Source organism: Nicotiana tomentosiformis, chromosome 1 (genome assembly GCF_000390325.3).
Source record: "Nicotiana tomentosiformis chromosome 1, ASM39032v3, whole genome shotgun sequence".
Lineage (NCBI taxonomy): Eukaryota > Viridiplantae > Streptophyta > Magnoliopsida > Solanales > Solanaceae > Nicotiana > Nicotiana tomentosiformis.
The window spans coordinates 42,232,344-42,344,458 of record NC_090812.1 but is presented as its reverse complement, the minus strand read 5'-3'; the positions used below and the strand labels follow the sequence as shown (position 1 = coordinate 42,344,458).

Below are 112,115 nucleotides of genomic sequence, written 5' to 3'. Positions count from 1 at the left end.
AAGAAACCATCTTAACAAAGTTATTATCAGTCGATGTTCAGCTTCGAAACGTCAAGCAAAAGGTATCGGTTCAGGCTAAGAAAATCGATGAGCTTGAGATACGACTTGCTGAGGCTAAGGCGGAGGTTGAGTCGTCGAAAGTTTTGGCGGATAAGTCTATTACTGTATATCGAGCTGATGCTGAGGCCGCTCAGGTGGAGGCCCGGGAAGCGGCGAAGATTGCCGATGCTCGAGCTCATTGGGTTGCCGAACTTGTTAAGTGTAGATCTCGGAGGGAGACCCTCGAGGAGATACATGCTCGAGGTTTCGACCTTACCGAAGAGGTAAGAAAGGCAAAAGAGCTTGAAGCGGAAGCTGAAGCCTTGGCTTCTGATGATGATGATGATGATAACGATGATGGTAGCAAAAGCGGGTCCGAGGGTGGGGAAGACCCCGGCCTAGAAGCTTAGAGTCTAATTCTCCATATCTGTAAATTAATTAAGTAGGCAATTTTGTATATATATAACAAGGTCAATTTTGATCGATCAGATTTGGAGTGACGTTTTGCTTGTTGAGTTGATGATAATGTGGTGGTTAACATAAACTCTGAGTAAACGTAGCTTTTTCAATGTTTCAAACTCGATTGGGTCTTTGTTCGAACTCGGCAACCCGTAGGCTTTAACATTTGAGTGTTTATTTCGAACTCGATATAGAAGTAGCCCGTGGGCTTAATATTCGAGTGTTTATTTTGAACTCGAGATAATGTGGTAGCCCGTAGGCTTAATATTCGAGTGATTATTTCGAACTCGATGTTGAAGTAGCCCGTAGGCTCAACGGTCGACTGAGTATTTCAAACTTGATATAGAAGTAGCTCGTAGGCTTAATATTCGAGTGTTTATTTTGAACTCGAGATAATGTGGTAGCCCGTAGGCTTAATATTCGAGTGATTGTTAATTCTGGTTGCATAATAAATCTCAAGTCATTGTACATATATTTTGGGGCAATCTATATTAGCATGGTTCATTTTGACCATTTTGGCTCTTATAATTTTTCCTCAATTGTTGTGAGAAGACTTTGTTGCATCTGAACTCGATGTATTTGAGGGCCTGGTGCCCCCCCCGGTATTCGAGGCCGTTCGGGCTAAGGGTCGAAAGCCTCGGATACTGTTTTAAAAGCGCAGCACGATCGATGGTTGCCTCATTAAAAACGTTGCCGCAAAAACCCATTTGGAAAAAAACCGGTCTAAGGAAAAAAGAGTGCAACACGTGCTTTTGAGTAAAAGAATACTTCTGTTCTTTGTTCGAACTTCTGTACGGGACAGTTGAATTAATTATTTTGGAAAGGTTGGACCTTAGCAGTAGTACCGTTTTAGATGTGATACATTCCAACTACTTGATAGCTGTTTGCCATTTATGATGCCGAGCCTGTACGATCCTTTCCCAAAGTTCTCGAGCACCTGGTACGGTCTTTCCCAATTTGGTCCTAGTTTTCCTTCATTTGGATTCCGAGTATTGATGGTGACTTTCCTTAACACCAAGTCCCCTGGCTTGAAGTGGCGAAGTTTAGTTCTTCGATTGTAATACCTTTTGATTCGTTATTTTTGTGCGGCCAACCGGATGAGGACAGCTTCTCGTCCTTCGTCCGATAATTCAAGGCTGGTGTTCATAGCCTCGTTATTTGATTCTTCCATCATGAATCGAAATCTGGGACTAGGCTCTCTGACTTCGATTGGTATCAATGCCTCGGAGCCATATACTAAGGAGAATAGGGTCGCCCCTGTACTGGACTTCGATGTTGTTCGGTATGCCCAAAGGACTTCGGGAAGGATTTCTCTCCATTTTCCCTTAGCGTCATTCAATCTCTTCTTCAGATTTTGAAGAATAGTTTTGTTTGTTGATTCGGCTTGTCCGTTTCCGCTGGGGTGGTACGGGGTTGCTAGTATCCTTCTTATTTTGTGGTCTTCGAAGAATTTTGTGATTTTGTTGCTAATGAATTGCTTCCCATTATCACATACTATTTCGGATGGTATCCCGAATCGGCATATGATATGATCCCACAAAAAGTCGATAACCTCTTTTTCTCTCACTTTCTCTAACGCCTGCGCTTCAACCCATTTAGAAAAATAGTCAGTCATAAACAAAATAAATCTGGCTTTACCTGGGGTCGATGGTAGGGGCCGACGATGTCCATTCCCCATTTCATGAATGGCCATGGGGATAGGATCGAGTGAACTTGTTCTCTGGGCTGATGGATCATTGGAGCAAACCTTTGACATTTATCGCATTTACGAACAAATTCTTTTGCGTCTTTGCCCATATCGATCCAATAATACCCTGCTCTGATCACTTTTCGAACTAACATGTCGGCACCGGAGTGATTGCCACAAGTGCCCTCGTGTACTTCCTGGAGGATGTAATTGGTATCTCCTGGCCCTATGCATACCGCCATCGGTCCATCGAATGTTCTTCGATATAACGTTCCGTCCGCAGTCAAAGTAAATCGAGCAGCTTTAGTTCGAAGGGTCCTGGACTCTTTGTGGTCTGAAGGGAGCTTTCCGTTTTTAAGTATTCAATATACTTGTTTCTCCAATCCCAGGTTAAGCTAGTAGAATTTATTTCAGCGTGCCCTTCTTCGTTTATAGATCTTGAAAGTTGAACGACAGTTTCCGAGTTCAAATCATTCACCTCGACCAATGATCCCAAATTAGCAAGCGCATCGGCCTCGTTATTCTGTTCTCGTGGAACATCTCGTAGACTCCATTGTTTGAAATGGTTCAAAGTGATAAGCAGTTTGTCCAAATATCTTTGCATTCTGCCTTCTCGGACTTCGAAGGTTTTGTTTACTTGACTCACCACCAGCAAAGAGTCGCAATTGGCCTCAACGACCTCCGCTCCCAAATTTTTAGCTAGCTCGAGACCTTCCTCTTCTCGAACCAGGACACTGCTTATGGCGACTTCTGATACTGCCAAGTACAAGTAAAGTTTTTCGTCGATTTTTGGAGTGTGCAACAGTGGTGGGTTCGATAGATATCGTTTCATTTCTTGTAACGCTAGTTGGTATTTCGGTGTCCAAGCGAAGTCGTTCTTCTTTTTGAGTAGAGAGAAAAATTTGTGGCTTCGATCTGATGATCTCAAAATGAATCGGCCTAAGGCTGCTATTCTTCCTATTAACCTTTGTACAGCTTTCACGCTGTTCACGATGGTGATGTCTTCAATGGCCTTGATTTTGTCTGGGTTAATCTCGATTCCCCGATTTGACACCATGAAGCCGAGGAACTTACCCGAGCCGACTCCGAAAGCACATTTTTTGGGGTTAAGCCTCATGTTGTATTTTCTCAGAATATCGAATGTTTCCTGCAAATGGGTCAAATGGTCCTCTGCGTGCAGGGACTTGACTAGCATGTCATCAATATAGACTTCCATTGATTTACCTATTTGTTCTTCGAACATTCTATTTACTAGGCGTTGATAAGTAGCTCCTGCATTTTTTAGCCCGAAGGGCATTACGTTATAACAATATGTTCCATATCTGGTCACAAACGAAGTATTTTCCTAGTCTTCCCGGTTCATCTGGATTTGATTATACCCGGAATAGGCATCGAGAAAAGTAAGGATCTTGTGGCCGGCCGTGGCATCGATCAAGTGATCGATGTTGGGCAGTGGATAAGAATCTTTGGGGCATGCTTTGTTCAAGTCCTTGTAGTCTATACACATTCTAAGTTTGTTTCCCTTTTTAGGCACTACGACCACATTGGACAACCATTCGGGGTATTTTACCTCTCTAATGGATCCTATTTTGAGCAGTTTAGTTACCTCATCTTTTATGAATGCGTGCTTCACCTCCGATTGGGGTCTTCTTTTTTGCTTCACCGGTCTAAATCTAGGGGACACACTTAGTCGATGTGTCGTTATGTCCGGCGGGATTCCTGTTATATCTAAATGGGACCAAGCAAAGCAATCGATGTTATCGATAAGAAATTGAATGATTTTCTTCCTGAGTTAGGGGCTCAAACCCCTTCCCAGGTATACCTTTCGTTCGGGCCAGTGTTTGATCAAAATGATTTGCTCCAATTCCTCAATAGTTGATTTGGTGGCATCGGAGTCATCGGGGGTCACGAAGGATCGAGGGATCCACTGATCATTATCTTCTTCGATGCTCTGCTTATCTGGCTGGGTCGAGGCTGATGTCTTTGGTTGCTATTTGGCGTTCCGGTCTTCGACTGTGCCTCCTTTTGAACCCGATCCATTCATCGGCGAAGACGAAGATGTTGGTTTTGCTTCCTCGACGGAGAACATTTCCTTTGTGGCTGGTTGTTCTCCGTACACTATTTTGACACATGTCGGTGTTGGGAATTTGAGGACCTGGTGTAGGGTCGAAGGTACAGCTCTCATGTTGTGGATCCACAGCCTTCCGAAAAGGGCGTTATATCTCGTATCGCCTTCGATCACATGAAACTTTGTTTCCTGAATTGTTCCGACGACGTTTATCGGTAGGGTTATCTCGCCTTTGGTGGTTTCGCATGCCATATTGAATCCGTTTAAAACCAAAGTTGCAGATACGACCCGGTTTTGTAGGCCGAGCTATTTTACGACTTTCGATCTGATGATATTGGCCGAGCTACCTGGATCAATTAACACACGCTTAATTTTAATTTTATTCATGAGTATGGATATTACCAGTGCATCGTTATGGGGTTGGATGATTCCCTCTGCATCATCATCATTGAACGATAAAGTCCCCGAGGGAGTGTAATCTTGAATTCGAGATCGCTTTTCCCTCACAATCGACGTTTTAGTGCGTTTGAGCATAGGTCCCTGAGGGGTATCGACGCCGCCGATGATCATGTGAATGATGTGCTGTGGTTCTTCTTCTTCGTTTTGCTTACCGAAGTCCTTGTTTTTAAAATGGTTCTTCGCCCTATCACTCAAAAATTCCCTAAGGTGCCCTTTGTTGAACAAGCGGGCTACTTCCTCTCTTAATTGTCTGCATTCTTCCGTTTTGTGACCATGGGTGCCATGATACTCGCATATTTGATTGGGATTTCTTTGGGCTGGATCGGTCTGCATGGGTCGAGGCCATCTGGTATCTTTGATGCGTCCGATAGCCGATACGATGACGGATGCATCGATGTTGAAGTTATATTCCGATAATCGAGGAACTTTTATAGGATCATCATATTTATCAAAGCCTCTCTTGCTCATAAGTCCCCGGGAATTTTGCCCCCGATCATACCTGCGGTTATTCCTAACTGTCTCATGTGCCGAACCGTGGTTCACCCGATCTGTGACGTACGGCTGGTATCGGTCTCTGTTTGATCTCTGTTGGTTTCCTTCAGAATTTTAGTGGTTGCGCGGTTATGACGCGTGGGTTCATACGGAAATCCCAATTGATCATCTTCGACCCTGATTTTTGATTGATACCGATTGTGTATATCCACTCAAGTTATTGCAGGGTATTCGATCAAGCTTTGTTTCAGCCGATGTGATGCTGTCGAACTCAGTCCGTTCAACCCTTAGGTGAAAGCTTGTACGGCCCAGTCGTCTGTGACTGGTGGCAAATCCATGCGTTCCATTTGAAACCGGGATACGAATTCCCTAAGTATTTCGTCACCCCTTTGTTTTACTTTGAATAGATCCGATTTTCTCGTTGCGACCTTTATGGCACCAGCATGTGCTTTTACGAACGAATCTGCTAACATGGCAAAAGAATCGATAGAATTTGGTGGCAAGTTGTGATACCAGATCATTGCACCTTTTGCGAGGGTCTCTCCGAACTTTTTCAATAATACGAACTCGATCTCATCGTCTTCCAAATCGTTGCCTTTGATGGCATATGTATAGGAGGTGAGATGTTCGTTAGGATCGGTCGTACCGTTATATTTGGGAATTACGTACATACGGAACTTTTTTGGGATCGGTTTCGGGGTCGCGCTCGATGGAAAAGGCTTTTGTATGAATTTCTTCGAATCCAGCCCTTTCATCATGGGCGGAGCCCCCGGGATGATCGATCCTAGCATCATATGTTTCGAATTTTTTGTCGTTGTCTTTGACTCGTTTTGTGAGTTCCTCAAGCAATTTAGCAATTTCAGGAGCGGTTCCTGATTCTCGCTCGTTCGATTTCACTGTGTCGGGCTCCGTTCTGGGGGTTACTTCTCGAAGAAGTGGATTGGAGTTTGGATTACTTTGCATATGAGTTTGGCTCTGCAACTGAGCTATCGCTACTTGTTAGGCTTGTAGCATTTCGAAAATCATACGCAAGCTGATCCCGATTTTCCCCGTGCTATGGGTGTCTCGAACTATGGGTCGAGCGCCACTCGAACGCTTCTTTCCTGCTCGGAACGCTGATTCGCTTCTAGAGCTATTCGTGAATTGATATCTACTGGTACTTCGGCTCGAATTTCGGGTTCCTCGATTCGAGCCTCGTTGTCGTTGTTGGGTAGCCTTTCGGCCATGGGCACCAAGTTGTTGGTTTCATCTTGAAGGCCGGCTTCGAGGTCGATTGGCAGAGCCATTGTTGGTATGAAGTTGTAAGCTGGAGTGTACTGTATATTTGTATCAAATAATCCCTTGTTATCCTTAGCCCCACGGTGGACGCCAAACTGTTTACCCGAAAAATCGGATAACGTTGAATTTATGTATGGTTCTAAGGGTAAGTAGATTCTTTTGATCTGAAGATAACAATACACGTATTTATGGTGCAAAATAGAAAATGATGAACAAAGATACTTAGTGAGCTTTAAAAAGATAAACACAATGAATTCTTAATCCCAGGGAAGATGTCTTCTATTATAATCTATCTTGCCTTTTATAGCCAAGGATCACTACTTTATCTATAGCAACATAATGGAATAATATTACTAGTGGAGGACCCATGATGGTGTGTCTCCTCCTTAATTCCTGCCAAGATTCTCTCCTTTGGTGCGGTTGTAACAGCTTTTTGTCTGTGAGCTCGATACCGACTCGAGCTCGGTGTCGGATCGGAACCTCGGCCTTGGTTTCGAGCTTGGTGATCACTTTCGGGCATCGATCTTCGGGACCTGTATCGGTCGATGTTACCTCGGTCGATTCGGACGCCCCGAGCTCGACGCCCCCATCTCGGAATTCGTTCGGGTTCTCCATGAAGATACCCCTTGACTGAAATGCCATCCTCGATCGATCTTCATGATCGAGGATCGGTTTTAACCGTATACAGCAATAGAAACAACAAAAAAGAAACGAATTAAATTTTCTTTAGCTCATTTTAAGTATTAAGTATTAACCTACAACCTAGACGTATTACCATAGAGACATTAGACTACAGGTCGAGAGTCCACTGGTTGGGAACCTGTCAAATCTGGTTGGTGGATTTACGACTCTGAAACCCCTGACTCAAAGGAAAAAATCCCGCAATTTTTAAAAGAAAGGCTAGGTTTGACTCTGTTAGATCATTTTTCTAGTTTATAGATTCGTACTCAGGCAAATCACAAGCCAATTGACCAGAGTTTTGATTGAGAAATGAATGATATAAGGAGTCCGGAACAAAAATATTACTCCATAAATTTTTATTCAAAAGACAAAAATAGGTGAAAAAAGTGTTGAACACCATATTATGTATAATACATCTAAAACATGTGCGGTACATTAACAATCAGTTATCCCGTTAAGGTATAACGCATGTAATATATATGCTATACTCAGTATTTACAGCTATAATAATTGACTACATAGCACATCAATTATATGCGCTATGTATAAATATACCCTCAACCCCTATCTTCAAAATCTTTTTCTTCATCTTCCCAAGAAATTTCAAGTATCTTTCTTTTCTTTTAAATACCCACAAACCACATTGCTTTTTCTTTACACTTCCATTCTTGATTCTTCTCTTCTTTCTTGCATGTTCTTCTGCATTCTTTTATTATTATTATTATTATTATTATTATTATTATTATTATTATTATTATTATTATTATTATTATTATCATCCTTTGTCAAGTGAAGAAAAAAGAAAAGAATGGATTTTTGTGCATCTTCTTCACCAGTTTCGTATGAGGAACCCCATGTTTTAACTGTGGATGACAATCTTGTTGATCGTAAATTTGTCGAGAGATTACTAAAGTGCGGGCTTAATTTTTTTTTTTTTTAATGAGTCAAGCACGTGAAAATTCTTTTTGATATTGAATGGTGGTGGTACTGAACTCAGTACCTCACTCTACTCTGATAGTATATTGAAGTGTGTGACTTAAGATGTTAGAAAGAAGCACACTTTTATTTACTTAATTATATTTTCAACATCATAATGAGTTGATATTTCGTATTTTTCAATTTGATTATCTTATTCTCTATCTATATAAAAATTCTTGAGTGTTTCTCAAGCTGCATTATTAAAATTAAATTCCTCCATCCAAATACACCCGTCTAAATTCAGTGTATTGAAATGAGTGCAAAAGTACTACTGTTAGCAGTTTTTTTAACTTTACATATGTTAAGTTAGCATTATTATCACATAATAGTAGTAGGTGCAATGTAATTCAAGAACCACTGATTTAAGTTCTGGATCTTCTCAGGACATTATTCTCCCCCTCTAATTCCGATGGAACGGCAGTTAAAGAAAAATAACAAGAAAAGTTTATTTTGGGGTTGGGGGTTTTGGGGGAAGATAAACGTGTATGAAAAGTAAAATGACACCATCTTATTAGACTTTTAGGTCAACCTTTTAAATATGCCAACCTTTTATGAATACGCGATCACACATATTTTTCTGAATCCTTTGATGTGGACTTTTAGACTCAAACTTATGTCATTCTCATTACAGTACAAGGAAATAAAAGCTCTTTGTACATAGCGCATATAATTGATGCGTTATGCAGTGAATTATTATGGCTGCAAATACTGTGTATAGTATATATATTACATGTGCTATACCTTAACGGGGTAACTGACTGTTAAGGCATAGCGCATGTTTTAGATGCGTTATACATAATATGGTCAACAATATTTTTTTCCACCTATTTTTGTCTCTTTGAGTCAATTTATAATATTTTAGTTCCGGACTCTGATATCGCTCCAGTGAAATTTATGTGTTGATTCAAAAGGGCACAGAAGAAAGGTGCTCTTATTTAAACAGTATCAGATTTCTCCAGGGTAAGAGGTTTAGTGCGTGAAAGGTAAACTTATGAGACGGTATCGAAGAACAGACAACAGTACCTGCCGTTTAATTAACACTACAGCAATATACAAGCTCAAAGCATGAGGGAAATACAAAATCTGCCATATAAGGAACACAATATTACGCCAATCCTCACAATTTAGCAATTTGACAACGTTTACAGACAATATAAAAAGAGGGGGAAAAAGAATTGGAAAAAATGAATCCCTATTGCTATTTTGGCAATTTACAAAAACCTTGACTGATATATAAGCGACAGAATTCTCTATATATACACACATCAGTTGAAGAGGTAAAAAAAACAGCCTACATAATTAACAAGACTGAAAGACTGAGCACTCTATCCTGCGATGCTATCTAGTTGAACTTACCTTTGGTAGTAAGTCGGGTGCTCGCGCTATAGGCCCCTGCAAAATAGTCTTTTCCTGCATACTAATACTCGCATGAGAACAGCAGCACGGAAAGTTTAGACCACAATAAGCTGGTACTTCACCGATAAGAATTCCTGGGTACAAGTCAAGTACCAACTTTTTTCTTTTGTATAACCTTTTTCCCAAAATGTAACCCCTCCCCCCACACCCCAACCCCAGAGAACTCCCTATCCAGGATCCCAATAATGGCCCTTTTTCGCTTTATTCCCTTGGAGACTCACACTGCCAACTTATGGTTGGAGGTGCAGGGTCTTTATCACTAGGCTATCCTTTCATCATCAAGTCAAGTTACCAACTTTAGAGCTTATATAAGTGGATCTCAAAGCAAAATCAAAGGAGAAACCACTGCAGACAACAATTCATGCAACAAATAGTTCTTTGCTCTGCCATTAACCCATGACTTGTTCACGGCCTTAAGAGATCATTGAGCATCACAAGTTTTACGGCACCATCTCCACCACATGTAAGAAAACCATGAGAAACAATTTGAATATCTGTAACAGCTGCCTGAAAACGCAGGAAAAAAAAATCCCTTTAGTTTTGCAAGCTCAGGATCTCAGTGATTTTTCTTCCAACTATTCACACATCTGATAAAAAACGTTACCTGTACCACACCACCAAAACCACGGGAGCTTGGCTGCAAGAAGGTGTGTCTTTCATGCAATTTTGGCCAATGAAATACTAGTTTCGCATTTTTGGCATCCCAAAGTTTTACATCTCCATCTTTACTTCCCGTCAAGAAAAAGCTGGTATGTGGTATGGTAGATATTTTGGAAACACTCCCTGCACGAGATAAAGTAGAATTAGAGAAAGATCTCATTATGTATTGCCAATCAACTATGTACAGCGTTTTCAGCCATGTTCCAGTACCTGTGTGAGCCTTCGGAATATACCAGAGCATCCCATTACGATTCTGATCACCGGTTTTCTTCTGCATGTCAACCATGGAGTTGACACCATGATCACCAATTTCTGTATGCTTCTGCCTTTTTGTCTTTCCAGTAGCTATGTACCGGAAATCATGAAGTCCAACATCACCACCTTTCCCACCCGTCACAATGAGAGGGGAAACAGAACCACTTCCTATATCATTATCAAACACTGCAAGAGAGCGCGCACCTCCTGAAAACAAGCACAGGTCAATAATCTTAGCAAGTTAAAAGCTTATAACGGCTGATGAACTAAACAGAGACCATTATCCAAGTTTTGCTAAGGTTCTGAAGAAAAGCACTACATGTAGACTTTAAGTGGCTTGTACATATTTTCTTGCCAAAAAAGACGGTCATTGAGAATCCGCCCTTTAGCTCTTGACAAATGAAATATCCATGTCTCTCAATCCTTCGAATCCACCAATAATCCATATACATGTAGAATTTTCTTCTCATGAAGGTCACACATTTTCCTAGACACGAGCTTTATCTTTTTGCTATCGAGTAGAATTCTTCTACGTGAGGGTTCTCTTATAGATTAGGTTCATTTTATTGCCAATATCTAGGGCGTTTAATCTTAAATTAAATGTTCTACCTTATGCTTTAGATCTGGGTCTTCGCTAAACTCTCTTTACTTGCTTTTCTAGTTTATTTGTTATTCCTATCCTTGTTCCTATCATTTTGATACTGACATTTAAGAATAATTGAAATATCTTAGTTCTGCATTTCGTCTTTTTGCTAGAATTAATATTAGGAACTGCCATTCCTTCACAAGAAGGAAAAAATGTCATCAGAAAGAACCTTCGTGACACATTATGGAGGCCCGAGATGTTGCTGGTGGAGCAAGTGTGTCCCATATGACAACGTTAACACCACTGGAGCTATACCCTGCGGCAGCTATGATTGAACCACTTGACGTAACATATGTGACATCCCTGCAGCCATTACAAGGCACAGCAGGCTTTATAAGAAAGCAAAAGATGGAAACTATAACAAAAACTTAACCACTGTATAGCAAGGAACAGGAGAAACAGAAAAAAGGAAGATAAGTGTAACTGCTTCATCTTTCAAATCACTCCGACAGTGTTACTAGTTGGAAGTTGGAACTGATATTCATGGTGCCCTTGCTGTTACAAATGACACAATGAAAGAGCAAGGGCAATTAAAGAAAAAATGGAAACAATTTCAAACACTTCCAGCCCCCCGTCACCCTCCAAAGACAGCATAGGGCCTTCTGGGGGTTACAGGGTGGTGTTAGGTACTGGAAAGGCACCAAAAAAATAAGAAAGCTTTTCCTTTAATAATATATCAGTTCAGCTTCGAGACAATTTTGAGGAGATACTAATACTCAGTTTCGGTGTATTATAATACCTAAACAGGAAGTTCAAACAATTTTCGCTGCTTATGGTGTATGGTAATTAAGAAAAAGAGAAGGCTAAGGCCGCCGAATGTTATTAAGTAGCAATGAGGCACTAAAGTTCAAAGAGAGGATATCCAAAAATCTAACTTTTCAGCATGGATACAATTTTGTGGAGATACTAACGCTCAGTTCCACCTAACATAAAGTTAACACGATTTGAGTGCTTACGATGTATAATTATTAAAGCAAAGAGAGGATTCTGTTGGCCGAACGTTACTCCTGCCTCCAACTTCAAGCTGCCACGTACACACAGTACCATCTGAAGCAGCAGACACAAATCTGTGACCACAATGATCAAACTTCACGGCAGATACAGAAGCAAGAGCATATGGTGGAGGGACATTTGCAGCAGGAAGTACTCCATATGTCGCGGTAGCTCTATCTTTGCCAAACTGCAGATATCATAATTTATTCTAAATACCATATCTTAAGAAACCACAATAACACAAGTATGTGACGAATAAACAAGTTTTCAATCTCATGTAAGAACTACGAAGTTTTTAGCTCATACTTACTAATTTGCAAGTACAGAAAATATGCAACATTCCTTTTAGGTGTCAAACTTGTTCAAGATGCAAATTAGCCCTTACTGTTGCAACTGCAAAAAGATCTAACTAATCTATTGATCGTAATATTTTACCTCCCATAAATATATGTGTGTATTGCTCGAGCCAACCAAGAAAAAAGGCCTTGAAGGGTGAGTTGAGAATGCCCTTGTCCTAACATTTTCTACTGTGGCAGGAGGGTCAAGAAATTCATCAAAATCCTCTTGAACTCCCCAGCCGAGACTGGATCCAGCCGTATTGGCATAACCTGGAAGCCCAAATGTAGGTCCTGCCAGAAACCCTGCGCCAACAGTTGCTCCACCTAACCCGAGGTGTGTGCCCTTTTTACTCCCCAGACCCACTCCAGGAGAGACGCAAGTAGGAATTGGTGTAGATTCGAATCCCGCCCATCCATTATGTGGCCAATCAGCTTCTGCCCAGACATTATCAGATCTGTTCGCACAAGGAAGTCCATCTTCCCAATTGAAGAATAATAAGCCCTGAATCAGATAGAAGTAGATTGAGTGATCAGGAAAGATGTCATTGACTTTACAAATATAGAAGACTACTGGGAAATTAAATGTGAAACAAATAAAATACAGACCATATTTACTTTATGGCCAACTGTAATGCGCAGAGTCTAAAGACCAGAATAGGAATTTACTGTGAATGTCTAACAGGCAAAATACTTCCCGAGTAATAAGACACTATCAGAAGGCAGCCAACTGACATTTATTCATCAATAAATCTCTCAATACTTTCCACTTACTAGCCCTATTTAACAACTATGCGCATTGAAATGATGAAGTTGCAAAAGATCAGAGTTCATGGAAAGCGTGAAGCATCAGATACAAATTTCTCCTATTGAAGTGACAGTTGAGATATATTTGAGACACCCTAGAATTTGTACCGCTGATATTCCCACAGCATATAACAAGTTGGATACAGCAAACATGAAAGATACCACGTCACTCATCTTTAGATTCACTTATGCTTATCTCATATCATAAGTAGACCTCTCAAAGTTCATAACAACCATGAAGTACCATGCTCTCAAAGTTTCACAAACATGCCAGCCAAATCAGTTTAACATCTCGATTTACCTCACCCCAAACATTTCAACTTATCCCAGTTTACTCATGCATTCAAGCCATTCTTTTAAGTATGAAACTTAGAGCTGGATGTTAATAATTGTAAAGTGACATTATCCCTAAAGCCACAAGTTTATTTCATGTTACGACCAAAATGATGTATCAGATGCATCCGAAACACTGGGAAAACGTCAAATTCAGATGCATACAATATAGACCGTTAAATAAGCCCCAAAGCACAGTCTCACCTTCCGATTGCTAGCAAGAGCAGCTTCATGTTGATCAATGGAGTTGATGCACAAAGCCTGCTCAAATACAGGAGAATTGCATTCATTAGCTTCAAGAAAGAACTATTTGCCATTAAATGTACCTGTTATCCCTAAGAAATATAAAGTGCAATTCAATACAAAAGGTTTAGGAGAAGAATTACCTCCAAAAGTTCTCCACTTCTCTTATATATCTCTATCGGACTACGAAAAGGCAAAACCTTCTTTGTATGGTTCGTATCTTTTCCCCCAGAACTTTGGAAAGGATGATTATTTGGTGACAAACAAGCAAGAGGAGATCCAGCTGCACTTCTTGGACTACCAAACCTATCTTCTCTGTCATAAGTTTCCTCAACTTCACACTCTCTTACAATGCTGGGGTACATTTCATTCCATCCTTTGAAGGACTTTAGCAAAGTATGCTGTAAAAATTTCTGGTCTTGAAGCACAAATCCCTGATTAGCTTTCTTAAGCTCAGAACAAATATCCCATAATGCCTCAAATGCTGATAATTCATCTTCACCAGTCAACTTATCCAGATCGTTATTTCTATGACAAAGTTTAGCATCTGGCGCTTTATGTTGGGACGGATAATCTTCAGACCAGAAAAGAGCAGTTGCACCTGGATCCCTCTCCAGCAGGACGGATGCAAACTGATTCACACAGTAAGAAGAGATGTGAGTACATATGATCTTTATTAACTTCGCCAGAAGTTCTGGAACCATCCCGTTGTGGGTTGAGACATCGCTGCCATTTACACAATTTAATGAAGTGGATACACTGGAATGTCTGCCTGGAGGTAGAAACAAACCGCTTTCCTCATGTTTCCGAGATAGCACATTTAGCTTGTGTTTTAAAAAACTAGATACATATCCCCAAAAAGAAGCAACCATGACATGCCATCTCTCTTCCGGAACAGACAACATAACATCCCCAAATTGTGCCTGTGACATTTGATTCTTGTTCCGAACAGAAGATCCAGCATCATGAATAGGTAAATCATGAGCCACCATTTCTCGAGTCTCACAAAGCAGTTTTTGTATATCCTTTATGCCTGTCTCGTCTGAAGTTCTTGCCATCAAGAGAGGCTTCACAATCCGGAGAAGAACACTGTAATTTCTTTGTACCAAAGCAGATGCAAACAGTAACAAATACTCTGATAAATCAAGGACAGTGAAATGTGTCCCCACAAAATTTTCTGCAGAAGAAACTGAAGAAAACTGCATCGTGGCTCTAAGACACCATAATGACCAAGACAACCTCCTTTTATACAGCTCTAAAACAGCGTGATAAATATTTTCATCAGCTCCATTACTCCTAAGGGCGAATGACTTCAAACAGAAACAGTCCATGCTACACATAATGATGTATCTTGCAGAAATATAAAATAATTCTCCAGATAGTTCAAGAAATAGCTTGGGAAGGAAAGCATACAATGAGCAACCCTCAAGTTCATGGCCTTGCTCCATCGACAGATATTTATTTATGTAGTCTTGCAACAAGTAGCATCCTGTATACGCCAAACCACAGTTGCAAAATGACAAAAAAATCTGAAAGAGGAAAAAAGAAAAACCTGACAATCAGTCCCTGGAAAACAAAAGCCATAAACCTAATATTTATTCCATAAATAAGTAGAGATACCAAGTACATAAGATGTAGAGGAATTAAGGAGAACTTCAGTTGAAAGGATGCAATTGTCGTCATCAATTCATCTTGAAAAGCTCCAACTGAAAGCTTGTATTCTTCATTCTCTGATAAAGTATCCATGTGTCCCTGAAGACAAGTCATATCATGGTTTACCCAGCTTGGATGTCTCCTTAACATCTTTGACAAGTATTGCATAGACAAGTCTGATCTCATGTGTGATTCTATCCGTAAAGCCACATCCAATGATAGCCAGTTTGATGAAGTTTCATTAAGCATTGCACTCAGCATTTCATGCTGGTATCCAGAGTCCACATTATCAGGCACACTTCCTCCAGTTGAACCACCAATGATGCTCACAGAAGATGCAAGGCATTCCAAAGCATCAAGCTTACATAGAAAATGCGATAAAAGATAGGAAAACTCTTAGTCATTCGACGAAAAAAATCTAATTAAGAACATACAATAGTACATCCATACACACGAACAGGCTGGCTGAGAGGGTCCCCTGGCATTCGATGACATTAAGGTATACCTCCTAAACTGACTTATAGAAGAAAGGGTATGATATAACTCGACGTGTCTTACTTTGATGCTAAACAGTCACATGACTCGCATCAGTTGCAAGATAGCAGCACTTATAATGCAAACACTAATCAGCAAAAAAAGCTCAGCCATGGTGGTAGGCCATCCTACCATCAGCTCTGATGTGGTTTTTGGGAACTTAATCTGCTTTAGTAGGATTTAGGTTGATCATTTACCAAAATTTAGTTTGACATAAAAGTCATTTTCCTTTGAGATCAGCCTTGATTTCAAAACAGAAAAGGGTCAAAACTGTCCTTAAAGTATCGGATTTGGTACAAAAATGTCCTCCATCCATCTATTTGAATAAAAATACCCCTGTCGTTATTTTTCAGGCTCAACCTTACCCCTATTTCTGACGGCTCTTTCTTTTAAATAAAAAAAAGTTTATTTATTATCCACATGTTAGCACTTTAATGGCCTAACTTAAACCCCATCCCAGATACACAAACCCACCTGCCCCATTAATGACCCGCCCCAATTTTTTTTTAACAAACTCGTCTTCTGCGTAAATTTCAGCCGCCACCTTCGGCTCCGGCGATATTACCGGCAGAACCTCCTATTTTGTATTTTTCTTTCAATTTTGCTTGTCTTCGCTCTCCCGTTATGTCACCGACACACACAATTACATGCATTATCTTCCCAAATTAATTCTTATTGGAATCAGAAGAATCAGAGAAAAGTAGAATCGGCAAAGAAGAACAATGGATTCTCCTCTTCAAGGGTTAAAAAATCTCCATTATTAATAGTTCCAGTCATACAGATAGCCCATACCGGCAAAACAATCATCACATATAAGACATTATTAAGACTCACTGCATTGAATTTTTGACTCTCATTGAAGCTTTCTTACATAGAAAAATCTTCTTCAATTAACAACCACAATAGAGGCTAGGGGCATAACACATCACTTCTTGTTTGAAGAATTTGTTGCATAAGTCCGCAAAATTGAAGTAAAAGAGTTATTTTGGATTAAAATTGAAGTAAAATTTGTTGCATCACTTCATGTTCATCTTCTTCAGAGAAAGGGAGACAAGAATAGCGCAAGACAAGTTTAACTGTTTAGCCCTTTCTTAGGCGGGTGGGTCAAAATCAAGTTATGGGTGGGTTTTTTAAAAAGAAAATGGGAAGGGCTTAATTTTGGGCCAATCATTTTACGCCACATAATAAATAAATATTCAATTATTTTATTTTCAGGGACCGTTAGTTTTAAGGTCAAACTTGAGCCAAAAAGAAAACGTTAGGGACATTTTTATTCATATAGGTGGACGGAGGGCATTTTTGTACCAAATCCGATACTTCAAGGGTAGTTTGGGCCCTTTTCCGATTTCAAAAGCCTAATCTAAATTGAGTTTATCCAAGTAGTACTTGACATGCAAAAGACGTTCTAGACTGGGGTTGCGCTAGAGAATCACTTTATACATATCTAATATGTTCTTTTTAGTTCTATAAATATCTAATATGTTAACACATGAATGCTGCAAGCTATGTATTGACTTGAAAAAGAGAACTAATCTAGATCAATGATTTTCCAAAACTTAAATTACATTAAAAAGGACCTCAGCCGAATTTTGTTGTACGAATCTGCTTTACAATAAAATAATTTCCAAGTGTTTGAGAGGACATGAAGTTGGTGGAATGTGACAGTTAAAGTATGAGGTTAGGCCATTGGGTGGTGTTTTCTGATAATTCTGTATCGCGAAGAGAAAAATAATGCTTACATATTGGTAAAAACAAGTTATATGGAGTAGTAGTGGAAAGAGTTATAATGGAAAATAAATTTCAACCTCCAATGATGTAAGTCATTTAATTCATTTGGTGTAAATTAATAGGTTCAGGTGACCAAATAGCAATGATTTCATCAAGAAAAATATTTCACCTAGACCTAAACAAGTAAGTTGTGTTCTAATCAAAGTTAGATCAGTTCTGGTCCTTCTGGATTTCAGATCTCAAAGAGGATCATATCAACTTTACAATCTCGGAGTCCTCAAAAGACCCCACCCCCACCCCACCCCCCCCCAAAAAAAAAAAAAAAAAGCTTGTGAATCCCCAAAATTTAGGGAAACCAAAAGAGTTAGATGAACTTACAGGTAGACCGCATCTGCTTAAGGCAGTGGCCCTCATCAAGATCGCCCATCTACTCAAGGCAGCAGCATTTTGCTCCCCAATAGCATTCTTCATGGTAGTTTTGGCTGCTAACATTAAGCAAAAGTCACCAACGCTTGGATCTAAGAAGGCAGGTTGACGGGATGAGAATATTGACTTATCGTTCAAGGAACCCGTTGGGAAAGCAAGCATTCTAAGAAAAGCATGTGAGGGTTTTCCTAATATCCACTGCAAATGAAGAACTTTAAATGAGTATATAAACAAGGGAACAAGATGCAACCAACACAATCCCTTAAGGGAAAAAAAACATCACTCTCTCTAAACTCTAAACTTCTAGCTGAATACCTCCAGTACGCTTACAAGCCAGTAGTCACCTTTGGCAAGAGCAGATGGAAGAAGCATTTTCGAAATAAGGTAATGCTCTAGCGTTCCACCATAACCTTCAACAAGTCGGCAAATTACAAGCGCGAGCTGCTCATCCCCAAGATTCTTCACACAAACAGTGACAGCAGATGTGGTATCTCCTCCAAGCAAAAAGAAAGCAATTGCAAGCTCCAACTGATGTTTTCCCAGTAACACGTATGCATTCTTTAAAGCAGCTCCCTTATTTTTATCTTCCTAAACAAAGGAAATGGGTGAAACTTCTAAGCAACTAAACGTTGAGTAACGATGCTCAATAATAAAATACAGAAGACTAAAACTTGGATTACAAACAAATTAACAAAGAAGAGTAACAGTTTCACATCGAGAACTCAACATTTTAAAACAGAGGTAATATGCAAATGAATTAATAAAAAAAAAATGTGCTTCTCTTCATCAATTAAGACATTTAAGAGTACTCATGAAACCACCAATTTGAATCTTGTAAAAAACGTACAAGAAGAATATGTGAGAAGGCAAGTTAATAGTAATGAAATACAACAACCCAGTATAATCCCACTAGTGGGGTCTGGGGAAGGTAGAGTGTACGCAGACCTTACCCTAAGGGTGGCAAGTGGGCCGGTCCCGGGCCTAAGTGGGCTTCATGGGCCGGTCTTCACGGTTCCGGGCCCGGGCCGGTCCCAATTTAAACGGGCTTCGCAATCCCAGTCTTCGTGGTCTTTTTGTAGGAACCGGCCCGGGACCGCGCCCACGAACTAATGGTCCCGGGCTAAACGATCCCGGCCCGCGGGCTAAGTGGCCCAAGTGGGCCCGAGGGATACTTTTTTTTAAAATTTTATAGAAATTAGAGAAAAAAAGATGTTAATAAAAATATCTAAGGCAATTCATTGTAAATTTTATTATAGAATTGTGACAAAAATTGTTTAATTCAAATTTAAAGACAAAAATATTGTAAAGAGATATTCAAAGCAATGCGTTATAATTTTATTATAGCATTAAAAAAACATGGCAATATCTTTCTTAGTCTTCCTCCCCCTATGGAATGAGCACAACAAGGTGCTAATACCACCATTGAGAAGAAAAAGAAACTAATCAAGATGTGCCAAAATACAAGTTTCATAATACATGTGCATTAAACGTTGAGTTTATAGGGTTTCTATATTCATATGCAACAACCAAACTTTCATACATGTAATTCCATCTAGTTGGACAAGGTTTAGGAACCTTTCTTTCTCTTAGGCCAAATTCATCGCATCTTTTAAAATATTCTCTAAGTCTACTTCAGGAGCAGGACTAGTGGGTGTATCATCATCCGGTTGAGTTTCATCAAAATCTATTTCTTCATCATCATTTTCATCAATAGTTGGATTACCATAAAGAGCATTCATATATTCATGGTCTAATTGTTCACCGGGTGCAATATTATAGCAAAATTGACTCTCGGTAAATTATAATAAACTATTATCACTATCAAGAATAGCAGGTGTAGGACGGATATGGGGTTTGTTTCGGGGAATTGGGGGAAATAGAGGAGGAACAGAGTGACTACTAGATTCGCCACTCTTGGATTTTCTCTTATTTTTACTAAACAGTTTTTTAAGGAATAGGCCATCTTAATTAATCAAGCATTACAAAGTAAATAAAACAAACAAAACTATAATATTAAAACTTAAGAGTTGGAACGAGTTTACCGAATTGACGAATAACTTGTTGAAAATTGATTATCGTTGAAGACTTGAAGACTTCAATTCAACAACTTCACAATTTTTTCACAAATTGTAACAATAAAGTAAGCAATAGTAGCAATTATAGAAGAATTTTAGAGAGAGATTGTGATAGATTGATGATTTTGTAAGAAAAATGAAAGATTGAGGGGGTATTTATAGTTGAAAAAAGGAAAAAAGTGTAATTATAAAAAGTTTAGGGTTAAAACAAAGTTGGGGGGGTTAAATGGCTATTTTATAAATAGCCAACGGCTATTTTTTAAAGGCCAACGGCCAGATTTTTAAATAGCCAACGGTCCAATTTTTTTTTTTTAAATTATGGTCGTTGGGACCGTTTAGGCCCGCCAAGGACCGGTCAGGTCCCGGTCTCGCGGGCTTTTTTTTCAGGAACCGGTCCAGAAGACCGGCCCACCCCCATGGTCTCGGTTCTAACCGGTTACGGACCGTTTAGGCCCAGAAGACCGGATGGTCCGCGATCCCGGGCCTGGACCGGCCCACTTGCCACCCTTACCTTACCCCTACCTTCAAGAAGGCAGAGAGGCTGTTTCCGGTAGACCCTCGGCTCGGAAAAGATAAGTTAATAGTAATGAAATCTTTTGCTTATTTAACCAGAAAAAAGAAAAGAAAAGAGATGTAAATTTAAGTGAAGGTACGAGAAATATAAAAGTAAAGTTTATGCACTTAATTTAACACGCTGTCAGATTTGCTTTAACATTTTCATAAGAATTATCCCAAATGTAGGGCATGGAAAGACAGTACACAAAATCATTTTATAACAACAATACGCTTTACAACATGTTCCTACTTTCCCAATTTAGATACTGGAAAAGAAAATTTAAGAAACAATTCAAGATAAATGGGTCAAAACTCACTCATAAATAATTGGCCAAAACTCTGTAACATTTCTTTGAAAATATTTGTATCAGGCATACAAATAAAGTAGCAGACGTTTAAAAATTACCTGAAAATTGCGTGAAAGAAATGCCACCAGAGGTTTGTCTTTCTCGTCTTTGCTAATCTTGAAAAGGCCCGCTAAAACATGAAGCCTATTCAATGCAATATACAGAAGTGCACATGCCTTGGGATCTCTATTCTTCAAATATTGCTGTCTTGCCAGCTTTTCCATCTGCAGAAAACCCACCTGAGTCAGAGTTGCGATGCCAAATACAGAGGGAAAATGAAAGCTAAGGATATAAGACATTAGTTGTTCCTGTTTCTTTCACCCCCTTCAGAGGAAAGAGCAAGAGTAGCTGCAGATTCAGTTGGAGATTTTGAGATAACACTCTATTATAGGACCTAATCAATTTAAATCGCTACATTCAATCACAGTTTTGGGGGGGGGGGGGGGGGGTGCGGGGGAAGCTGAAACTGAATAAAGATGGCCCCTTTTCTATTTTTTGATAACTGAGAAATCTGTTGTTTCCTGCATTAAAACTTCGTGGATAATGGGTGCGCCACTCTATCCTTTTCCACTTAAATATTTGAGTTAGTTCGCCAACCAGGATTCAAACTCGTGACATATGCCAACCATACATCCTGTGTTATACTACCTTTTCCGTTGAACCAAAGCCCGGGGACTAAAGATTGGCCTCTTTACTACTGGTCCCGCAGTTCCAATCCACGTGAAAGTAGTAAAAGAAGATTAGCACCCGACTCATTTTACAGCGGAGAGAAAGAGGTTTACTCATAAGCCATGATATACTCAAAATGAGGAACTTCTTACAATAGGCTAAACTTCAAAAAAGAATTAGAGATTTGAATTTGACTTGGCTACTATATTAATAGGGGAAGAAAACACCATAGTGATTATTGAAAAGCTAGTCATATGGAGAGAACATTGTATCGAAGTCTGGTTTTAATAGTAAAATGAATTAAATTCTTGCAATTTGCAAAAACTGCTTTAGGATAATATCATTAATAGGAGAAAATATTCACATCAAAATATGAGAAGAGTGCCACTTAAATTGGATGGAGGAGGTAATAAGGTAGTTAAAATTCGTTACCTCACCGCACTATCACTTAATCAAGAAGTAAAGCTTCTTCTATCATTGAAGACACCTTACAAACAAGAAAAACCCTGAGACATGAGATTATATCATTTTTTTGTAAGGCATGAGATTATATTATCTTCTGCAGCACACCAAAAAATCCATCAATATTTAAGGATAAGAGTTCCTTAATACATAATACAAGTTAACAAGGAAAGGAGTCTTCTCCTCCATTTCGGTTAAATAGAAAAAAGAGTAGAACAGAACCTGAACTCTCCAACCCCCTCACAAATTAGACCCAGCAAACATGAGTAACCTTAATCACAAAGAAGGGAGAGGATGGATCACCAACATAAACACACAACTTAGAACCAAAAAGTATTCCTAATTATATTTATGCACCAGAAAATCTGGGGAAAAATTGCAAGAATTTTCCAGAACAAAGAGCCACATTCCCTTATCACAACCAAAAATGGCAAACTTATGACGAAGAGCATTCATACTTGCGGAGAACTATCACCCAAAATTTATACAGTTGAAAGAAAAATTCAAGTGATGTGACCTCACATTATCTGTTTTGGGACAAATGGAGCATTTCCACCGAACTGAATGTAAGAATGAAATTAAATAGAAGTTGGACGATATAGGCAGAATCACAACTATACAAAGTCAAGACACATCTTCAAGAGTATCCGGAAGAAGTTTTCGACCTCTTCTTGCATTGTTGGGTCACTACTCACTAGGCAGCTGTGGAACATGTTTCTAGTAATTCTGGGCATGAGTTGGACCATGCCAAAATCCATTGTTGAACTCTTGCAACGTTGGAGCAGAGAGGGGCCTAGTAAGAAATCTCTAAGAACTTGGAATACATACCTCAGGCCATTTGGTGGACTGTCTGGCTTGAAAGAAACAACAGAAATTTTTTGAAGGCACAACAAGAAACATTCACAGCCTTAAACAGAGATATTTTTTTTTTTTGGTAGCTTTTTGGTGCAATTTGGTAATTGAACATGATGTAGATGGAATGCTAGACACAATAGAGGGTTTGCACAACCTGTAATTATGCCTGATGCACTGGCTTAGTGCATAAATTTATGAAATCTTTAATTACTTATCAAGAAAATAAAAGACATATCATCATTGTTTTTGTTACATTAATAATTGATAATGAAGGTAAAGAATTGTACGCTTGATAAAATAGGAAGAGCATGGACAGGCAAATGATAAACACAAAAAAGAAAATTTAATCTTCAAAGTCTCATTCTTGAACAGCGAAAGAGGAAGGATTCAAAATTGGGTAGACTAGTTTGAGAAGGGCGGGAACATTAAGAAATGTAGACTTGTAGGGCAATATACTTGGACCACTTTAGTCCCTAAAACTGCATATTGGTAGTCTACATCAGGATGTTGGCTTGGAGATGTTGAATTGTTTACAGAATATACAACTACACAGTACCTCCCAAAAAATAACCAAATTATACAGCTGATTTGTTTTATATCGTAAATCCTAACCCCAAATCCCCCTCCAGGAGTCAACAGTTTCACTTTCCCACTTGCTCCAGTGGTGGATAACTCACTTTCCCAAAACCTCATTTGTCATGCTACAACCAAATTCAAAATCTTAATGGAAAAAAAAGTACCTTCACTCGCAGTTGTGCCATACTTGTATACCATAATCCAACACCCATATCGCGCATTTCTTGCCAAGATGGTTCCTTAGATAACAGAGAATCAAACAAATTCTCTTGGCAATCAGAATGGAAAGCCCATCCAATCAGCCCCGAGTATACAACCAGCTCACCTTCTGATGGCAGTCTGCGAAATCGTTGAACAAAATATAGCTGCTGAAACCTCACTGAAACCCAAAACCTAGGAAGAAAAGACAAGTAGCATCAATGAATGATAATTTAATTAGAAGCAACTATAGCTGAATAATACCCACAAAAATTTTGAGCCTTGTGTGTGTGTGTGTGGGAGGGGGGGGGGGGGGGTATCCATTTATATCACCATTTACAGATTTTGCCAACTCTACTCTAATCCCAAGCATAGGGAAGAGTGATGCAATACTCTCATTGAAACTTTTAGTGTCTATTTCTTTATGACAGTGGTGTCCGGACCAGCTTGTGTACACCTCGACTATTCTACCTGCTACCTCCCACTAGCACATGTACCAGGTAACTCTCCCACCAAGGCTTAGGCTGATGGGAAGAAATCACCTAGTGTATTTTGTCTCCACTGAGATTCGGACGTAAGACCTTACGGTTCTTCACCCACTTCAAAACTTAGTGTCTATATCTAAAGCAAAATTGGAATATGTTTTTCTTGTCTGCCAAAAACTACACTTCTCTAGTTGATTATCACAATACACAAAAATTGACAGAACACAGAAGCTCAAGAACTTAACATAAAGGTTGATCATAAAAAGAATGTTTGAGCCTTTACAAACTTGGCAATTGCCATGAAGATACGTTCACACGCATGGAAAATAAATTATTCTAGACTTCTAACATAGAATTTACCTTCGACCAGGTCCATCAAGGCTATTATAGGCAGAAGTTGACTGCATATTGCTAACTTCATCTAGAAGATGAATAGCAGCACGAATTTGCATCATTTCAGTGGAAGATATAGTTGCAAAATTATGAAGTTTATCAAAGGCTTCTAGAAAGTCAGTAATTTCAGATCTTGCAGGAGAGATAGAGAGCGCATTATCAGATGCAGCATATCCCCAGCTTGAGGAAGCTTGGAGGAAACCTTTTTGAACCTCTGAAGGTCCACCCCACTGAAATGACTTCTCCCCAGTGCTTAACAAGACATGTCCTTCAAGATAGTTTGACAACGAAATGGGAAATATTAAACCACTGAAGGCTCGAAGGCAGCATATTTCCGCCGATAATTTTGAGGAAGCTACGTGTTTACTGAGACACTGCAGAGCTACATATGCACGTTTCCAATTACCTATACACATTTGGAACGCACAACCCTAAGGTCAAACTCAAATTAGCAAGTATTATAAGTCTAAGTAAAATGACTGGAATTTCATGAGTGGCAACATAAGCAGATGAGAAACAAATTGGCAACAATCTTCTGATGACACACAAACCTGGCAGTATTTTCAGACAAGTAAAACATAAAGCTGAAAAAGAAGGTACAACAAAATATTCAATACACAACCGACAGGGTAAGGATTTAGAGGATAGTTACATCCAAGAATAACAAATAGAGAAACAAAACCCAGTACAGGCAAATGATGTGGGTAGAAGATAAAAAGTTTCCCGTACTTTGCAATCATACAAATGTTTCCTGAAAGCAAGTCTGAGCCAACATCTCCCGGAGCAAATGAACACGATTGCTTTCTGATTTTAAGGAAACTTTATGGGATTATTTACCTTGTACAAAAAAACTTTCGTGGGTCATTAGGTTCATGGCGTAAGTTACAGGGATAAAAATACGAAGATTGTTATGCAGTGAAAAATAATGCAAGGTTTTTTAGGTAGGAATTGCATTACCAAGGTCAAATACTAGTTGTATAATTAGTATGATTGTACAGGCTTTGCTTTAATTTTTTATATATATTAAAGATTTATTAAGAATATCTGAAATTATCATGAATATTAGTTTTGTAAAATAAAAAGTTTTATCTTATTTACTATAATAAATCACCTTACTTTAAGGGGAGTTTTGTTAATTTAGGTGCTCCTATCCAAATATTACTAATACTCATTTCCGCATTTGTTAAAGAAGTACCATTAAATGTTGCATTAGTGAAACCAAAAGAGCATTAAGTGTCACCTGCTTCTCCATGAAGAGCATCCAATCAACTAGGGTTTCCTGAAATCTCAAAAGTGCTCCAAAAATGTACAAATATTAGAACGTTCCACTTATTCGGAAGAGCACTTTTATAAGTCAAACAGCCCAATATAAATCTAAATCAATTTTGGCAGCAGTAAGCATTAGATGCTCCTATTTAGGCATGTTCCTGACTTTCACAACCTCATAATTATGGCTGGGCATCAATTCATTCATGCTGAAGAACCAAATTGCACACAGCTGAAACAATTTCACAAAGTTTAATGTATTTTAACCAGCTTTGGTTTAAATTCTCAACACTGAATATCACCATCGTGAGTTCACTAGGAGAGCCTAAGAATTAAAAATGAAGACAAGTAATAAACTTAAAAAACAAGCTCAATTCCTTATCAAGTTTTCTTTACTTCATAAGACCAGGTTTTGGCAGCAGGAAAGATGGAATACCAGTTGCCATAACTAAAGAATAGCATTGCTGCTGAACTCTGTCACGTCTTACAATAGGACAAAAAGCTAAGAATGAGGTATAAATCACAAAGAAATTCTGATCTTCCCACATCAGGAGGGCCAGATACTACGTATTAAAACCAAACAACAATAAATTAAATTTCTCCTCCTAGTTTATTTATCCCTAACGAGCTCATCAAGTGACTTCTTGTCCTCCTAAGGACGATACTCGAGGCATTTAACTAGTATTTAACCAAAACGGCAAAACCAACTTAAAAATGCATCTTTACTATTATCTATTAATAGATTTACCCTTCTCTCAAAAAATGCACCTTTACCGCCTTTTTTTAAACTTTTTTTCCCCAGAGCAAATCAATTCTTCAGAAAACAGTCGAGAAACAAGATTTTAACTTTAAAATAAAAGTCCATGTGTCATTACTTTCAGAAACTTAACTTTTACACAAAACTAAGATATTTGGTTTTCAAAGAGAGCACATAGGATACCATCATAGAAAAATATTAATTGGACAATAAACCTGTTCATTTGTAAGGCAAGCAGGACACGGACATATGTTACCTAGTTCAAAGGAAAGCATAATAAGATAAACAATAAGATCCATTGGTCAAAACGGGATGATTATTACAAGACAATTTCTGCTGATGAGAGACAAAATTCGGAGCCTATAAGTATCACGAAAAGTAGATTAACGTTGGAGAAATTTGTTCAAATTGTATGCTTATACAAGAAATATTTGACTTTACTAGCTGAAGAGAAAAGAGTGCACTTCAGTTTTTAGTTTGTCAAGAATCTGCTAATTATTTGGTTTAGAAGTTCAGATATAATAGAATTTACTTCCTAGATGCACATGTAAGTTCCTTAAAGCAGCCAACCACAAATTAATTCGTAAGAACACAACAAATGTTTTGCCTAAATCGTATTAAAATGTCTTCCATTAAAGAAGAAGAGGACTTGGGTATTTGAGTTAGGGAGTGGGGGAAGCGGAAAGAGCATCAACCAATTCATAAATACCTGAAAGTAAGTTTACAAGAATTGCCTCCGGGTGAACAAGAGGAAGAGATCCCCCTACAAGTTCTGCTATCTCTAAAATGCTCCAGATCCCATTTTTAACAGAAGTAAAGCCTTCTTTAGATTTTGTCAAGCTACTAAACAGTGAAGTCTCATTGACCACTTCCATTTTCAAGGGGAAATTAGCCTGATACTGTGCATAATCATAATTTTCATGACCATAAAATATTGGCACTTTATTAGAACCATAGTGACAGACAGAACTTTCCTTGCAAACTTTTCCACCAAGTTGGGGCAGAAGTTTCTTGTTCATAAAGTATGAGAACTTGCTAAATAGAGAAATATATTCATCATGAACAACCACTATCATGGCTTTGGGTCCCCAAAAGAAGTCTTGAATGGTAGGGTTAGTATCACTTGCTGCAAGACATACCCAGATGTTGCCTTCAAATGATTTTTCCGGTTCCAAATTGCATTGACCTCCACACCGCTTTTGAGTATAAACCTGCACCTTACCTCTTGAGCAAACTCCAAGTAAAAACTGACCATTCCCTATCGTCAACCAATTTGAAGCAACAACCTCTGCATCAAAATATAAAGTGTCTTCTAGTATAAAGCTGCCAGCGTCCTCAATTCGCGCACATTCCCATATATGAATAGCAGAAGTACTTAAGTGACCTTTTGAGATAGTTGCAATTTTTCTGCCACAGACACTTGCAGATATAGCCAAAATAGGACCCTGCTGCAAAGCAATCCTACCAACAAGAAACCATTGAGAATTCGAGCTCCCAGCAGGCACACTTCTCCATAATAGCAAGCTACCATCAAGACAACCAGTGACCATATGATAAGCAAAGTAGTTGCTATATAAATTATTAGCAAAAATTTCTTCAGTTAAACCAGAGTTTGTGGGACAGATCACAGCATAACTTGAAATCTTATTATTGTCATGAGGTTCTGGCAAAACTGATGAACAAGGTTCAACAGAGACAAGGTATGTATAACCAGAATAACTACTCTCAAATTTCCATATATTGTTCTGCAAGGTGTTTGCACTGTCAAAACTGCAACCACAGCGTGTTTCAGACAAATCATAGTGATGAAGGTCAATTTTCCACGATAATGCCTGAAAGCCTTTTTCCCACACAGCAAACAGCAAAAAGCTATTTATAATAGTTTTGTTACAAGTGGAAGGCAACGGAATTGAAAAGACGCTATCCGGCCCCTGTCCATGACTTCCAGCGGTAAGTGGTATAGTACATATTTTGTCACAAACTATTTCCAATTCTTCAGTTTTCACAGCCTTAACTACTGATAAATCTATTCCATCTGCATGTCCAATGATAAGAATACGTTCTTCACTTAACAGAGTGGGTGCCCATCTTAAGCTTGTATACTTGGGTTGTTGAGGGAGTGCAATCGCGCCTTTTCCAAACAGCTCCCAAGATGGGCTCAAAGTTGGGAGGCCCACAATAGTATTTGAAGCAGAAGAAAACAACCAAAAGAGGAGCTTTCCATCAGTGTCCAGGGAGGCAGCAAATTCCAACTCAGATAAACAAGGATGAATTGCAACTTGCAGAATTTTACTGCAGTGACTGTCTGCATTTGAAAGTCCCCTTGCACATAATGATAGTAAACATTCAGTCTGACATTTATTTGGAGGCGACTCGTCTGTGCTACTCAGTTCTGAAGATACCTCTTCACCTTTGGGGAATTTTGAAGAGTATAACTGCGTCCAGGCTAGAGAGTTACTTGGTAATAGACTAATAAAAGAACACACTGTTGGTGGACCAAAGACCTGATTTCTCATAATAAGGACTTTATTTAAGAGCAATCCCCTTGGCACCTCGTTAGGACTGTTCGACTCTTTTCTTTTCCACAATGTCACCCTTGGGGCTCTCAATGGAGAAAAATCATCAAGACAATGAATAGCCCAAAAGGTCAGTGTCGTTTGAGGACCTACGGCAATCAACCATTCACACCTACCAGCATTGCTTTGTTGGTGTTCATCTGATGAGGAATATGTCACAGCTTCCCCATTGACAGTTATTATACCATTAATATCTGTTGCCCATCTTACAGACACATCCAAGCCCAGCATTCCATTTAATGCTTGGTTTACCTCAACTACAGCGACAACACGAAAAGAGAATTTACTCAGTTTGTGATCATTACTATCCTTGCCAACTTTTCTAACCCTCCCATCATCAATCTCATTCCAGAGCCTTACAGCTCCATCTAAACAGCATGTTAATAACACCAACCTCCTAGAATAGCTGCCATCTCTAGTTGACTGTGTAACTAAAGATGGTCTCCACTGAATCATAGAAACTGGTAACGGATGGTGTAGCATAGCTTCTAAATGTCCGGAGTCTGCATCTCTTTGACATACCAAAACACATTTGTGTCCTGCATGTATTCGAGAACCCGAACCTTCAAAGTGCAAACTATGTGAAGGTGCAGCAGCCAAAGGTCCTTCAATTGACCAAGTAGCAGAAATCAGAGTCTGAGGCAGTTCTGGTTTAAATCTCCAAGCCATTTCCCATGACCTCTCCTTCTTTCTCCACAATATCAATTCAATGCCACCTGAAACTATCCCATCTCCTGATCCCGTCCATGTGATTGACTCCACCTTTGTAGATTGTACTAGTGTTGAGGTCTGGCTCCAACAAAAAGAACCTGAATATGAGTAAATAAATTTATACATCTAAGAGGGATGGAAGGGAGGGGAGAGAGAGAGAGAGAGAGATTTAATATCCAATTAACCAATAGTAGTAATTTATGTTAGCAAAACAATTGCTTAAAGTTCCCATATTCATATCCAGTCAGAACCAGATCACCTCCTAATGAGCTTTTGAGTTTAGCGCATAGGATCCAACTAATGCAAGAGTATTCTTTTTATTTCCAAGTACATTTAGATGATACACGGCTCTAACTATGTAACCTACTAAAGAAAAAAGCACCCTTTCACCAAGTTGGACATCCCACTGAGCCATTCTTATTAGGCATTGATTTTCATCTAGCTTTAACCTCTAATTTGCAAGAACCCCTAATTGGCCTTAAATAATTCAGTGTTGGACTGTTGAAATGAAATAGGCTAAAATAAAGCAAAATGAACACAAGGATTTCAGTAAGCCCACCCTAACTAACTTGTGATTGAGACGTGGTTGATTAAATTTATTGACTTTTACTCTCTAGTTCTCTAGTCAGTTTTGCGTTGTGATCAGAGAATTGTCTTCTACAACTCCAACCCAAGGACCATAATACAGGTAACTTAAATTGATGCCAGAGGACAACAAGCCAAAACATTTGCTCCTAAAGTAAAAATAGTATGGCCATTCTCCAATGCATTACACTGCAACTCGTGCATTGACTGTACCACTCATATTGCTTGATCCGGAGATCCAGAATGACAGCAGTTTTGTATCAAATTACAGGGGATATATCTTAAATATTCATCAAAACAAAAGCAACGAACTTGTACCAGACTAGTATACACAATTTTAGATAAGTAAGTAACGCTGTTATTCAAAAAGGCAACAAGACAGTGCTGGATAGGTAAAGAAAGGAAAAAGATCGTTCCTTTATTAGATTAATAAAGTGTAACAAAGCAATCAACGACATAGCATATTAGTATATACATTCGAGAGCGAGATCAGAAAACTGAAACTTACTATGAGAAGCGTCAGAATTGTAAGAGAACAATCCAATGCAGTTATCAAGTGCGGCGGCAAGGTCTCCAGAAGAAGGCGTCACTGGAGACCAAGCGACGGCGGAGACAGTGCCAGAGCCGTCGATTGACAGCTCGAGAACCTGCTGAAAAACTGTGCCTGTTACAGTCTCAGTTTGTGAGAGAGGGTTAGGGAATTGACGTATGACGAGGAGAGACGAGGCACCGTAGGCGATCCATGAGTAGCCAACGAAGTTCGGCTGCCAGTCAATTGCTGGCTCGAATTCGGATGGAGATTTTGATCGGTTCGGTGCCGGAGGTATGATCTCCGATTTGATCAGCTGAAGTGGTAACTGCGAAACGACGTCGTCTACTGAGTCACAGTTACTGATACTGTGACTCTCCATCGAGGAGAGTTTGAGAGAACGGAGGAGTTCCCGTCGGAAGTCTGGCCAGATTTAGCTTCGAGTGAATTGTAGACGAGCTTGTAAATCTTTGTTCCCAAAATCCAAATTATGTTGGGTTTCAAATAAGTCAATTGGGACCTTTAACTCTTTAGGACTTCCAATTTATGTGTGAATCCACCATACAAGGATCCCATGGTTCATGAACAAGTTATCCAGATAAATAGTTTTCCCTCTCTCTCAAACTCTCAAGATGTGATATACCTTTTTTTTTTTTTTTTTGTCTGACCCAAAAAAATTGATAAATTTATATAAAAATAATTTAATTTTAAACTTCTTAATTTTCAAGGTAACTTATAGTCATAGAATAATTATTTATAACTTATTTTGGACCATAAATTTTAATTTTTTTTCTTTTTAAACTATGGAGTATGTACCCATTAGAGTGCATCACATTGATAGGATGGAAAGTACAATACAGAAGATACACAATCACCCTTAAAACTTGTCTCCATTTGTTAGCTATAAACTTAAAATTTACGACCTTATTACTATTATCCTATAATATGACATAGTAACTTATTAATAAATTTTATCATTTTACATAAAGAAAATTTAATTTGAAACTTAAAATGACATATATTATCATATTCTATAGAAAAATAATTATATAAATTTTGAATCCTTATTTTAAACGTGAAAGGTTTTTGTTATAACTTATAAATACTTTCTTTTTATTGAGAGTATTGCATGACAGTGACTTGTAGCTGTATTTATGTATATAGCTATATGCATAGTTGAGGGTACTTTTGTAATTAGCTAACATAGTTGGTGAAGTATTCTTTCCATATGTGTATATGTATAACACAATATAGAAATACATATCAGATTTCTCTTTACCAAATTTATTCTCTCTCCGGAAGCTTCCACTGGTCTCTTTTCTTCTCTTTCGTATGTTCCTTGTAAGCTCAATCGCTACATCAATGGCAGCTTCTGCTTGCATCTTAATTCTTAATTTTGACATGGTATCAGAGCTAAGGCTCAGTGTTAACTCAATTCTCGTTCAGGCTCATCTCTTTCATCACTAGTCTCTGTTTGTTTTGAAGTTGCAAGTCAAAATTAGGAAACCCTAATTTTCACCCAAAGTTTTTCAGATTTGTCGATTAACTCATCTTATATCATGGCGGTAGATGGCGATACTTCGGATTCAACTAATTCACCAAATGTAAACAAAGATACATTGGATTCGACCAATCCTTTGTACATGCATCCTTCAGAGAGTGTCGGATCGACACTAGTGCCAGTGGTATTTGACGGAACTGGTTATAGATCCTGGAGAAGAGGCGTCCTCAGAGCCCTTTCAGTGAAGAATAAGGTCGGTTTCATCACCGAAAAATGTAAGAAGCCAGATTCCGCCCATCCGATATTTGAGTAGTGGGAAAAATGCGACGACATGGTGATATTGTGGATTCTCAACTCACTTTCAAAGGATTTGGCAGATAGCTTACAGTATGTGGTCGATGCAAAAGAATTGTGGCAGGAACTGGAGGATAGGTACGATCAGACGAATGGAGCGAAATTGTACCAGCTTGAAAGAAAAATTAACGACCTAAGTCAGGGAACCCTAGACATTACAGGATATTATACAAAAATGAAGAAGCTTTGGGAAGAGTTAAACACATTAAATGCACATGCACAATGTAAGTGCCAGTGTACTTGTGATGCCAAGGCAAATATGCACAAGGCTGAACAAGACATAAGGCTAATTAGGCTTCTAATGGGTTTAAACGAGGTCTACACAGTTGTGAGAGGAAGCATTTTGATGATGAATCTGTTGCCCAGTGTTGCACAAGCCTTTTCTATCCTAATCTAGGAAGAAAAACAAAGGGAAGTTAGGCCAAGCAACCATCTGATGATGGAGACTGCTTCAATGAATGTCAGTGGTCTTGCAAGTCCAGCTTTTAGGACAAATTATGCTCAACAGAGGAACACTATAGGAAACAACTCATACAGAGGCAGTTATCCATCCAATAGGTCACGCCTGTTTTGCGACAACTGCAAGAAGCAAGGACACACTAAAGATAAATGCTATAAACTACACGAATTTTCCCAGGACTTCAAATTCACTAAAGGAAAAAGTGTGGCATCTGCTGCAAGTGTGCATGGAGGACCTAGAGGGATAGTTCCTGGAGGATGCAGTGAAGTTGGTGCTGGAAATCAAAGCATGGGGATTCAAAACCTGACAAAGGAGCAATATAATCAGTTACTGCATCTGTTGGAGAACTTCCATGGTGGAAATGCAGTTGAAGTCTCAAATAACATCACTAGTGGGGCAGCAAACTTTGCAGGTATATTGGCTTGCTCTACTCGTAAAGAAATTATTGGTAATCTTTCATGTAAATGCTTCAAATCATCTGCTGAATATTGGATTTTAGATTCTGGAGCTTCTAATCATATGTCCTATAACAAAGCCCTATTAACCAACATTAGAATTCTACCTTATCCTTTCCTAGTAACCTTACCAAATGGATATAAAGTTAGAGTGACAGAAATTGGTGATGCAGTTCTTAGCCCTAAGCTAACTTCACACAAAGTGTTGTTTGTTCCTAGTTTTAAGTTCAATTTGATCTCAGTTCATTGTTTAGCATTATACCTTCAGTCAGTTGTCCAATTTTCTGATATTTCATGCATTTTACAGGCCCCTTTAATGAAGAGGCCTCTGGAGATTGGTAGAGCAAGGAATGGTCTGTACTTCCTCTGCTCAAAATGCCAGTTCCTTGGTTCAGCTACTGTCCCCACTTATCTCATTTCAAATTCATGTTCTGCTTCTACTAGCAATTCAAAAAACAATGCACAACCACATAAATCACTCACTATAAATAATGACAACTTAGAAACTTGTCCTGTTAATTGTCTTTCATCATCATCTGTAAATGTTCCACTTTCAAGCAATAAGAAAGGTTCTTGTACATCTTCTTGTTCTACTAATATGTGTGCATCCTTTTCTAATTCTTCATCTTATGGAAATTGTGTTGACTATTTGTGGCACAACAGATTGGGTCATGTACCTTTTGTGAAAATGAGGGGAATATCATCCATACCTGTAAATTTTGCACCCAAACAACCATTCTTATGTTCAATCTGCCCTATGGCCAGACAAACAAGACTACCATTTTCACAGAAAAATACATCATCTACCAATGTTTTTGAACTATTACACATAGACCTCTGGGGGGCCATACCACACAATCACACATGACAATTATAAATATTTTCTTACCATAGTTGATGACTTTAGTAGGTCAACCTGGACATATCTTATAAGTTGTAAAAGTAATACACTTAAGTTCTAAGAACCTTTGTGTGTATGATAGAAAACCAGTTTAATTCTTCCATTAAGTCCATGAGGTCTGACAATGGACTGGAGTTTGTCAACAATGAAACTTCATCATTTTTTCATTCCAAAGGAATTATACACCAGAAAACCTGTCCATACACACCTCAACAAAATGATGTGGTGGAAAGAAAACACAGATATTTGTTGGAAAATGCAAGAGCCTTACTGTATCAGTCCAAGTTACCTATCAAATATTGGGGAGAATGCATCGGCACAACCACATACTTGATTAACAGACTACCCTCTACAATCCTGAATAACAAATCACCTTTTGAAATGTTTTACAAGAAGAAACCCAATTATTCACACCTTAAAAGTTTTGGATGCCTATGTTATCCTACCACTCTTAAAACTCATAAAGACAAATTTGAACCCAGAACTGAGCCTCATGTTTTTGTAGGTTACCCCTTTGGCACAAAAGGTTACAAGGTACTAAACTTAGCCACTAAAAGAATACACATTTCTAGAGATGTATAATTTCACGAACATGTTTTCCCTTTTCTAGTGTCTTTTGATCACACTTCTCTTCCTTGTGTTTTGCCATCTTTTCATTCTGATCTTGCGTGCGAAGGTCATAGAAATGATGCCTTGAGTAATAGTCAGTCACCAACTGGGACTTCACCAAATTTTGTCACCAACACTTCTTTACCAGGTGATCAAGATATTTCCTCACTAGTTGATCAAAGCAACCATTCACCTATTGATGTAGGTGTTTATGAAAATTCACCTATCCTTTCAAATACTTCAGACCAACATACCACTGACACTTCCTCATTCCCAAGTCCTACACGACCATCCAGAACAGTCAAAACACCAAGCTACCTAAGTGAATATGTGTATTCCCTTCCAAATCCAAAGAACAATACATCACACACTGTCTTGCTCAATTTTCCCCTTTCAGACCATCAACATATTTGTTTTACTGCTCTAAACAAGGATAGTCAGCATATGATGAGAAACATTACTCATGAATCTAAGCCATGTTCTTATGAGGAAGCAGCCTTAAACCCTGCATGGCAAGCAGCCATGACACAAGAATTTGAGGCTTTGTATGCTAACCACAAATAGGATTTAGTGACATTGCCTGAAAGTAAGAAAGCCATAGGATGCATATGGTTGTATAAAATCAAACACAAAGTAAATGGGATTGTTGAGAGATTCAAGGCAAGACTTGTGGTAAAAGGATACACACAACAAGCAGGAATAGACTATACTGAAATATTCTCTCCAGTTATCAAGATGACAACTGTTAGGACCCTGATTAGCATAGCAGTTAAAAGGGGCTGGAACCTATTCCAACTAGATGTGGACAACGCATTCTTACATGGAGATCTACATGAAGAGGTGTATATGGAGGTACCACAGGGACTGCAGATTGAGGTTCCTGGTCTAGTTTGCAAGTTAAACAAGTCCTTGTATGGACTGAAACAAGCAAGTAGATAGTGGTATGCTAAGCTGACTGAAGCATTATGCACCAGGGGTTTTAGACATTCAGAAAATGATTACTCATTGTTCTGTAAAAAGGATAGCTTTTCAATTGTATTTGTGGCTATCTATGTTGATGATGTGATTCTTACAGGTACAGATGTAGAAGAAATTAAGGCACGAAAGGTTTTCCTCCATGATCAGTTCAAAATCAAGGATTTAAGGAAGTTGCACTATTTCCTGGGACTGTAAGTGTTCTACAAAGATAATGGGGTCCTCATTTCACAGAGGAAGCTCACTGCAGATCTGTTGAGAGAGTATGACAATCAGTATACTATAGTCTCTTCTCCTCTTGACTGTACTGTCAAGTTGAAGGAATAAGAGGGAACCCTGCTGGCGGATCCTACTCACTATAGAAAGTTAGTTGGGAAACTTAACTTCCTCACCAATACAATGTTAGACATTGCCTATAGTATTCAACACTTAAGTCAATTCATGCAAACACCTAGAGAACCTCATCTTAAAGCTGCCCTCCATATCTTAAGGTGTCTTAAGAATGATCCAACCTTGGGCATTTTCTTTTCCAATAACCCAGATTGCACTTTGAAGGCTTTCTGTGACTCAGACTGGGCTGCATGCCCTAATTCTCGATGATCAGTGAGTGGACACATTTTCTTATTAGGTGATAGTCCTATTAGTTGGAAATCCAAGAAGCAGGAAACAGTTTCCCTCCCCTCTGCAGAGGCAGAATACATATCAGATTTCTCTTTACCAAATTTATTCTCTCTCCAGAAGCTTCCACTGGTCTCTCTTCTTCTTCTCTCTCGTCTGTTCCTTGTAAGCTCAATCGCTACATCAATGGCAGCTTCTGCTTGCATCTAAACTCTTAATTTTGACACTTTTGATTTGAAGATCAATATTGCAGATATTATTATTAATAAATAATTAGTAATAAGTCTGAGATAATTAACTAAACCTGTACGAAATTGTGTTTTTTGAAAGATGAAAGACGACAAGTGAAAGAAAAATAAAGAAAAAATAATCAAATTTATCTATGAACTTTCTGAAATAATCTAAATATGTCCTCCATTAATAAATAGTTACGTGGTAACACGTGGCAGCCTTAGGTACTAATCAAATATTTTATATGTTACTTAGATCCGACTATTGCTCTACGTGCTTGTCACGCCCCAAGCTGGGGTGTGACGTGATTGGCACTCAACCCTTACCACTCGTTGAGTGAACCTTGTACTATTTGTATCAAACTTCAAGTTCAATAGCAAAGAAATTAACGTGCTTAAATATTAATTCTAATCAAATTGCAGTTCTTAAGCTGACTGATAAAATATAATAAATAAATGATAAATTTCAAAATATTTTAATACTGACCCACTAACAAGTCATGAGTCTCTAGAATTAAAAAAAATTAAAATACATAGCCTACGAGGCACCCCCCGGAAACAAAATAAACATAATTATTTTTATAAATAATAGTCTTAAAAAGGTCCGCTACCACTGGGATGAATCAACGGAGTTTGTAAACTGAATCTAGAATATCTCCTCTAGCCACGTCCCTCGTTACCTGCGTCCTCAATACCTGACACACGACGTAGCAGGCTCAAACGGGCTAAGTACTACCAAAGAATACCCAGTAAGTCTCGTAGGCTACCTCCTAAAAAGGCAGAGCGAGACCTTCTGGGAAAAATAAGAAAGAAAACGCATATATGAAAAAATCATATAAATTTTACAACCTAAGTCATAAGCTGGAAACTGAAACTATACGCTAAACTGTAAGCTGAAACTGAAACTTAACGTAGAAATTGAGTCCATAACCGATATATGAAATAGAAACTGAGTTTTATATATATATATATATATATATATATATATAAGACATAACTTTGCTAAAAATTGTTACGCATAATGGCCCTGCGTACGTGAGCATCTCGGAACACGTACGGGGGAGTGTCGGCCTATCTCCCCAATAAATAGTTGGTACCTGCGAGCATGGGGTAGGTAACCCTGACATCATGGCACTCACGCTGGGGGAGGTTGGCCACTTCTCCCTACTGAATGTGATCACATTGATGTATGAATTAGTGTTGAAACTGAATACTTAACTGAATGTGAATATCACAAATAAAGGTATATAACAATTGGTAATACACATAAGCATGTATTCATGTCACATATAATATCGTATTGAATAAGAATAAGTGAACTGAGTATTGGATCACGAGAATACATGACTTAGCTTTAATTTACATATGAAGCACAAGGGTTCTAATGGAATTCCCTACTAGGAAAGTAAACCTCAACTCACCTCAAGTCTTAGCTCTAATTCATCCTTTCAAACTTCTCGGGAGTTCAACAACTCACGATCTATAAATATTTGAGCTAGAATCATCAAGACATACTCAACAAGTTAAAATCACCACCAATTGAACTAATTTCTAAGTCATGAATTACTCAATATAATCAGTGCATAATGTGAAAAAAAAAATATTTGTATTTTTCTGTCAAGCTTACTGCTACAATATCCTTGACCACTTGGTATATGGAGAGGAAGAAACATATGTTAATATCAAAAATATTACATGTCCATACTTAAATAATATCCAAAACCTATGACCATAATAATAATCCAAATACTCTAGTAACGTTCAAATCTGATTCTCACTATACCCTTAAAGCTTTGTCCATTACTAGATGAAAATAATTTCTTCATTATTTAATATTTCTAATCGTGTTCTCAATCTCAAAAACTTGGCAGCAACTCAAATGGGTTTAGAATTTATCAAATTACTTTCAATTTACTTCTTGTCATCATTCTAAAGAATTTGATATCCACATCAATCCTAATGTAATCCAAGGCACGCTATAAGGATAAGATTATATATTTACATACCTGATTGTTTGTTGAATTGCACATGGAAAATTTCTAAGTTTTCTGGTTCTCTGCTCACGCCAATTATGTATCCTCAAACTCCTCAAACTCCTCAAATAATAATGACCCAAGTAACATATCAAACAATTGTTCTTCTTTGTTAATCCTTACCGTTTAATTTGATTCCAAAGCTAATAAGGTTTAATTTTTTTTCCTTAAGCTATTTTAAGGCTCTTCAAAGTAAGGAATACTAAGAAGTGAGGCTGACCCACTTATTTTCTCATTTAATCTAAAGTTTGTTTTTTCCCCGTTAAGCCATTCTATGGCTCTGTAAAGTAAGGAACACTAAGAAGTGTGGTTGACCCACTTATTTCCTTCTTTAATCAAAAGTTTGATCCAATATATATTCTTAATCAAGTAAATGATATTTACAAGGCTATTGATGGCCTCATATACTGTTAGCTACGTTTTTTGGCCTCCAAGTCAAATAAAAGTTTGGTTATTCCCGTCCATAAACTCTATTTTTAGGTTAAATTAGTCTAAAAAAAGAATAACGGGGTGTTACAGTGCTAGTACTTTTGTAACTTAAAGGCACACTTGACTCAACTATTAATGGAGGTATATTTTAGAAAATTTCCCATTTGTTCATAGGCAAATTTCCTTCTCCCTAGTTAAGGTAAAGTAGAGTTATATCTCCTATTTTCATCTTGACTTTTGATAATTGTAGTAATTTTATTTTAAGCGTCACGCCGTCATTGTCCACGAGAAAACGTCCTCTATCAGGCAGGCGGCAGCAACAACAGCGACACGTATTCTCTCTTGTACTCTTCTTCCTTTGGTACTCAATTGAAACTCTAAAGTCCGTCAATTTGTTTCGCCAAGCATTATAGCAGCTACAGATACAAAAAAGAGCCTACACAAATGTCGCAGAATCAATCCTTGGAAGAGAATTCTGGGTTCATGTCCATCGACAAGTTGGATCGAATGGCTAATTGGGTCGGGACAAGCGTGGCGTCGGCGTTCTTCGCCTCCCTTGAACGCTGCTCCTGCATCCACCTTAGCACCGCTCACGACGACGGCGATGAATATGATGATGAGGATGAGGCCAAGGATCGCCCTCTTATGTTCAACAAACCCATCTCTCACGATCACTCTTCTTCCATCACCATTAAGCTTCCTTCTTCTTGATTTACTTAATTTTTTTGCTACTTATGCAAAGATGAAAAAAGAATACTCCTTTTTTTCTGTGCTTTTTTTGCTTGTAAATAATTGTGCGGCCGTGTGGTAATGTCTGGCATGGTTTTGTAAATTATGACAAATTTGAATACGTAAAGTTTGTTTTTAAGGTTACGAGCTTGTTGTTTCTTTAACTCTTTGTGTTCTCTAGTTGGACCTCTTAGTAGGGTTCAAACTCAGATGAAGATCTCACCATCTGTCAAAGAAAACAGAATTAAAGTATCTTCATGCTCTAATTCATGTTATGGCAATAGAATCACCAATTAACTTGAGTTTAATTGTGGTGTAACCAAAAAGAGCTGAATTGTGGAAATAGTAGCTGATTCATCGTGGTTTGTTATGTTACTATTACCAGATAATACATGTATTTTGGCCAAATGACAATCAATTTGATTTCACACTTCTACAAGTCCTCTGTCATAGTGTTCTTCTTGTGGTTTTTCGGACTGTTTATACCTAGATATATTGCAGTCTGTAACATTAAAATGATATTGACTATGGGGCTTCAGTGATGTTGGAAAAGTATCATACCTGCAAGGTTTATAAATTAAATGCAGTGTAGCATGTATGCTGGGGTTGGCCAAAGGGTCAACCTGATAAAAAGAATGGCATAAAATGAAGTAACTCATTTGTAAGAGATTGCATTTTTTTAAAATAGATTTGGTTAACCAGATTTTTCATGTTTACTCGGTAAGTGGTGCTGTAATTTTGGAGGATCAATGATGAGCTACTACTGTTTGTAGTTGTGGTTTTGACTTTGTAGATTACTCTTCTGTTCAAGGTGGCCTTTGATTTCTTGCTGCTTTTGAGATATTGTTGCAGAATGTATTTGGTTGAATTCTAAGCATGGTTCTCCCTTCCTCAATCCCTGTGACTTCAGTATCCTTATCCTCATAATAATTCTTTACCTCTATTGCCAACATAGGTAATGCGACTTCTCAATTATTGGTTGTAGCCAAGGTTAAGACGATACTGTATATCAGTAACTTCTTTTGAAAGTCCTGTAGCCGCGCACAAAATGAAGCTTAGACTTATTGATATTCATACATTCTGGATTTAGTGTCTTGCTGATTGATTTGTTCCTCTGTCAAGAGACAATTCATGTTGCTTCAATTATGAAGGTTATCTCTTATCTCCTTGTAGTCCTCCATATCTTCTTTGCTCCCAAACTATTTTAACTGGTTTCTTTGTTCAGGAATATTTTAACTGGTTTCACCCCTGGATTGGATAAATTAATGAACATTCTTGAGTTCAATAAGCTGATTTAAGCAGCTACTCTTCCTGCTTAATCAAATTTTCTGTATTGGACCCCAGATAAGCATGCATACTATCCAACAGAATGTGTAATGCTTATGCTTTATGGGGATAAGTGTGACTGCAACTTTGTTATCTTTTGTCATTCATCAATCTGATGATGTTTAAGGATTGACCTCCTCAATGTGCCAACTCCCGTTTGTATCCACCAACCTTTCAATTTCTAGCATGTTCGATGAGGACTGCAATAGCCAAGTTGCTCTAGCAATTAGGAACCACTTATTTGGATGATGTTGAGTTGTCCCACATCGCGGGATTTGAGGTCCTTGGTCTCCTTATATGGTCTTGGGTAATCCTCACCTCATAAGCTAGCTTTTGGGGTTGAGTTAGGCCCGAAGTCCATTTTGTCATGGTATCAGAGCCAGGTCCATCCCAATTATTGTTACCGATGTTGGGCCCCCATTTATGTTGTCCACGCTACAGTTTGCAGGCATGGGCGTGAGAGGGGATGTTGAGTTGTCCCATATCGGTGGGATTTGAGGTCCTTGGTCTCCTTATATGGTCTTGGGTAATCCTCACCTCATAAGCTAGTTTTTGGGGTTGAGTTAGGCCCAAAGTCCATTTATCAGATGATATATAAGCTTGTATGATGAATTGGTAGCATTATAGATTCTCTAAAATCAATGGATAAGAATGGTTGGTTGATTAGTAAACACTAATTTTTACTTGCGTTTTTGGGGGGTTCATGGTTGAGTGTCAGGGGGTGTTCTCACTTCTATGCGCTTATGCAGTTGCTATCGTGTGGATTTTCATTTAGTTTTACTTTTCACAATAGTATGGAAGGCTTCCAAGACCAGGATTAATGTGCCCTGTCAGGCATAAAAATTTAGAACGAACGAGAAGCTAACCATAAAGTTTAGATAACATGTCTTCCTGGCACTAGGATGGATAGGATCATAGGAGATTCGCTACTAACAGTGTTACTAGTTGAAAGAAAAGCAAATTGTGTCTAGTATGTCAAGTAACTGGACTTTCGTTGATTGAATTACAGAGACACAGTTTTGTGAAATCCTTCAAATGTTATGGCTCTATTCTATGATTCTTTTTGGAGACACTAGCAGAGGAAATATTTACAGCTTGCAGATTGGTAAAATCAGTTTCTATCTCATATGATTCTTAGATAAATGGTTCTTGGCATTGTCTTCGATCCTATACTTGAGATTATTAGCTCGAGTGCATAAGATATGTTTGCTTGGCTTTTTCCTGAAACTTTTCTGCCCTAATCTTAATTCTCCCTTGTTTCCTCTTTGAATTCATTCATTTTGTGATCATGCCTACTAAGTACTACCAGAGATTATATTATTATATGCTTTACTAAAACCGGAGTGCTATTTGTTAGAGTAACTGTAGTAAAGGCTTGAGATAAGAATGATCCTGTTCCAGTATCATGGATCACAATGCAGGTTAGCATTGTCCACATCAAGAACTAGCAACTACAAAAGGAGCAACTAGACAGGTATGCAAAAGTCTGACTGATTTATTAATTGAATGCTCACATTAAAAAAAACACTTGGATTTCCCATTTCCAGTAATGCTGCCATCAATCCACAGTTGATGGTAGATCCTATTACTGTCAAATGCTGTACTTTTCACACTCTACCGACAAAAGAATCCGTTCCTTTCTCACATACGTGCATTGTATTGAAGAGATTATTACAGTATACTGTATATTGTATATACCAATCTTGATAAGGGCTCTGACATGTGACAAGTTTCAAGCATAACTCACATAAGATGATACTATCGTTTGTTATATTTCCTTTTTGATTCGTAAGACACCACTTCTAGTTATACAGAGATCAATGTCTTACACGTTCAAGGCATCTGATGATCAATTCATGAAGTTGGAAATCTGAACCAATGTCAATCTTTGATCACTTTCATATATAACTTGAATTGGAACTTTGAAGTCTAGCTCCATCTTTCAAATAACTTGCCTTTTATCTTAATGCAGTCTTACCAGCAGGGATTAAAACATGTAGCTAATTAAGAAGTGTATAAATACAGCAAGTTGCTGAAACATGGTTGCTTTTCTGATGGAGTTTTCAGTACAGGTTAAAACCAGAAACTGGGGTTGTTGCCACTGAATGGAACAACTTTATGAAAATGTACTATCATGATAATGATAGCACATACGATATACGAGGAATCGTTACAATGTTTATTCAGGCGAAATTGGATTAATAGCTGAACTTACGAGTTCAAATTCATAATAGAAAGCATGATATATAAGGATACGTCTGAATAGCAGCAAATTGTAGTGCATTTACACAGAGAGCAGCACTATATATGCCCAATTGACTATATTATATGACAAAGTACAAAATACCTGCGCAAACGAAGATCCTTTAGATCTTCAATTTGCATTCGTCCAAGTAAACAGGCTAAATTCATAATTATAATACAAAAATTAAAAAATGGTTGCTATATTAAATTAACTATATATAGTTTATCACTAGAGTTGTTACCTCACATCAATCCTTGAGGTATGAGGTTCGATCTTCACTAAGACTTTTCCTTTCCTCACCACAACCCAAACACCAACCAACCCCACCAACCACCACCAAAATTACTAATAAAATAAAAATTACTAATGTTATATACGATATTCCGATGCAAAGCCTTTTTTAACTAGCAAATTTTTCATACAAGGATTGGTTGAAATTTTGATTACCATCCAATTTTACCAAACACAGTTAAACTCCAAGTTGGATTGAGTTAAATTTAGATCCATTTCCGATAGTAGATTATGGAGCAACTGAAGATAAGCTACCTCAATTTTTGCACTGACCCGTTAAGTCCAACACAAGTAAAAAAAAAAAAAGGTACACTGTTAGCATATATAAAGATTAAACTGTTAGTTCTTCCTTCCAAGTGGAGAACATGTATAGTTTTCAAAATCATGTAACAGTGGCTCCAAATAAACTTTGACTAAAGGCTCGTCTTGGCAAGTTGGCTTTTCTACATTTGGTCCTACAAACTGAAGAAAGGGTTAAAGAGAATCATTATGCCTTAGACAAAATGCGTGGAATACTCTATTAGAAACCGTTCCACACAGAGATTTTTTGAGAGCGACAAAGATTGAGAATTTTGGCCGTTCATTAAATGCAATGGACGTGGGTGGCCAAACCAAAGTGTCCCCATCACATATGACATATGGAGTAATTATATTACTATGGGGACATCTACTTCCACTAATTTCAAAGTATTAAGGCCCCGTTATAATTCTGTTGTCGGCTCCTCTCTCATACATCTCTTCTTCTTTTTTTTTTTTAATAAAGAATATGTCAACTGAATCTTGATATTAAATCATCAATTTAATTAGATCTGTTTTCTTATGTCTCCTTTTTATGAAAAATGTAATTTTTGGGCATGATTCAGGCATGTTGTTCAATTGTAATTGGAAATTTTCTTTATGAATCCTGATGGGAGAGGATATATGATTGTTTACTCGAAAAACGGATAAAGTTGAATTTATACGTAGTTCTAAGGATACGTGGTATAACTCGACACAAATTAAAAAAATAAGTAGGGATATATTGAATATTGACTGTAAAAAGGAATGAATATAAACCCTAATTGAATAAGACAGTGATTGATAAATGAACAAGATGAATCAATATCAAAAGCTCAAAAAGGATAATATTTGCTAGATGTTATGTAAATCTCAATAATCTCTAAATGTGAGAATGTGTGAATGTATATCAATCTCCCCTTTACAAATGTTAGCCACTCCTAATATAGTGGAGGAATCCTACTTTGGATATAATTAAAAATACATAGTGGGGATCCCATGATAGATTAATTAATTGGCTTTTCCTTGATTCGAGCCGTGATTTCAATTGAGATTCTCTCTCCAAATGCGGCTATAACGGCTTTGTTGTTCCTTGGCCCGGTCTCGATCTTGGTCGGTCTCTGGGTCTCGAGCTCGACCTTGACTTGATCTCGGTATTTGATCGGTCTCTGGATCTCGAGCTCGACCTTGACTCGATCTCGGTATTTGATCGGTCTCTGGGTCTCGAGCTTGACCTTGACTCGATCTCGGTACTGATCTGTCTCTGGGTCTCGAGCTCGACCTTCCAACTTCACATCACAACTCGATATTATAATGACGAACCTTGGTCCATCATGCTCCAATCTTGATTAGTCGCACGAAGGACAAACTCGATTTTGACCGTATACAAATAGTCTCATCGTTTCTCGGAAAGAAGGTGGTGAGAAACAATATGATTTTTCAACCTCTGACTAAATACATACTGACATCTGCGACAAGCTCGATTGTGACGTATGTGACAAATATCCCGTCGATCCAGTTACCAAGGCATTAAATACTCGTCAGTCGATGGTCGGCCACTGCCAATTTTGAACCGTCACTGTGAAATCTATAAATAGCCCCCTTCTTCATTATTTCAAACTTTTACCTTCAAATCTCTTTTCATTCCAATCTTCACAGTTCTTCGCCTTCCCCAAAGCACTCTATTTCCAGGTTTTGGAATTTCTTCGCTTGTTCTTCTCAAAATACCAAATACTTCACTCTCCCTTCTTCTTTGTTCATAAAAATTTAGATAGCAAAAATATCTAAAATTGTTCCATAGAAAAAGACTGCTTCCTCATCTCGACCGGCCGGCGAGAAAATAGTGGTGGAGCCACGCCTTGAAGAGCTTGTTCCCGGGGGGTGCGTTATTGATTCCCATTTTAAGGTCAAGAAACCCTCCTCGGTTGCTGGTCGATGCGAGCCGGTATCGAGATATATATGCTCGATACCAAAAAGCCTTCTTGACTTGGTTAAAAAAAACTGCCATTGGGAAAATAAAGAGGTTGTGATACCGGCACCGGAGGAGGCAATCACTACCCATGTGGAAGCATACCTGAGTGTTTACACTTATCCTTTCACGCTGGGTCCCCTCGATTCAGTCATCGTCGATTTTTGCAAGAAATACCAGGTGACCCTCAGTCAAATTCACCCTTCTTTCTGGAGGATTGTGATACTGCTTCGTTTCTTTGTGAGCAAAATCGACGGGCTTCCCTTCACCCTCGACCACCTCGTAAGATTATATAGCCCTCGACTTTACCGAGGTGGGTTGATAAAGCTTCAACGCTGGGCCACCAAGGCGTTCTCCTCGAGCATAGATGAAGACAAAGATCGAGGTTGGATGGACCGGTTCGTTCGAGTAAAAACCTCGGACCTAATCCCGGATGAGAGTATGCCATTTCCCAAGAAATGGAATATGAACCGTTAGTGTGATCCCGTTTTTAGTTTTTGTTGTGTTTACTTCTTCATCCTTTCTTATTAGTGTTTTTCTTGACATAACCGTTGCTTGGATACCGGGTGCGGTTCCCCATCTCGAGAACTGGGTCAGGAGCCTGGTTTCGACGTCAACATACGTTGAGCGCCCATGGCGCGATTTGTTAAAGGGCCGGTGGGAGGCTCGTACTCATGGTAAACCTTCTTCTTGGCTCACCGATTTACTTACCGTTCAAGCATTTTTTCAGGCATAAGTTTTACTTATTTTTCTTTCTTTGTAGGTCTAGGAAAAGATGCCGTTATGAGACCCCCATCAGGTGATGAAGAAGCTTTACCGCCTATCTCAAAACCGGAGAAGGTGATTAAGATAAAAAGGGCCTCGGACTCCGAGGGTCAAAAACCCAAGAAGAGACCGGCTCGTAAACCCAAGGTGAACATAATCCTTTTGACTATGGAGTCGGTCCCGAGTCCAAGGGATGAAGAAGAAGAAGAAGAAAGTGATTCTAGGCTGGTGGCCCGTGCACGGGTTGGCCCCGATACTCAAAATACTTCGGTATTGGTGGGAGTTAATACTGCTCCATCCAGGCTTGATGAGGTCGAGGAGGAGACTTTGACCTAATTTACCGAGCCGAGGGGGACCGAGGATGTTTTACCTTGGGGCAAAGAGACCGTCGAATAAGCTGTGGATGCCGGTGTGCAAACCAAGCTTGAGGCTCCCTAAGATGAAGGCGGCGCCTAAAAAGACCTACTCGGGGCAATAGAGATCGAGGATTCCCTCTCTCTTTCCCTTCAGTTTCCCAGTCGATGATACGTGACGCTCAAGCTGTGGAGACTTGTCACGGGGAGGGAGCCCATGGAGAGGAGGACCATTTTCGTGGTTATTTTATCGGGGTAGAAGATGTCACCGGTCCGAGTGACTTGGAGGCTCCGAAGAAGAGCTCGAGCGAGGTGGGAGCGCCTTGCCTTTTCAACGAAGCCCAATAGGCCCTGAATCGGGTAAGTTCATACTTTCTTTGCCAATTTTCATACTTGTGTTTTTCTTTCCTTGTATAATCCCTTATTTTTATTTTTGTAGGCTTTTCTGCTTCATCACGATGCGTTTGTCCAATCCCGAGGGGAGCTGATCCGGTACAAAGCCGAAGTTCGAAGGTTTACTGAGGAGAAAGATGCCTTCAAGCTTCTCAGTGAGTAGAGAGAAGGAGAAGTAAAAGGACTTCGGGATGAGCTAGAAGCATGTCACGACCCAGAATTCTCACCGTCGGGACCGTGATGGCGCCTAACAATCCACTTGCTAGGCAAGCCGACGTTAGAGAATTATTAAGCCAATCCTTATTCAATTCAGTAAATAACAACAAATAAGCTAAAATGAAATGCAGCGAGTGCGGAATAATATAAAAACTTCATTAATCACTACCACCCGGATCTGGATTCACAATTCACGAATTTCTAATATTTACTACAAGTAAAAGTCTGAAAGAAATACAACTGTTTGAACGAAAGAAACAGTAAAAAACTAAAAAGATAGACGGGAACTTCAAGGTCTGCGAACGCCAATAGATCTACCTTGAGTCTCCGATGAACCAGTCCGAGCTGCTACGCCTCTCGATCAGCTGGGACCAATACCATAATCTGCACAAGAAGTGCAGAGTGTAGTATCAGTACAACCGACTCCATGTACTAGTAAGTGTCGAGACTAACCTCGACGAAGTAGTGACGAGGCTATGACAAGATACCTACATAACAAACCTGTGTAATTTAATAGTATATGTACAAATAACAGCTAAACATGTACTATTGGGAGGGGGAACATGCTGAGGGGAATACGAGATAGAGAACTACAACAGAATGGTAGAACAACCAATATACTATGAACCAATAAGAACAAGTAAACACAATAAAAGAAAAATGCACGGCATCACCCTTCGTGGTTTTACGCTCAACCTCACCATAAAATCAATAGAAAAGACACGGCATCGCCCTTCGTGCATTAACTCTCATATCATGGCACGACATCACCCTTCGTGCATTAACACTCACAATATGGCACGGCATCACCCTTCGTGCATTAACACTCACAATATGGCACGGCATCACCCTTCGAGCATTAATACTCACAATATGGCACGGCATCACCCTTCGTGCATTAACACTCACAATATGGCACGACATCACCCTTCGTGCATTAACACTCTCCCTTACCATAATGCAATGAACAAATAATAACAGGGAGATAGAATAACAAGTACAAGCCTTACTTCAATATTTGGTTCCACAATATCAACCTCAACTTCGGAATCAATACTCAATTATCATCAGAAGATCCGTAAACATGATAAGAACGATCAATTTAACAATACTAGTCTAAACATGGATAACATGAACAAAGGAAGCTATAATTGCAAGAAACCAAGCCCCGCCCGCATGCTTTAACCCGACTACAACGCATAAGTACTCGCCACCTCACATATACATTGTTCCCCAACATTTAAATATGTAGCAAATAGACAAACAAGTCATATTCCCTCAAGTCAAGGTTAACCACGACACTTACCTCGCTCTGAAGACCAAACTCAAAGCTCAACCACGACTTTTTCTTTCAAACAAGCCTCCGAACCAATATAATCTAGCAATTTACCAACCAAACGATTCAAATTAAGCCTTATGAACTACCCACGATTGTAAAGAATTCAATTTAGGCTATTATTAAAAAAGTCAACAAAAGTTAACACCCGAGCCCGCTTGGTACAAACCCAACATTCGGACCAAAACTCGATTACCCATTCACCCCCGAGCCCGGTTATGTGATTTGTTTTGGAATCCGACCTCAATTTGAGGTTTAAATTCCCAATTTACCAAATCCCTAATTTCTACCCAAACCCCCCAATTCCACCATGAAAACTCTAGATTTTAGGTTGAAAACTTGTGAAATGTAGTGAAAGATTGAAAGGAAATAGGTTAGAATCACTTACCAACGATTTGGGGAAGAAGGAGTCTTAGAAAAATCGCCTCTAAGGTTCTAGGTTTTGAAAATTTGAAGAATGGACCAAAAATCTAGTCTAAGTCATATTTTGTTCAGCTGCAGATGTCGCATTTGCGACCTGGGCTTCGCAAATGCGAAGCCCGCAAATGCAAGAAATCCATCTCATTTGCAAAGACTCTCACACCTCTGCAATCATTGCATTTGCGATGAAAAGTTTGCAAATGCGAACACTGACTTGACCGCAAAGGCGACCCAATGATAGCAAATGCGAAGAATCTCCCTCCCCAGCTCCCATCGCAAATGTGAAGCTTTTCTTGCAAATGCGGATACTGGTCTTCTGCAAATGCGACCACATGATCTCAAATGCGTACCTAGGCTAACCCAGGCACTCTTTGCAAATGCTAAGGAATGGCTCGCAAATGCGAGCCTGACAGAAATTGGGAATGTTTGCAAATACGAACTTTGATCTTGCATTTGCGAGATCAGAGGCCGGTTCCTAGAAATTGCAGACACCAGCATATGTTCTAAGTCCAATTCACTTCGTAGCCTATCCGAAACTCATCCAAGCCCTCGGGTCTCTAAACTAATTATGCACACAAGTCTAAAAATATCATACGAACTTGCTCGCGTGATCAAATCGCCAATATAACACCTAGAACTACGAATTGAGCATCAAATCAAAGGAAATCTTCAAGAAAACTCATGAACTTATAATTTCACAACTGGACGTCCGAATCACGTCAAACCAACTCCGTTTCTCACCAAATTTGACAGATAAGTCATAAATATAGTATTGGACCTATACCGGGTTCCAGAACCAAAATACGAACCCGATATCCAAAAGGTCAAATATTGGTCAAACATTTCAAAGTCATTAAGTCTTCAACTTTCAAATTTTAACAAAGTGCGTTAACTCGAGTGAGGGACTTCCGAATTCGATTCCGGGCATACGCCCAAGTCCCAAATCACGATACCGATCCACCGAGACTATCAAAACATGAATTCGAGTCCATTTGCTCAAAACATTGACCAAAGTCAACTCAAATAGATTTTAAGGCAAAAATTTCATATTTTCTCAATTCAAATTTTTTTTTGAACATAAAAGCTTTCCGAAAAAACACCCGGACTACGCATGCAAATCGAGGAAGGCTAAAACATAATTTTTAAGACTTTGGATTACAGAATTAGGTTTCAAAACATGAGATGACCTATCGGGTCATCACATTCTCCACTTCTAAAACAACCGTTCGTCCTCGAACGGACGTAGAAAAGTACCTGGACTAGTGAAAAGGTGGGAATATCTACTCCGCATATCCGACTCGGACTCCCAGGTAGCTGCCTCAACGAGCTGACCTCTCCACTGCACCCGAACTGAAGAATAACTCTTTGATCTCAACTGACGGACCTGCCGGGCTAGAATAGCCACTGACTCCTCCTCATAAGTCAAATCCTTGTCCAACTGGACAGAGTTGAAATCTAACACGTGGGATGGATCGCTATGATACTTTCGGAGCATAGACACATGGAATACCTGATGAACTGCTGATAAAGCCGGTGGCAATGCAATTCTGTAAGCCACCTCTCCCACTTTCTCAAGAATCTCAAAAGGCCCGATATACCTAGGGCTCAACTTTCCCTTCTTTTCGAATTTTATCACACCATTCAGGGGTGATACACGAAGCAATACTCTCTCTCCGACCATGAATGGAACATCACTAACTCTACGGTCGGCATAACTCTTCTGCCTGGACTGAGCTGTGCGAAGTCGATCCTGAATAATCTTGACCTTATCCAAGATATCCTGTACTAAATCTGTACCCAATAACCGAGCCTCCCTGGCTTGAACCATCCAACTTATGATCGGCACCGCCTACCGTATAATGCCTCATAGGGAGCCATCTGAATGCTCGACTGGTAGCTGTTGTTGTAGGCAAACTCCGCGAGCTGCAAGAACTGATCCCAAGAACCTCCGAAGTTTATAACACAAGCGCGAAACATATCCTCCAATATCTGAATAATGCACTCGGACTGTCCGTCCGTCTGAGGATGAAATGCTGTGCTCAGCTCCACCTGCGTGCCCAACTCACACTGTACTGCCATACAAAAGTGTGAGGTGAACTACTTACCTCGATCAGAAATGATAGACACGGGAACACCGTGAAGACGGACGATCTCGCGGATGTAAATCTCTGCCAACCGCTCTGAAGAATAGGTAACTTCCACAGGGATGAAGTGCGCTGACTTGGTAAGCCTGTCCACAATGACCCAAACTGCATCAAACTTCCTCTGAGTCCGTGGGAGTCCAATAATGAAATCCATAGTGATACGCTCCTACTTCCACTTAGGAATCTCTAACTTCTGAAGCAAACCACAAGGTCTCTGATTCTCACACTTTACCTGCTGACAGTTTAGATACCGAGCTACATATGCAACTATATCCTTCTTCATCCTCCTCTACCAATAATACTGCTGCAAGTCGTGATACATCTTGGCGGTGCCCAGATGAATAGAATACCGGGAACTATGGGCCTCCTCAAGAATCAACTCATGAAGTCCTTCCATATTAGGCACACAAACACGACCCTACGTCCTCAAAACTCTATCATCTCCAACAGTAACCTGCTTGGTACCACCGTGCCGTACTATGTCCTTAAGGACAAGCAAATGAGGGTCGTCATACTGTTGCTCCCTGATGCGCTCAAATAAGGAAGACCGAGCGACTGTATAAGTTAGAACACGACTGGGCTCAGAAACATCCAATCTCACTAACTGATTGGCCAAGGCCTGAACATATAATGCAAGAGGTATCTCACTGACTGGAATGTACGGAAGGCTACCCATACTCACTGACTTTCTACTCAAGGCATCGGCTACCACATTGGCCTTCCCGGGATGGTACAAGATGGTGATATCATAGTCTTTTAATAGCTCCAACCACCTTCTCTGCCTCAAATTGAGCTCCTTTTGCTTGAACAAATACTGTATGCTCCGATGATCAGTGAAAACCTCACACTCCACGTCGTAAAGATAGTGCCTCCAAATCTTCAGCGCATGAACAATGGCTGCCAACTCTAAGTCATGGACAATGTAATTCTTCTCATAAACCTTCAACTGCCGCGACGCATATGCAATCACCCTACCATCCTGCATCAATACTGTACTGAGCCCAACACGGGATGCATCACAATATACCGTATAAAATCCTAAACCTGTGGGCAACACCAACACCGGTGCTGTAGTCAAAGCAGTTTTGAGCTTCTGAAAGCTCGCCTCACACTCGTCTGACCATCTAAACGGGGCACCCTTTTGGGTCAACCTGGTCAACGGGGCTGCTATAGATGAGAACCCCTCCACAAACCGACGGTAATAACCTGTCAATCCCAAAAAACTCCGGATCTCCATGGCTGAAGTGGGTCTAGGCCAGTTCTGAACTGCCTCAATCTTCTTAGGGTCTACCTGAATGCCCTCTGCTGATACAACGTTCCCCAATAAAGCTACCGAATCCAATCAAAACTCGCACTTTGAAAACTTAGCATATAACTGGCTGTCTCTTAGAGTCTGAAGTACAATCCAAAAATGCTGCTCGTGCTCCCCTCGAGTGCAGGAGTAGATCAAGATATCATCAATAAACACAATCACAAAGGAGTCCAAGTAAGGCTTGAACACTTGGTTCATCAAATCCATAAATATTGCTGGGGCATTTGTCAACCCAAAGAACATCACTAGAAACTCATAATGCCCGTACCGAGTCCGAAAAGCTGTCTTAGGGACATCGGATGCCCTAATCCTCAACTGATGGTAGCCCGACCTCAAAATCAATCTTCGAAAATACCTTGGCACCCTGAAGCTGATCAAATCGGTCATCAATCCTCAGCAATGGTGACTTTGTTCAACTGCCGGTAATCTATGCACATCCTCATCGATCCATCTTTCTTCTTTACAAATAACACGGGCGTACTCCAGGGCGAGACACTAGGTCTAATGAAGCCCTTATCAAGCAAATCTTGCAACTGCTCCTTCAATTCTTTCAACTCTGGCGGAGCCATATGATATGGCGGAATAGAAATGGTCTGAGTGCCCGGAACTAAGTCAATACAGGACTCGATATCCCTAACGGGTGGCATCCCCGTCAGGTCTGCAGGAAATGCCTCTGGAAACTTACGGACAACTGGTATTGAATCCATGGTAGAAACCTTACTAGAATCATAGACATAAGCTAAATAAGCTAGACACCCCTTCTCGACCATACCCCGAGCCTTCATATAAGAGATAACCCTGCTGGTATAATGGACAAGAGTCCCTCTCCACTCTAATCGAGGAAACTCCGGCAAGGCTAAGGTCACTGTCTTAGCGTGACAATCCAATATAGCGTGATAAGGTGACAACCAATCCATACCCAAGATAACATCGAAATCTACCATATCGAGAAGTAGAAGATCTACACTAGTCTCAAGATTCCCAATGGTGACCACACACGAATGATAAATGCGGTCTATAATGATAGCATCTCCCACATGTATGGACACATACACAAGAGCACTCAAAGAATCACGAGGCACAACCAAATATGAAGCAAAATAGGATGACACATAGGACTAAGTAGAACCCGGATCAAATAGAACTGAAGCATCTCTAGTGCAACTGAAACAATACCTGTGATAACAACGTCAGATGACTCAGCCTCGGGTCTGGCTGGAAAAGCATAGCATCGGGGTTGGGCCCCACCACTCTGGACTACATCTCTAAGACGACCCCTAACCGGCTGGCCTCCACCTCTAGCGGCCTGACCTCCATCTCTAATGGCCTGACCACCACCTCTAGCTTCCTGACCCCTACCTCTAGCTGGCTGAGCGGGCGGTGAAGCACCCGGTGCCGGGACCATGGCACGAGAACCCTGATGTTGTGAATTGCTCGATGCACGAGGGCAAAATCTAGCAATGTGCCTCGGATCACCATAAGTATAACAGGACCTCGGCTGCTGTAACTGCTGACCCTGAAACTGACCCTGTCGACCTGAGTAGCCACCCTGAAAACTCTGGAGCGGAGGTGCACTAATAGGAGCTGGTGGTGCACTGTAGGCTAGCTGGTCGAAATAAGGCATATGAGGGCAACGTCCACCTGAAGCACCGTGGGATGCCTGGAGTGATGAATGAAATGACCTAGAAGGATGGACTCTACCAAAAGTACCCCTACGTCTAGACGAGGCACCGCTAAACCCACCGGATTAACGAGGCCTCTTGTCAGACCCCTGACCTCTCCCCATGTGCAAGAACCATCTCGATCCTCCTCGCAACATTAGCAGCTGCCTGAAAGGTAATCTCACTTCTGGTCTCCCTGGCCATCTGTAGCCTGATAGGGTGAGTGAGTCCCTCAATAAACCTCTTCACCCTCTATCTCTCTGTAGGAAGCAGAAGAATAGCATGACGGGCCATATCTACAAAATGGGTCTCGTACTGAGTGACGGACATACTGCCCTGCTGGAGACACTCGAACTGCCTGCAAAAATCCTCTCTCAGTGTGACAGGAAGGAACTTCTCAAGAAATATCTAAGAGAACTGGTCCCAAGTAAGAGCAGGTAACCCCGCTGGTCTGGTCAATTCAAAATCCTTCCACCATCTCTTGGCGGAACCCTTCATCTGAAACACAGCAAAATTGACCCCATTGGTCTCAACTATACCCATGTTCCTCAATACCTCATGGCAACGGTCAAGATAATCCTGTGAGTCCTCAGAAGGTGCACCACTGAAGTGAACTGGAAAGAGCTTGGTGAACTTGTCCAACCTCAATAAGCCCTCAGAAGACATAGCTGGTCTATCATCGACCTTTGCCGCAATAACCGGCTGAACTTTTCCAACTGGCGGGGCTGCTGGAGCCTGATACTGGAGAGCCATCTGCTCCAGAGCGGGAGTAGTGGGAGTTTGTGCTCCTCCCCCAGCCTGAGAGACGGTTGGTGCTATGGGAAATGTGCCAGTCTGGGCTACACTCTCCATAAGGCCCACCAAATGGACCAAAGCATCCTGAAGCACTGGGGTGGCGATGAACCTCTCCGGGACCTGAGCTGGTCCTGCTGGAATAGTATGGGCTGGAGCTTCCTCATCAAACACCACCTGAGGCTCTTCTGTTGGTGCTGCTACTTGAGCTCTGGGTTGAGCCCTGCCCCTGCCTCATCCCCTGGCACGGCCTTGGCCTCGACCTCTACCCCTCTAGGAGCTGCCACTGGGGGCTCTGGCTACTGCTCAGTTGAGGATGCGGTATGTGTTCTCGCCATCTGCGAGAGAACAAGAGTAGAAGAGTTTGATTAGCAATGAGAGAACAAAATCACATGACAGAGAAGAATAGAAGCGAAATTGTTCCTAAACTCCGTAGCCTCTGGAAGATAAGTACAGACGTCTCCGTACCGATCCTCCAGACTCTACTAAGCCTGCTCGTGAATCATGAGACCTAGGCAACCTAATGCTCTGATACCAACTTGTCACGACCCGAAATTCCCACCGTCGGGACCGTGATAGCGCCTAGCATTCCACTTGCTAGGCAAGCCGACGTTAGAGAATTATTAAGCCAATCCATATTCAATTTAGTAAATAATAACAAATAAGCTAAAATAAAATATAGCGAGCGCGGAATAATATAAGAACTTCATTGATTACTACCACCCGGATCTAGAGTCACAATTCACAAACTTTTAGGATTTACTACAAGTAAATGTCTAAAAGAAGTACAACTGTTTGAACGAATGAAACGGTAAAAACAACTGAAAAGACAGACACACCTCTGCAATCATCGCATTTGCGATGAAAAGTTCGCAAATGCGAACACTGACTTGACCGCAAAGGCGACCCAATAATCGCATATGCGAAGAATCTCCCTCCCCAAGTCAACTCAAATAGATTTTAAGGCAAAAATTTCATATTTTCTCAATTCAAGTTTTTAACATAAAAGCTTTTCGGAAAAAAGCCTGGACTGCGCACGTAAATCGAGGAAGACTAAAATATGATTTTTAAGGCTTCGGATCACATTATTAGGTTTCAAAACATGAGATGACCTATCAGGTCATCACAAAGCATCTCGGAAAGAACAAGCTGAGCTGGCCGAACAGGTAAAAAGAATCTTTGAATTTAATGATATTGACTCGGGAGTGATGGCTAACAGTTCGGTCCTGCATGTCGAGCAAAAGTTCGATGTGATCAGGCATCTTCGTGTTTAAGTGGACGTAGATTGAAATCGGAGGTCGAGGAATGGAAGAAGAACATGGATCGCCTCGCCTCAGAAAAGGAGACTGCCCGAAGTCAATTGGATTCGGCTGAGGCCCAACTCCGTAGCTTCAAAGAGAAAGCCTTGGTGCAAGCCAAGAAAATCGAGGAGTTCCAGTCTCGATTGAGCTCAACAAATTCTGATCGAGAGATATTGGCCACAGAACTTGCAGCGGCCAAATCGGAGGTCGAGAAAACCATGGCCAATGCTGATGCAATAGTGGCCATTTATCGATTTGATGCCGAAGCTGCTCAGGTTAGAGCATAGGAGGTTGCTGAGGCTGCTCAAGCTCAAGCAAACTGGGTTGCCGAGCATGCTAAATGTAGTCTCGAAAGGAGACTCTCGAAGAGATCCATGCTCGTGGCTTTGATCTTACAGCCGATATTGAGAAAGCTAAGGAGCTTGAAACCAAAACCAGAGTGTTGGCCTTTCCCGATGATGATGATACCGGGAGTACGAGAGGATCTAAAAGTGAAGGGGGCCTCGAGGGCAAAGATGCTGCTCCCGGAGAGGACTAAGTCCTTTAGTATTTTTTATGTTTCTTATAAGACCGTTTTTGTCTTTCTAGAGAAATTTGATCGGGCCATGCTGCCCTCGTAAATGATTTTTGACATGTATAAAAAACTTTCTTCCTTTCTGCCTTATAGAATTGTGAAGTTGTATTCTAAGGTCGGGGTTCAGATAATTTGATCAAAACCAAACTAGTGTAGCCCTTAGGTTTTTTGATCGAGTGAGTTGTTGCTCAAACTCGAAGTAAAGTAACCCTTGGTTTTTAGTTAAGCGAGGACAGTCTCTCAAACTCAAAGCAAAAAACAACCCTTAGGTTTTATGGTCGAGTGAGTGTTTGTTCGAACTCGAAGTAAAAAACAGCCCTTAGGCTTTTTAGTCGAGTGAGTGTTTGCTCGAACCCGAAGTAAAAAACAGCCCTTAGGCCTTATGGTCGAGTGAGTGTTTTCCCGAAATCGAAGTAAAAAAATAGCCCTTAGGCTTTATGGTCGAGTGAGTGTTTGCTCGAACTCGAAGTAAAAAGCAGCCCTTAGGCCTTATGGTCGAGTGAGTGTTTGCTCGAACTCGAAGTAAAAAACAGCCCTTAGGCCTTATGGTCGAGTAAGTGTTTGCTCAAACTCGAAGTAAAGTAAACCTTAGGTTTTTGTAAAAAGGATTGTTTATGGCCTTGTCCCCTTTCCGGCTTGAAAGAGTTTCTTATCATTCGTATTTGCGAAACTTGTAATGCTTAGCATGAAATAGGGACTTGTTCGAGAGTTCGAACAATTTTGTACTCATTAGAGTTTTTGAGGCTTGATATTATCGAAGCCTTTTATGATTTTGCCGGGGGGTAGCCTTTCTGACCCTGTTTTGTTACTGAATTTGGATGTCTTCGATCGTGTTAATTCGGTCGTAGCCTCTTTAGTCCGGGATTTGCGTCTTGGGCTTATTTTCCCATTTTACTTCGAGCTTGCCCGAAGTATCAGTCCCTGAGTGGGGGTGGCCGTGGCCTATAAAAATCCTTCTTTAGTTCGGGATTTCCTTCTTGGGCTTATGATCTTCGGAGTTTATATAATTTGATCTCATTGATTTTTCGGACGGTAGTCCCCGATTTGTGGGGGTAATCATTTGAACTCCGGTCATGATCGGTCCTTAAGCCTGTTTGCATAACGCAAGTAGAAGAAACTTTCTGAGGTATAAGATATCGGTAAAGAAGGAATTTCTCTTTATAAGTCATTATACATACGTACATGTTTTGAGCCAGGGCTCGATCAAACTATGCGGGCATGGTTCATTTTGACCATTTGGCCCTTACAAATGTTTCCTATCGAGAACCTATTGCCATGAAGTAATTTCCTTGCATCGAACGTGATATATTCTAGGGCAATGCCCCACAGTATTCTAGGTTGATTGTAAAGAGGCCTCGGATACTGTTGAATTGTTCTAAGTTAGCACGATCAATGGTTGCCTCATTAAAAACCTCGCCGGAAAACCCATTAGGGACAAAACCGGTCCAAGGGAAAAAGAGTGCAATGCGTGCTTTCAAATCTAAAGGCTTCATGTTAAAGAATCCATCTTTGTTTCTGATCGAACACCTGCAAGGGTTAGTTTCGAAATACAAATGAACATGGGAGGGTCGTACCTTAGCAGTAGTATCATTTTAGGTGCGATACGTTCTAATTACTCGGTAGTCATTTGCCGTTTATCTTACCGAGCTTGTAGGATCCCTTTCCGACGACTCAGAGAACCTGATACGGTCCTTTCCAGTTTCCATTCATTCGGATTTCAGATGTTGAGGGTGACTTTTCTTAGCACCAAGTCCCCGATTTTAATATGCCAAAGATTGGTTCTTCGATTGTAGTACCTCTCGATTCGATGTTTTTGGGCAGCCAATCGGACGAGAGCGGCTTCTCGTCTTTAGTCCAACAATTCTAGGCTCGTATTCATGGTCTCGTTATTCGACTCCTCTATTGCATATCGAAACCTGATGCTAGGTTCTCTGACCTCGGCCGTGATCAGGGCTTCGACGCCATAAACCAACGAGAATGGTGTTGCTCCGGTACTGGATTTCAATGTTGTGCGGTATGCCTATAGGACCTCGAGTAGTATTTCTCTCCATTTTCCTTTGGCATCGGTCAACCTCTTCTTAAGATTTTGGATTATGGTTTGTTGGTCGATTCGGCTTGTCCGTTCCCGCTGGGATGATACGGTATTGATAGGATCCTTTTGATCTTGTGATCCTTGAGAAATTTAGTTATTTTGCTGCCGATGAATTTTTTTCCATTATCACATACAATCTCAGATGGCATCCCGAATCGACATATGATATGGTCCCAAATAAAGTCTATCACTTCTTTTTATCTCACTTTCTCAAAAGTATGTGCTTTAACCCATTTAGAGAAATAATATGTCATAAACAAAATAAACTGAGCCTTACCTGGGGCCGATGGGAGGGGGCCAACGATGTTTATTCCCTATTTCATGAAAGGCCATGAAGATAGGACTGAGTGGAGTAGTTCCTCGGGTTGATGAATCATGGGAGCATGTCTTTGGCATTTTGTCCTATTTTCGAATGAACTCCCCTGCATCCTTGCCCATATCGGTCCAATAATGCCCTGTTCTGATTACTTTGTGGACTAGCGAATCGACATCAAAATGGTTTCCACAAGTACCCTCATGAATTTCCCATAGAATGTAATCGGTATCTCCTGGTCCCAAACATATTGCCAATGGTCCATCGAACGTCCTTCTAAACAACGTTCCATCTTCGGACAAGGTGAACCGTGCTGCCTTCATGTGTAGGGCTCTCGATTCCTTTGGATCTGATGGAAGCTTCCTGTTCTTGAAGTACTCTATATATTTGTTTCTCCAATCCCAGGTTAAACTTGTGGAGTTTATCTTGGTGTGACCTTCTTCGATTACCGATCTCATGATTTGTACGACAATCCCCGAGTTGAGTTCGTCATCTTCGACTGATGAACCTAAGTTTGTAAGAGCGTCAGCCTCGCTATTTTGTTCTCGGGGTACATGTTGCAAAGTCCATTCCTTAAATCGATGTAGAGTCACCTGGAGTTTATCCAAGTACCTCTGCATTCGATCTTCTCGGACTTCGAAAGTCCCATTAACTTGGTTTACCACGAGGAGGGAATCACACTTAACCTCTACGACTTCCGCTCCCAAGCTCCTAGCTAGTTCGAGACCTGTAATCATGGCCTCACACTCGGCCTCATTGTTAGTCAATTTTGTAATTCTGCTAGACTATCTAACTACATTACCTGTGGGTGATTTTAGTACGATGCCTAGTCCGGACCCCTTCGCGTTCGAGGCACCGTCCGTAAAGAGGGTCTAGAATCCCGAAGAGGTACCCGATTTTATCAGTAGTTCTTTTTCAATCTCGGGTACGAAGGCCGGTATAAAGTCAGCCACGAAGTCCGCCAAGATTTGAGATTTGATAGCGGTTCGGGGTCGATACTCAATATCATACCCGCCGATTTCTATGGCCCATTTGGTCAATCGACCCGAAAGATCGAGTTTGTGCAAAATATTTTGAAGAGGATAAATTGTTACAACATGTATCGGATGAAACTGGAAATATGGTTTTAGTTTCCTAGAGGCGCTTATTAAAGCAAGCGCTAATTTTTCTACGTGTGGATATCTAGTTTCGGCCTCGCCTAAGGTCCGACTGACATAATAAATAGGGAATTGCGTACCTTGTTCTTCTTAAACCAGAACTCCACTTACCACTATCTCCGAGATAGCTAAGTACAAGTAAAGTTGTTCGTTCACTTTCGGGGCATGAAGCAGCGGCGGGCTCGATAAATACCGCTTTAGTTCTTCTAAAGCCTGCTGGCATTCCGGAATCCATGCAAAGTTGCCTTTCTTCTTAAGTAGTGAGAAAAATCGGTGGCTCCTATCTGAGGATCTCGAAATAAATCGTCCTAGGGCGGCTATCCGTCCCGTTAGTCTCTGCACGGACTTTACATTTTCTACTACTGTGATATCCTCGATAGCTTTGATTTTATCGGGATTGATCTTGATTCCTCGATTGGACACCATGAAACCAAGAAACTTGCCCGAGCCAACCCCAAATGCACAGTTTTCGGGGTTGAGCTTCATATTGTACTCCCTCAGTATGTCGAATTTTTTTTGCAAATGTTTTAAATGGTCCTCTGCTCGCAGGGATTTAACTAACATGTCATCAATATAAACTTATGTTGATTTTCCTATTTCTTTTTCGAACATTCGATTTACTAGGCGTTTATAAGTTGCACCCGCATTTTTTAGACCGAATGGCATTACGTTATAACAGTAGGTACCGTACTTAGTGATAAACGAGGTCTTTTCCTGATCCTCCAAGTTCATCTGTATCTGGTTGTACCCAGAGTAGGCATCGAAAAAACTGAGAGTCTCGTGGCCGGCCGTGGCATCGATCATACGATCGATATTTGGCAAAGGAAAATAATCCTTAGGGCATGCTTTGTTCAGGTCTTTATAATCTATACATATTCTAAGTTTGTTTCCCTTCTTAGGGACTACCACCACATTTGCTAGCCATTCGGGGTATTTTACTTCTCGAATGGATCCTATTTTAAGAAGTTTGGTTACCTCGTCCTTTATGAAGGCATGTTTGACCTCGGACTAGGGCCTTCTTTTTTGCTTTACCGGATGGAATTTCGGATCCAAGCTCAGTCTATGAGTGATTATTTCTAGTGGGATCCTTGTCATGTCAAGATGGGACTAAGCGAAACAGTTCATGTTAGCTATAAGAAATTGAATAAGATTTTTCCTGAGCTCGGGATCTAACCCCATGCCCAGGGATACCTTTCGCTCGGGCAGATGTTCAATTAGCGTGATTTGCTCTAGTTCTTCGACCGTTGATTTGGTAGCGTCAGAATCTTCTGGGACTACGAAGGATCGAGGGATCCCATAGTCATCATCTTCGTCAGTCTTCTGATTCTCTAGTTGGGTCAAGGCTGACATTTTTGATTGCTATTTGGTATCCCGTTCCTCCTTCAAATCTGATCCCTTTGTCGATAATAGTGAAGATATCGGAATCACTTCATCAACAGCAAACATTTTCTTTGCGGCCGGTTTCTCCCCGTATACCATTTTGATTCCCTCCGATGTTGGGAATTTCAGAACCTGGTGAAGGGTCGAGGGCACTGCTCTCATGTTGTGGATCCATGGCCTCCCAAACAGGGCATTATATCTTATATCCCCCTCGATCACGTGGAACTTCGTTTCTTGGATGGTCCTAGACACGTTTACTGGCAAAATTATCTCGCCCTTAGTAGTTTTACACGCCATATTGAATCCGTTTAGTACCAGGGTTGTGGGCACGACCTGGTCCTATAGACCGAGTTGCTCTACGACTCTTGATCGAATGATGTTGGTCGAACTACCTGGATCAATTAACACACGCTTAACTTAAATTTTATTCATAAGTACAGATATTACTAGTGCATCGTTATGGGGTTGCATTATTCCTTCCGCGTCTTCGTCACTAAAGGACAAGATTTCTTTTGGTGTGTAATCCTGAGTCCGAGATCACTTCTCTCTTACAATCGACATCTTAGTGAGTTTAAGCACCGGCCCCTAAGACACATCGATCCCTCCGATAATCATGTGGATGATGTGTTGTGGCTCTTCTTGTTCGTTTTGTCTATTGAAATCTCTGTTTTTGAAATGGTTTTTGGCCCGGTCACTTAAAAATTTTCGAAGGTGCCCTTCATTGAATAACCAGGCCACCTCCTCTCTCAGCTGCCTGCAGTCTTCAGTTCTATGGCCATGGATGCCATGATACTTGCACGTTTGATTGGGATTTCTCTGGGCTGGATTGGACTGCAGAGGTCGAGGCCACTTAGTATCTTTGATGCCTCCGATAGCCGACACGATGGCGGATGCATCGATGTTGAAGTTATATTCTGATAATCGTGGTGCTTCCTTAGGTTCGGTATGCCTGTCAAACCCATTCTTGTTCATCAGCCCCAAGACCCTTGGCCTCGATCACTTCTCCTTTTGCCTCGTACGGAGTTGCGTACAGGTTCGCTACCTCTACGATCCCCGTTATACGGCCGATATCGGTCCTTGCTCGACCTTGGTTCTCGGTCGATGTCCCTTTTAATAACGGACCCAGAACCCAACTGGTCGTCTTCGACTCTAATCTTTGATTGATATCGATTGTGTACACCGGCCCAGGTAACAGCCGGGTACTCGATCAAGTTCTGCTTCAACTGTCGTGAAGCCATCGAGCTTCGTTCGTTCAGTCCTTGAGTAAAAGCTTGAACAGCCCAATCGTCTGTGACCGGTGGTAGATCCATTCGTTCCATTTGGAAACGAGATACGAACTCTCTTAGCATCTCGTTATCTTTTTGCCTTACCCTGAAAAGGTTTGACTTCCTGGTCTCGACCTTTATGGCTCCAGCATGTGCTTTTACGAAAGAATCTGCAAGCATAGCAAAAGAATCGATAGAGTTAGGCGGTAAATTATGATACCATATCATTGCCCCCTTTGACAGGGTTTCCCCGAACTTCTTCAATAATACAGATTCGATCTCGTCGTCTTCTAGATCGTTCTCTTTAATGGCATATGTGTAAGAGGTGACATGTTCATTGGGGTCAGTCGTCCCATTATATTTAGGAATTTCGGTAATCCGAAACTTCTTGGGGATCAGTTTGGGAGCCGCGCTCGGGGGGAAAGGCTTTTGTACGAATTTTTTAGAATCTAAGCCTTTCAATACCAGTGGTGCCCCCGGTATATGATCAACCCTGGAGTTATAAGTTTCTACTTTTTTATCGTTTGCTTTAATCCCCTTTTCTCCTGACTCAATTCGTTTTGTCAGTTCTTCGAGCATTCTAATAATTTCGGGATTAGTCCCCGATTCTTGTTCATTTGATCTTACTATAACTGGCCCCGTTTTGTGGGTTACTTCTCGGGGTGGTCCACGCTCGGCCCTGCTCGGTGCCTCGGTTTGGCTCTGCAACTGAGTTATTGCTACCTGTTGAGCTTGCAACATTTCGAAAATCATACGTAGGCTGATCCCGTCTTCTCCAACATTTTGGGTATTTCGAACTGCAGATCGAGTTCCACCATGAATGCTGTTTTCGGGGGCAAAATATTGGTTCCCCTCGATGGCCACATGTGAATTAACGTCAATTGGATCTACCGCCCGAGCTCCAACGGGATCGACAAGTGGCCTTTCGTCCCTGGTCATCAGGTTGTTGTTCTCATATTGAAGGCCAACTTCGTTGTCGATAGGTAGGGCCATTAATTGAGAGTTCGTCGTTTTTAACCTGAAATCAAAGACACTTCCAAGAGCAAGTGTAAAATGGTGTATTTTGCAGAGATTCGTACCAAATAACCACTGTTATCCTTAGCCCCACGGTGGGCGCCAAACTGTTTACCCGAAAAACGCATAGTGTTGAATTTATACGTATTTCTAAGGATACGTGGAATAACTCGGCACAAATTAAAAAAATAAGTAGGGATATATTGAATATTAATTGTAAAAGGGAATGAATACAAACCCTAATTGAGTAGAGAATGATTGATAAATGAACAAGATGAATCAATATCAAAATCCCCAAAAGGATAATATTTGCTAGATGTTATGTAATTCTCAATAATCTCTAAACGTGAGAATATGTGAATGTATATCAATCTCCACTTTACAAATGTTAGCCACTCCTAACATAGTGGAGGAATTCTACTTTGGATATAATTAAAAATATATAGTGGGGATCCCATGATAGATTAATTAATTGGCTTTTCCTTGATTGAGAACGTATATATTCATATCTACAACTATCTATTTCTATTTATATATCTATATTATTATAAATCTATCTATCTATAATTACATCTATATCTATCTATCTATCTAACTATCTATATCTATATCTATATTATTATAAAAGTACGAATGTTGGATCGGTAAATATTGAACGACAAAAATATCTCTGAAATATTGATCGACTTTTATACCCTTAAAAATTGAATTATTTCTTCAAAAGAAATAATAGAATTTGGGATAAAATTGTAGCATTTAGTACCTAAAATATAGGAGCTTGAAACCTACTAATACTAGAAAATTTTAAAATCATAAAATAACGTGAATCAAGTTATAGTGCCTAAAATAAAGGAATTAGTTACCAACTAATAATAGAAATTCTTAATGCCACTTGTCATTGGAAAACACGAAGGAGAATTTCTTAAGCCACAATATAACGTAATATTCCAATGTCACTCTAACTCCTTGTTTAAATACATGAAAGAATACCTAAAAGAAATAAAAAGTTAGAGTAAGCTTAAACGTGTAAAACATATATTTAGCAGCCTATCTTGTTTTAGCTTCAAAATTAGAGGTAATTTTTAAATAGGATTTGATTTTTTATTATACCAAAATAATCTATAAATTTATGTAGGAGTAAATAAATACGGGTAAATTGTTATGATTAGGAAATTATTTCCTTTTTACCCAAAGATGGGTCCTTCTAATTCAAATATTGACCAATTTTGTAAACCCTTCAAAATTTCATCAAAAAAAAAATATAATTTGGGATATAACATTTGATTTGGTAGGTATGATGATCTTTTAATGTATACAATAATTTACAACTCAGAACGCTAAATCTCAATTGATGACTACTCATAATAAATCAATTACTTTCAAAGATGTTTTAATATATACACTAATTTGCAACTCAGAAACGCTAAATCTCAATTGATGATTACACATAATAAATTAATTACTTTCAAACATATATATACTAAATTACATCGCTGTCATGACCCAAAATCCATAATGGTCGTGATGGCGCCGTACATCACTGTCAGGCAAGCCAACAATAATTACTTAATTGTGTTCTCATTTTATTATTTTTGAAATCATATTTTCCTTCAATTTAAATAGTTGTAACGACCTGGCCGGTCGTTTTGAGAGTTAGAGCCCTGAACCCCTATTAACTGCTTTCTCCATATCTATTTATGTTATTGTGACCTGCCGGGATGATTGATTTTGAGTTTCGGAGTGTTTTGGGACACTTAGTCCCTAAATGAGAACTTAAGTCTTAGAATTTGGACCGTAGTCGAAACAGTGTGAAGAAGGTCCCGGAATGGAATTTTTATCGATTCCGTTAGCTCCGTTAAGTGATTTTGGACTTAGGGGCGTGTCCGGATTATGTTTTGGAGGTCCGTAGCTTATTTAGGCTTGAATTGGCGAAAGTCGAATTTTTGGAGTTTTGGACCGGTAGTGAAAAATTTGATATCGGGGTCGGAATCCGATTCCGAAAGTTGGAGTAGGTCTGTAATATTTAATATGACTTGTGTGCAAAATTTGGGGTCAATCGGACGTGGTTTGGTTAGTTTCGACATCGGTTGTCGAATTTAGAAGTTTCAAGTTCTTTAAGTTTGAATCGGAGGATGAATTGTGATTTTTAGCTTTGTTTAATGTGGTTTGAGGGCTCGACTAAGTTAGTATGGTGTCTTAGGATTGGTTGGTATGCTTAGTTGAGGTCCCGAGGGCCTCGGGTATGTTTCGAATAGTGAAAAGGTGAGTTCAACTGTTAGAAAGATCTGCTAGTGTTCAGGTATTGGTCTCTGAAGTTTGGAACGCGGACCGCGGCAAAAATTCCGCGGACAGCAGTGGAATTCCGTGGGGGCAAAATTTTTCCGCGGTCAGTGAAATGCCCTTCGCGGTCGCGGTGGGAATTACACGGACCGCGGAATGAGGTTCGCGGCCGCGGTGGATTTTTGTGGACCGCGGTGAGGTTCGCGGGGGCGGTGAGAATTTCGCGGTCAATGAAATATGTATCCGAGGGTGCACTATAATTACGAGATTTGGGGTTTTATTTTCATATTTTGACCTAGAGAACTCAGGTTTTGACAATGTTTTGAGGGATTTTCAAGAAAACCAACGGGGTAAGTGATTCTAATTCAGTTTTGGTTAAAATACATGATTATATCACTTATTTCATCATTTGATTAGTACTTTGGGGTGAAAATTGGAGAAAATAGTAGAAATTTCATAAAATGGGTTTTGAGAGTTGAATATCGATTCGAAGTCGGATTTTGATAATTTTGGTATGGTTGGACTCGTGAATGAATGAGTGTTCGTAATTTGTGATTTTTACACGATTCCGATACGTGAGCTCGGTTCGACTTTTTAGGACGAATTTCGGAATTTTTGTTTAAAATGTTGATTTCATTAATTAGATGAGTCTATTATGGTTGTATTTATGATATGTCATTACTTTTGGCTAGATTTGGGCCATTCAGAGCCGGATATTCGTGGGAAAGGTATTGTGACCGATTAATTGAGCTTCACTCGAGGTAAGTGGCTTACCTAACATTGTGTGGGGGAAATTTCCTTAATATTTGAAACTATTGTGATATATGAACGCCGTGTACGTGATGTGACGAGTACGTACACGGGCTAGTTGTGGTAAAATCCAATTTTCTTAATGAGCAGCAACATGTTTTCCTGTTATTTTGATTTATACCATTTTTATGAGTACAAATCTATTTTCATTCGTAATTGAGTTATTCCAATATGTGTAGCTATCATGTTTAGTCTAATACAACATGTCTACGTATCTTAATTGTTTATGTGAATTCTGTGCGGCATGCTTAGTGAATTTCCTGCTCCTTCCCTGACTTGTACCTAGCCTAAATTGTAAGAATTTCGTGATGTAGTTGTATTTCAATCATTCGCGCTGCATATTTACTTTGGGACTACGGAACGGTATTTCGGAAGATCCCCCTGTCTTGCATATTTAAATTGGGACTACGGATGTATTCCGGGATATCTCCCTGTCTTGTATATTTAAATTGGGACTACGGACGTATTTCGGGAGATCCCCCTGTACTGCATATTTAAATTGGGACTACGGACGTATTCCGGGAGATCCCCCTGTACTGCATATTTACTTTGGGACTACAGACGTATTTCGGGAGATCCCCTGTACTGCATATTCATTCGGGACTACGGGACGGTATCCCGGGAGATTTCACATTGTGTATACCTTGTTCTGAGCCGAGGGTTCCCTTGACTGTTAAATTTTTAAAAATTTTCTTTAACTGTTTACCGTAAAACTTACTTATATCTTTTACTGTTTAATTTATTATATTTATTTCGGTAGGGTCTTGACCTGACCTCGTCACTACTCGACCGAGATTAGGCTTGGCACTTACTGGGTACCATTGTGGTGTACTCATGCTACTCTCTGCACATGTCTTTGGTGTGCAGATCTAGGTGTATCTTATCAGCCGCACTATCAGTGAGCCGGGACAGCTTTGGAGATTTCAAGGTATATCTGCCGCGTCCGCAGACCTCGGAGTCCCCTTCTACTCTTCCTCATGTCCATTATTTTCTGTATCTTCCTTGTTAGATTCTGATGTATAGAGACACTAGACTTTTCCTTCTGTAGTTTGTGATTCACGATATTCCGGGTTTTGGGGATTGTTGTTTATTTTTGAATAGTTGGTTAAATTTATATTTTTATTTCATTAATCCTCAAAGTGTTAGGCTTACCTAGTTGTAGAGACTAGGTGTAGTCACGACGTCACACGAAGGGGAAATTGGGTCGTGACAATAGTAAAGAATGGGGATCTACAGAGTAAATAATAATACTTTTAATAAATTCAATACAGAACAATCCATAATCATCCCAAAACCCGCTGTCACAAGTGCATGAGCATTAACCAGGAATATAAAATAAAATACAACAGCTGTCCAGAAAATAAATTGGACAGGAAGAATGTAAATACTCTAAAGGAGAGTCTGCTAGCTGCGGGTCGACTAATGGAATGCAGCTCACCTAGGACCCCGCATGTATACACGCATCTGCTCTCACATGGCCTATAGACATATATGTACCTGAACAAAAATGTGTAGCAAGTGTGGTATGAGTATATAAGCAACGTGTACCCAGTAAGTATCTAGCTTAACCCCAGAGAAGTAGTAATGAGGGGTCGACATCGACGTTTACTAGTGGTCCTATAAGGAAAATACAGTAAGAAGTAAAACAGATATGGGGCAGAATAAATACACAAATTAAACAAATATAAATATGTGGTACAATCTTCCTCTCAACAATAAACTCAACTCTCGATTAACAGTCACCTCCTCCCCCGGAGTACACACACACACACACACACACACACACACACACACACACATATATATATATATATATATATATATATATATATATATATATAAAATGGACCTCACCAGATGGGTCGCCATAATTCAAATCAGGAGAACTCCCTGGCCCTTTATATAATTAATACGCACGATTCCCTAGAAGGATTTTTATAAAAATGCCGAGGCGTACGGCCCGATCTCATCATAATCTGGTATATAACCATAGATACATCTATTACATATATTTCTGAGGCGAACGGCCCGCTCCCATGAGAGTGTGGTACATAATCCTGCTGAGGCGAACGGCCCGATCCCATAAAGTGTGCGCACTACCGAGGGTCGAACGGCACGAACCATAGATGTATCTATCCTGCCGAGGCGAACGATATGCTCCCATTAGAATAAGAAAGCTTTGACGGGTCCTTGACCCCACTCATGAAAGGACAAGTGAGTTGTAGGAAAGCTTTGGGGAAAGCCCTTCGATGAGAACGCGTAACGCGAGGGAAATTCGTAAGAGGAGTACAATTATTCCGGGAAAATTCATAAAGTTCACCCGATCTCTACAATAACAAGTCTACTGCTCTACACAAGTCTAGTCTCAAATTTTAACATGTTATAAGGAACCTAATAGGCAAGAGATAACTCAAATAGTACATTTATGGCATGGCATAAACCTGAGTCTACCCGGACAATAACATGAATATAGCTACGTACGAACTCTCATCACCTCGTGCATACGTAGCCCCCGCAACAAGTAGCAAATATTAATTACAACACCTAGTGGTAGTTTTTCCCTCACAGAATTAGACATGAGAGTTACCTCGCTTTAAAATTCCATAACCGGCTCCAAAGCCTCTCTAACACCTCAAACTGGTGTCCGTCACTCCAAACTAGTCAATTAAGATGCAACCCAATCAAAATATACTCCAATACTCATAATTAATCAATTTATAATAATTTTCAACTCCGCTCGAAAAATCAATAAAGTAACCCTCCGGCCCACGTGCCCGAATTTCGAAAATTTTTGAAGATAACCTCACGAACTCAACTATATAATTTATTTCCAATTCCATGTCCAAATTCGTGGTCAAAATCCAAAAATACTAATTTCTAGGTTTTCTATCAAAATTTCACAATTTCTACCAAATTTCATGTTAGAATCTACCCATAATCTATGTATTAAACTCACATTAAGTAGAAATTACTTACGTCACAAAGCTAGGTCGAAACTCCTTCCTTGAAAGCTCTCAAATCGCCCAAGAGTGAATGAAAATGTGATAAAAATAGCCTAAGTTTCATATTAAATGAACCCTCATTGCCCAACGACTTTCGCACCTGCGGTGCTTTAGGCCACATCTGCGGTCCCGCACCTGTGGCAAATGCCTCGTAGGTGCGCCTTTCCCTCACCTGGCCGAGCTCCGCATTTGCGGACAAGGAGGGCCACTTCTGCGAGCCTAGCCGCACCTGCGACCATGTCTCCTCGCACCTGTGTGCTGCACCTACGACCATGTCTCCTCGCACCTGCGCTCACGCAGGTGCGCCCAATCTTTCGCATCTGCGGATTCTGGGCTGCCCTCCATTTCTCGCTTCTGCGGCTGGCCAAGCGCATGTGCGATTATGACAGATCTGGGAGCTTCAGCTGTTACTCCAAGCTTCCGACTTGGTCCGAGCCTCGTCCTATTGACACTCGGGGCCCCTGGGCCCCCGTCCGAAAATACCAACAAGTTTAGAATTATATAGCGGACTCGCTCGAACTCTCGGAACGCCCGAAACAATATTTAGCCTAAGAATCGCACCCCAAAACCAATTGAATCACACTTATGAACTTCAAGTTCTTCTATTTACTCAAAATTCGCCGAAACGTACTTAGACTACTCGGATTGACACCAAATTTTGCGTGCAAGTATTAAATGACATTACAGAACTATTTCCAGTCTCGGAATTCCGTTTGGACCTCGATAACACCAAAAACCGCTCCAAACCAAATTTAAAGAACTTCAAAAAATTTCAAGAACCAACTTCTACAATAGGAGCTGAAACGCTCCCGGGTCATCCAAAACCCGATCCGGACATACGCCTAAGTCCAAAATCATCATACGAACCTGTTGGAACCTTCAAATCTCGATTCCGAGGTTATTTACTTAAAAATCACCCTATAGTCAATTTTTCCAACTTAAAGATTCCGAAATTAGAATTTTTCTTTCCAAATCAACTCCGAACTTCCCGAAATTAAATTCCGACCACGCGTACAAGTCATAATACCTGAAGTAAAGCTACTCAGTATCTCAAACCGCTGAATGACGGGTTAGAGCTCAAAACGACCGGTCAAGTCGTTACAATCGCAATGTTCTCTGTGATAATTGATTTGGACATACTAAACAATTTTGATATGAGCAAGTATATTATTCTATAGACACATGATGACCCACGTGCTTTCTAAGAGATGGATTAATAAGAATTTGAATTGAATAATTTTCTGGCGATAAGTTTTGTATAATATGATTTCTTCTGTATAATCACACAAATGTGTTTTCAATGTGTGGCTAAGAAATTAAAATGTTTAGACATAAAAATGTGTAATACTTGAAATAAAATAACGTCCGACTAAAAAAAGTTCGATAAAAGACATTATTGACTAAATGGCTTTTAATCTTTATTTTCTCCATTATCAATATATCTTTATCTTAAGATATATATTAGACTTCATATACCTTAAGGCTTAACTAAAATTAATCATAACATCAGATAACATAATAAATAATAGTGTATTCTTTAAGTTATTTTACAACTTTAGTCACATAACTATGTGATTCCGGAATATTTAGCTTCAAATTGTCCTCCTATATTATGTCAAAACATTATTCATAACTTGATTTGTATGATATATTGCATTTTTTTATATTTATTTTAAGAAACTAATTTCGTATTGTGTACAGGTTCAATAGTATATGCAATTGAAAGTTTATTACTGTCAGTATGCATTTCTTGTGCAACACGTGAACAAAGAGACTAGTATTATTATAAAAGCATGAATACAATATTGGTTTACAAAAATAATCTTATAATATTAAGCATAATAATTCACAATAAAACGATATAACCGAGATTCTAGACATTAGCCTTGTAATCCTATTAGTTTTAGGACATAATAGTATACGTTAGGAATCATACATGACAAGGTTCCAATGCAACATCTACGAATACAATGTTAGTAGACCAAAATATCCTTAAGATATCTTCCGATAAATAACTCTACGTTGGATAAAATTGCCAAAAGCTAAAATTTTAGAATTTGAAATTAAGTGAGATTTCAAGTCTAAAATAAAGTGTGGTTGAGGAATCATCGTTTGCACAGGAAATCGTTCGCTAATGTCTCAACTTGAATAGGGGTTCATACCATTGTTTTTTATTCTTTTTCTATATTTTATAAAATACTATCCCCACAAACTCTTCAAGATAGCCAAATGCTGAAAGGATATAATTACCTTCGGGCGCAGACATATAATATATGTTAGCGTATAAATATAATACCTTTAGGAATACGTTACATTTTCTATTAATATAATTACTTTCGGGATAGAGACATATGTTTAGCCGTGTAATCCTATTACTTTTTGGATATACTACTTCCTATTACTAATTTAATTTGAAATTATTGTATTGTCCTATTACTAATTTAATTTGAGAATGTATAAGCACGGATACAATATTGATAGACCAAAATAGCTTTAAAACGTTAAACAAAAGAACTCATAGAAAAAGGACTAATTGTAATAACCTATATTTTGGACTAAATACCTTTTGATGTTAGTTTTTTTTAATATTTAAGATTTTAAAATTAATAAAATTTTATCTATAAAATTCTTATTAAAAATATGTAGGAAGGTTTAATAAAAATTAATTTTATAAGAATCCTCTGTATTAGCAATACATTACCACTCCATAATATCCAAACTAAGAAAAAATAAAAGTAATGTTAAATGGACTACATAAACAGTTGAAATTGAGAGAAAAATATATCCCCACAATAATATATTTTTAAATTATATTTGAACTGCTTTCCTATTCAAATAATATTTTTAACCAATTTTTTATGTAATATTACAAGTATACACAATTATTAAAGAATAAGTAAGAAAATACTTAAGAATATAGATGTGTGAGAAAGATAAAGAAAAAGGTTGGTAAGAGTTAATACCACTTATGATTCTACAAGCATAAAGATCTAAAAGTGGAATATCATATTGATCTTTTTACTCTTTAAAAATAAAAAATTTGGTGGATAAAATTATATTACGATTAAATATTCAAAATAAGAGATGAACTAATATTAAGAGTCTGAATCAACATAAAATAAATTATTTTTTGTTAAGACTAAATAATTAAATCTTTCAATTAATTATTTAGCAAGAGAATTCAATTCAATTATTTTTTAAATTCATCATATCAGTAAAATTATTTTTCAAGTTAAAACAAAATCTTAGGGTACATAAAGTTATTTCATAAAAAGAGTGTTAGAGATTAAAAATATTAGAACACAAAGTAGAAAGGGTTAGAATAATATTAAGAATCAAAATGCCATACAAGTGTCTGATGAAGCACAATCAAAGCTAAATTATGAACAAGAATAAGCTTTCAAGACTATATTATAAAGAGACGATTCTGGTATTGTCACGACCCAAAAATTCCACCACAAGCGTCGGGATGACACTTAGTCTCTAAGACTAAGTAAGCCGATTATAATCATAATTCAAGCCATTTTGTTTTATAAAGATATAATTTAATACACGTGTCGAAACCAAAAGTGAAAATAATTTTAAAAACCTCCCAAGACTGGTAGTACTGAGTCACGAACTCTAATTGAATACATGAAATGATCGCAAGTATCGAATACTCAATACTGTTTGAATAATAAATAATGGTACAATAAAATGGAAAGACTCCAAGGAACTGAGACGACCAAACAGCTCTACCTTGAATCCTTGCGATCCCACTCTAACTCTGTCCGAGTCCGATATCTCCAATACCTGGCTCTGTAAAAAAATGTGCAGAAGTGTAGTATGAGTACACCACGGTCGGTACCCAGTAAGTATCAAGACTAACCTCAGTGGAGTAGAGACGAGGTACCGTCAAGACACTCACTAATCTAATAACCTGTGCAATATGATATACAAAATAATAAAAAAATAAATAGCAGTGATAACAACACAAATCAACTAGTGATTTAAAAAGCAAGGCAATAGGAATACCGTAAAATATTACTCAAACGAATAATAAACACAGGTACAACCGATTAATCAAGTCCTTTCAATATACATATTTTATCTATAAGTTTTTCAATAAAAGTCTCTAGAATATAATCCTTTACAATAAATATATTTCGAATATACTTCCTTCAAATAAATATCCTTCCATTATAATTCTTTCAAATAAATATCTTTCAAATATAATTCTTTCAAGTAAATATCTTTTAAATATAATTCTTTCAAGTAAATATCTTTCAAATATACTTCTTTCAAGTAATTATCTTTCTAATATAATTCTTTCAAATAAATATCCTTCTAATATAATTCTTTCAAGTAAATATCCTTCAAATATAATTCTTTCAAGTAAATATCCTTCAAATATAATTCTTTCAAATAAAAGTCACCTTGTGACACCTCATTTAACTTTCCTGGCGTGAGAAATATATTCAACGTATCACATCAAATGGCACGGCAATACTTTCGTGCACTTGTCTCATTCTCACCCAATACATATATATAGATCAAATCAATTAGCACGGTAACATCCTTCGTGTATTTATATCTTTCTCACCGTGCATACATATAACCGTACAAACTAGGTGGGAGAAATGCCAATAACAATAAAAGAAATAAAGTGGAGGCACACAGGAAGCAACAACAACTACAAGTCATATAGAAAATAAAGGTGCACAATAACATCTCAAGATAAAGGCATGAATGTATACACAACAAAACAATATCACAATATAATGTATGTCTCTCGTCCTCGCCTGCACGGAAACACCCTTCGTGCCATGAATATATAATAATATAAAAATAAGTGCACGGCATCACCCTTCGTGCTTTTACTCTCATCCTCACCTGATAATATAAAAGAAATAGCACGGCATCACCCTTCGTGCTTTATACTCTCAAATGGCACGGCATCACCCTTCGTGCTTTACACTCTCAAATGGCACGGCATCACCCTTCGTGCTTTACACTCTCAAATGGCATGGCATCACCCTTCGTGCTTTATACTCTCCCTCGCATGATAATATAGTTCAAATGGCACGGCATCACCCTTCGTGCATTACACTCTTCCTTACCAAGCACATGTATATCATTAACAAGCAAGGTAGAAAGCATAAATAGCATCAAGGAGAGTGTTTAAACCACAACACAATACAACAATTCATATCACAATTTGCCACTGACCAAAACCAAATTTCAAATATGTAGCAGAATCAATAAATTCTTCAACAAATAGCCCAAGGCTCCACAAAACGTATATAAAACCTCAAAACAATCAACAAAGGTGAAAAATACTCAGTATAGGGCAACACCTTCATCAATCCAAATTCTTGATAATTATATTAACTCCTCAATTTAAACTTATTTAATAAATATTTGCAGATAAGGATTCTATTATGAATTTAATTCCAAAAAAAAAATCAAATCAATAAACACACGTAATTCACATAAAATCCAAATGACAATAACACCAAGTTATTATATAAAATACAAACTTGACAAATAAGGAATGAGGCGTAATAATTCAAGGATTTACTAATGCCAATAATTATCTAATTTAATACACAAGAATGCCTAAAACTTTAAACCAATAAAATTTGCACATATAAGCCTTAGTACGTGCTCGTCACCTTGCGTACACGGCTATCAAATCACACAATTTTCATATAAGACTCAATACCTAAGGGGTAATTCTCCCACTCGAGGTTAGGCAAGATACTTACCTTATTGAAGTTATGCCGATATTTTAAAACCGCCTTCTTGCTTGAATTGACCTCCGGACAGCTCAAATCTATCCAAATTAATTGTACCACTTCATTAAAATTCATTGGAAATAATTTCGGATAATAAAATACCAACTTAAAATTTTATTCTAAAAAGTCAGCGCGGGGCCCGTCCCTTGGAACCGGACAAAATTTTTACGAAATCCAAACACCTATTCCGATATGAGTTCAACCATACCAAAATTATCAAATTCCGATGACGGATCGCCCTTCAAATCTTAAATTAAAGTCTAGAGGATTTCTACCATTTTCAACCTAATTCTAACAACACTAGATTCATGTAATTTAACCAAGATCAAGTTAGGAATTCTTACCCTAATATTTTCCTTGAAAAACTCTCGAAAAATCGCCTCACCCGAGTTTCCTTGGTCCAAAAATAGAAGAATGAGACAAATTTGGACTTTATTCTGCTGCCTAGGGATTTGTTCTTCGCGTTCGCGACCCTTCTCTTGCGTTCGCGATAAACAAATTCTCCAACAATCATTTTCAAACTCTTCTCAGATAGCCTCTAGTATAATGGTTTAACTTTATAGAAACTAGACTCAAAGGACTATAACTTTTATTTATTGCTAATTCCTCATTTCTTATAGATTGCGAGATATAAGCTTCCAAAGTCAACCCTGTGCAACAGAGATTTCCAAACTCTTTCTAGATAGCCTGTAGTATATCTACCATAACTTTTGGTACACAACTCCAAATTACAAATGGTTTACCTTTCTGAAAACTATACACAAAGAGCTACAACTTTCATATTTGGATTATCTCCAAATTCCTTACAGATTGCGAGATATGAGCCTCCAAAGTCAGACTATTGCAACAGAGATTTCCTTCTTCGCGAACGCGAGAGTCTCTTCGCGAACGCGAAGAACAAAATCTCGGAAGTAAAATCCTTCTTCGCGAACGTGAAGAACAACACCAGATATCAGCATCCAAAGTAGCCCAAAATGATTCTAAACACACCCAAAACACACCCGAGGTCCTCGGGACCTCAACCAAACATGCTAAAGCGTCCCATAACATCATACGAACTTAGTCGAACCTTCAAATCATCTTCAACAACGCCAAAAATACGAATTACACACGGATTCAAGCCTAATGAACTTAGAACTTTTCGAATTCCATAAATGACGTCGAAACCTCCCAAACCACGTCCGAATGACCTCAAATTTTGCACACAAGTCAGAAATGGCACAACAAAGCTATTCCAATTTCCAGAATCAGATTCTGACCCCGATATCAAAAAGTCAACCCCTCGGTCAAACTTTTCAAAAATTCATCTTTCGGCATTTCAAGCCTAATTCTACTACAGACCTCTAAATAATTTTTCGGACATGCTCCTAAGTCCATAATCGCCATACAGATCTATTGACATCATCAAAATTCCATTCCGGAGCAGTTTGCTCAAAAGACAACTCCCCGGTCTACTCTTTACATTTAAGCTTCTAAATAAGGATTGTTCTTTTAATTTAATTTCGAATCTTCAGTAATTCAACTCGACCACACCCTCTAGTCATAATATATATTGCAAAACTGCTCAAGACCTTAAGTCACTGAACGAGGCGTTAATTCTTAAAACGACAAGTCTGGTCGTTACAGGTATAATGGGATTATCATGAATTTTATTTATTAAATTTATCCTCTTTATTTGAACTGTCCTTATATTTAGGATTTTGATATCAATTAAAATTTAATCAAAATCAATTAAACTTTTATCTAATATAAATTATCTATATCTACATCTATCTATATATTATATGCTATATTAAAAGCATGAAGCCCCTTAACGAAATATCGTTCGCCTTTTTTACCCTTTAAAAAATAATTTTACATTGGATAAAAGTGTAAGTTAATAATTTTTCTAATATTTAAGTGAAATACATTAAAATATTTGTATTAAATCCTTTCTTATTTGAACTATGTAAAAACTCATGATATTTAAGTTATATAAATTTTTGTCTTAAATTTCTAAACATTAAAGGTTACTCTTGTAAAACTACCGTAAGCACATTAGGACAAGTAAGAAAATACCTTTAAATAAATGACATGCTTATGTTTAATAATAATAATAATAATAATAATTCATAGTAATAATATATAACATACTTTAATTTTTTATTTATATATTGTAATATATGGCCATATTAAATCACAAACCCAATTACAATATTTGACAAGTGAAACATAGATAAGTCACTTTATTTTATATAGTGAAATTAGCAGTAAATTATAATCTAATTTATAATATCATTTAAATTATAATTTTCTACATATTATTTTTTAAATATATGCTTATTTAGGTAATATAATAAATCAAATAATATTATTCATGTGATTTTTTAAAATTTAATTCCCATCGATAAGGATTCACGCGCACTAATTAAAGATGGGTCTAGGCATTTGTGAGAATGTCTGATGACTTGAGTCAAGGCGCTGGATCGGGCTAAGATGGTGCCAAGTTGAGCTAACTGGTCTCTTACCACTCCGTGGTTATGAGAGCGAATTTTGAACCAAACAAGTCCCAGGTTTTATGGGATCGGGTTGGGTCGGTTTAACATCTTCTTCTTTTTTACTTTGTAAATTTATTTAAACTATTACAATATAATTTATACTGTCAAACCTCTTTATAATAGCATTCTTCGTCTGGATATTTTTTGTCTTCTATAGAGATCATATATTATAACATAACATAAAAAATTGATTCTAAAGAAAACTAACGTGTGTTACACCCTGTGCGTCCCAAGGTGACGTATAATGAATATGAAACTTGTTAATCATGATTTAAATAAGTTTAAAGTCATAATATGACTATATATGATGTTTGAATAGAAAATATAAAGTTTGGAAAAGTCGGATTTAAGTTGCGGAAAAACCGACTAAGGATTTGCCTTGTAACAAAGCTTTTTGAGCAATAACTTTCGTGTGCTATTGTAACGACCCGACTGGTCATTTTTAGAGTAATAGCTCCGATCCCCTATTAACTGCTTTCCCCAAATCTTTTTCTGCTATTGTGACTTGTCGGGATGATTGGTTTTGAGTTTCGGAGTGTTTTGGGACACTTAGTCCCTAAATGAGAGCTTAAGCCTTAAGATTTAGACCGTAGTCGAAACTGTGTGAAGATGACTCCGAAACGGAATTCCGTCGGTTCCGTTGGCTCCGTTAGGTGATTTTGGGTTTAGGAGCGTGTCCGGATTGTGTTTTGGAGGTTCGTAGCTCATGTAGACTTGAAATGACGAAAGTCGAAGTTTTGGAGTTTTATGGCCGGTAGTGAAATTTTTGATATCGGGGTCATTTTTTGATTCCGGAAGTTGGAGTAGGTCCGTAATGTTGATTATGACTTTTGCGCAAAATTTGAGGTCAATCGGATGTGATTTGATAGGTTTCGGCATCGGTTATAGAATTTTGAAGTTTCAAGTTCTTTAAGTTTGAATTGGAGGGTGATTCGTGATTTTAGCATTGTTTGATGGGATTTGAGAGCTCGACTAAGTTCGTATGGTGTTTTAGGATTGGTTGGTATGTCTGGTCGATGTCCGGGGACCTCGGGTGTGTTTCGGATGCTCAACGAGTCATCTTTATACTTAGAGAAGTGGCAGATTTCTGGTGTTTTATTGCAAAAAAATACTTCATCGCATTCGCGAACGGTGCCTCGCAATCGCGTAGAGCATCTGGGAAAGGCAGCGAAGTTGTTCTTCGCGTTCGCGATGTTGTTCCCGCGTTTGCAAAGGTGTGGGACCTTAAGCCTACGCGTTCGCGATATAGTCCTCGCGTTCGCGTAGAGGAACGGGGTAGAGGAAGCTTCGGGCATTAAGACTACGCGTTCGCGAAGAGGTTCCCGCGTTCGCGAAGGTTTCGTCAGTGGAAGGTATGCATTCGTGAAGGAGAAATTTTTGGCCAGTGGAAGATTGTTCATCGCGTTCGCGATCGTGATATTGCGTTCGCGAAGAAGAACGCATCTGGGCAGAATTTAAGGTTCAAAAACGAGGGTTGAGCTCATAATACAAAAATTTGATTGAGAGCTCGGTAGAAGGCGAATTTTGGAGAGATTTTCGGAGGAAGTTTTTGGGTAATAATTTCTAACTCTTTTATGGTTATATTCCACTAATCTATGGTTGATTTCATCATTTAATTTCGGATTTGGGGTAAAACAATTGAGAAAGATTCTTAGGCCGAATTTTGGGATTTTGATCGAGATTTTGGTATCGGATTTGAGCGATTTTGGTACGATTAAACTCGTGAGTGAATGGGTGTTCATATTTTGTGACTTTTACCTGATTCCGAGATGTGGGCCCGGGGTGACTTTTTGGGCGTTTTTCCTAATTTTACACTTTAGCTTTGAATTAATTAGCTAAATTAGTTACTCGTAGTTATATTTACATTATGTAATTTATTTGAATAGATTCGGGCCATTTGGAGTCGGATACCCGTGGTAAGAACGTGTTATCGAGGTGATTTAAGCGGTTCGAGGTAAGTGGCTTGCCTAACCTTGTGTTGGGGACTTTCCCCTTAGGATGTCTTGATATTATTTGGTGTGTGGGCGCCGTGTACGTGAGGTGACGAGTACGTACACAGGTTGTTATTGCAAAAAAAAAAAATCCTGTTTATCCTTTTTAAATCATAAATTGCTTCTCTTATTAAATTGCACTAATATGCTTAATTGTTTAGTTTAAACTAGAAAAGCATGCTTACATGTTCTAACTGCCTATTTGACATTCTGTGCGCCATGCTTAGTTAAATCCCTATTCCCTTATCTGTATTCAGTATACACTGTATACCTCGATGTCATACCTACCATTTCATCTTGCGTTGCATATTTAAATTGAGACTACGGACGTATTCCGGGAGATCCCCCAGGACAACATATTTACTTTGGGACTACGAATGTATTCCGGGAGATCCCCCAGCACTGCATATTTACTTTGGGACTACAGGCGTATTTCGGGAGATCCCCCTATACTGCATATTCACTTTGGGACTACGGACATATTCCGGGAGATCCCTCTGTATTGCATATTTACTTTGGGACTACGGACGTATTCCGGGAGATCCCCCAGCACTGCATATTTACTTTGGGACTACGGACATATTTCGGGAGATCCCCCTGTACTGCATATTTATTTGGAACTACGAGACGGTATCTCGGGAGATTTTCAACTGTATTTACCTTATTTTGAGCCGAGGGCTCCCTTAACTGTTAAATGTTCGACAATTTCTCTAACTATATTACCGTAAATTTTACTTATATCTTTTACTGTTTAGTTTATTAGTTTATTATATCTTAACCTGACCTCGTCACTACACGACCGAGGTTAGGCTTGGCACTTACTGGGTATCACCGTGGTGTACTCATGCCCTTCCTGCACATGTTTTCGTGTGCAGATCCAGGTACGAGCTATCAGCCTTGGGGTTAGTGCGTGCTGCTAATTCTAGGAGACTTCCAGGTACTTCTGCTTGCGTCCGCAGATCTTCGGAGTCCCCTTCTACTCCCTCGCCTAGAGACTTTCTTTATTATCTTCAGACTTTTGTATAGAGCTACATAGATTATAGCAGCTTGTGACTTAGTGATATTCCGGGTCTTGGAAAATTATTTTGTATATGTCGAGTGGTACTGCTCTTGGCTATTTATAATATGTTGTTTATCTTTAAAATGTTGTGTTTCTTTATATTTTTCGCAATATTATGCTTACCTAGTCGTAAAGACTATGTGCCATCACGACACCTTACGGAGGGATAATTTGGGTTGTGACAAGTTGGTATCAGAGCACTAGGTTCATAGGAGTCGCGAGTCACAAGCCGGTTTATTAGAGTCTCGCGGATCAGTGCAGAGATGTGTGTACTTGTCTTAGGAAGGCTATGTAACTGTTAAGAACAATCATATTTCTTTGATTTCCTTGTCGTGCGAGTTATTGACACCAAAAAAAAATTTCTAAGATTCTATTCTATTCTTTCTCACAGATGGTGAGGACCCGCAATGGGAGGACCAACGATCAGGCACCCGAGCTCCCTGTTAGAGCCGCCAGAGGCCAGGGTCGGGGTAGAGGACGACCACGCGGTGCAGCCCGAGCACCTACGAGAGCTGCGTCAGAGGAGCCCCCAGTAGCTCCAATTGTAGGTCCAGCACCGGAGATCCCTATTGCTACTCTCCAGGAGACTTTAGCTCAGTTCTTGAGCATGTTCAGTACCCTGGCTCAGGCTGGACTATTTCTGATAGCTCCCGCTACATCTTAGTCCAGGGGAAGGGCAGAGACTCCCACAGCCCGCACTTCTGAGCAGAGGGTCCAAGTTGATCAGGCCCCAGAGTATATTCCTATGTCCCTAGTGGCTCCGGTTTAGCATGAGATCAGGGTAACTGCTTCAGAGGCAGAGCAGCTCAGACTTGAGAGGTACAAGCAGTACCACCTACCTACTTTCAGCGGACTAGCTTCAGATGATGCTCTGGGTTTTCTTGAGGAGTGTCATCGTATTCTCCGTACTATGGGTATTGTGGAGACGAGTAGGGTTTCTTTCACCGCTTTCCAGCTGAGGGGAGCATCATATCAGTGGTGGCGTGCCTATGAGCTGAGTAGTCCGGATGAGGCAGCCCCACTCACTTGGACTCAATTTTCAGAGATGTTCTTGCGTGAGTATGTTCCTCAGAGCCTCAGGGATGCTTGACGCGAAGAGTTTGAGCAGTTGCGTCAGGGTGCTATGACTATGTCGGGGTATGCAGTCCGTTTCAGTGAGTTAGCTTGCCATGCAACGGCTCTGGTTGCTACAGTTAGAGAGAGGGTTCATCGCTTCATTGAGGGACTCCACCCCAGTATTCGGACCAGTATGGCCAGGGAGTTGTAGATGGACATCACATATCAGCAGGCAGTGAGCATTGCCAGGAGAGTGGAGGGCATGTTTGACCGGGACAGAGAGGAGAGAGAGGCCCAGAGGTCTCGAGAGACTGGTCATTATTCAGGAGCTCGTGCACCAGCAGCACGCTATGGTAGGGGTTTTATGAGTCGCCCTATTCATTCAGCTCTTCCAGTAGCCAGCGGTGTTCCAGCACCTCCTAGACCTCAGGAGCCCTATTATGCACCGCCAGTATCCAGTATGCCTCCTACTCAAGGTGCTATTACCGGCCAGTCCAGCAGGCCAGGTCCGAGTCAGTCTCAACCGCCGCGTCCTCAGAGAGGTTGTTTTGAGTGTGGTGATACTCGTCACCTGGTTAGATATTGCCCAGAGCCAGGAGGGGTGTACCTCCACAGATTTATCATCCCTCACGTGCTCCACTGGGTCCTCCGGCCATTCTTCCAGCACCAGCTGCCACCCCACCTCCTCAGCCAGCTCGAGATGGAGGTCGGGGAGATCGAGGTTGCCCTAGAGGGGGAGGCCAGGCCAGGCACTATGCCCTTCTAGCCCATTCAGAGGCCATTGCTTTAGATTCAGTCATCACAGGTATCGTCCTTGTCTGTCATAGGGATGCATCAATATTATTTGACCCAGGCTCTACGTATTCATATGTGTCTTCTTATTTTGCTCCACATTTGAGGATATCTCAGGATTCTTTGAGTTCCCCTATTTATGTATCTACTCTTGTGGGAGATTCTCTCATTGTGGACTGCGTATATCGGTCGTGTTTGATTGCTCTTAGTGGTTTTGAGACCAGAGCCGATTTGTTATTACTCAGTATGGTAGATTTTGATGTTATCTTGGGCATGGACTGGTTGTCGCCCCATTATGACATTCTTGATTGTCACGCTAAGATCATGACGCTGGCTATGCCAGTTTTGCCGAGATTAGAGTGGAGAAGTACCTTAGAGTATACTCCCCGCAGGGTCATTTCATTTCTTAAGGCTCAACGAATGGTTGAGAAAGGGTATGATGCGTATTTGGCCTATGTGAGAGACGTTAGTATTGATACTCATACAGTCGAGTCAGTTCCAGTAGTGAGGGACTTTCCAGATGTGTTTCCAGCTGATCTTCTGGGTATACCGCCCGATAGAGATATTGATTTCGGCATTGATTTGTTGCCGGGCACTCAGCCCATTTCTATTCCTCCCTACCGTATGGCTCCTTCTGAGTTGAAGGAGTTGAAGGAGCAGTTGCAGGAGTTGCTTGATAAGGGTTTCATCAGGCCCAGTGCATCACCTTGGGGTGCTCCGGTCTTATATGTGAAGAAGAGGGATGGTTCTATGCGTATGTGTATTGATTATCGGCAGCTGAACAAGGTTATAGTGAAGAACGGGTATCCTTTGCCTCGCATTGATGATTTATTTGATCAGTTACGGGGTGCCAGGGTATTTTCCAAGATTGACTTGCGTGCTGGCTATCATCAGTTGAAGATTCGGAGCTGGATATCCCGAAGACTGCTTTCAGAACCAGATATGGTCACTATGAGTTTCTTGTCATGTCATTTGGGTTGACCAATGCCCCAGCAGCCTTTATGCATTTGATGCACGGTGTATTCCGACCTTATCTTGATTCCTTCGTCATTGTGTTTATTGATAACATCCTGGTATATTCCCGGTCTCGGGAAGATCATGAGCAGCACCTGAGGACCGTGCTTCAGACTTTGAGGGAGAAGAAATTGTATGCAAAATTTTCTAAGTGTGAATTCTGGCTTGATTCAGTGGCATTCTTGGGCCATATAGTGTCTTGTGATGGGATCAAGGTAGATCCGAAGAAGGTGGAGGCAGTGCAGAGTTAGCCTAGACCGTCATCAATTATGGAGATCCGCAGTTTCCTTGGTTTGGCGGGGTATTACCGTCGCTTTGTGGAGGGATTTTCATCCATTGCAGCACCTATGACCAGGCTGACCCAGAAGGGTGCTCCATTCAGGTGGACCGAGGAGTGTGAGTAGAGCTTTCAGAAGCTCAAGACAACTTTGACTACAGCCCCAGTATTAGTATTACTTACAGGTTTGGGGTCCTACACTGTCTATTGTGATGCCTCAAGGATTGGCCTTGGAGCAGTATTGATGCAGGATGGTAGGGTGATTGCCTATGCATCTAGACAGTTAAAGGTGCACGAGAAGAATTATCTAGTTCATGATCTCGAGTTAGCAGCTATTGTTCAAGCCCTGAAGATCTGGCGTCATTATTTGTACGGTGTTTCCTGTGAGATTTACACTGACCATCAGAGTTTGCAGTACTTGTCCAGGCAGAAGGACCTTAATTTGCATCAGCGGAGGTGGTTGGAGCTACTTAAAGCCTATGATATCACTATATTATACCACCCGGGGAAGGTCAATGTAGTGGCCGACGCCTTGAGTCGCCGGGCAGAGAGTTTGGGGAGTTTGGCATATCATTCGGTAGTTGAGAGGCCTTTAGCCTTGGATGTTCAGGCCTTAGCCAACCAGTTCATGAGATTGGATATTTCAGAGCCTAGCCGGGTATTAGCTTGTGTGGTTGCTCGGTCTTCTCTTTATGACCGTATCAGTGAGCGCCAGTATGATAATCCTCATCTTCTAGTTCTTCAGGACAGGGTTCGGCGAGGTGATGCCAGAGATAGGCCTATTGGTGATGACGGTGTGTTGAGGATGCAGGGCCGGATCTATGTGCCCAATGTAGATGGGCTTCGGGAGTTGATTCTTGAGGAGGCCCACAGCTCGCGGTACTCCATTCATCTCGGTGCCGCGAAGATGTACCAGGATTTGAGACAACACTACTGGTGGAGGAGGATGAAGAAGGATATAGTTAGGTTTGTGGCCAAGTGTCTCAACTGTCAGCAGGTCAAAAATGAGCACCAGAGGCCGGGTGGATTACTTCAAAGGTTAGAGATCCCAGAGTGGAAGTGGGAGCGGATCACTATGGACTTTGTAGTTGGACTTCCACGGACTTTGAGAAGGTTCGATGCTATTTGGGTGATCGTGGATCGGCTGACCAAGTCAGCTCATTTTATTCTAGTGTTGACCACTTATTCTTCTGAGAGGTTGGCTAAGATTTATATCAGAGAGATTGTTCGCCTTCATGGTATTCCAGTATCCATCATTTCAGATAGAGGTACACAGTTCACATCCCGGTTTTGGAGAGCCGTACAACAGGAGTTGGGTACTAGGGTGGAGTTGAGCACAGCCTTTCACCCTCAGATGGACGGGCAATCCGAGCGCACAATTCAGATTCTTGAGGATATGCTCCATGCCTGTGTGATAGAGTTTGGAGGTTCATGGGACCGATACTTGCCACTTGCAGAGTTCGCTTACAATAACAGTTACCAGTCCAACATTCAGATGGCACCGTATGAGGCTTTGTATGGTAGGCGGTGCCGGTCCCCAGTGGGATGGTTTGAGCCGGGCGAGGCCCGATTGTTGGGTACAGATTTGGTGCAGGATGCCCTGGATAAGGTGACGGTGATTCAGGAGAGACTTCGCACAGCCCAGTCCAGGCAGAAGAGTTATGCAGACCGTAAGGTTCGTGATTTGGCATTTATGGTTGGTGAGCGGGTCTTGCTTCGGGTATCGCCTGTGAAGGGTGTCATGAGGTTCGGGAAGAAAGGCAAGCTGACCCTGAGGTTTATTGGTCTTTTGAGATATTGCGGCGAGTTGGGGAGATTGCTTATGAGCTTGCCTTGCCTCCCAGCCTAGCAGGAGTTCACCCAGTATTCCACGTGTCTATGCTCCGGAAGTATCACGGTGATCTGACTCATGTATTGGATTTCAGCTTAGTCCAGTTGGACAAAGATCTATTTTATGTTGAAGAGCCAGTAGACATTTTGGACAGGCAGGTCAAAAAGCTCAGGTCAAAGAATATTGCTTCAGTAAAGGTCCAGTGGAGGGGTCAGCCGGTCGAGGAAGCGACTTGGGAGACCGAGCAGGATATGCGCAGCCAGTACCCTCATCTTTTAACAGTTTCAGGTATGTCTTTATACTCGTTCGAAGACGAACGATTATTTTAAGAGGGGGAGGATGTATCGACCCGGCCGGTCATTTTGAGAGTAATAGCCCCGATCCCCTATTAACTGCTTTCCCCAAATCTTTTTCTACTATTGTGACTTGCCGGGATGATTGGTTTTGAGTTTCGGAGTGTTTTGGGATACTTAGTCCCTAAATGAGAGCTTAAGCCTTAGGATTTGGACCGTAGTCGGAACTGTGTGAAGATGACTCTGGAATGGAATTCCGCTGGTTCCTTTAGCTCCATTAGGTGATTTTGGGTTTAGGAGCGTGTCCGGATTGTATTTTGGAGGTTCGTAGCTCATGTAGGCTTGAAATGGCGAAAGTCGAATTTTTGGAGTTTTGGGCCGATAGTGGAATTTTTGATATCGGGGTCGTTTTACGATTTCGAAAGTTGGAGTAGGTTCGTAATGTTTATTATGACTTGTGCGCAAAATTTGAGGTCAATTGGACGTGATTTGATAGGTTTTGGCATCGGTTATAGAATTTTGAAGTTTCAAGTTCTTTAAGTTTAAATTGGAGGGTGATTCGTGATTTTAGCATTGTTTGATGGGATTTGAGAGCTCAACTAAGTTCGTATGGTATTTTAGGATTGGTTGGTATGTTTGGTCAAGGTCTCGGGGGCCTCGGGTGTATTTCGGATGCTCAACGGGTCATCTTTGGACTTAGAGAAGTGGCAAATTTCTGGTGTTTTATTGCAGAAAAATCCTTCATCGTGTTCGCGAGAGGTGCCTCGCGATCGCGTAGAGAGTCTGGGAAAGGCAGCGAAGTTGTTCTTTGCGTTCGCGATGTTGTTCCCGCACTCGCGAAGGTGTGGGACCTTAAGCCTATGCGTTCGCGATATGTTCCTCGCGTTCGCGTAAAGGAACTGGGCAGAGGAAGCTTCGGGCATTAAGCCTACGTGTTCGCGAAAAGGTTCCCGCATTCGCGAAGGGTCCGTCAGTGGAAGGTACGCGTTCACGAGAAGTCCCCTCGCTTCGCGAAGGAGGAATTTAGGGCCAGTGGACGATTGTTCATCGCGTTCGCATTTGCGATCGTGATGTCGCGTTCGCGAAGAATAACGCACCTGGGCAGAATTTAAGGTTCAAAAACGAGGGTTGAGCTCATAACACAAAAAAATGATTGAGAGCTCGGTAGAAGTCGAAATTTGGAGAGATTTTCGGAGGAAGTTTTTGGGTAATTATTCCTAACTCCTTTATGGTTATATTCCACTAATCTATGGTTGATTTCATCATTTAATTTCGGATTTGGGGTGAAAAATTGAGAAAGATTCTAAGACCGAATTTTGGGGGTTTTGATCGAGATTTTGGTATCGGATTTGAGCAATTTTGGTATGAGTAAACTCGTGAGTGAATGGGTGTTCGTATTTTATGACTTTTACCCGATTCCAAGACGTGGGCCCGGGGTGACTTTTCGGCGTTTTTCCTAATTTCACGCTTTACCTTCGAATTAATTAGCTAAATTAGTTACTCGTAGTTATATTTATATTATGCAATTTATTTGAATAGATTCGGGCCATTTGGAGTCGGATACTCGTGGCAAGAACGTGTTATCTAGGTGATTTGAGCGGTTCGAGGTAAGTGGCTTGCCTAACCTTGTGTTGGGGACTTTCCCCTTAGAATGTCTTGATATTATTTGGTGTGTGGGCGCCGTGTACGTAAGGTGACGAGTACGTACACGGGCTGTTATTGCAAAAAAAAAAATCATGTTTATCCTTTTTACATCATAAATTGCTTCTCTTATTGAATTGCACTAATATGCTTAATTGTTTAGTTTAGACTAGAAAAGCATGCTTACGTGTTCTAACTGCCTATTTGACATTCTGTGCGCCATGCTTAGTTAAATCCATATTCCCTTATCTGTGTTCAGTATAAACTGTATAACGTAATGCCATACCTACCATTTCATCTTGCGTTGCATATTTAAATTGGGACTACGGACGTATTCCGGGAGATCCCCCCGCACTGCATATTTACTTTGGGACTACGGACGTATTCCGGGAGATCCCCCAGCACTGCATATTTACTTTGGGACTACGGACGTATTCCGGGAGATCCCCCTGTACTGCATATTCACTTTGGGACTACAGACGTATTACGGGAGATCCCCCTACTGCATATTTACTTTGGGACTAGGACGTATTCCGAGAGATCCCCCAGCACTGCATATTTACTTTGGGACTACGGACGTATTCCGGGAGATCCCCTTGTACTGCATATTCATTCAGAACTACGGGATGGTATCCCGGGAGATTTCCCACTGTGTTTACCTTGTTTTGAGCCGAGGGCTCCCTTAACTGTTAAATTTTCGAGAATTTCTCTAACTATGTTACCGTAAATTTAACTTATATCTTTTAATGTTTAATTTATTATATTTACTCCGTTAGGGCCTTGACCTGACCTCGTCACTACTCGACCGAGGTTAGGCTTGGCACTTACTGGGTATCATCGCAGTGTACTCATGCCCTTCTTGCACATATTTTCGTGTGCAGATCCAGGTACGAGCTATCAACCTTGGGGTTAGTGCATGCTGCTGATTCTAAGAGACTTCAAGGTACTTCTGCTTGCGTCTGCAGATATTCGGAGTCCCCTTCTACTCCCTCACCTAGAGACTTTCTTTATTATCTTCAGACTTTTGTATAGAGCTACATAGATTATAGCAGCTTGTAACTTAGTGATATTCCGGGTCTTGGAAAATTATTTTGTACATGCCTAGTGGTACTACTCTTGGCTATTTATAATATGTTGTTTATCTTTAAAATGTTGTGTTTCTTTATGTTTTTCGCAATATTAGGCTTACCTATTCATAAAGACTAGGTGCCATCACGACACCTTACGGAGGGATAATTTGGGTCGTGACAGCTATATGGGGTCATTTTTTGGACATATTATATACCAAATTGAATGTCTTGGAATGTAGTTTCCAACGCTCTTAACCGTTCGTTCATACGACATCCGGATAAAAAGATATAAGTGTCGGAAGATGGGCTAATGATATGGTGCCAAGCTAGCACCTCTTTGACTTTTCCAAACGTGATATATATATATATATATATATATATATATATATATATAGGTATTAGGCCGTCTTTATCTTCATTTGTCCATAGAACACGACCTGAGAACATCCTTAAACATATCCATAAGCTCTCTTCTAGGGTTTCAACGGAGATTAATATCCCGGGTACGAACTCAAGAAGCGATAACATTAGAACGATCCCTACGACGTAAGTATCGCTATATCGTCTCTCTTTTTCTTTGTTGTTTGAGTTTTAGAAGGTACTTCATAGTTAAGAAAATGTTTAATTTCTGTATTTAATCTTTAAATATTAAGGAAGGTTGATAAATTTATTTCCTAATAGTTAGAACTCACGGGGCGGTGGTCGGAAGCCGTGAGTTCGATTTATTTTACTTTTAGTGGACTATTTTGTAGTCCACTCGTGTTGGCCTATGGTGCAGCTGATTTTGGAGTTTGGTAGGATAAAAGGGCGTGGAGAAATTTCACATGTGCTAGGGTAGTAGGATGGTCGCTCGTCGTTGCAATTTCAGGCTAATTGATAACTTGTTGATTGAGTGTGTTATGATATATTTGGGGTTTTTGTTGTATTGAAGGTCCCGAATTGTAGTTGGATTGTTTTTGAGTTGCTAGTTGTATTATGTTTGTATATCACCTATAGTAGTCTTGAGGGAGCAGTAAAATCAGGGGAAATGCTGACCATTTTATTTTAGAATCGAGTTATCGTTTGAAATACGTGATATACTAGCGCCATCTAAGTTGTACTTGTATTTCTTGTTATAGGGTCGGCGCGTTAGTTGTCATAAGCTTGCTGTTGAGTTGCATTGATGACTTGAGGTATGTTAAGGCTACCCCTTCTTTCCTTTTGGCATGATCCATATGATACAAACGAAACGAGCAAGCACACAACTTTCATAAATGATTATATTCTTAGAGATACTAGGGTTGCCTATGTTCTGAATTCCCCATATGTCCTACTATCATATCGTCTGTTCATGGGTCTCATGACATTCCGAGAGATCTTATTGACTTACTTCATTATGCATTGCATCCATTTATACATGTATACTGACCCATGACCAGAAGGCGTTATATTCGCGTATAGTATTTGTATATGGGGTATGGGAAAAGATTATGGCGTTATATACGCACCACCACCTGATCAGTTGGTATACGTTTATGATTTCGCCCACAGAGGCTGATATGATATAGTGGGATGCCCTCAAAGTCTTGATGATGTTATGTACGTGTCACGACCCAAAATCCCACCACAAGCGTCGTGATGGCACTTAGTCTCTAAGACTAGCTAAGCCGATTTCCATTATATTTCGAAGCCATTTTTTTAATAAACGAAACCAACAACGGAAATAATTATAACAGCCTCCCAAGACTGGTAGTACTGAGTCACGAACTCTAACATAATACATGAAATGATCTCAATGATCGAATACTCAATACTGTTTGATTAAAAATTAACAGTACAATGAAATGAACTAACTCCAAGGGACTGCGACGACCAAGCAGCTCTACCTTGAATCCTTACGATCACACTCTAATTCTGTCCAGGTCCGATACCTCCAATACCTGGCTCTGCAAAACAATGTACAGAATTGTAGTATAAGTACACCACGGTCAGTACCCAGTAAGTATCAAGACTAACCTCAGTGGAGTAGAGACGAGGTACAGTCAAGACACTCACTAGTCAAATAACCTGTATAATATAGCAGTATACAATAGTTCTGGAAAACAACTAGCAATGATAATAACAAACTCAACCAATGATATAACAACAAGACAATAAGAACATCATAATTATTACTCAGGCGAATAAGGAACACAAGTACAATCAACAAGTCAAGTCCTTCAAATATAAATCCTTCACATATTATTCTTTAAGATAAATATCTTTCGAATATACTTCTTTTGAATAATTATCTTTCAAATATAATTCTTTTCAATAAATATATTTTCAAGTAAAAGTCATCATGTGACACCTCATTTCACAATCATAAATATTACGGGTCTCAGCTCACTTTCATATTTTTCACGGCACCTCGTGCCCATATTTCTATCACCATCACACCGACAACTCACGTGTCAATAATAAAATCATCATATTTTTCTCCGGCACCTCATGCCCATATTATTTTTATAACTGCACGGACAACTCACGGACAAAAATATCAATGTATATAAGATCTGCACGATCAATTTATTTTCAATAAAGTAAGGTTAAAAATCTTTAAATCAAGTAAGAAATCAACAAAAAGATAAGTTTATTTTAGAAATCGTTTGAGTGAGGAAAAATGACATTTCCATTAAAATAAAGCATCAGCTAAACTACTGATTTGGATATAGAATTTATTAAATTAAACATACTAGAATTTCTTTTTTAAAACAACTCAATCATCAAAAATAAATATAACCGAAAAATACAAATCCTCAAAGTCTTGTACGAAAAAGTCAAGGTCAACACAATACATCAAGAAATACAAAACACTTAATATTAAGTCAAATAATATATCATGAAAAAACACAAGAATTTACAAATTGCGGAAAAATAAAATAACCAAAGGCAAGTACATCCATAGAAAATATCAACAAAAGGGCACTCCCGAAGTACTGCCTCGTAGTCCCAAAAAGTAAATATGCAAGACAGGAAGGGATCTCCCGGAATACCGTTCCGTAGTCCCAAAGTAAATGTGCAGGGAAATCTCCCGGAATACCGTTCTGTAATCCCAAAGTAAATGTGCAGGGGAATCTCCCGGAATACCGTTCTGTAGTCCCAAAGTAAATGTGCAGGGGAATCTCTCGGAATACCGTTCCGTAGTCCCAAAGTAAATGAGCAGGGAAATCTCCCGGAATACCGTTCCGTAGTCCCAAAGTAAATGTGTAGGGCAGGGGGATCTCCCAAAATACCGTTCCATAGTCCCAAAGTAAATATGATTTCAACAACTGCACATCAAGTGCTCACATATCATAACTTGCCACAGAAATCAACAATACATCATTTTCCACAATAAGGAGCCCATGGCTCGACCATAATGTGTACAAAATCTTAAAAAAATATATTTCACATAAATTCAAGGTGGCAATCACACCAAATCATCATATAGAAACAATTTCAACAAACAAGGATCTAGGCATGACAAATAGAGGATTTAATAAGTGCCAATAATTTCTAATTTAATACATAAGGGCATCTAAAGATTTTTAATCAATGAAATTCGCACATATAAACCAAGTATGCACTCGTCACCTAGCGTACATGGTTTTCAATTATACAATTTTCACATAAAACTCAATGCGTAAGGAAAAATTCCCCCACTCGAGGTTAAACAAGACACTTACCTTTTTGAAGTTAGGTCGATATTCCAAAATCGCCTTCTTGCTTGAATTGACCTCCGGATGACTCCAATCTTTCTTGAGCCTTCCTTACATTACTACGAGGTTCCGAAAATTCTAGCAACTTCACTCTATTTAGAAGCATAACAAAAGTGAACCATAATTAGGAAGATTTTCATGGTTTCAGCTTATTTGAGTATTTTATCAAACACTAGGTGTGCAAATTTGGTTACAAGGTTCTTTACAAGTATTCCTTCATTCCAAAACCTAATATTTACTTATTTGATCTCAACAATATTTCCACAAACCTTATTGGTACAAGCATATATACATAATACTCTTACACCCAAGAATCATACTCCCAATCACCAATCTTTTACCCCAAACTCGAAATTGAAGACTAGGGGTTGAATCTTACCTCTTTGATGAAGATCTTGTGATTAGCTTCCTTGATTCTTGAAGATTGGATGATTAGAATATTAGGTTCCCTATTTCTCTCTCTAAAATACTCTTACCTCTCTCTAAACCCCTCAGAAAAACACCCCAAAATAAGCCCCAAATCCTATTTATCAAAATGGGGTCGGGTTATGAAAATAGAAAAATTAACCCTCCGAAAGCAGGTCTGTGGTCGCATAATGGACCGCAGAATGGGTATGAGGGCCGTAAAATCGGTGCCCAAAACTGGGCTCTTCTGGTCCATTCTGCGACCAGTTTTGTGGTCGCAGAAACAGTTTTGCGATCGCAGAATTGGTTGTAGAATCGCATTTTTCCAGCCTTTAGTAATTTGGTCATAACGTTTTGTAGGAATGTTCGAATGACAAATGGTTTGAAGCTTTGGAAACTAGACACATAGACCTTTCTTTTGATAGGTAATACACCATGTAAATCTTCATATAAAGAGAGGTATGATCATTTAAAGTTAGGTCTTGTGCGAACTCACTTGAAACCTTAGTCTATTATGAAATTTCCAACTTCAACATTCGATGCCGAAACCTATCGAATCAAGTCCGATTGACCTCAAATTTTGCACACAAGTCATAAGTGACATAACGGACCTATTACAATTTCCAAAATTAGATTCCGACCTTGTTATCAAAAGTTCAACCTTCGATCGAACTTTCCAAAAATTGTCTATTTTCCAACTTTTGCCAAAACGCGTCGAATTGTCCTACGGACTTCGAAATCCAAATCCGAACACACGCCTAAGTCCAAAATCACTATACGAATATATTGACATCATCAAAATTCTATTCTGAGATCGTTTGCTCAAAAGTCAACTCTTTGGTCAACTCTTTCCATTTAAGCTTCAAAATGAGAATTTCTCTTTCAATTAAATTCTAAATCTTTCAAAAATCAAACTCGACCACACCCGCGGGACATAATACATATTATGAAGTTTCCCGGGACCTTAAGTCATTCAATGGGGCATAAATTCTTAAAACAACAAGTCGGGTCATTACAGTACGCATATACCTATGCGTGATATGACATTTATACGCATATACATGACATTATAATTGTTTCATGATTCACAGAGCTATTCAGACTTATAGGTTGAGTCCTTTACTCCATGTTTCTTTCATGTCTTTTATATACTAATTTTTATGCCTTACATACTCGGTACATTACTCGTACTGATGCCCCTATTGCATGGGGGCCTGCGTTTCATGCCCGCAGGTGCAGGTAGACAGGCAGACGGTCCCCCATCTTAGGATCCTTGCTTAGCGAGAATTGGTGTGCTCCATTTGATCCGGAGCTGCTATTGAGTTTTGTACTTTTGTATATATATGGGTATGATGGGCCCCAGTCCCGTCCTTTATACAGTTGAACATTCTGTTAGAGATCTGTAGACAGTCATATATAGTTGGATAGTATTTGGCCTTGTCGGCTCGCCCTACCGTATTCCATATATATATATATATATATATGTATGTCTTTTGGGTATTTTTTTCCACGTATGTTATTCATATGAATTAGTAGTTTATTTCCAGACGTTATGCATGACCTACACTTATTTCATATTTATATCTTAGACATATGTTTAGGGTGTTCGATAGGTAGAACTCGGGCACTCGTCACAGCCTATCGGTTTGGGTCGTGACATGAGTGGTATCAGAGCAGTTCCATCCTAGGGTTGTCTACAGACAGTATTTAGTAGAGTCTTGTTTATGAGTGTGTTGTGCACCACACTTATAAACAGGAGGCTGCAGGACATATAGGATATTATTCTCCATTCTTATCTTAGATCGTGCGATATAAAGATTCATTCTCCTAATGATATGTTGTATTTTCAGTGATGCCCAAGAAGGCTACAACCACCCAGAAGGGCAAGTCCATGGCTGATGAGACTATACATCAAGCACCACGAGTTACCAGGGCTCGGGGAGAGTCGCATAGTGAGACTCCATCTCAGACTTCACATACCCTACCCTCTCCAGAGGATATCCGAGGGGCACCAGCTCCAGTACCCCCAGCTACTCAGCCAGATGGACCAGGTTAGGAGATGAGAGATGTTATTCAGCTACTGACTCGATTAGTGGCCGCAACGGCTCGGCGCCAGGAGGTGGGTATTGGTCATGCAGATAGGGCCATCGGTGTGAGGATTCATGATTTCATTAATTTGGACCCTCCGATATTCATTGGAACAGATCCAAACAAGGACCCTCAGGTATTTATTGATAGGATGCAGAGGACTTTGAGGGTAATAAAGGCCACTGCGACTGAGTCAATTGAGATAGCTTCCTATAGACTTCAGGATGTTGTAGTTAATTGGTACGAGTCTTGGGAGTTGTCCAGAGGTGAGGATGCCCTTCCAGCAGTATGGCAGGAGTTTACAGAGGATTTTCTTTGTCATTATTTGCCACCAGAGCTTAGAAGGGCCAGAGTTGATATGTTCTTGACACTTCGGCAGGGTAATATGAGTGTTCGAGAGTACAACCTTTAGTTTGATTATTTGGCTAGGTATGCTCCCACTATTGTAGCTAAGATGGAGGATCGGGTTCACCGCTTCATGATGGGGTTGGAGTCGCACCTCCTTAATGACTGTATGTCGGTCTCACTTCATCCAGGCATTGATATTTCTCGTATTAGGGCATACGCTCAGGGTATAGAGGAGCATAAGCAGAAGTAGAGGGCCGACCGTGAGCATGATAGCGTCCAGAGTAAGAGAGTGAGATCTTCAGGTCCTTCTGGTGAGTTTCGAGGTGGTCAAAGAAAGCAGTACCTGAGGTATCCAGCCCAGCCATCGGCTAGTGCACCCCCTTAGTTTGTCGATAGGAGATTTGATCGTTCCATCTATGCAGGGCCCAGTCAGAGTTCTAGGGCCTCTAGTTCTCAGTATATAAGTGAGTCAAGTCAGATGAGGCCACCCTTACCACGATGTGCTCAGTGTGGTAAGCAGTATGCCGGGCAGTGCCTTGTGGGGTTAGGTGTTTGTTATACTTGTGGTTTTACAAGGCCACATTATGAGAGATTGTTCGACGAGAGGTAGTACAGGTATAGTTCAGCCAGCGGGATATGTAGCTGGTTCATCGTCATCAGTACGCCCCCCTGGGAAAGGTTCACAGGCACCAGCCGGTCATGGTAGAGGCAGAAGTGGAGCATCTATCTCGAGCGATCCTCAGAACCGCGTTTATGCATTAACGGGTCGACAGGATCAGGAGTCATCACCTGATGTTGTTACAGGTATATTATTAGTATCCTTATATGATGTACATGCATTGATTGATCCAGGTTTCACCTTATCGTATGTCACTCAATTGGTCTCTAGCAAGTTTGGGATAAAACCTGAGTTGATTAAACCTTTTGAGGTGTCTACACCTGTTGGGAATCCAGTGATAGCTAGACGGGTATATAAAGATTGTATAGTAGTAGTCCATAGTAGTTCTACAGTAGCGGACTTGATTGAGATAGATATGGTAAAAGTTGATATTATAATGGGTATGGATTGGTTGGCTTCTTGTTATGCTAACGTTGATTGTAGATCAAAGATGGTTCGGTTCCAATTTCCAGGGGAGTCAGTTCTAGAGTGGAAAGGTAATACTGCATTGCCGAGAGGTAGGTTTATTTCCTATCTCAATGCAAGGAAGATGATCAGAAAGGGCTATATTTATCACTTAGTCCAGGTACAGTATGTGAAAGCAAAGTCACCTTCAGTCTATCCGGTGGTTAATGAGTTTCTCAATGAGCCTCCAGGCCTTCCGCCAGAGTAGGAGATTGAATTTGATAATGACACATTATCAGATACTCAGCCGATATCTATTCCTCTTTATAGAATGGCACCTGCAGAGCTGATAAAGTTGAAATAATAACTGAGGGATTTGCTAGAAAAAGGCTTTATCAGACCCTGTACATCACCGTTGGGAGCACCTGTATTATATGTGAGAAAAAAAGATGGTTCCTTGCGGATATGTATTGATTACAAACAGTTGAATAAGGCAACAATTAAGAATAAGTACCCGCTCCCGAGGATTGATGATTTATTTGATCAGTTGCAGGGTTTCAGGTGTTTCTCGAAAATAGACTTGAGGTCTGGGTACCATCAAGTAAGGGCTAAAGAGAAAGATATTCCAAAGACAACATTCAGGACCAGATACGGGCACTTTGAGTTTTGTGTTATGTCGTTCGGGTTTGACCAATGCCCCAGCAGTATTCACGGACTTGATAAAGAGTGTGTTCAGACACTTTCTAGACCTATTCATGATTGTATTTATAGATGATATTTTGGTTTATTCTCGTTCAGAGGTTGAGCATGCAAATTATTTGTGTATTGTGCTCACAGTTCTACAAGAAAGGAAGTTGTACGCAAAATTCTCCAAATGTGAATTCTTGTAGAATTCTGTAGCTTTCCCTGGACATATTATTTCAGGTGAGGGTATCCGGGTTAATACACAGAAGATTGAGGCAGTGAAGACTTGGCCTAGACCCACGACACCGATGGAGGTTCGTAGCTTCCTGGGTTTGGCAGGTTATTACAAGAGATTTGTAGAGGGCTTTTCTTCTCTTTCAGCACCATTGACAAAGTTGAATCAGAAGGCAACTAAGTTTCAGTGGACTGATGCTTGTGAGCGGAGTTTCCAAGCATTGAAGGACAGATTGACTTCAGCACCAGTTCTGACACTACCAGAGGGTACCGATGGTTATGCTATCTATTGTGATGCTTCAGGAATTAGATTGGGTTGTGTACTGATGCAGCATGGTAAGGTTGTAGCTTATGCTTCTAGATAACTAAGAAAGCACGAGAAGAATTACCCGACCTATGATTTAGAGTTAGCCGCGGTGATTCATGCACTAAAGATGTGGAGGCACTATTTGTATGGCATTCATGTTGATATTTATACAGATCATAAGAGCCTTCAGTATGTCTTCAAGCAAAAGGAATTGAATTTACGTCAGAGGCGATGGTTGGAGCTACTGAAAGACTATGATGTTGATATTTTATACCATCTAGGGAAGGCGAATGTAGTAGTCGACGCCCTCAACCGTAGATCTATGGGTAGCCTATCATATTTATAGCTAGAGAAGAGTGAGATAGCCCGTGAGATTCATCAGCTAGCTAATCTTGGAGTTCGATTACTAGATTCAGGTGATACTGGAGTAACTATTCAGGATACAACAACATCCTCTTTAGTAACTGAAGTGAAGGAACGCCAGTATAAAGATCATGTGCTATCTCATTACAGAGATACAACCCCTCAGAAAGAGAAGACAACATTTGAGATTGTAGGAGATAGAGTCCTCAGATATCGAGGTCGATTATGTGTTCCTAATGTGGCAGGGCTACGCCAGCAGGTTATGGGAGAAACTCATTATTCTCGTTATTCTATTCATCCAGGAGCGACAAAAATGTATCATGATATCAGGGAAATATACTGGTGGGATAAAATGAAGAATGATATAGCAGAGTTTGTTGCTCAATGCCCTAATTGTCAGCAGATTAAGATTGAACATCAGAAACCCGGTTGATTATTGCAGGCTATAGAGATTCTAACTTGGAAATAGGAAGTAATTAATATGGATTTCATCATAGGCTTACCTCGTACCCAGCGTAAGTTCGATTCTATATTGGTTATTGTTGATAGACTTACAAAATCATCCCATTTTCTGCCAATCAAGACTACGTATTCAGCAGAGGATTATGCAAGGCTTTACATTAAGGAGATAATACAACTTCATGGTGTCCCTATATCTATTATCTCAGATAGACGTGCTCAGTTTACAGCTGATTTCTGGAGGTCCTTCCAAAAAGGATTGGGGACTCAAGTAAATCTTAGTACATTATTTTATCCCCATACAGATGGTCAAGCTGAGCGTACTATTCAGACACTGGAAGATATACTACGGGATTATGTGATAGACTACAGGGGTAGCTGGGATGATCATCTTCCGCTTATTGAGTTCGCATATAATAATAGCTATCATTCCAGCATTTAGATGGATCCATATGAATCTCTTTACGGACGGAAGTGTAGGTCACCTATCGGATGATTCGAGGTTGGGGAAACTAAGTTAGTAGGACCAGAGTTGGTATAATAGGCAGTTGAGAAGATTAAGCTTATACGGGAAAGGCTATTAGCAGCTCAGAATCGTCAGAAGTTGTATGCAGATAATCGACGGCGAGACTTGGAGTTTCAGGTAGATGACTGGGTATTTCTAAAGGTATCACCGATGAAAGGCGTTATGAGATTCTGTAAGAAAGGAAAGCTTAGCCCTCGGTACATTGGACCTTATAATATCATATGTAGATTAGGCCAGGTAGCATATGACTTAGACTTGCCTTCTAACTTGGAGTCAGTACATTCAATTTTTCATGTGTCTATGCTCCACAAGTGTATTGGAGATCCTTCTAGAGTCATTCCAGTTGACGATGTTCAGGTCACAAAGCAGCTATCATATGAGGAAGCTCCCATTGCTATACTAGATAGACAAGTTCGGAGATTGAGAACTAAAGACGTAGCTTTAGTTAAAGTACTTTGGAGAAACAAGAATGTGGAGGAGATGACTTGGGAAGCTGAAGAAGACATGAAGTCTAGGTATCCTTACTTGTTTTCGCTTCCGAGGGAGGATCGGACTGAGACATCATAGCCTTTAGGTATGTATATAGTACTTGATTCTTATGTTAGTTATTGTCATTGGTCGTGTGAGGCTATTAGTGTTATTGATGATTGTGGCCCTATGTGGCTTTGTATTGTTGGATTTTCTGTCTGACAGGTTGGTAATAGTACTGTTATAGAGGAGACTCTGCCAAAATTTCTATAGATCTTTGAGAGTTTAACATTCGAGGATGAATGTTTCTAAGGGGGGAGATTGTTACCCCTTGTGCGTCCCAAGGTAACGTATAATGAATATGAGACTTGTAAATTATAATTTAAATAAGTTTAAAGTCATAATATTACTATATATGATATTTGGACAGAAAATATAAAGTTTGGAAAAAGTCGGATTTAAGTTGCGGAAAAACCGAATAAGGATTTGCCTTGTAACGGCGCTTTTTGAGCAATAAATTTCGTGTGCTATATGGGGTCTTTTTGGGGACATATTATATACCAAATTGAAGTTCTTGGAATGTAGTTGCCAACTCTCTTAACTGTTCGTTCATACGACATCCGGATAAAAATATATAAGCGTCGGAAGATTAGCCAATGATAGGGTGCCAAGCTAGCACCTCTTTGACTTTTCCAAACTTGATATATATAGGTCTTAGGCCATTTTTATCTTCATTTTCCCATAGAACACGACCTGAGAACATCCATAAGCATATCCATAAGCTCTCTTCTAGGGTTTCAAAGGAGATTAACATCCCGGATACGAAATCAAGAAGCGATAATATTAGAACGATCCCTACGACGTAAGTATCGCTATATCGCCTCTCTTTTTCTTTGTTGTTTGAGTTTTGGAAGGTACTTCATAGTTAAGAACATGTTTACTTTTGGTATTTAAGCTTTAAATATCAAGGAAGTTTGATAAATTTATTTTCTAATAGTTAGAACTCATAGGACGGTGATCGGAAGCCGTGAGTTCGATTTATTTTACTTTTAGTGGACTATTTTGTAGTCCACTCGTGTTGGCCTATTGTGCTTCTGATTTATGGAGTTTGAAAGGAAAAAAGGGCATGGAGAAATTCCACATATGGTAGGGTAGTAGGCTGGTCTCTCGTCATTGCAATTTTAGGCTAATTGATAACTTATTGATTGGGTGTGTAATGGTATATTTGGGGGTTTTGTTGTATTGAAGGTCCCGAATTGTAGTTGGGTTATTTTTGAGTTGTTGATTGTATTATGTTTGTATCTCACCTATAGTAGGCTTTAAGGAGCAGTAAAATCAAGGGAAACACTGCCCGTTTTATTTTAGAATCGAGCTATCGTTTGAGACACGTGATATACTAGCGCCATCTAAGTTATACATGTATTTCTTTGTAATAGGGTTGGCGCGCTAGTTGTCATAAGCTTGTTGTTGAGTTTCATTGATGACTTGAGGTATGTTAAGGCTATCCCTTCTTTCCTTTTGGAATAATCCATATGATACAAATGAAACGAGCAAGCACACAACTTTCATAAATGATTCTATTCTTAGAGGTACTAGGGTTGCCTATGTTCTGGATTCCCCATATGTCCTACTATCATATCGTCTGTTCATGGGTCTCATGACATTCCGAGAGATCTTATTGACTTACTTCATTATTCATTACATCCATTTATACATGTATACTGACCCATGACCAGATGGCGTTATATTCGAGTATGGTATATGTATATGGGGTATGAGGAAAGGTTATGACGTTATATACGCACCACCGCCTGATCAGCTGGTATACGTTTATGATTTCGCCCACATAGACTGATATGATATGGTGGGATGCCCTCATAGGCTTGATGATGTTATGTACGCATATACCTATACATGATATGACATTTATACGCATATACAATACATTATAATTGTTTCATGATTCACAGAGCTATTCAGACTTATAGGTTGAGTCCTTTACTCCATGTTTCTTTCATGTCTTTAATATACTAATTTTTATGCCTTACATACTCGATACATTATTCGTACTGATGCCCCTATTGCATGGGAGCCTGCGTTTCATGCTCGCAGGTGCAGGTAGACAGGTTGACGGTCCCCCTTCTTAGGATCCTTGCTCAGCGAGAGTTGGTGTACTCCATTTGATCCGGATCTGCTATTGAGTTTTGGTACGATACTTTTGTATACATATGGGTATGACGGGGCCCAGTCCCGTCCTTTATACAGTTGAACACTCTATTAGAGGTTTGTAGACAGACATATATAGTTGGATAGTATGTGGTCTTGTCGGCCCGCCCTACCGTATTCCATATATATATATATATATATATATATATATATATATATATATATATATATATATATATATGTATGTATGTATGTATGTATGTATGTATGTATGTCGTTTGGGCATGTTTTCCCACGTATGTTATTCATATGAATCAGTAGTTTATTTTCAGATGTTATGCATGACCTACACTTATTTCATATTTATATCTTAGACATATTCTTAGGAGTATTCGATAGGTAGAACTCGGGCACTCGTCACGGCCCATCGGTTTGGGCCGTGACATAACATTATAGTAAAGTGTTAATATAAATGATGGTTGTTATATAGACATCTGCCTGTATTTGAAAGCTTGTTAAACTTGTAACTTATAAACAATCAAATTAAAGACTATATTTTATAGAGTAAACACTAAAACTTGAATTCTAAAAGTTTGTATCGAAAATTGCTATTAAGGTCAATATTTAGAGAGGGAGAAAAACCTCAAAGGTTTAAAAGCCTTACAATTATTGAGTAATACCTTGAACATGAAAATTTTCTATCTCTTACAAGTTTTATTTTTATATTTAAACCTGTAAATTTAAAGCTTAAACATTATCAAATTTAATAAATTCAAAAATACAAGATGATTTGTAATGACAAAAGTATGAATAAACCAAAAATCTAACAGGGAGAAAAATTCAATAAATTCGTATTAGAGCAAATTTAGACATTATCATTTTATTTATTTTATTGAGTAAATAATGTTAAATGATTGAATGGGTCTATCTAGAAGAATCTAAACTAAATAGAAGGAAAAAATTATTGTTATGGCTTTTACAATCTAGTAGTAGATGAAGCATTTAGTGTCTCAAGAGAGTACCAAAAGAGGGAAGTAATAGAAATGTTGTTTTTCGAATTCGAAGGGAAAAGTGTATACATGTCATTTCGAAAACATGTATGAGTGATATTGGCAAAAACAACATTTTCTAGAGTGTTTATCAATGACAAGGAAGTGGTTAACACTTTCAGATTGAAGAAATGAGTTGTATTTATTCATAGCATTCGACCTGATTAAAATTACAAGGTCAATAATTAAATCTTTCATTAAGAAAAAATACAAGTCGATGGATTTGGAGCCGCTTCAATCACAGTTCCAGAGTTACTCCTCGTGAAAGAATTTTTATTAGTATTGGATGACTTTTGGAGTGAGGAGTAAGAAGGGGTCAACTTATTTTCACCTTTAATGGTTGGGGTCTAAGGATAACAAAATTATAATTACAGCCCGGAGCGCAAAATATTTATCAATTGTTAGTGCAAAATCATCGTATCTTCCAACTATTTCTGAACGAGAATTGTTGAAAAATAGTGAAACAAATAGCACTCTTGAATAAACAAGAATTTTTTTCTTCAATTGTTAGCCATTATTTCTTCTTACAAACTTAGAAATATTTTGTCTATTGCTCTTCATTTTCACCTAAGAGAGTTCAAAATGAAAAAAGTAATCTTGTTATAAATAGTAAAAGGGTTTTTCAACTCAGGTGAAAATAGATTAGAAGACATTAGGGGAGAGAAATATAAGGATTTATTATCGAGGTCATTGTTTAAACTATATATGAAGATACATGTAGCTTGATAAAATTATTGGCTAAAGCAAACTTTAAGAAGTGGTCTAAATTTATATAACAAGATTCCTATATGTTTTTATCTGAACTTGCCGTAGTAGTGTTCAAGCCATCTAACCTGCATCTTTACCATTTATAAAGACTTAGTAATATTTTCAAAGACATACAAGGTTAACATAATATTTCTTTTACAATTCATCACCTAATAATCTCAATTTTTATCACCCCGTACAATGTCAAAATAATTCATACATTTTGAATAGTTCAAATCTATTTTAAAGTAATAAAAAAAGCTTCACACATATTTTTTTTTTATTTTTATTATCTAGTGATATCGATATTTTACCACTAAGTAGAATGTCAATAATCTCATATTTATTTTAATACTTCAAATTTATTTTGAATTGAAAAAATATATCTTCGACCACTTAGGGTCTTTAAATTTTAGACTTAATGTCACGACACAAAAATTCAACTAGTCGTGATGGCACCTAACCCAACCCGTTAGGTAAGCCAACTTTCAATTATTCAATTCCAATAATAATTATTAAAGCAAGTTAAGTGAATAAAGATCTTAATCTTATACAACCTCCAAGAACTGGTAGTACAAATCATGAGCTTCTAAGAATAGAGTATACAAAGCTGGTATGAAATAATACATCATCTGTTTGAAAAGTACATAAACAGAGTTTTCATGAATCTAAGGCTACCATGAACAAGAGGCAGCAACAACCGGAATGCAGGTGCATCTTCAAATCCGGCAACCATCGAACACAGCAACAACGACAGCCAATATTTGCACGCAATGTATAGAAGTGTATTATCAGTACAACCGACCTCATGTACTAAGTAAGTAACAAACCTAGCCTTAGGTTAAAAGTAGTGACGAGCTTGTACCAAGGTCAGAGTCCAACTTCCATAACCAACAATGGTTCATAACAATATAAAACAAGTAATACCAGAAGTAACTCAAAGAATAAATGCTCAGCTAAATCATGATTTCAAAAATAATAGTTCTTCCTTTCAAGTACATTAGTAAAAAAATCCAAATCGTTTACTGAAATTTCAAAGAAAATATGAATAAGTTTGAAAGTAATACTTTTCCCAAAATCCTTTCAATAATAAATGATATGTTTCATTTTCTTTCCAGATAACCCATGTAAAACAAATACATCACTATTCCCATCTATCAACATGTGTGAGAAATCATGAATGATGTGATACTGTACAATATGAGAAAAATACATCTCTATGCATGTATGTCATGTATGCATGTCAAAGCAATGTATCTTAGAGATTGTACTCATGTACTCACACTCTCAGAGTACTCAATCTCACTATCTCGCATTCTCTCTCACTATGCTCAGCATACTCAATCACTCAGTGTTATACCATACCTGCTGCGGCGTGCAGCCCGTTCCCTGTTTATAGTCGACTACGCTCACTAGGGGTGTGTACAGACTCATGAGGGGCTCCTACAGCCCAAGCGCTATAAGCACGGACAACTCACGTGCTGCACGGATAACTCACGTGCTATAATATCATATCTGGATCCGCACGGATAACTCACGTGTTGCACGGATAACTCACGTGCTATAATAATATCTGGATACGCACGGCCAACTCACGTGCTGCACGGCCAACTCACGTGCAATAGTATAATATATAGATCCGCACGGTCAACTCACGTGTAATAATATAATATATATAAAGCCAACATGGCCTGCTGCGGCGTGCAGCCCGATCCCAAAAATATCCTCACAATCAGGCCCTCGGCCTCCCTCAGTCATCAATCTCTCCAGTCTCTCTCTCATGGGCTCACAATATCATGAGAATAGCCCAAAATGATGATATGATCTATCAATAAATAACAACATAGACTGAGATATGATATGTAATAAAATAAATATTTCACAATAATATGACCTATGTGGGTCCCAATAATACTGGCACATAGCCTCAACATAATTTTTAATATATTTTTCAGCTCAATTTCTTTAACTCATAAAACCGCATAGAAAATGCCAAGATTATTTAACTACAAAATTCCACATAAACAATTATGTTATAATTTCTATAGTGCACGCCCACACGCCCGTCACCTAGCATGTGCGTCACCTCCCAACAATTCACGAAATACATATATTCAGGGTTCATACCCTCAACTCCAATATTAGAAGAGTTACTTACCTCGAACAAGCCAAATCCAATGTCGAGCAAGCTAAGCAATGCTCCAGAAATTCCATTATGCGCGTATCAACTTCCAAACGGCTCGCATCTAGTCACAATTAATTTGATTCAGCTCACAAAAATTATAAGAATTAATTCCATATCAAAATACTAATATTTTCCAAAAATTCTAAAATTACACTCAAAAATTGCTCGTGGGGCTCACGTCTCGGAACACGACAAAAGTTATAATATATGAACGCCCATTCAACCACGAGTCCAATCATACAAATTTTAATCAAATCCGACATCAACTCGACCCTCAAATCTCCAAATTAAACCAAGAGGGGTTTGCACAATTTTTCAACTTAATTCACCAATTAAATGTTAAAAACAATCATGGATTCGGGTAATTTAACCAATATTAAGTTAAGAACACTTACCCCGCTGTTTCCTCTGAAAATCTCCCAAAAATTGCCTCAATCCGAGCTCCAAATCGTTAAAAATGAAAAGTCCCATTTTCTGAACTTAAACTTTCTGTCTAGACCTCTTCTCTTTGCGAACGCGATAGATCCCTCCCGTTCGCGAAGCACAACTCGACTGCCCACAAATTTAACTCTTCGCGAATGCGAAGCTTTGCAAATCTTACCCTTCGGGAACGCGACCACGGCTTCGCGAACATAAAGCTTTACCAACTCAGACCTTCGCGAACGCGTAGAACAAGGACCTGGGGTTCCCCAATAGCCTCACTCCTCTTCGCGAATGCGACACCTCTCACGCGTTCACGATGCACACACAGACCATACCTTCGCATTCGCGTCCTCCCCTTCGCGGACGCGAAGAATAAAACCTCACACTCAGAAAACATTCTTTGCGAACGCGAGGGCCCACTCGCGAACGCAAAAGAGAAAATCAGAAAAATGCAGCAGCACATATCAGCAATCTCACCAAGGCCAAAAATGATCAGTTAACCCCCCGAAACTTACCCAAGCCCCTCGGGACCTCAATCAAATATACCAACAAGTTCTAAAACATCATACAGACTTAGTCGAACCCTCAAATTACCTCAAACAATGCTAAAACCATGAATTACACCCTAATTCAAGCCTAATGAACTTTGAAATTTCTAGTTTCTACAAACGACTCCGGAACCTATCAATTCATGTCCGATTGACCTCAAATTTTGTACACAAGTCATAAATAACATAACGGAGGTATTCAAATTTTCAGAATAGGATTCCGACCCCGATATCAAAAAGTCAAACCCCCGGTCAAACTTTTCAAAAATTCAACTTTCGGCATTTTAAGCCTAACTCCACTACGGACCTCCAAATAATTTTTCGGACACGCTCCTAAGTCCAAAATCGCCATATGGAGCTATTGGAATCATCATAATTAAATTCCGAGGTCGTTTACACATAAGTCGATATCCAATCACTATTTTAACTTAAGCTTTAAACCTTGGAACTAAGTGTTCCAATTCATTCCAAAACCTCACCGGACCCAAACCAATTGCCCCGGCAAGTCACACAACAACTGTAAAGCCTAATTTGAGTAGTAAATGGGGAAACGGGGTTGTAATACTCAAAACGACCGGTCAGATCGTTACATTCTCCCCCACTTAAACATATGTTCGTCTTCGAACATGCCAAGAGTTGTTTCCAAGCTATCAAATCACTGTTCCATCTTACCACACACGTACTTGGGGGTGAACCCACGTCACCCTATTCCACATAGGCTTGACTAACCGAAAGTCATTAATTTAACCTTCGCCCATAAACCTTGGAGTTTATTTTTCCACCTTTAGAAATTCTTTCAAGACACAAATCTTACATTTACACACCGTATAAGTCCGAACAAGTTGTATCGAGCTATAACTATAACCACGGATATAATCAACCAACATATTACACAACTCGCATGCTCGTAGCACCATTCCTGATCGCAGTGACTACTCTAAAACCAACCACATACTAGTATTAAACCTATATCGAACCAAACCTCGTCCCAAAACCTTCATACTTTGTTTATAATAAAAGAAACACACAAAATTTCATGACCACTCACCAAATCAACAAGCCACGGAGCTCTCTCGCCCCGACCAGAACCATAATCGCTTTCTGAGCCGACTCTCAATATTATACTCCCGAATATACCGAAATCAAACTTGATACTACCCATTCTAGGTCCAATGGCCGTATATTACTAAACACAATTGTTCCATAGACATGCCACACCAATATAACATCAGAGCCACCACCCGCGCTAGCCGTGTACTAATACGCAGCAATTGAAATGTACCCAGTCATGGAAAATGACTCAAATGAGAGAACTGCCCCGCCAGATTAACAAGTACCGCCACAACGAAACGCTGAAAATTCATCATACACCGTAGAACCATCACCCGATTCTACCACAAGGTTCATACCTTAACATAACTCCGCTGCAATGCGTGACCCTATCCAAACACTGGTCCATAATATATACCTCGAGCCACCCCGCTCAAAAGCAATAACCACAGAGAGGCAAATGACAAAAATGCCACACAAAACTTGAAAGAACATAACCATTACGCAATCGATCATGCAATACCCAAATACTCATCACGCTCAAATTTCGATATAAAGCTCAAATAGAACCGCACCATCTGTGCACATAACCAATGAATCATAACTCCTCGTAGCATAAAGGAGTAACTCACAGATCATTTCAGAACACGAATAAGTTCAACATCAACCGAATGACACATCCCTCAATAATAGCAGTATGGAGCTAACCATTCCGGATCGGTGTAGAATACACATCTTAATTGGGCCTACCAATGGACCCCAAAATCAACTCGGGTTACCCACAAATAGATAAAAAAAAACCTCCGAAAATCCATAATGACTGAATCACAACACATTCTATCATTTGGCTAGCTCCGGCCACAACTTCACAGTCCACAACCATGAAATAATCTGCTCCTGAGAACTCCCAATCTCCAATCCATAGAACACGCGAATCACCATATCTGATTCCATCTCCACCGCCCGAATGTCTAACATTTCTCTCATACACGATCATCCCACGAGAAATACTTTAAAAGTTCTTCCGTTCCACTTGGAAAAATTTGAATATCAGCAGTCTATCAACCATGTGAGTACCGCAATACTAATTAAACATCCTTAAGTCAAAATACAATATGCCTTCTGAAATACGCGCCCTTCTCATACAACACCAAGTAGCAATCGTATTCATCTAGTCATTTGGAACCGCCCATATTGTTTGAGAATTCATGACCATTCTGCCCAAACTTCGTTACCTTTCTTCAAGACTGAACTGCCACGTTGTACATGTAAATCCTAATCCCGCACAACACACCACATCTATTATGCCATCATGTGATAAGCACAAGAATCCCATTATCAACTCTGAGTCACCAGTAAATTACATACCCGGTTAGATAGAAACCTTCCTCTTGCTTCCTTTCAGGAGGAAATCACAATACACAACACGTTTCCCACACCAGTAGATAATATCCGGTTCAATCCATGGTAGAAACCATCAAGAATACTTTGAAATCCATTTTCACATAACCAATCTATTAAAACTAAATTCTTCTAACTCGACCAAACCACGTAGGTCACCAAACCTACGAATATTGCCACCAAAACATCTGTAGAGTCTCACCACATCATAATTACCTCTATAAATACCACAACCGAAACACCCACTCTGAAAATACCTTATTTGGGTTTAAGGCCGTTTCATTCACCTTCCTGATACCAAAATATAAAATCCATAATGATATACAAAAATACCACAAGTCTCGACACCATCCAACTTAAATCTCAGATTTTAACCATAAACAAATCCGCCAAAAATTCTCAATTGTTAGATATTAATCTCGAATCCATTAGAACTTTCTCGAGAGTCACCCCCTTTGTTCAAATCCACCTTACACCGCCCAAATGAGCCAAAAGACACGTGCCCCATTAGCACAACAACACTCAAAGAAGTAACTCTACTTTAATACACCTATCAAAATCATACTCTGTGCGCACTACATCATTCACAAATAACAACTCACTCATCCCACAATTTTCATATACTCATAAGTGCAATATAACCCGTAACCAGGAATTTTCCTTATTCGAGTCATTATCGATCTCAACTTTTGCAAGTCATAACTGACCCACCAGTATGCCTCAGCCCAAAACTAAACCTTTACATATAATCATGAAATTGAATTTATCAATAGCAGGCTCTCCCACTTGGCTCAAAGCCATAGATTAAAATATTTCGTAACTCATAATACCAATACTTCTATTACTGTCATAATGCCACAGTCAGTTCAACGAAACTTCTTCTCAAACTCATGCAACGCCATAAAAATATCCCAAATCATCCGCTAAGCTCGCAATCATTCTCTTGACACTCAAGTCAACTTTCTCAGCCAGATTCAAATTCAAATCTCCACACATATGCCCCACTGGCAGAAAAGAAACTCTCCACTCACATCATAAGGAATACACCTACGTAGATTACTCCGCAGGGAATAACCCACCTGCTTAGCCTCAACTTGATATCTTGTTATACCCTTTCGCAGTCACAATTACTATGCAATCACTTAATTTTCCAAGTCCAAACTTATTAACAAGACATGAGAATTTAGTTTGTCCTAGAATTTAACAACATGAAAGATTCTTCAAAACATGCATTCTAGAGATTGTACGCCACATCAATTCGAAAATCAAGCACCCAATGACCTTTCCTTTACATTTCAAGGAAACAATACTTGTCATATTCAAATCATCTTAACACATCCCGTATTTACATCA

General features: G+C 39.5%; 4 protein-coding genes across 4 annotated transcripts; 2 read left to right on the top strand and 2 right to left on the bottom strand.

Moving 5' to 3' along the window:
* Positions 1 to 9,207: 9,207 nt before the first annotated feature.
* LOC104087701 (uncharacterized) lies at positions 9,208 to 31,819 on the bottom strand. Its single transcript, XM_009592249.4, has 16 exons — positions 31,189 to 31,819; positions 27,518 to 30,193; positions 24,753 to 25,191; positions 23,874 to 24,102; positions 21,207 to 21,371; positions 18,486 to 18,758; positions 18,123 to 18,368; positions 15,450 to 15,842; positions 13,973 to 15,358; positions 13,791 to 13,847; positions 12,547 to 12,951; positions 12,075 to 12,298; positions 11,288 to 11,421; positions 10,428 to 10,679; positions 10,162 to 10,340; positions 9,208 to 10,064 (listed from the first exon to the last, which is right to left on the bottom strand). Exons 1-16 carry the CDS (start codon positions 31,589 to 31,591, stop codon positions 9,963 to 9,965), a joined length of 7,563 nt encoding a protein of 2,520 aa, XP_009590544.1. The 5' UTR covers positions 31,592 to 31,819; the 3' UTR covers positions 9,208 to 9,962.
* Positions 31,820 to 32,768: 949 nt separating this feature from the next.
* Positions 32,769 to 36,053, top strand: LOC138906258 (uncharacterized). Its single transcript, XM_070194791.1, has 4 exons — positions 32,769 to 32,985; positions 33,088 to 33,380; positions 33,462 to 34,548; positions 35,491 to 36,053. Exons 1-4 carry the CDS (start codon positions 32,769 to 32,771, stop codon positions 36,051 to 36,053), a joined length of 2,160 nt encoding a protein of 719 aa, XP_070050892.1.
* A 24,318-nt stretch (positions 36,054 to 60,371) lies between these two features.
* Positions 60,372 to 61,019, bottom strand: LOC138906249 (uncharacterized). Its single transcript, XM_070194781.1, has one exon. The coding sequence runs from the start codon at positions 61,017 to 61,019 to the stop codon at positions 60,372 to 60,374; it is 648 nt and encodes a 215-aa protein (XP_070050882.1).
* Positions 61,020 to 63,702: 2,683 nt separating this feature from the next.
* LOC138906243 (uncharacterized) lies at positions 63,703 to 100,173 on the top strand. Its single transcript, XM_070194776.1, has 10 exons — positions 63,703 to 63,762; positions 84,191 to 85,189; positions 85,244 to 85,250; positions 85,304 to 85,585; positions 96,504 to 96,704; positions 96,858 to 97,121; positions 97,666 to 97,893; positions 97,942 to 98,265; positions 99,788 to 99,999; positions 100,099 to 100,173. The coding sequence occupies exons 1-10, from the start codon at positions 63,703 to 63,705 to the stop codon at positions 100,171 to 100,173; spliced, it is 2,652 nt and encodes an 883-aa protein (XP_070050877.1).
* Positions 100,174 to 112,115: the final 11,942 nt, after the last annotated feature.

Coding starts and splice junctions, on each gene's coding strand:
- LOC104087701 (XM_009592249.4), bottom strand. CDS start 31,591: ATGGAGAGTCACAGTATCAGTAACTGTGACTCAGTAGACGACGTCGTT. Junction 18,369..18,485: donor GGCTTGTAAGCGTACTGGAG/GTATTCAGCTAG, acceptor CTTCATTTGCAG/TGGATATTAGGAAAACCCTC. Junction 15,843..18,122: donor TAAGCAGATGCGGTCTACCT/GTAAGTTCATCT, acceptor TTTCTATGTAAG/CTTGATGCTTTGGAATGCCT.
- LOC138906258 (XM_070194791.1), top strand. CDS start 32,769: ATGGCGGTAGATGGCGATACTTCGGATTCAACTAATTCACCAAATGTA. Junction 32,986..33,087: donor CGGTTTCATCACCGAAAAAT/GTAAGAAGCCAG, acceptor AGGATTTGGCAG/ATAGCTTACAGTATGTGGTC. Junction 33,381..33,461: donor TTCTAATGGGTTTAAACGAG/GTCTACACAGTT, acceptor ATCCTAATCTAG/GAAGAAAAACAAAGGGAAGT.
- LOC138906249 (XM_070194781.1), bottom strand. CDS start 61,019: ATGATTACAGGTCTCGAACTAGCTAGGAGCTTGGGAGCGGAAGTCGTA.
- LOC138906243 (XM_070194776.1), top strand. CDS start 63,703: ATGGCGGATGCATCGATGTTGAAGTTATATTCTGATAATCGTGGTGCT. Junction 97,122..97,665: donor GTTCTTGACACTTCGGCAGG/GTAATATGAGTG, acceptor TGGTTTTACAAG/GCCACATTATGAGAGATTGT. Junction 98,266..99,787: donor TAATACTGCATTGCCGAGAG/GTAGGTTTATTT, acceptor TTCGATTACTAG/ATTCAGGTGATACTGGAGTA.